This window comes from Cherax quadricarinatus, chromosome 68 (assembly GCF_038502225.1).
Source record: "Cherax quadricarinatus isolate ZL_2023a chromosome 68, ASM3850222v1, whole genome shotgun sequence".
In the NCBI taxonomy this organism is placed as follows: domain Eukaryota; kingdom Metazoa; phylum Arthropoda; class Malacostraca; order Decapoda; family Parastacidae; genus Cherax; species Cherax quadricarinatus.
In genome coordinates this window covers 1,046,610-1,190,788 of record NC_091359.1, presented here as the reverse complement: position 1 = coordinate 1,190,788, position 144,179 = coordinate 1,046,610, and the positions used below count along the sequence as shown (strand labels likewise).

General features: G+C 40.3%; 4 protein-coding genes across 18 annotated transcripts in view; 3 read left to right on the top strand and 1 right to left on the bottom strand.

The window, feature by feature from the left end:
* The window catches only part of hep (hemipterous), a 73,096-nt gene extending 60,915 nt beyond the window's left edge, over positions 1–12,181 (top strand). For all 5 annotated transcript variants that reach the window (XM_053789857.2, XM_053789856.2, XM_053789858.2 and 2 more), the window contains one exon: positions 9,297–12,181. In XM_053789857.2, the coding sequence (XP_053645832.2) occupies positions 9,297–9,384 (88 nt within the window). In that variant the 3' untranslated portion in view covers positions 9,385–12,181. The remainder of the gene's footprint in view (positions 1–9,296) is intronic.
* Positions 12,182–39,999: 27,818 nt separating this feature from the next.
* LOC128697873 (transcription factor E2F8) lies at positions 40,000–98,648 on the bottom strand. 9 transcript variants are annotated; one of them, XM_070099548.1, is made up of 16 exons: positions 98,512–98,648; positions 94,983–95,130; positions 91,556–91,631; positions 86,680–86,863; positions 85,153–85,674; positions 84,749–85,028; positions 77,732–77,845; positions 77,050–77,251; positions 72,789–72,968; positions 71,889–71,992; positions 70,531–70,650; positions 64,548–64,805; positions 63,256–63,947; positions 61,982–62,117; positions 47,905–48,565; positions 40,000–44,504 (listed from the first exon to the last, which is right to left on the bottom strand). In XM_070099548.1, the coding sequence occupies exons 3-16, from the start codon at positions 91,608–91,610 to the stop codon at positions 44,371–44,373; spliced, it is 3,642 nt and encodes a 1,213-aa protein (XP_069955649.1). In that variant the 5' UTR covers positions 91,611–91,631; positions 94,983–95,130; positions 98,512–98,648; the 3' UTR covers positions 40,000–44,370. The 9 variants fall into 9 exon arrangements, with proteins under 9 accessions (XP_069955649.1, XP_069955651.1, XP_069955646.1 ...); XM_070099550.1 differs by having other exon boundaries at positions 95,050–95,130; XM_070099545.1 differs by having other exon boundaries at positions 98,459–98,636.
* A 3,542-nt stretch (positions 98,649–102,190) lies between these two features.
* Positions 102,191–119,261, top strand: eco (Establishment of cohesion). 2 transcript variants are annotated; one of them, XM_053789866.2, is made up of 11 exons: positions 102,191–102,303; positions 104,771–104,987; positions 105,189–105,352; positions 106,162–106,269; positions 108,521–108,571; positions 108,768–108,865; positions 109,860–109,985; positions 113,805–114,087; positions 114,684–115,072; positions 116,827–117,007; positions 118,420–119,261. In XM_053789866.2, the coding sequence occupies exons 2-11, from the start codon at positions 104,795–104,797 to the stop codon at positions 118,948–118,950; spliced, it is 2,124 nt and encodes a 707-aa protein (XP_053645841.2). In that variant the 5' UTR covers positions 102,191–102,303; positions 104,771–104,794; the 3' UTR covers positions 118,951–119,261. The 2 variants fall into 2 exon arrangements, with proteins under 2 accessions (XP_053645841.2, XP_053645842.2); XM_053789867.2 differs by lacking the exon at positions 108,521–108,571.
* Positions 119,262–128,338: 9,077 nt separating this feature from the next.
* On the top strand, positions 128,339–138,627 carry EloC (elongin C). 2 transcript variants are annotated; one of them, XM_070099544.1, is made up of 3 exons: positions 128,339–128,487; positions 133,582–133,809; positions 137,344–138,627. In XM_070099544.1, exons 2-3 carry the CDS (start codon positions 133,598–133,600, stop codon positions 137,483–137,485), a joined length of 354 nt encoding a protein of 117 aa, XP_069955645.1. In that variant the 5' UTR covers positions 128,339–128,487; positions 133,582–133,597; the 3' UTR covers positions 137,486–138,627. The 2 variants fall into 2 exon arrangements, with proteins under 2 accessions (XP_069955645.1, XP_069955644.1); XM_070099543.1 differs by having other exon boundaries at positions 128,403–128,547.
* The last annotated feature ends 5,552 nt before the right edge of the window (positions 138,628–144,179 follow it).

The following is a 144,179-nucleotide window of genomic DNA, read 5'->3' as shown; positions in this document are numbered from 1 at the left end:
GAAGAGGTGGTGAATATGAAGGGGAAGTAAGAATGATTGGGAAATGATCGCTGTCATGTAAGTCCGGAAGAACAGACCAAGTGAAGTCTAATGCGGCGGAGGAAGAGCAGACTGAGAGATCGATGCAAGAGAGAGTGTGAGTCCGAGGATCAAAATGGGTGTGAGTACCTGTATTTAAAACATGGAGGGGGTGGGTGGCAAGAAAAGCCTCTAACTGAATGCCACGGGAATCACAGTGAGACCCCCCCCAGAGGAAATGGTGGGCATTAAAATCACCAAGTAACAGAATCGGTGGTGGTAATGACGAAACAAGAAAGGCAATATCCGGAATAGATAATGCCCGAGAAGGAGAGAGATATAAAGAACAGAGCGTATACCACCTATGCAAGTGGATACGGGCTGCTGTGTAATGCAGCGAAGTACGAACAAATAGCTGATGGTATGGAATATCAGTGCGTAGAAGAAGGGCACTTTCATTAAAGGTCCCATCAGGAAAAGGATCTGAAGAATACAATAAATTATAGCCTGAGATGGGAGAGATAACAGCAGAGTGTAATTTTGGTTCCTGTAAGCAAACACCAACAGGGGAAAACTGGGAGAGTAACATCTGAAGCTCACCCCGATTACCCCTGAGGCCGCGAATATTCCACTGTAAATAGGCTATGATTGGCAATGATAAAGATACCTGAAATCCACAGGTAGGGGTTCCTACGGACTAGAGGGGTTAGAAAAGTCCACATGCGGAGGCAGTGGAAAACGTTCAAGCAGCGAAGGAACGGTGCGCTGTGAAGAAAGGAGTTGCGCAGATGGAGTAGAGGAGAGAGAAGGAGCGGAGGGTGGATCAGTGTCCATTGATGGTTTGGTCTCTGCAATATATTCAGAGATTGCTTCAAGTGTTTCAGAATTCAGAGACGTCGTATGGGAGACAATATTGGAAATGGTAGGGGGAGGATGAGTAAAGATTGGAACTGTAATGGACTGTACCAAGGTAGGGGGGGGGGGCGAAAGGGTGGAGGGAACTGGAGAAGCGTGAAAGGGGACAGAAGAGGCAGAAACCTGGGAGGTGGCAGAAGAGGAAGAAACTTGGGAGGGAACAGGGGAGGAAGGTACAGTACGAGGAGGAGGGTGAACCTCTACACTTGTAACAGAGCCAGTGAGAGGGGGAGAACCAGGTACTGAGACAGGGAAGGGAAAATGAGGAGGTGGAAGATGGGTAGGAGGTGTTAACGGACCTTTTTTTGACTTGAGAAGTAGAGGGACGATTGGGAGGAGGTGTCATACGAGATCTCGTCACTACTGAGGCTTGTGAGAGAGAACACGAAGAAGCAAGATCAGACTGAGACGTTGAAGTAGGGACGTCTGAGCCGAGGACAGCAAAAGAATTAGCTACAGGAGTGACTATGGGAGAGGTAACCACAGAGGTGGGTGCAGAAGATGGGATACCAGAAGTGGGGGGACGTTTTGAAACACTGGAATAAGAAACACGAGGTAGTCTCCCTTGGAGGCGGAGATGAGAAACTGCCATGGCATAAGGGAGACCTTCTGCCTCTTTGAGGTAACGGATTTCCCGCTCGTTTAAGTAGACTTGACAACGGCGAGAGTACGAAGGGTGAGCCTCATGACAATTAAGGCAAGAGGGAGGTCGATTGCAAGACGTATTAGAATGGTCATCGGCACCACAGACTGGGCATTCGGCGATAGATCTGCAATATTTCACTGGATGGCCAAATCGCCAGCAATTTCTACACTGTTGCGGTGTAGGGATCACCTTTCGAACTTGTAACCGATGTCCTGCTACATAAACTGAGGATGGGAGTTCACGGCTGTCGAAAGTTAAACGAGCCACATTGCTAGGGTATCGTCTCCGCCCACGGGCAGGAAGAACGTAAGTGTCTACCTTGAGGATTGGAAGATCTTGGAGTTCCAGCTGTTCAAGAATGTCAGTGCCACATGTCTGGAAATTTTGTTGAACTATGGTATGGGGCAGAATGACGGTACCACTACAAGAATTGAGGGAATGATGCTTTTCAATAGTTACAGGAACAGTATCAATATGGGAAAGACGAGAAAGCTCATGAGCCTGGTTAGCATTCTGTACGGTGACGATGCGCGTACCGCTCTTAAGAGCATGAAAAGAAATATCTTTACCAACATGGTGTAGGAGTGCCTTGCCAATACTGTGGTCAGAAAGATAGGCAGTAGAGGAAGTCGGTCGTAAAGTGAAGAATTTAGTCCATTGTGCAGTCTGAAACTGAGCGTGGAAAGGTAGTGAAGGACGTGTCGATCTTTAATGAGAAGAACGAGAAGGTGGAGAAGTATCATCAGCAGGTAATTGTCGTTGTCGTTTAGGCGTGGGACCAGAGTTGGTCCGACGTGGAACGGGCCGGCGATTCGAAAATTGCCGCACCGTAGAGGGAGAGGCCGGAAGCATAGTCAGAGGAGAGCGAAGGTCAGATAAATCGAAGGAGTCAGTCGAGGCCTCAGTACCTGAAGCGGGTGAGGAAACAGCACCGGCAAGAGGTACAGAGGCATGAGGAGTGTCCGAAGAGTGGTCCAAAGACGAGGCGGGGTCAGAACAGGGTGCGGTATCAAGAAGGGGCCCGGGGGTAGCAGGTTCATGGACTAGGGCTGCCATGGTTAAGTTACTTCTTTCTTTTTTTTTCTTAAAAACAAAAAGAAAGAAGGAAAGAAAATAAAAATAAAAAAAACAATAAAAAAAGGGGGGACCAGGGAGGGATAGTTCCTAGGAGGAATGAAAGGGCCAGAAATCTCCCTCCGTGCCCAAGAGGACCTCAGCACTGCAAGTAGCGCAGATGCAGCATGGAACCCGTGCCATACCCTACCCATCATGCCAGTAAACCGGCAATCTGGGATAGCAACCTCACATCTGCCGAGCTACCTCGGTGGACAAAAGAGAGGGCGGCCGGAAATCCGCCACAAAGCATACCTCCTTCGGCCACCACCCCCGGAATCCAAAAGGTGGCTTCCAGAGATACACCCGTCGCCAGAGAGACACCCAAAGCCACCCTCCGGGATACCGGAGAGGGATCAGGGCATCCCCAGGCAATCCAGATTCCACGGCAAACTACGCCACCACCAAGAACCTCAACGGAATGGGATGGACCCCGGTATCCTTTCCCCTACCTAGGAACTAGCGTACCTGTGGAAAAAAAAAAAAAAAAACCAAAGGCCAAAAAGGAAGGGCAAAAGGGAGGGGTGGGGAGGAGGAGGAGGAAAGGAAAAAGGGGAGGATGAGGAGGATGGGATAGGGAATGGGGGATTGGGGGGTAATTAGGTTCGGTCTGAGGAAGTAGACCGACAGGTCTAATTCCTCAGACCAAGAGCCTCTTCACCTCTCCAAGGAGCCCCCCATGAAGAGGCTTTACACTACAGTTTTTAAACTGCAACATTAACACCCCTCCTTCAGAGTGCAGGCACTGTACTTCCCATCTCCAGGACTCAAGTCCGGCCTGCCAGTTTCCCTGAACCCCTTCATAAATGTTACTTTGCTCACACTCCAACAGCACGTCAAGTATTAAAAACCATTTGTCTCCATTCACTCCTATCAAACACGCTCACGCATGCCTGCTGGAAGTCCAAGCCCCTCGCACACAAAACCTCCTTTACCCCCTCCCTCCAACCTTTCCTAGGCCAACCCCTACCCCGCCTTCCTTCCACTACAGACTGATACACTCTTGAAGTCATTCTGTTTCACTCCATTTTCTCTACATGTCTGAACCACCTCAACAACCCTTCCTCAGCCCTCTGGACGACAGTTTTGGTAATCCCACACCTCCTCCTAACTTCCAAACTACGAATTCTCTGCATTATATTCGCACCACACATTGCCCTCAGACATGACGTCTCCACTGCCTCCAGCCTTCTCCTCGCTGCAACATTCATCACCCATGCTTCACACCCATATAAGAGTGTTGGTAAAACTATACTCTCATACATTCCCCTCTTTGCCTCCAAGGACAAAGTTCTTTGTCTCCACAGACTCCTAAGTGCACCACTCACCCTTTTCCCCTCATCAATTCTATGATTCACCTCATCCTTCATAGACCCATCCGCTGACACGTCCACTCCCAAATATCTGAATACATTCACCTCCTCCATACTCTCTCCCTCCAATCTGATATCCAATCTTTCATCACCTAATCTTTTTGTTATCCTCATAACCTTACTCTTTCCTGTATTCACTTTTAATTTTCTTCTTTTGCACACCCTACCAAAATCATCCACCAATCTCTGCAACTTCTCTTCAGAATCTCCCAAGAGCACAGTGTCATCAGCAAAGAGGAACTGTGACAACTCCCACTTTATGTGTGATTCTTTATCTTTTAACTCCACGCCTCTTGCCAAGACCCTCGCATTTACTTCTCTTACAACCCCATCTATAAATATATTAAACAACCACGGTGACATCACACATCCTTGTCTAAGGCCTACTTTTACTGGGAAATAATTTCCCTCTTTCCTACATACTCTAACTTGAGCCTCACTATCCTCGTAAAAACTCTTCACTGCTTTCAGTAACCTACACCATACACCTGCAACATCTGCCACATTGCCCCCCTATCCACCCTGTCATATGCCTTTTCCAAATCCATAAATGCCACAAAGACCTCTTTAGCCTTATCTAAATACTGTTCACTTATATGTTTCACTGTAAACACCTGGTCCACACACCCCCTACCTTTCCTAAAGCCTCCTTGTTCATCTGCTATCCTATTCTTCGTCTTACTCTTAATTCTTTCAATAATAACTCTACCATACACTTTACTAGGTATACTCAACAGACTTATCCCCCTATAATTGTTGCACTCTCTTTTGTCCCCTTTGCCTTTATACAAAGGAACTATGCATGCTCTCTGCCAATCCCTAGGTACCTTACCCTCTTCCATACATTTATTAAATAATTGCACCAACCACTCCAAAGCTATATCCTCACCTGCTTTTAACATTTTTTAGTGATTGTACCTGCAAAATACTGTTGTGAACCACTTTAGGAAAGTCATAAAGGAACGGGAGGTACAGGCCTCTATGGACAGATATGTTGTGCGACAGAGGTCCAGTGACTCTCAAACTGGTCCTAGTGGCATTAAAAGAAGGGGGGAAGTAACCCCGGAAAAGGACTTGATACCTCAAGTCCTAATGGAATGGGATTCCCCTTCTAAACATTAACAACTTCCACACTCTCCCCTCCTCCCATCCCATCAATCATCACCAGACCTTCAATAAAGGTAAGTGTCAGTTTGTGTGCATTAAAATTAATATTTCATGTGGTAAAAATTTTTTTTTTTTTTCATACTTTGGGGTTTCTTGCACGAATTAAATTGATTTCCATTATTACTTATGGGGAAAATTAATTCAGCTAACAATGAGCTTTCAGGAATGGATTAATATCGTTAACTGAGGGTCCACTGTACAATTTAAATAGTATCCAGTATTACTTTTTTCAAAATTCTGTTTCCTGTTTTTTCTGCCTTTCTTTTTTTCATACTTAAGGTTCCACTTAATGAAAGTTGCAGTAATTTTTTTTTCTTCGAGTTGGTTTTGTAGCTCGATTCATTTCAGGGTCTGTTCCTAACTTTAGCTTATTACAGTAGAGAGTTAATGTATGTATGTATGTATTGGTATTAAAGAACATACAGGGCAGTGATGGAGCCATCTGCAAGTCAGAGATTTCAGTGTATGGTAGTAGTTTGTGATTCCTTGAATGTGCATTTCCTGTGAGAGTATGTTACAAGAGTGAGTAACAGCAAGGTTTATAAATACTGATAGTGATGTTTTTGAGGTAAAATAGCAGCTTTCTTGCTGACCACATACTACTAACATTAAAGCTGATTGAGAACCTCGAGTAAACTGGCTGTACGTATACATAAATGTAAGGCCACAGATATTTTGCGTATGTTGAAACATCTGCTGAAATGACAGGTAATCACAGAGTTGAAACTTAAGATGAATGAATTTGTGTGGGCTTCTACTTTATACAAAAATTGAATACACAAATAATCCACATATAGGAGAAGGAAACCTACAATAATGACATTTTGGTTCGATTTGGACCATTAACCCTTTGAGGGTTTTCGTCGTACTAGTACGTCTTACGCGTAGGGGTTTTTGACGTACTAGTACTCATAAATTCTAGCGGCCTCAAATCTAGTGGGAGAAAGCTGGTAGGCCTTCATATGAAAGAATGGGTCTGTGGTCAGTGTGCACAGTCTAAAAAAAATCCTGCAGCACACAGTGCAAAATGAGAAAAAAAAAACTTTGACCATTTTTTTTTAATAAATCAGCGACTTTGCAGTGTATTTTCGTATGGTATTTATTGTTGTATTCTAGTTTTCTTGGTCTCATTTTATAGAATGGAAGACATATTACTGAAATTGAGATGATTTTGACTGGTTTTACAATGAAAGGTGCCTTGAAATTGAGCTCAAAGTAGCAGAAATGTTCGATTTTTACCAAACTTCAAAAGTAAACAAATCGTGCCAAGTGTGCAATACACGTCAACTGGTGAGTCTAATATTCTTTCACAAGTGCACCAATAATATTTGTACCATTTTTTACACTAATGCAATAGTCTGCATAACAGTAAATCTTATATTTTTTGTGAGAATAAAAATTCAAAGTGGAAAGCAAAAGAATATATGAGGGGCCTTGAGACGTGACTAATCACTAGAGGAAATGTCATTTTAGTGCCAGGAATGTCTTTCTTGTTTATTCTGGACCCTATTCGGAAATTGGCATCTTTTGAAATTTGTGTGAAATTGGCAAAATTGCTAATTTCTGACCACTGTACTGGATAGTTGAATTTATAAATGGGTGGTTTCTTGCACCCATTCGATAGAAAAAATGGAGTTCTAGCGAAATATTCATATTTTTTGTCGACTAGTACAGTGAAATTGGCCGAAAATGGGGCTCAAAGTGGGCAAAATCGCCGATGCGTAAAGATCGCCGAGACCGCTAACTTTGCGACAGCATAATTCCGTAAGTTTTCTATCAAATTTCAAACTTTTGGTGTCGTTATGATCGGGAAAAGATTCTCTATCTTTTCATAAGAGAAAATAATTTTTTTTTTTTTTTAAATTTGGCCGACCCTGAGAACGAGTTTCGGAGAGGGCCTGTCGACCCTCAAAGGGTTAACTAGTATTGCAAATCAAAATTGTAATTACACGTTGTAACCTTAACAAAGAAATAAACATTATTATTATTATTGCAGGAGTCAATAATGTCTCTAGGAAATTTCAAAGTACGAAATTTGATGGAAAAACTTAAAGAATTACGCAAGCAAAAGGTTAGCGGTGTGGGTGCAATTTACTTATTGTTAATTTCTCTCATTTAAGCCTTTGCGGGTCCAAGCCGTAGTTCTATGCGTTGTCCCCAGGGTCCTAGAATTTAAAAAAAAAAAAATTATTTTTTTCTTATGAAATGGTAGAGAATCTTTTTCTGAAGGTAATAAAACAAAAAGTACAAAATTTGATGGAAAATTGACGAAATTATACTATCGCTAATTTTACTGCTGCAGTGATATTTACCCATCAGCGATTTTGCCCACTTTCACTCCTCATTTAAGCCAATTACATTATTCTAGTCGACCAAAATCTTATCTATTTTGCTTATATTACTTCTATTTTATCGACTGAGCACAAGAAACTGCCCAGTCAACTACACCTACCATCCGACTTACGACCTGCTCGACATACGACGACTCGACTTACGACCGTGTTTTTTATGCCAAATTTCTGGGAAATAAACAAGTGTTTGTGTTGTACACAGTGTTTATTCTAAACCTTACAGTATAAAATGCAGTACTAACAGCATAAAAAGTAAAGTAAAACATGAAATACCAAAATAAAACAATAAAATAAAGTCATTACAAAAATATTATGTTGATATTCAGCAGTAAAGTTCGACTTACATCCATTTTGACTTACGACCGGTTTCTCGGAACCGAACTCAGTCGTAAGTCGGATGGTAGGTGTATTTCAACTTCCTAGTAAAGTGATCAGAAATTGATAATTTGGCCAATTTTACAAAAAAATTTATAATCCAGTTTCAAAATAGGGCCCAGAATAAACAATGCAGACATTCCTGGCACTCGTATCCTTTGTTTATATGTTACGTTTCCAGACTTTACAAATGAATTCCACTTTGATTTTTTATTCACATAAAGAATTTTTATTCACATGAAAAAATGCAAGATATACTGTTATGCAGTATCATAATAATTCTATAAATATCATTGAATTTGTGAACGTATAATAGACCCACCAGTTGACATGTATTGGACGCATGACGTCATTTGTTAACTCTTGAACATAGCAAAAATATAGCATTTCTGCTACTTTGAGCTCAATTTCAAGCTATTTTCAGTATTAAAACTAATCAGAATCATCTCTATTTCTGTAATATATCTTCCCTTCTATCAAATGAGACCAAGAAACAGTGAATACAATCGTAAAAATCATACAAAAATACACCACAAAGTCGCTGTTTTAATCCAAAAATGTGTTTTTTTTTTTTCTCTATGCACTGCTTGCTGCAGAATTTGTTTTATATGGTGCACACTTACCACATAGATCCATTCTCTCATATCTAGGCCTAAATTTACCACTCACAGCTTATCTGATTGAGCTGAGCTCATGCTGTAGAACTACGGCTTGGACCCTGTGGACAGGGTGTAGAACTGTGGCCTGGACCCCTCGAAGGGTTAAGTTGCTTAATATGACAAAATCCTCACTTATTTTAGTAGTATGCCTTCTGTTCTATCGCTTGAGCACAAGTAATTACCCGTTCAACCTATAAAATGCACAGAAATTGGTAATTTGACCAGTTTTACATCAAATTAAAAAAATCCGTTTTAAAAATAGTCCAGAATAAACACTGTAGACTAATTATTGTTAATTAAAATAATAAATTTGATATTATTACTTCATATTATTAAAAATATGTTCCTAGAACTTTGGAAATAATCTGCAGAGGCCTTGCATGCACCATTGTGTGGGTATGTACACTTTCCTCTGCTCTTATACATGTGTACCTTCCTGTGATGTGTATTTGGGCACCTTTATGTATGTGCACACTTGTTCTCGTGTTCTTTTGTTTTTGTGTTTATTAGAATGCATGATTTGTTGTAGGGACATCTGAACTGTCATATCTGCAAGTGTCTGGAAAGACAGTGATAGTGTGACTGATGGTGAAAGTGTGTATTTTTCAGTTCACCCTGCCTCAGTGGGAGAGGGTCAGTGTTTAAAAAAAAAAAAATTATTCATTACCCTTTATTGCAGGTACACTCAGGAAGCCTTCTACAACAGTCGACCCTACTACACTCCAGAACCACAGCGTAGAATACTCCCCCGCCTGGGCAACCCCTGACCCCTAAGAACATGCTCCAAAGAGGCATATAAAGCCTGCGAGCCTCACCTTCTCAGCAGCCACAAGCGCACAGGATAGGAGGAGCCTCTGGACCAGGCTCTGTCTACTTTGGAAGAGTGACCACCATCAGCTAGTCATAGCATGGATCAACACCTTCCTCATCTCGTGTCTCCTACACCTTACCAATGCCATCAACTAAATAACATTTGCACATGTCCTTGACTTGGTCCTGACTAACCAGCAATAATATTTTGAGTTGTCATAAAATTTAAAGGATTTTTGTGTTCTCAGGAGTGGCACTTCTATTTTTCATTCGCTTTTTTTTAACATTATGTGCCATTGTTGATGAAATTCATTACTCTACTGAAATTTTAGATACATATTGAAATGTATTTTGAATAAAGTCTCAGTTTTGTAATATATTTTAAAGTTACAGTTTGTCATAGTTGTTGACTATGAATTAATGATAAGTTTGCTGGGTGGTCATTAGGTCCTCTTCTGTTACTACAAGACTGCAACAATAATCATGTTTATATGAATCAAACAAGTTTTTGACCTCAGGGGAAATCATCGGATATATTAATACTGTTGTTTGTATTATTGTCTGGTGTGATTAATGCCTGAAGCAGAACATTTATATGTTGAGAAGCCCTCAGTCAAAGAAAAACCAACTGGGTGATTGCTACAGGTATGTCTGTCTGCAACTTCATCATAGGCAATTGTGTTGCCAAGTGTACTGAAGGAAGTGTAGCATGACTCAGAAGTGCAATGCTTTATTCATTTTGGCATTGAAGGAGATGCAGAAAGTTTACAAAAATAGGTTGTCATGAAATGCAGTCTTTTTTTTTTTTTTTTCCATAGAAATTAAAGTAAAAATTATTGTAAAAGATTGTGCTGTAAGAATGGAGCCAGAAGGTCACTCAAGCTATCAGTCATAGTAATGTAAAGGTGAAATATTAAGTAGGAGTCAGGTGGTGCTTTATGGAGTCCCACTTAATAAGTTATACTACAAGCAGATATCAACAATTTTAACTTGGATTGAAACAGGCAGCCAAATGATGAATTAACATCTTAGGTGCAAGTTAATTCAGTGAAGATTTAAATATTTTACATTTATTTCTACATGCTCTTGGAAGTCTAACCCCCTCCCCCCCACACACATGTGCATTCTCACTCTTGCTCTCTCCCTCCACTCTATGGCCCTCCTTTCTTCCTCTTCCTCCCACTTCTTTCTTCCCCCTTTCTTTTTCCATTCCTCCTTTTCCCTCTCTCTCACACTTCCTCCCTTTCTTCCTTCATCTCTTTATCTCTTTCACCATCTACTCCACTCATACCCACCTACCCACTCAGGCACATGCAAACACAAAAGTTCACATATATACACATGCATATGCACAGAGCATTTACAGGCACACACATGAGCACATGCATGCATGTATGCATGGATGGCTATCAGCTCTTAACACATTCGGTGCGAGTCTCTTCCATTTCACCCTAATCAGTCTTATTTTCATTGGCAAAAATTGTAGCCCACAGATGTGCCTTTGGTGAAGAATGTCCTCAAGTTGGAACTTTGGCCAAATGTAACGATAGTTTTGGTCGGCTACTCTCACTCCCATTACGTATTATAATCTCGTGTAATTTGCCATGCCAGTCTCCTTCATGGTCATTCTCAAAAGCTGGCAGGCCTTCAGAAAAATATGCTTACATACTCGAATACAAGTGTGTGTAATTACCTGTTTGTAACTGAAGAAGTAGAGCTATGCTTCTGATATTTGTGTGTATGCGTGTGTGTACCTAGTTGAGTTCGTGGGTGTTGAGCTCAAGCTCTTGGACCCACCTTTAACTTTTGGTCAGCTTCAGTGATTAAGCTCTGTGGTGTTTCACGAAACTGTATAGACTCAGCTTGCACCTGGTGTGTGTGTTTCAGCAGTGGTTGAGCCTTGATAAGAAGTGTCAAGTAAGATAACCTACACCTTTGTAAGGAAATTAGGTATTGAAAATTTCTTGGGATAGGGAAGTCTATTTCACCAAGCACATAAATGGAAAATATCAGTTACAGCAAAAACAGTATAAGAAATTACATAAATTTAATTTAGTTAGATTTGCTAAATAGCTGAAACAAGAAAATTACATTTTTAAGACTCGGATTGCCATGAGTGATGCCTAGTTGCTGAATTTGACTTCACTATAACTAGTCTGTAAACTATCAGAAGATTTGTAAGAAAGTAGCTCCAATGAGTGCCAGATAATTTGGAGGACAAGTATCACACAGTTCATTTGAATCTCTGATATTTAACAGAAACTATGGAAGCTGATTATATTTTTGAAATGACTTTCTCAAATGATAAATGTGTGAAGGAACCTCAGTACCCCTTCTGGAGAGAACACAACCCTCCCTCACTCTGCATGCAAGCCATCTACACTACCACAGTGTCATTTTCACATGCTCTTGCTCTCTCTTCATGCTCTCTCCCTCTTGCTTACTTGTGCACCTTGCTCTTTTTATTGCTCTCTTGCATGCAGATTGAACCTGAGTATTATATTACTAGCATGATCCATACTGACAGATGTATACAAGTCCACTGAACATACTGTATATTTTTCATGAATCAAAATCACTTAGGAAGAGCTTCAACCTATGGCTCTATTTCCTTAAGAGTTTGTGTTTAACATAATTTTTCCTAGCTCCTTTTTGTACAAAAAATCTTTTATACATATTATGTTCATATGAAGATAACTTTTAATTATGAAGTATTTATGTGAAAATTTTGTGGATTACATATTTATTTTTTAATTGTAGTATGATATACATTCCAACATTTCCAAGTGCACTTTTCTGAGGGATGGAGTATAAGCATCCTCAGTATGTAGGCTCAAGCGCAGCTCGCACAAAGCCGGGCAAGTGTAATGAAATTATGATAATCATTACACAGTAGTCATAACTGTATACTACAGCCAATAGAGGAGGTCGAAGTTTTAACTGCTTAGCGTATTCATGTCATGTGGGGATGCAGCAGCACTCCTGACCACCAGCACAGTGATGCAAGTCATCACTGCCACCACTTCCCAACACCAGGTAGGACTACTTCTATATGTTGAGATAATATTCTTAATTCCACATATTGAGTCATTTATGCTGGTTTTATATATATATATATTTTTTTTTTTTCAACAAACCAGCCGTATCCCACCGAGGCAGGGTGGCCCAAAAAGAAAAACGAAAGTTTCTCTTTTTAAATTTAGTAATTTATACAGGAGAAGGGGTTACTAGCCCCTTGCTCCCGGCATTTTAGTCGCCTCTTACAACACACATGGCTTACAGAGGAAGAATTCTCTTCCACTTTCCCATGGAGATAGCAGGAAATAAACAAGAACTAGTAAGAAAATAGAAGAAAACCCAGAGGGGTGTGTGTGTGTGTGTATATATATATATATATATATATATATATATATATATATATATATATATATATATATATATATATATATATATATATGCGCTTGTACATGTATGTGTAGTGTGACCTAAGTGTAAGAAGAAGTAGCAAGATGTACCTGAAATCTTGCATGTTATGAGACAGAAAAATGGACACCGGCAATCCTACCATCATGTAAAACAATTACAGGCTTTCATTTTACACTCACTTGGCAGGACAGTAGTACTTGCCTGGACAGTTGCATATACAGTGGAACCTCAAAAATCGAACTTAATCCGTTCCAGGAGCTAGTTCAAAATTCAAAAAGTCTGAAATTCGAAGCAGTATTTCCCATAAGAAATAATGGAAATACAATTAATCCGTTCCAGAAACCCAAAAATATTCACACAAAAAATACGTTTTATAGAGATTAATTACAGTTTTACATACAACAAATACTATAGTTTTTAATTATGTATAGTAATACATATAAAATAACATTTTTTATTTACCTTTATTGAAGATTGGTGATGGCATCTGGAAGACAGGGAGGAGGAGAGAGGAAGTTGGGGTTAGTGTTTGGAAGGAGAATCCCCCTCCATGAGGACTTCAGGTAAAGCTCTCTCTGGGGTTACTTCTCTGTCTTTTAATGCTACTAGGACCAGCTTGAGAGTTACTGGACCCCTGTCTGACAAAATAACTGTCCACAGTCCTCTGTTTCTGGTGCCTCTTTAACATTTCCCTAAAATGGGACATGGTTCTTTCACTGAACTTGTTGCAAATATGGCTTGTTTTACTTGTTCAGGTTTGAATTCTTCACTGTCTATGTACCCCTTAAACTCCTGTACAAACTTATCAGCCGCCCGTTTGTCTGAACTGGCTGCCTCACCATGTCTTACAACATTGTGTATGCCACTACGCTTCTTAAATCTGTCAAACCAGCCTCTGCTGGCCTTAAATTCACTATCAGCACTGGTTCCAGGAGTTTTCTGTACCAGATCGGCATGCAACTTCCTTGCCTGGTGGCCTGGTGGCTAAAGCTCCCGCTTCACACACGGAGGGCCCGGGTTCGATTCCCGGCGGGTGGAAACATTTCGACACGTTTCCTTACACCTGTTGTCCTGTTCACCTAGCAGCAAATAGGTACCTGGGTGTTAGTCGACTGGTGTGGGCCGCATCCTGGGGGACAAGATTAAGGACCCCAATGGAAATAAGTTAGACAGTCCTCGATGACGCACTGACTTTCTTGGGTTATCCTGGGTGGCTAACCCTCCGGGGTTAAAAATCCGAACGAAATCTTATCTTATCTCTTATCACCTGCAATCTCTCTATCCTTGATCCACACCAGCAACAACTTCTCAACCTCTTCAGCTATTTGTGGTCTTTTTTTGGTTAGCATATTAACACCTTTCGCAACATCAGCTTCCTTGATTTGTTCTTTCTTTGACAGGATAGAACCGATGGTTGACTTGTTTTTCCCATACATCCTGGCAAGCTCAACAAGTCTCAAACCACTCTCATACTTCTGTATTATTTCCTTCTTCACATCTATGGTGTTTCTCACTTTCTTTACCACAGGGGTACCACTAGCAAGTTTCTTTGGGCCCATGGCAGCTTATTTCAACAGTCCCACAAGCACTAAACACAACGAAATAATCGTAAAATGTGTGAATGAGAGCGCAGGTCAGTGTTCACTCAAGCATAAACAAAGCTAGACTGCTCATGGCGCCTGCATGGGGACGCGGACAGAGCGGGCCCGCAGACATGTCCTGTACCCGGCGGTCCGAAAATAGGGGCGCGTTCGATAATAGGGACACAGTTTGTCCGAAAAAATGGTCCTATTTTCGAAACGTTCGATTTGTGATATGTTCGATTTTTGAGGTTCCACTGTATAATATATATACCTTTCTTTCTTTTAACACACCGGCCGTATCCCACTGAGGCGGGGTGGCCCAAAAGGAAAAACAAAAGCTTCTCCTTTTACATTTAGTAATATATACAGGAGAAGGGGTTACTAGACTCTTGCTCCTGGCATTTTAGTCACCTCTTACAACACGCATGGCTTACGGAGGAAGAACTCTGTTCCACTTCCCCATGGAGGTAAGAGGAAATAAACAAGAACAAGAATTAGAAAGAAAATAGAAGAAAACAAAGAGGGGTGTGTATATATATGCTTGTACACGTATGTGTAGTGCGACCTAAGTGTAAGTAGAAGTAGCAAGATGTACCTGAAACCTTGCATGTTTATGAGACGGAAAAATGGACACCAGCAATCCTACCGTCATGTAAAACAGTTACAGGCTTTCGTTTTACACTCACTTGGCAGGACGGTAGTACCTCCCTGGGTGGTTGCTGTCTACCAGCCTACTACCTAGAAAATATATACAGTGGACCCCCGCTTAACGATCACCTCCCAATGCAACCAATTATGTAAGTGTATTTATGTAAGTGCATTTGTACGTGTATGTTTGGGGGTCTGAAATGGACTAATCTACTTCACAATATTCCTTATGGGAACAAATTCGGTCAGTACTGGCACCTGAACATACTTCTGGAATGAAAAAATATCGTTAACCGGGGGTCCACTGTGTGTGTGTGTGTGTGTGTGTGTGTGTACTCACCTATTTGTACTCACCTATTTGTGGTTGCAGGGGTCGAGTCCTAGCTCCTGGCCCCGCCTCTTCACCGGTTGCTACTAGGCCCTCTCTCTCCCCGCTCCATGAGCTTTATCAAACCTCGTCTTAAAACTGTGTATGGTTCCTGCCTCCACTACGTCATTTTCTAGGCTATTCCACTGCCTTACAACTCTATGACTGAAGAAATACTTCCTACTATCTCTCTGACTCATTTGTGTCTTCAACTTCCAATTGTGGCCTCTTGTTTCTGTGTCCCCTCCTTGGAACATCCTGTCCTTGTCCACCTTGTCTATTCCACGCAGTATTTTATATGTCGTTATCATGTCTCCCCTGACCCTCCTGTCCTCCAGTGTCGTCAGGCCGATTTCCCTTAATCTTTCTTCATAGGACATTCCCCTTAGCTCTGGAACTAACCTTGTTGCAAACCTTTGTACTTTCTCTAGTTTCTTGACGTGCTTTATCAAGTGCGGGTTCCAAACAGGTGCTGCATACTCCAGTATGGGCCTGACATACACGGTGTACAGTGTCTTGAATGATTCCTTACTAAGGTATCGGAATGCTGTTCTCAGGTTTGCCAGGCGCCCATATGCTGCAGCAGTTATCTGATTGATGTGTGCTTCCGGAGACATGCTCGGTGTTATACTCACCCCAAGATCTTTCTCCTTGAGTGAGGTTTGCAGTCTTTGGCCACCTAGCCTATACTCTGTCTGTGGTCTTCTGTGCCCTTCCCCTATCTTCATGACTTTGCATTTGGCAGGATTAAATTCGAGAAGCCATTTGCTGGACCAGGTGTCCAGTCTGTCCAGGTCTCTTTGAAGTCCTGCCTGGTCCTCATCAGATTTAATTCTCCTCATTAACTTCACATCATCTGCAAACAGGGACACTTCTCAGTCTAACCCTTCCGTCATGTCATTCACATATACCAAAAATAGCACTGGTCCTAGGACCGACCCCTGTGTGTGTGTGTGTGTGTGTGTGTGTGTGTGTGTGTGTGTGTGTGTGTGTGTGTGTGTGTGTGTGTGTGTGTGTGTGTGTGTGTGTGTGTGTGTATATATATATATATATATATATATATATATATATATATGCAAAGCAACCACTCTGAAAGAATAGAGAAATTCCAAGCGCTTTCGTGACTACTCACATCATCAAGGAACTATGAAAGTAAAGCATCCAAGGAAGCTATATAAGGGGTCTGGCCAGCACCTCACTATCAGATCCCACAACGGTTAAACACCTGACACGCGCCGACCCAACTTGGATAGGTCCTTTGCACAACTCACCCCACAAACTATTCTACCCAAGAAAATTTAAAAATTATTTGTCCAGTGTATTATTAAATTCTTCCCAAATTCTATTAATTATAAATTGATCTAATTTATATAAACCAAAGGAAATATTCATATTATTGTCAAAACTGCTTTTTATGAAACAAGATTCAATTATATTCCTGTCGACCATGGACTTGCTTGATACTACTTTCTCAACTTTTTGAAAATCAATTGGATGATTAAAATCTCTTACATGAATAAATAGAGCATTGGAATCTTGTCCAGTTCTAATGCTATATTTATGTTGTTTTAATCTTAGTTCGAGATTTTTACCAGTTTGACCGTAATGAACTTTATCGCAAATTTTACAAGGAATCTTATAGACACATCCATCAGCATTTTGGGGGGAATTCTTTATCAAAAGTTTTTTTACTGTATCAAGATTTTTGAATACAACTTTAATATTAAAAGTCTTAAGAAGAGAAAGCATATCAACCAAGTTTTCATGGTAAGGAAGAACCAACATATTTTTAGTTGAATAAGGCTGGTTGTCCCTTTTTGGATTGTAAAAAGTATTTCTAGCAACTTTAAAAGATTTATCAATTACATTTCTTGGGTATTTTAAATCATTACCTATTTCATAAATTTTGGATATTTCCTCATATATGAACTCAGGACTACAAATTCGTAAAGCTCTCAGAAACATTGATGAGAAAACAGACAGTTTGACTCTATCTTGATGCGAGGAATAATAGTGGACATAGGAACAGTTATTTGTAGGTTTTCTGTAAATTTTAAATTTGAATTCATTATTACCCTTAATAATTAAAACATCTAGAAAAGGCAATGAGTTATTTTCTTCAAACTCAACAGTAAAGTTTATAGAATGGGCTAAGCTATTTAATTTTCCTAGGAAATGGTGTATATCTACATTTTTGGGCATAAGACACAAAATATCATCAACATATCTGAACCATTTAGCTCTATTAGGGAGGATTGTGTTAAGTAACCTTGTTTCAAAAAATTCCATGTATAGGTTACTAAGAACAGGTGAAAGAGGGTTTCCCATTGCCATACCAAACTTTTGAGTGTAAAACTTATCATTAAATACAAATTTTGCATCAACAATGCAAAGTTTAATAAGTTTAATGATAGTAGGAACTGGCAATGGTAAATCATAGTTAACGAGTTCTTCAGATAAGAAACTTAATAAATCATCAACAGGAACTTTTGTAAACAAGGAAGTAACATCAAAACTAACCATGTTAAAATCATTTAAGTCAGTCAAGGAGCTTAATTTATCAACCAAGTCTATGTTGTTTTTAACATTAAAGTTAGAAATTTTGCCAACAATAGGGCTCAAAATATCAACAAGCCATTTGGATAATTTATATGAAACTGACCCTATGGAGCTAATAATTGGTCTGACTGGATTCCCTGGTTTGTGTGTTTTTATTAGTCCATACATGTAAGGCAAAGATGGATTAGTGTAAAATTTGCGATAAAGTTTATTACGGTCAAACTGGTAAAAATCTCGAACTAAGATTAAAACAACATAAATATAGCATTAGAACTGGACAAGATTCCAATGCTCTATTTATTCATGTAAGAGATTTTAATCATCCAATTGATTTTCAAAAAGTTGAGAAAGTAGTATCAAGCAAGTCCATGGTCGACAGGAATATAATTGAATCTTGTTTCATAAAAAGCAGTTTTGACAATAATATGAATATTTCCTTTGGTTTATATAAATTAGATCCATTTATAATTAATAGAATTTGGGAAGAATTTAATAATACACAGGACAAATAATTTTTAAATTTTCTTGGGTAGAATAGTTTGTGGGGTGAGTTGTGCAAAGGACCTATCCAAGTTGGGTCGGCGTGTGTCAGGTGTTTAACCGTTGTGGGATCTGATAGTGAGGTGCTGGCCAGACCCCTTATATAGCTTCCTTGGATGCTTTACTTTCATAGTTCCTTGATAATGTGAGTAGTCACGAAAGCGCTTGGAATTTCTCTATTCTTTCAGAGTGGTTGTTTTGCATATTCTGAAATCACCTGTTTACTGTGATCTTATTGCATATATATATATGTATATATATATATATATATATATATATATATATATATATATTCTTTCTTTCCTCTTTCAACACACCGGCCGTATCCCACCGAGGCGGGGTGGTGGTTGCTGTCTACCAACCTACTACCTATATATATATATATATATATATATATATATATATATATATATATATATATATATATATATATATATAATTTGTCTCCATTCACTCCTATCAAACACGCTCACGCAGCAGGCATGCGTGAGCGTGTTTGATGGGAGTGAATGGAGACAAATGGTTTTTTAATACTTGATGTGCTGTTGGAGTGTGAGCAAAGTAACATTTATGAAGGGGTTCAGGAAAACCGGCAGGCCGGACTTGAGTCCTGGAGATGGGAAGTACAGTGCCTGCACTCTGAAGGAGGGGTGTTAATGTTGCAGTTTAAAAACTGTAGTGTAAAGCACCCCTCTGGCAAGACAGTGATGGAGTGAATGATGGTGAAAGTTTTTCTTTTTCGGGCCACCCTGCCTTGGTGGGAATCGGCCAGTGTGATAGTAAATATCTATATATATAATATATATATATAATATATATATATAATATATATATATAATATATATATAATATATATATATATATATATATATATATATATATATATATATATATATATATATATATTATATATATATATATATATATATATATATATATATATATATATATATATATATATGTAATATAAATATACATGTATATATGTCGTGCCGAATATGTAAAACTGGTCAATTAGCAAGAACTCATTTAAAATTAAGTCCGTTCTGAAATTTTCTTTTATATGTTTAAAGATATATTTTTTTCATTAATGTTAATGTAAAAATTTTTAATTTTGTACCAAAAGAATCTTAGAAAACTTACCTAACCTTATTATAACAAGAGCAATTTATTTTAGCCTAACCCAACTAAATATATTTTAGGTTTGTTTACAGTAATTTAATACTAAACAAACACAGTGAAATATATTTTTTTCATTAGGTTCAGAATGATTTTCGCGAAATTATTGCATACACAAATTTTCACTTGTCCTATATGGCAAGATGAACATTGCTATTTAAGCCAAGATCGCAAGTTCTGCCTATTCGGCACGACATATATATATATATATATATTATATATATATACATATATATATAAACACACACACACACACACACATATACAGTGGACCCCTGCATAACGATCACCTCCGAATGCGACCAATTATGTAAGTGTATTTATGTAAGTGCATTTGTACGTGTATGTTTGGGGGTCTGAAATGGACTAATCTACTTCACAATATTCCTTATGGGAACAAATTCGGTCAGTACTGGCACCTGAACATACTTCTGGAGTGAAAAAATATCATTAACTGGGGGTCCACTGTATATATGTATATATATAGATATATATACATGTATATATATATATATATATATATATATATATGTTTTCTAGGTAGTAGGTTGGTAGACAGCAACCACCCAGGGAGGTACTACCGTCCTGCCAAGTGAGTGTAAAACGAAAGCTTGTAATTGTTTTACATGATGGTAGGATTGCTGGTGTCCTTTTTTCTGTCTCATAAACATGCAAGATTTCAGGTACGTCTTGCTACTTCTACTTACACTTAGGTCACACTACACATACATGTACAAGCATATATATATATACACATCCCTCTGGGTTTCTTCTATTTTCTTTCTAGTTTTTGTTCTTGTTTATTTCCTCTTATCTCCATGGGGAAGTGGAACAGAATTCTTCCTCCGTAAGCCATGTGTGTTGTAAGAGGCGACTAAAATGCCAGGAGCAAGGGGCTAGTACCCCCTTCTCCCATATAAATTACTAAATTTAAAAAGAGAAACTTTTGTTTTTCTTTTTGGGCCACCCAGCCTTGGTGGGATACGGCCGGTTTGTTGAAAAAAACAAAAATATATATGTATATAAAATGTTTAGGTGTATAATTACCTAATTGCACCTACAGGAATGGAGCTGTGCTTGGGGATGAAAATATAATTATTCATGACTAGAGAAGTAAAGCTATGCTTAAGAAAGAGGGTGGTGGGGAAGGGTTCTCTCCCTGCTGTCTCATCCTACACCTGTACAGTGACATAGTAGGGTGCTCCCTGCTGTCTCATCCTACACCTGTACAGTGACATAGTAGGGTGCTCCCTGCTGTCTCATCCTACACCTGTACAGTGACATAGTAGGGTGCTCCCTGCTGTCTCATTCCTCATTTGTGTGTTGACATAGTAGGGTGCTCCCTGCTGTCTCATCCCACACCTGTGCAGTGGCAATAGGGTCACAGTTGATGCCACTGATGCAACCATGTTACAGAAGTGCTGACTCTAAAATCATATTGTAAACTCTGTGTCTGTGTGATTATAACATTGGGTCTGCTATATGCATGGACCACAGTTCGAATCCTAGTTCATTCTTCTGTTTATTCATTGATGACTTTATTTGAGGGTAGAGTACACTATATTCTCTTAATAAACCTAACGTCATTCATCCTCAAGAATTATGTTCATGTCTAAGTGCTTTTTGACATTTCTCAGTCAAGAGCCTGTCTACAGACTCTAATATACCTTCTTTGCAGGACTGATGTAATGCCATTGCCTTTATTATTTTGTTCACCTCTGTGACCTTCACGATCCTTTTATGTACAGAATACTCACACTTCAGTGAGATTAATTCTTTTAGTCATCAACCTCATATATTGGGGCCCTTCCATTTCCACATTCAATCTCGTGTCATCTCTTAATTTACTGACTCTCCTCCCCCCCTTCCATTTTATTTCCATCCAATATACTCCCCTCTCCATACTCTTCTTGAGAAATTCCAATGATTCTTGTACTTGAATTCACTCTCTTTCTTACATGAACACTTGAAATCGCACACTTACACTTCTGCAATGTACACCAACACTTGCAACTTCCCAGATGGATGTAGCTAAGCTGATGTTTTACTAGATAATGTAATTCAATTATGTTTTTACTACAAGTGGCCAGCAATGCAATATTTGCCACTATCATATTCGGTAGACCACCACATTTCGATCTGTTCATATTTCACTTCTTGTATTTACTTCCATCTTTCATCCTGATGGCTGCCACCTTTCATGGCATCTAAGTCTCTCCTACATGTAGTTTGTTGCATCCCCACGTAGGAGGGTATAGATGCCAGAGCTAGTTTATGTAAGAATGGAGGAACGTTGCAGCAGGCCTACTGGACCATACTAGGCACGTCCTTCTCAAACCAACCATTTCAGAAGATTTTTTTTTTTTTTATTTAAGCGGACACTGAGAGCAATGTTAATTTTGCAGGTCTGGACAGTAAAATGGCTAAGAGAAACTAACCTATTGCACCAACTTAGATACTAATCTTGAACCTGCACTAACTCCCTACTCCATTAACCCCCTACCCTTGCACTTCATACCACAACGCTGTATGACCCATGTGGGTTTAGCGTTTTTTTTTTTTTTTTTTTTTTTTAATAATAATAATAGTGTGAGAAAGTATTGGTATCAGTAATTTTTTGATGCTATTGATATTGGCAAAAAATTCATATTAATAAATAATAATAATTTCTTTAACTACAAATAAAGGAGTGGAATGTGTTTCTTGCAGAAGACCGAGTGTGATAATACAGTGCTTTAGCAGGAGAGTAAGTGCAATAATTATTGCAAAGATCATACATAATAATGATAGAGAGGTCAGGTTAGCTAGATTGCAGCTCTGTTCCTGGAAACGCGAATAGGTAATTACACGGATGCACATGCGTGTATACACTTAAAAGACTGGTAAAAAGTGGAATAATCTGAGTAATGTGACAGTGAAAGTAGACCACATACATGAATTAAAAAACAGATGTTCTTGGGTAATTTTGTTAGTCAAATGTTAAGAGGCATGGTCAAGAACTGGAGCTTAACCCCTGAAAACTCAAATAGGTAATTACATACAATACATATATTAGACCCAGAGTATGCAGCAGTTGCATGGTGCCCACGTGTATAGAAGCTAAACAAATTAAAGAACGTGCAGGATATTCACCATAATGACTTGTTAGGGAGATGAATTGTAAACATTAAAATGTTTGCCGTCAGTGGAATGAAGAAGAGAAGACATGGTAACCACTTATGAATTCACAAATGTCTATGAGAAAGCAGACTGAGCAAGAATTTTGACTTAACAGCAGGAAAGACAAGATATAAATAAACTGTTGGAGAGGGTAATAAGAAGTTTAATTTATTTTTACTTCAGTTAGAGTTGAGGATAGTAATTAATGATTGAAATATGATGGAGGAAGAGGCTGTATGCAGCAACTATTGCAAGATTAATAAGTGTAAGCAAGGTAGGACACTATACATGGTAATTAAGCATACACACACACACATTATATATAAAATCACACACACACACACACACACACACACACACACACACACACACGTACGTATATACTGTATGTATAGCAATGATTAATTGGTATTTTGCTTGTCTTCCAGAGTGCCACATTATCTCATGATCATTGATGAAAGATATTTAGTGCACATGTCAATATTTCTTAACTTAAGAAATGTTTATTGTAGCTCAGTTTTGGGCAGCATTTTTTACTTTTTCATTACAGTCTTCATGAACTGGTAATGAATTTGGGTCTAGTCATTTTAGTACTACAGTACCCTCTTAATGTGCACAGTCTGCCTTCATGGGTGTTAAGAGGTTTTATCATTAATAAATTAAATACTAAAAGAACATGTTATCTTCATGAATCACACATGTTCAGTGAGTGAAAACAGCTTGTAACTCTCCTAATCTACATTGTCTTACCCACGGTCAGTACAGTAACATTATTGTCAGTGGGGGTGCCTCTCTCCTGCCACTGTTAGTAACATAATTACTAGGGTTGTTCTCTGTCTTCTATCATGATCTGTAATATAATTTTCAAAAGCATTACCTGTTTAGGCATAACGCTTATTAGAAAAGTCGGATCATCTCAAGATTCGACCTCACGGAAAACACTTATGTTATGCAAAATTTTGAAATGGCACTTTTTTTATTTAGTGCCAAAATTAACTGAGCAACTTAACCAAACCCTGCTAAAATTTATGTATGTAATATAAAAATAGTATAATTTGCCTAACCTATCTTGAGAAGTTGCATCTAGTTAGTTAATGTTTTCCAGGGAGGGGGGAGGGAAAGTGAATCATCATGTGACCTGTAAGACTTTTTTTTTCTCTCTCTCTCTCTTACAACACTGTACAGTAAAACCTAGAAAATTTGAATGTGGAAGAAAAGGGAAATGGAAAGTATAGTAAAAAAATGAATATGAAGTTGATGAGATTGTGGGACGATTCTGGCATCAATGTGATGTTGTAGACATTGTGCTAATAGAACACTCTGCCTTTACTCTGTGCTTTATAACCTTTTGCTCTGGCTAATATATATATGCTGTACTTGACTAAAATGGTTTGCATTGGCTACATTATTTTGCATGTACTGTAATTGTTTATCCAGAAAAAATTATTGGAAGTGCCATTAGGAATGTGGTTCGTTATTTTTGTTATTTCCTCAAGAAATAATCTCGTATTTTGTCGTAAATAATTTTATACACAGTAACTGGTATTTCCTTAAGTAATGATTTACAGTATTACAGGTGAGTGTAAAAGTACAGGTTAATACATTGTGTGACCAGTCATCGGACTGAAACCATAGGTCTTGGAGACCTGGAGAGTATTTGTCATCAGTCAATCTCTGGAGTTCATAGCATAGCTAACTCAAATGAATAAGTATTACGTTTGTACTTTTTATTTATATAATTACTAAAGGTTTTATATCTAATGATTTAATTCAAAAGTAGCTAGTGGTTTAAGTTCTTGAAGCAAGATTTGTCACTAGTGGGGGTTCTCTGTACAGTGCATAGTTTAAATTGGCTTGGTTTTACTGTACTGTATTACTATGTGATCAAAAATAGTTGATGATCACTTGGTACTTGTCAATGACAAACTAGTTGATAAATAGCCAAGATAGACAAATACAATATCTATTTGGTTAATGGGTTTTTGTGTCATTTATGATATATAGTGAACGTCTGATGGGTATATTTGCTCATTAATGTTTGGATAAACTGTGAACATAACAAGGGTTTACTGAGTATTGAACATTGCATATGCTCACCTTGGATATTTACAACAGACACAGTATAACACATTTTCACATTATTTTCTTATATGAATATTGCTATAGAGTTAGCTGTGCTGTAAGAAATGAAATTTTAATTTCATAAAGCTTTTGTTTACAATAGAAATCTTCAACTGTGATGATTCAACTGAAGTGAATCTTGATGCAGTTCCTTGATGAAGCTGTTATACCCCAACCAAAAGTTCAAAGCACAAGGTTATTAGTTAGCTGTAGGGTATGGGTGGGCCTCACACTGTTTGGTGTGCACACCTCTCATATTTCAATATACTGTATGAACACTGCTATCTCAAGCAGAGAATCAACGGTCACATTTTTTAAACTGAATACAGTACTTGTTTCCTTAACCCTACTTAGGGTGGCTATAAAATCTGAAAGAGGATCAAACCATATTCAGGTTGACATTGAGCATCATTGAGTGTGAACAAAATATAATGATGAAAACACTGTCATTATGGCCACCCTACATAACTACCACAAACATTATTGGTAACTACAGCACTGCTGGTTTTGTGCCTCAGTTAAAAGCAAGACATATGTTGAACACTTTGGGTCAAGTGGTGTAGAGCAACTTCTGTTGATATTTCCATTACCAGTAATTCTCTTCTCCCTCACACTAGTACATTCATGTCTAACCACTTCCCTTGGTACAAGATTCCTGCTGCCAGTGATGCTGCCACTCATTTAGCATGATATGTAGTGTTGGTTTTGAGCACTCCAGGTATTTTGGTGACTGCCACATACATTACAGCAACTTTTACCAATAATGTTTTTTGGTAATTAGAATAAACTGGAATGATAAAGGATTATTTTTTTCTTTGTTGCTTAGTATTTCATTCACCACCAAGAGTGTGAGGAAAGCCCCAGTAATTCTTACTTTCTTATCTCTAATTCTTTCCTTTTAATTTAGACTTTTGCGTTTTTTTAATGCTACCGAGTCTTAAGTTGGTTGTCTCGCTAATCCCGGCATTTTAGGATTAGGTCTGAATATGTGATATTGTCATTAGTTTTAAGCCAGTCTTTGTTTATCATGGCAGATTGGATTTGATTGCATTCACATTTTAGGGAAAAATATGACATTTGTTGATAATCTGTAAAAATCTTATAACCTGTATTGATTTTTCCTTAATTTATCTGATCACTAACTGTGCACAGAACAGTTAAGTTTCCGAAATGTAATCACAGGCATCTACTGTATAGTACTTGTAAATCTTGAAAGAGTATTTTGATCCATTTTAATTACTCAAATAGTTCTTTGGTTTTAGTGTATTGCAAATTTTCTTTCTCATAGAACTAGTTTGGGGTATTAGATAGGTTTTATGAATTTTGTTATATTTTTATACAAGTCTATATTGAATGTGACCTCAGCCCGAGTAGCTGTTTAATATGCGTATGTGTATAAGTGTGCAGCAGATCAGACAAATCTTAGTAATAATTGGTTTATTTCATTACTGTTTTTTCTTTATTTGCCTGTGGTGAGTGATGTGCCCATACCTGCCCAACCTTCCTCAAGCAGTCTCTTGCTTTACTTTTCAGAGTGCGGTCTTGAGCACCACTTGTGCTTTACTTTAATGATTACCCGAGTGCTGTCTTAAGGAACACTCCTGAGTATCCTTAGCTTATCACTTTGTATTAATGTGAAATCTTTCCAGTGTAACCAGATATTCTATGCTTTATGGAATTTTGTTTTCAAAATTGAAATTTATAAAGTATAATACAGTATTGAAATTTTTTTAAGCAATCTATATACGGTACAGTAGAGTTTGTATGATGAATATTTTTATTTTATTTTTATAGAAAAATAATGCTCAAGTGTATTAAAGAGTTTTTTGTGGTAATGAATGTTGTCTAGTTTCTGTGAAAGCCACTTAACACTTAAGCTTTAGAGATTGTTGAGAACTTTAGCAATAAGCTAAATATCGCTAGACTTCTTGAACATTTACCTGCCTTTTTAAATATCAGTCATATTGAGAGAAATTATATTAAGGTTTCTCCAGACTACAAATGAGTGCATTAAATTTTTTAAAGATATAAAATGGTAGACTCTGTATTAGTCAGTGTATAAAGAAATGTTGCAAGCATTATTGTGCATGTATCTCTAAAACCCATCATCTGACCTCTCTCATATTATCTATACTTACATTTTATACAGTATACATGTACAGCAGGAGCAGGGGTCATCCCAGGAACAGTTTAAGGGAGGGTGTGAAAGAGGCTTTGAGTTGTAGAGACTTGAGCATCTAACAGTCTTCCCAGCACCTCCATTTATGTTTTGCCTTTGCAAGTCTGTTGCAGATTTTAAGATTTGTTAGATGGGATTTCCTGTTTCAAAATCTGTGTTGGTCTTCTCTAGTAAATGGTCCACTACTTCTCAAATATGGAGACATAAGCTTTTTTCATCTTAGTTAACAGGACCAAATTAAGATAGGTGGGGTCTTGGATGATATATGGAGATCTTAATTTGTATATCTTTCTAAATACAGAAAGAGCAGATGGCAGACTAGATATTCTATCTTTATATATCCATGATCCCATAATGACTTGAGAGGTGGCTAAATATAGAATATTTTCAGAACATATGAGCCATTGACAGTTTACAAATTAAGATGAATGTGCTAAATTCTTAATTTTTTGAGTTTATAAAGTGAAACTGCTGCTTACCCACAGTAAGAAAAATATGACAACAATTGAAGGTTGTCTCAGCATATATGAGAGAATAAATATGAAGTTGCAGCCATAAAAAATATGCAATGAAATCAGCATTAAGAAAATGAAAATTAATTTAATTGTTGCATATGAGCAGTTGACCACACTGAAATTTACTCGGTTGAAAGAACCCTAAAGTAAGAAAGCATACTTTAACGCTCTTTTAACTGTTCATCCAAAGGCAGCCCCCTATGTCACTTTTGGGTTTAGTGCTTTCCATGACTATAACCTATATTTAACCATGACAAATAATTCTATGGTCTAGGCTCTGGCAAGAGTATAATTTAAATGGCTTACAGAAGATAAATGCATTTGAAAGTTCTCGAAGATAGAGGTCTACAGTCTCCACATAAGTCTCTACTCCAGTTTGTTACTACTAGGCCATACCAAGTACAGTATTGTCTATTTTTGATGTTCCCATGCCGTATGAGGAAAAACAAACCAAGGCACAAATATGATAAAATACACTTAGTTGTTTATTTACTTTCCCAGTCTCTTGCATTGGGGGGAGAGAAGAGTATATAATTTGAGAATAGAATAGAACTTCTGCTTCTCTTATTTTTATCAAATTTCCCATGCAGTTACACATGTAGATTATAAGTACACCAAAGAATTGTGACTAGCATTAGGGAGTAATGTTAAAGTAGCTCTTTCCTGGCTAAAGTGGTTTCCTTTTACACTGCAGTATTTTTGAAGGGAAACAATGTCAGTATGAAAAGTTTTAATGGTCATCTTGAGTGCTTTACCTAGATAGCGATGTCTTAATTTTTTCTTGCATTAATGGAAGTTGTTTTTTATCCACTACTGTATGCAGTATACAGGTATTACTTTGTGGCTTGATAAATACATGAAAGCTGACATTTCTCCATTGATAATGGATAATAAAGGAAATTGTGTTAAAACTGTACATTAATCAGAGTCTTTAGTGTAATTGGCTTTTGCAGAATCTATGTCAATGTGATCACCACAAACTTTTGCCAAACCTGTGGGTTTTCCAACCATTATTATAGATTTTCATAGTGTTTTCTTATCTCCATTCATTTTTTGTGTGTGTGACCGTTAAACTATCATTGTCTATTAAACAAAATTTTAAATAATTAAAATGACCTTGTATCTCTAAAATACCGTAGTCCATGTTACCTATTTTTCTTTCACTTCATGCATATTTTCTATATAAAATAAGACTGCAAGGGGTAAATAATTTTTGTGAATATGTTGAGGCTGCTCGGCCGTGACTTGGTGGTAAATGCCATGGTACAAAGTGCACTTGCTGTGTCTTACGCTACCTAGAATTGTATGCAGCATTCTCTCGGGGAGGGTATGGGAGTCTATATTGTATTTTGTCCTTTCCTAGTCGGTGATGCATTTGTGGGCATCCTTTACAGGTTAAGAATGCCTGTATCAAAGGGTTTGAGTCAGCCAAGTGCACATGAACACAATACTCTTTGTGACCAGATCACCAAATCTCAGCTTTAAAAAAAGTAGATATTTTTATTACTTTGTTTGAAAAAAAAAGTCCTGAAACTTGGTGTTGGTCACATTTGTGTTGATCAATGGTATGTGGTGGACAGTTCACTCATCATGCCTGAAGGGGCTCACAAGTGCTGCATTCATTTAGTTTAATGTACTGTATTATCATTTTAATAGTGTTGTCAGTAAAAATTAATATATTTTATTAATGAAATATGATTGATGGCAGAAAAAAATTACTAGGAAGAGAGGATTTCTCTGAGAAAGTGGCATTACCTCCTCCAGACATTTGAACCAAACATTTACACACAACAAGGAGTGTTCATGTCTGCTCTCATTAACTACAGAAACATTGATTTAGATTGAACTATAGTGACAATTACTCAAATCAGTGTTTGAGGCAATGAATTGTTATGGTAGGGGGATCTTATCATGTTTTCATTTTGCAGTGGGTTTCTTGTTTTCTGCTGAACATATTGCAAGATTGATGTACACCTAATAAATCAGAAGCCCTGGATTTAGGCTCCTTGTCTGTTGCCATAAAAAAATATTTTTGTCTTAAGTAATTGAAGCCAGTTGCTTTTTACAGTTGATCTTAGGGCTGGTGTTCTCTGAATCGAGACTCCCAAAGATCTGGGAAGCTCCATAATTAAACTCTCATTTGGAGTGTTCCCCAAATTTTATTATGACTTAATACAGATGAACACTTAAAAGTTCAAATGAACCTTTACCTCAGTTTTTTTTTTTTTTTTTGTGTGTGTGAATTACTGTGCCTTTCACATAAATGTCACTGTTTTTGTGCTTGGATCACTCATGAGGTCAGACGAGTTAATTGCTATTACACCTCTGCTGGCACTTGGCATTAAAAAATGTAGCAGTATTAGACTAAAACTTTGCTAAACATTAAAGTTTTATCTTGACATGGATGACCTTTACTAAATGATTTTACCCATATGTTAAATTTGGGTTTTATTTTTAACCATTGAAGCTCATTTTTCAGTATATATGTTTTGCTCTAGGAGTCCTTAAGAAAATATAACCTCATTATGACTTGAATAAGTTAAAAATATTGATTGAACTAATTACTGGTTTTGATACAAATAGTATGGAGAGTTCCTGGCTACATACAGAACTTATGATGTACACTACATGGGAAGAAAAGAGCAGTAGAATATGGCAGCCATAATAGCATGTTGCTGTTATAATCATATCTAAGCACTAAACCCACAAGGGTCATACACCATTTAATAGCATGTAAATCTTGACCTGAATAGGTTTTTATTCAGCTGTCCATCAAGCCCAGGTACAGCCCTAACAAAATTGTCATTGATTTAATATTTGTCATGCCATTCACAATATTAATATCAATTGTCTATAATGCATGATCCTCTTCAAGGGGGGCTCCTTGGCGTGGTGAAGAGGCTCTTGGTCTGAGGAATTAGCCCTGTCGGTCTTCTTCCTCAGACCGAACCTAATTACCCCCCATTCTCCCCTCCCCTATCCCATCCTCCCCATCCTCCCCTTTTTCCATTCCTCCTCCTCCTCCTCACCCCTCCCTTTTGCCCTTCCTCTTTTTAGCCTTCGTGATTTCTCCCACAGGCGTGCTAGTTCCTAGGTAGGGGAAAGGACACCGGGGTCGATCCCATTCCGTTGAGGTTTCTTGGCGGTGGCGTAGTTTGCCGTGGAATCTGGATTGCCTAGGGATGTCCCGATCCCTCTCCGGTATCCCGGAGTAGCTTTGGGTGTCTTTTGGGCGACGGGTGTATCTCTGGAAGCCACCTTTCGGATTCCGGGGGTGGTGGCTGAAGGAGGTATGCTTTGTGGCGGATATCCGGCCGCCCTCTCTTTTGTCCACCGAGGTAGCTCGGCAGATGTGAGGTTGCTATCCCGGATTGCTGGTTTACTGGCATGAAGGGTAGGGTATGGCACGGGTTCCATGCTGCATCTGCGCTACTAGCGGTGTCGAGTCCTCTTGGGCGCGGAGGGAGATTTCCGGCCCTTTCATTCCTCCTGGGAACTATTCCTCCCCGCTCCCCCCTTTTTTTATTCTTTTTTTTGTTTTTATTTTCTTTTCTTCTTTCTTTTTTTTTCTTAAAAACAAAAAGCAAAGGAGTAACCTAACCATGGCAGCCCTAGTCCATGAAACCACTACCCCCGGGCCCCTTCTTGATACCGCACCCCATTCTGACCCTGCCTTGTGTTTAGACCACTCTTCGGACACTCCTGATGCCCCTGTACCTCTTGCTGGTGCTGTTTCCTCACCCGCTTCAGGTACCGGGGCTTCGACTGACTCCTTCGATTTGTCTGAACTCCGCTCTCCTTTGACTATGCTTCCGGCTTCTCCCTCTACGGTACGGCAATTTTCGAATCGCCCACCCATTTCATGCCGGACCAACTCCGGTCCTACTCCTAAACGCCAACGTCAATCTCCTGATGATGCTCCGTCGTTACCTTCCCATTCTACTCGGAAACGACCGACACGTCAAGCACTCCCTCTCCACGCTCAGTTTCGGACCACACAATGGACTAAATTCTTTACTTTAAGACCAACTTCTTCTTCTGCCTACCTTTCTGACCATAGTATTGCCAAAGCGCTCCTGCGTCATGTTGGCAGAGATATTTCATTTCACGCTCTCAAGAGCGGTACGCGCATCGTCACTGTCCAGAATGCTACCCAAGCTCATGATCTTTCTCTCCTTTCGAATATCGATACTACTCCTATCACTATTGAAAAACATCTTTCTCTCAATTCTTGTAGTGGTACTGTCATTCTGCCCCATACCATAGTCCAACAGAATTTCCAGTCATGTGGCAATGACATTTTTGAACAGCTGGAACTCCAGGATCTCCCAATCCTCAAAGTAGACACTTATGTCCTTCCTGCCCGGGGGCGGAGACGTTACCCTTGCAATGTGGCTCGTTTAACTTTTGACAGCCGAGAACTCCCGTCCTCTGTATATGTCGCGGGACATCGGTTACAAGTTCGAAAGGTGATACCTACACCGCAACAATGTAGAAATTGCTGGCGTTTTGGTCACCCAGCGAAATATTGCAGATCTATGGCCGAATGCCCAGTCTGTGGTGCCGACAACCATTCTAATACATCTTGCAGTCAACCTCCATCTTGCCTTAATTGTAATGAAGCTCACCCTTCGTACTCCCGCCGTTGCCAGGTCTACTTAAATGAACGTGAAATCCGTTGCCTCAAAGAGGCAGAAGGTCTCCCTTATGCTATGGCAGTTACTCATCTCCGCCTCCAAGGGAGACTACCCCGTGTTTCTTATTCTCGTGTTTCCAAACATCCCCCCACTTCTGGGGTCCCATCTTCTGCAGCCTCCTCTGTTGTTACCCCTCCCATAGCCATTACGGCATCTAATCCTTTTGCTGTCCTTGGCTCTGACGTCCCGACTACAACTCAGTCTGTTCTCACATCTTCGCGTCCTTCCTCACAAGCCCCAGTATCGACAAGACCTCGTACGACACCTAATACCAATCGCCCCTCTACTCAGAAGTCCAAAAAATCCACATTGCTCAAATCTTCTTTGCCCCTTCCTTCCCTTCTTCCACCTCCACACGTTACCTTTCCAGTCTCTGTACCTAGTTCTTCCCCTCTCTCTGGCTCTATTACAAGTGTGGAGATTCACCCTCCTCCTCGTACTATGCCTTCCACCCCCGTCCCCTCCCAAGTTTCTCCCTCTTCTGTCACCTCCCAGGTTTCTACCTCTTCTGTCCCCCCCCACACTTCATCTCCAGTCCCTTACACTTTTCCCTCCCCCTCTACTTTGGTACAGTCCATTACTGTCCCAATCTTTACTCACCCTCCTCCTCCTATCTCCAATATGGTTTCCCATACATCTTTGAATTCAGAAACACTTGAAGCCATTTCAGAATATATTGCAGAGACTAAACCTTCAATGGACACTGATTCACTTCCTGTTCCTTCTCTTCCCTCTCCTCCATCTTCACAACCCCATTCTTCGCAACGCTCCGTTCCTTCGCTACTTGAACATCTTCCAATGCCACCACACGTTGACTTTTCTAACCCCTCTAGTCCGTAGGTGCCTTTACCTACAGATTCCTGATATTTTCTTCATCGCCAATCATGGCCTATTTACAGTGGAATATCCGCGGCCTCAGGGGTAATCGGGGTGAGCTTCAGATGTTGCTTTCCAGGTTTTCCCCTGTTGGTGCTTGCTTACAAGAACCAAAATTACACTCGGCTGTTTTCCAACCTATCTCAGGCTATAATTTATTGTATTCTTCGGATCCTTTCTCAGATGGGACCTTTAATGAAAGTGCCCTTCTTCTACGCAATGATATTCCGTACTGTCAACTATTTGTCCATACCTCGCTGCATTACACTGCAGCCCGTATCCACTTGAATAAGTGGTTTACAATATGTTCTTTATATCTCTCTCCTTCTCGAGCATTTTCTATCCCAGACTTTGCCTTTCTTGTTTCATCCTTACCACCACCACTTCTGTTACTTGGTGATTTTAATGCCCACCATTTCCTCTGGGGGGGGTCTCATTGTGACTCACGTGGCATTCAGTTGGAGGCTTTTCTTGCCTCTCACCCCCTCCATGTTTTAAATACGGGTACTCCCACCCATTTTGATCCTCGTACTCATACTCTCTCTTGCATCGATCTATCAGTCTGCTCTTCCTCCACTGCACTAGACTTCACCTGGTCTGTTCTACCAGACTTACATGACAGCGATCATTTTCCGATCATTCTTACTTCTCCTTCCTATTCACCACCTTCCCGTAGCCCTCGCTGGCAATTTGATCGGGCAAATTGGGATCTTTACTCACACCTCACTGCTTTTAGTGAGGTTCCTTCTTCATCCTCCATTGATGAGCTCCTACACATCTTCTCGACATCAGTTTATACCGCAGCTTCTCATTCTATACCCCACACCTCAGGCAGGCATTCTCAGAAGTGCGTGCCTTGGTGGTCTCCTGCTTGTGCTCGTGCAGTACGTTTGAAACGTGCTGCATGGGGCAGGTACCGGTACAATAGAACCGCTGAGAGACTTGTTGATTTTAAGCAGAAGCGTGCGATCGCTCGCCGTGTCATCCGTGAAGCTAAACGCACTTGTTGGCGAGACTATGTTTCCACCATCACCTCTGCTTCTTCTATGAGTGCAGTCTGGAAAAAAGTGAGGAAATTGAGTGGTAAATACTCTCCTGACCCGGCTCCTGTTCTACGGGTCACTGGTGTTGATATAGCAAACCCTCTCGACGTTGCCATTGAACTTGGCACACATCTGGTCCGTATTTCCCGAGGGCTCCATCTATGCCCCTCGTTTCTTTCCTCAAAGTCTGCCAGAGAGTTAGTACCCTTGGACTTTTCTTCTCTCGGAGAAGAACAGTATAATGTGCCTTTTACACTTCAAGAACTGGAGGCAACGCTCTCAGCTTGCCGATCATCGGCAGCTGGGCCTGATGACATTCATATTCGTATGTTACAACATTTACATCGGTCAGCCCTTGTAGTCCTCTTACACCTCTTCAATCTTATTTGGGCACAAGGAGTTCTTCCCCAGCTGTGGAAATCTGCCATTGTTCTCCCTTTCCGCAAACCGGGTACTACAGGACATGATGCCTCCCACTATCGCCCCATCGCTCTTACAAGTGCAGTTTGCAAAGTGATGGAACGCCTCGTAAATCGACGTTTAATGTGGTATTTAGAGACTCACAACAGTCTCTCCGCTAGTCAATATGGCTTTCGTAAGGGTCGTTCTACCATAGACCCCTTACTACGCTTGGATACGTATGTTCGTAATGCCTTTGCGAATAATCACTCAGTTATTGCCATATTTTTTGACCTTGAGAAGGCATATGACACAACTTGGAGGTATAATATTTTGGCCCAGGCCCATTCCTTAGGCCTCCGAGGCAATCTACCATCCTTCCTTAAGAACTTTTTAACTGACAGACATTTCCGTGTTCGAGTCAATAATGTTCTTTCCCCGGACTTCGTCCAAGCTGAAGGTGTCCCTCAGGGATGTGTTCTAAGCACAACACTTTTTCTCCTTGCTATAAATGATTTGGCCTCTGTTCTTCCACCCAATATTTGGTCATCACTCTATGTTGATGACTTCGCTATTGCTTGTGCAGGCGCTGACTGTCACCTTATTGCAGTTTCTCTCCAGCATGCGGTCGACCGTGTTTCCACTTGGGCCACCACACATGGGTTTAAATTTTCAAGTACCAAAACTCACCAAATTACTTTCACTAGACGCTCTGTTATCTCCGATCATCCTTTGTATCTCTATGGCTCCCGTATCCCCGAACGTGATACAGTCAGGTTTCTAGGCCTTCTCTTTGACCGTCGGTTAACCTGGAAACCTCACATTACCTCTCTGAAGGCAACTTGTCACAGCCGGCTAAACCTTCTTAAAACCCTTGCTCATCTTTCCTGGGGAGCTGATCGTCGAACTCTGCTTCGCCTACATTCAGCCCTCGTTTTATCGAAACTCGATTATGGTGACCAGATTTATTCCGCGGCCTCTCCTGCTACTCTCTCTAGCCTTAACTCTATCCATCACCAAGGCTTACGTTTGTGCCTTGGTGCTTTTCGCTCTTCCCCTGTTGAGAGCCTCTATACAGAAGCAAATGTTCCATCCTTGTCTGATCGCCGTGATGCCCATTGCCTTCGTTACTATGTACGCTCTCACGATCTACACAATCCTTCCATTTATAGAATGGTCACCGATATTAGTAGACATTCTTTATTCGTTCGCCGCCCCTGTTTGCTCCGTCCCTTTTCTCTTCGCCTACTTTCACTCTTGTCTTCCCTTCAGTTACCACCTTTATATGTTCATGTAGCATCTCACTTTTCCCTACCCCCCTGGGAAGTTCCAGCTGTTCGGGTCTGTTCTTTCTCACTCCCTTGCTCGAAAGCTCAACTGCCTACGGTGGCTTCCCGCTCTCTTTTTCTTGATCACTTCCACTCTCATTCTCATGCCACCGCTGTGTACACAGATGGCTCTAAGTCTTCAGACGGCGTCGGATTCGCAGCAGTGTTTCCGGACAGCGTCGTACGAGGGCATTTACTATCTTCAGCTAGCATTTTTACTGCTGAACTGTATGCCATTCTTGCAGCACTTATTCGTATCGCATCTATGCCTGTGTCATCATTTGTAGTAGTCTCAGACTCCCTTAGTGCTCTACAGGCTATACGAAAATTTGATACATCTCATCCCCTAGTTCTCCGTATCCAACTTTGGCTACGCCGTATCTCTACCAAACATAAAGATATTGTTTTTTGTTGGGTCCCTGGTCATGTCGACGTACAGGGCAATGAACAGGCAGACACTGCTGCGCGGTCAGCAGTATATGACCTACCAATTTCCTATCGAGGTGTTCCATTTCTGGACTATTTTGCTGCAATAGCTACCCACCTTCGCACCCGTTGGCAACAACGTTGGTCAACTCTGCTCGGTAACAAACTTCATTCTATTAAACCGAGCATAGGTTACTGGCCGTCTTCTTGTCATCAGTGCCGAGGTTGGGAGACCACTCTCTCCCGCCTTCGCATTGGCCACACTCGTCTTACTCATGGGTATCTCATGGAGAGGCACCCTGTTCCTCTCTGTGAGCAGTGTCAAGTTCCAGTATCGATTAGCCACATTCTGTTAGACTGCCCTCTCTATCAACGAGCACGCAGAATTTACCTCCAACGTCGTCTTCGTTCCCCTACTCTCTCTTTACCTTCCCTTCTTGCTGATGGACCCTCCTTTAATCCTGACTCTCTCATTGACTTCTTGACAACGACTGATTTACTCCACAAACTCTGATGATACTTTTCGCACTCCCCTCAGCCCTTTCTGGTTCAGTCTCTTGCTGCCCTTTACCCTTTCACCATCCACTGCCCCGCTGTTATCCGTAACCTGTTGCTCATCCATCTCCCTTTTGCCACCTGATGCCCTCGCTTCCTTCCTGCCCTGCAGCGCTGTATAGTCCTTGTGGCTTAGCGCTTCTTTTTGATTATAATAATAATAATATAATGCATGATTATTGCACAGCTCTATCCTAGTTAGGGCATGAATAACATTTTTGACATGGTAGTTTTGTGGTGTCACCAAGTGCAATTTTCTAGTAGCATGTTTCAAGTTCATTTGTGTTCTCTTAATTGCAGTTAAATATTACCTTGGTATATAAGTAAAATTTTGCATTATTCTTTCAAAACGTGCATTATATTATTTTTAATCAAAATACAGTATGATGTCTCAAGTATGTCCTTCATTTATTTAATTGCAATTCAGCTTCAGCTGTATTATTAGGTAAATAAGAAAACATTGCCAATATTTCAAAATTTATTTGGGATGGAGAGTTGGAGAATTAGGAGCTATGTTAGGGCTGTGGGGGATGCACTGCCCTCTAAATGTGCATGTTGGTCTGGACTCCTGGGTACCTGTATATTGAATCACTACCATTTCATTTATTTACACTTGGTTTCTTAAATGGTACATATTTTATGTAATAATTGATAATTTTTATTTATTAACAGTATTATCTGTCACAAATCGTGTTGAATATTTCAGAAAATTTAGATTAATAGATGGGTTTTCCTTTAGCAGTGTACTTCTCATAAATCAGTGTTCATAAAGTATGAGCACAAATTTACTAAAGCATTTTATTATTTTACAATCACCATATATTACAAAACAATGAACGCCAGTAATACGCAGCAGAGTCTGACAGAAGCTGGAGCCTTACTTGTTATCATCAAGCTCCAACTCCCTCCACCACACTCTTTGTTCACTCCATCATACCAATGAAAAGTCAAGAAGTGATGACTAGTTTTTATGCATATATTATACATAAATATATATATATATATATATATATATATATATATATATATATATATATATATATATATATATATATGTATTAATATATATATATATATATGTGTATATATATAGATATATATATTATTATATACATATGTATATGCATGATTTTTAAAAAAGCTAGTTAAAGCCATTATTACGTTAATCTTAGATGTGTACATCATTATAAGTGACCATTATTTTCTGGTACAGATACAATTTAACATTTTGTTCATCAAACTTTTCTAGGCATAATGGCAAATTTCATTAAACTTTATCAACTGCTTTTTTTTTCACATTTTTAAAGAATTACTTTACCAAGTTTGTAATGTGCACCACATGGAAGGTAACAGTAAACATGAGTGAGCTTGAACAAGAAATCTTGTGGCTTAGGGCTTCTTTTTGATTATAATAATAATAATAATTGAACAAGAAATTGTGGTAAGGTGAAATATTGGGATTCTTCCTTAACCCTTAAATGGTCCAAACGTATATATGTTTTTTCAACATCTGAAAGTATGTAAAAAAATGTAGATTCTTTTTTTTTTTGTTTTACATTTGAAAACGTGTAAAAAATTTTTATCTACATTTTTTTTTGTTATATTTGAAAATATGTAAAAAATAGATCTACTTTTGTAGCACTACGAATTTGAACGTCGATCCGTTTGGACCGTTTAAGGGTTAATGGGCTCAATGCTCAATTCTTGTAAGAACTGACTAGTTATTTGAGCCAAAAGTACCACCATGCTGCCTCGACTAGGTCTGTAGTCATGTTGAAGATTAATATTGATTTGAATTTAGAGCAAATATATTATGGTATGTATTAAATGTAAATACAGTAAGCATGTCACATGTGATTTGCACACATTGTCTACCTCAGCGTGACTAGAGTCTGTAGGTTAACCTGGGATTTATATATTAATATTGAAAACTTTTTTTAAACTTTTACTGTTTTATTGCACTTTGGGAAGTAAAACTGAGAGAGAAATGCTTTAGGTTTATAAGAGCAAGTTTCATAAAAAAAAAATAGAACAGTAGTGTTAAGCAATTATTTGGATTATTATTAACCACATTTCTGCAATTCTTTATCATCTACCTGGTAGTATTTGGTTTATATTGATTTCATATTGTGTATTATACTTCATGTTGTGCTGAATGACCCCTCAAGGATAGCCTTTTTCATTTTGTGAGTATACAGTAATAATTTATGAAGCAATGAATGCAGAAACTTCAAATTTCTAGTTACTAATATGCTAGGCCAGCATCATGAAAACAATTTTATATAAAATTTGAGAGTATTTACAATAGAATAACATAAGTAGCATGAGGAATGCCTACTACAGTCTCCCCCTCCCTGACACATTTTGAATTGATGAAAACCTAGAAAAGGCAAAAAGCAGTTAGCTTTGAAATACAGGAATATGACATGATTAATCAGACTGAATGGCAAAGCCCATACAACAATTAGTTGAGAAACCCAGGATCTCTTTTAAACAGACTTCAAACAGGTTCTAGTTTGTGCTATTAACCAATGGCACAAACTATCATACAGAATGCCACTTCTAGTTAGATACGAAATAGGGAAGTGTACAAATTGTATAGTACAGTACTCTATTTTCATGCATTATTTTTTTATTTATAACAATAATGTGGTCACTTGTGAAGATGTACATGAGCCATGTGGTCTTTCAACTTTGTTTATTCATATTGACGAAGGGAGACACGTTTTACACTCTAGTGATGGGTAACAGCTTCCTGCCTCACATATACAGTATATGTGTGTATAATATATATACATGTGTGTATAATATATATATATACATGTGTGTGTATATATATATATATATATATATATATATATATATATATATATATATATATATATATATATATATATATATATATATATATATATATATATATATATATATATATATATATATATATATATATATATATATATATATATATATATATATATATATATATATATATATATATATATATATATATATATATATATATATATATATATATATATATATATATATATATGCGCGCGCATGTCAGTTAAACTCCTACAGTTAAAATTCCATCTAAATGAGGAGCTAAAAGAAACCCAATGCCTAGAGTTGTAGTTGCTCCATTTCATCGGTTGTGCGTTTGTGACAGGACCATTGATTTTAAGCCTCAGTGAGCCAATAAGACATTTCCCACCCAGGTGCTGGAAATTATCCTATTGAAGTATTATTACCCAAGACTTGAAGTCCATGGTCATGACACTTTCATAGGTCTCTTGAGGGTTGTATGTATGTATGTATGTATGTACGTGTGTAAAGTTTGTATATTACGTGTGAGCACGGTTCTAGTATTCCAGTGCTAAAGTTTTTATTTATAACAATGTGTAAATGATGTAAAAAATAATAAATTAATAATAGCAAAAATAATTTGCATTTTAATTTTATGTCCTGCCAAAAAAAAAATAACTATACAAGTAAAGTGTTGAATTGCAAATGATAAACTTTAATTCCTTACACTATATATTTGATCCTCTGAAAAGAATAAAATTACATTCTACATTCCCATAAAAAAAAATAGGCAGCCCTTGCTCAACTAGATATGGGCAGAGACTAGAGTACCTTTCAAGGGGGATGTTCCTTCTTGCAACAAATGGACTCTCGATAAATTCCTTTAAATTTTACCCCTTTCCTTGGATAAAATCTAAATACCCTATACCCCTCCCTCTGCTTTGTAGGAATACAGTATGTACCCTTGTGCAAGATCCAACCTCTAGCCAGAAGGAAAAGGAATCTCTATGGGCCCTGTCCTAGTGAAACTTCTGCTGATAGTAAAGTTACTCCAATGAATGGAAACAACCTTCTTAGCACTGCAGATCCAGGATTGGCAACAGAAGGTATACAATTCCCAGTGTTTCTGTTAGTTCACCTACCACCATTATTGTATTATCTGAAAGATGATTGCACAATTAGTGCTCTTGTCTAAAGAGATGTTTCTGTTAAACCTTGCTCAGTCAATTCTGGAGGTCCCATCCTGGCACTTACAGCAGCAGAGATTACCATGGTTTTCTTAGTTCATTTTAAATTTTTTTATTACACCATTTTCAGGAAAACTGCCATATGAACTGTCAACTACTCATCTTTACTTTCCTGTTTATTTCTTGATATAATATTTCCTTTCCAATTTTTTTTTTTACACTGACTTAGCATCTGCATTTACTAAAATATTCTTCATAGATCCAGCTGCTCTTCAAGCATAACATGAAATGCTCACAATGAATACACTAGTGATGGGTTATGATCAATAAACTCCTGCTAACACTTCAGCATATTTCTTGTGAATAATAATCCTGCAAACAGATGGCATACTGTTCCTGACACCGTATTCAAACACTTGTTATCGATCTTTGCATTGTACTACTTTGTCCATTCTCTCTCTCGACAGTCCCACCTTTCATACAAACATGCTCCAAACTGTTTTCACCCTTTCAGGGTCTAGACCCCTGATTTCAAACTTGTCCTCGGCGTCAAAGAATTAAAAAAATAAATAAATGACAAAGAATCTTTCTGAAGGTAATGAAATCAAAAGTACAAAATTTAATGGAAAACTTTCCATTTACCTATTTCAACTACCCAATAAAGTTATCAGAAATTGGTAATTTGGCCAATTTCACACAAAATAAAAAAATTGCCAATTTAAAAATAGGGTCCAGAATAAACTCTGCAGACATTCCTGGCACTAAAAAATCATTTCTTCTGTTCACTAGTTATGTCCCTAGGCCTCTTTTTATATTACGCTTTCTTTACATTTTGAATTTTTATTCACACAAAATAGCAAATTTACCGATATGCATACTACTGCAGTATTGTAATAACTGTATAAAAAATGTCAGTGCATTCCTAAATGCACATTAGACTGGCCAGTTGGAGGGGTATTGTACGAGTGACATCATTTGTGTACTCTGGAATACCAGCAAAAGTCGAACATTTCTGATATCTTGAGCTCATTTCAAGCTACTTTCAGTCCTGAAACCAATCAAAATCATATCTATTTCTGTAATTTATCTTCCATTCTACCAAATGAGACCAAGAAACCATACGAAAATACACTGTAAAGTCGCAGTTTTAAACCAAAAACACGGTTGCAGTCCCCCCTCATTATGCAATGTTTGTTGCAGGATTTTTTATATATGGTGCACTTACCACATAGATCCATTTTATCTCTAGGCCCAAATTTACCACTTACAGCTTGCATGAATGAGCCGAGCTCATGGCGGAGAACTAAAGGACTGATCCTGGCTTCAAAGCCGTAGTACAGTGGAACCTCAACTTACGAGTGTCCCAACATGCGAGTTTTTCGAGATACGAGCCGTCGCTCGGTCAATTTTTTTTGCTCTGAGTTACGAGCCAACATCCAAGTTACGAGCGAGCTTCCCTCACTTCCCTCTCAACCCACACACATCCACCTCGCTTGTGTTTATCTATGATTTCATACTTTAATTCCATGGACATCATCATCTTTTTCTCAGCACTGTCCTCTGCACTTACTTTCTTAGGACCCATGGTTTAAAAAAAGAAATCTGGCAAAATAACTCTACAAAATGCAAGCAAAACACAAGAGAAATGCTTCCACGGAGAGGTAAACAGTGCACTGAGTTGGTGATATTCTGAAGCTCCTCATTATTATTAATTTAGGGAGTGAGGGGCTCTTGATCTAGGGAATTGGATCTGTGCTCCAGTTCCCTAAATTAATAATAATAATAATCATTATCATTATAATAATAATAATGAGGAGCTTCAGAATGCCGCCAACTCAGTGCACTGTTTACCTTGCCAGGAAGCATTTCTCTCATGTTTTGCTTGCATTTTGTAGTTATTTTACCAAATTTCTTATCTCTAACCATGGGTCGTAAGAAAGTGCAAATGACAGTGCTGAGAAGAAAATGATGATGATGTCCATGGAATTAAAGCATGAAATCATAGATAAACAAGCGAGATGGAGGTGTGTGGGTTGAGGGCCACTGACAACATATGTGGCTCTGCCTATCTTCCACCTTCCATCTCTTCTCCCAGGTAAGTATGTATGCACACTTTATAAAACCAGTTTATTTCTTTACATTCTCTATTATGTTTTTATACAATATTTCTTATTTATAAATACACTGTTTCAGTGTTTTCCTTATGAAACTAGTGATCTAGTGCAGTTAGCCTTACAAACACTCCATTTTCAGAAGAAGAATGGGAAGACATGGTCAGTGCGGGAGCGGCAAATGGCCGCCACCACTCACCACATAATGACATTTTATTCATTCTAGAGTATATATCATGTATCCATGTTATTTATATTGTTTATGTCATATTAGATGAACTGTGACAGATAAATAAGCCATAGAGTTGATATTAGCATCATACTGAAGTATTTTGTCCTGCCTCCCGAGAGCAGGATTTCTGATGAAACAGATTAATGGATTTTTCAATTAATTTAAATGAGGAAAATTGATTTGACATAAGAGCAAATTGAATTACGAGCTAGGTCATGGAACAGATTAAACTCTTAAGTTGAGGTTCCACTGTACTATGGGACCGACCCTGAAAGGGTTAACCGACACCAATTTCCTTCATCAACTGTTATACTCTCTGTTATCCCTTATCTCTAATGATGTGCTTTCCTCAAACCTTCCACCTGAACCTTGTATAGGTTACTCAAGCCTTCCACCTTGTATAGGTTAGTCACTAACAAGTTTAACACTTTAGCATTATCACTATCACTTCTAGCAAACATGTATAATTCTTAATTGTCATTCTCTTTATGCTTCTCATGAAGCTTTATACACCTATATCACCACTCTGCTAAAACTGAATATTTTTTCAACATCAGTTATTTCCTAAGGTAGGGGTGACCTAAACAAGTAAGTCACCACCACTCATTCTCTAGTTGTCTTTCCAAAAGACAATCAGTGATGTTGAACTGCCACATTCCTGCCCATTACAGTACAAATGAAGAAAATTACATGAATGAGCTGGTCCATGGAGAATATTTCTTAATTAATGCACAGTGCATGTTAAAAGAGCTTAAATGTTTACTGTCTGAATCATTAAAATAATGGAGCGAGGTAATAGTAGTACTATAATAAATATTATTTCCACCTCAACAGTTCAATCTCTAAAATTATGCATTTTTTAACCTTGACTCATTTTTTTGTTAGTGAAGTCTTCTTGGTAATAGAGAGATTTTAAAGTGATATCACAGTTATCCAATATTTGTTTGTTGGGTATACTGATTTTATTTTTTTGTTACTCACTGCTCAAAACACACACTGGGATGCCTAGCAAGGTGTCAAACTATTTGGTGGTGCAAGCTCTGGTAAGCTGTGATGGGTTATGTGCACCTTGCTGGAGGAACACTTGGGAAGCAACAGCCATGATGCTGACTCATCTATATAACTTTTCAAACCTGTTCCTGATAAAAAAAAAAAAGAAAAAAATTACCTTCAACTCTAATATTATATGTGCTAAATATTCATTTATAAAAAAAACAAGCTGGTCCTTATAGATTCACACTGGAGACCATGGCCTCGCATATTTTTAACACTTAACACACAGCAAATTAAAAATAAGAATAAAGGAATTATCAACCCTATCCAAAATATTGCAATATGAGAGGGGTACTTTTAATCCTCAACTTTACTGGCTAAACCAAATACAGCCTCTCCTCACTTAATGATGGAGTTCCGTTCCTAAGAACACGTCAGTAAACGAATTCATCGCTAAATGAGGAGCATACTATAATGGTAGTGGGTTTCTGTCAACCATCTTTGATATTGTTTTAATGTCACCTTTGCACCATTCATAACATTCTTAGTAAATTTTTAAATGTTTATACAGTAGTGTACTGTATATTGGAATAAACAGAATAGAGGAAAATTAGCTCTAATATACATTATTTAGGTATGCACATTGGTCAGAGAGCCCGTCATAAGTCCGAGTCGTCAGTAAACAAGTACGCCACTAAGTGAGGAGAGGCTATACTTCAACTGATATTTTTATCCCAAAGGCCATTTACCACCAATGTAAAATGACCCAAAATGTTAACACATTCACCATCATTCATTACATAACTATCTTTCCAAATGTGGACATCACAATTCAAATGACCCATCCTTCTCTTATTTAAACCTGCTAAGTCTATGTTATTAATCTAATAATTACCAGTTTTATATTCAACATTCAAGCAATAATTCTTTACCTTATATTACTTAGTCCACTTTTATAGGCATTTTTCTCAGATTTTGATGTCAAGGATGGGAATAAAAGTAAAACTAAAATGCAATATTTGGGATGCTTTTCAGACAATGTTAATGAAGTATAAAGACATTAATAATAAAGAGAGATCCAATTTTATTAAAGTTTTATTGTTGAATCAATTTCAACACCTTTCGCTGAACAATGAACATGCCTTTCTTTAAACCCTTGGCTGTCGCAACCCCCAATCCTGAGGTGTCTCCTGGTGTTGCAAAAAAAAAAAAAAAAAAAAAAAAAAAAAAAAAAAAAAAAAAAAAAAAAAAAAAAAAAAAAAAACTTATGAAATGATAGAGAATCTTTTCCTGATTGTAATGACACCAAAAGAACGAAATTTGATGAAAACCTGACAGAATTACACTCTTGCGAAGTTAGCAACCTAAGTGATATTTATGAATCGGCGATTTCGCCCACTTTGAGCCCTATTTTCAGCTAATTCCATTGTTCCAGTCAACCAAAGTCATAGCTATTTCTTTAGAACTCCATTTTTTCTATAGAATGAGTACAAGAAACTGCCCATTTACCGATTTCAACTACCCATTAACATGGTCAGAAATTTGCAATTTGGCCAATTTCACGAAAATTAAAAAATATGACAATTTCAAAATAGGGTCCAGAATGAACAATGCAGACATTCATTGCTCTAAAATAACACTTTCTCTGTTCATCAGTCACGTCTCCAGGCCCTTCTGGTATTACTCTTGCTTTCTATTTTGAATTTTTATTCAAACAAAAAATAGAAGATTTATTGTTATGCAGACTACTGCAATATTGTAATAATTGTATAAATAATGTCAACCCATTCATGACTGCATATCAGAATGGCTACTTGGACATTTATTAGAAAATGACATCATTTGTTTACTTTTGAACATCGGCAAAAATCAAACATTCCCCCTACTTTGAGCTCCATTTCATAGTAAAACCAATCAAGTTCACTTCTGTTTCTATAATACATTTGCTCGTAAGACGTATATATATGACCAAAACAGTCAAAGGGTTAATGAAGTACAAAAGGACAATTGTGTAGTAACCTCTCTCATGACATGCGGGATACGTTCATGAATATTTACCTGCCCAGCTGGGTTGCAGCTCAGGTCATTGTACTAGGAACTTTACACTTCGCTGCCCATGCCTCAAACCCATTTAAAAGTGTTGGGATCATTATTCTCTGGCACAAATCCCTTTTTTGGCTCCATAGATAAGCTTCATTCTTTACACCGATGCCTGAACACACCACCTACACTCAAAGCCTCGGTTTTCGTATGCCCTAATTTTCATACGATTCGGTTTTTGACAACTTTGTCGAATTTTGTCCTAGTTTTCATACATCTGCTCATTTTCATACAGCTGAAAATGGCCAGAATGTGTCCTCAAGGAGGATTTTGAAGGGTTTGAGGCTGACCCTGATGACCCTATGCCTGCTGTGGAATCCACTGTGTCTTTGGAGAAGTCCATGGGGTTGAGTGTGAGTGGCCAGGATGTGGAACATTTGGTGGAGGACCACAGGGAAGAACTAACCAATGAAGAGCTGCAAGACCTTCAACTACAACAGCAACAGACTGCAGCCGAGGAAATCGCTTCAGAGGAGAAGGATGAGAGGAGAGAATGTGCCTTCTTCAATGATTAAGGACATGTGTGCAAAGTGGAATGAGTTGCAAAGTTTTGTGGAGAAATATCACCCTAACAAAGCTGTTGCAAGCTGTGTCTGCAACGTGTTCAACGACAGTACCTTGTCCCATTTTAGGCAAAACTCAAAGAGACGCCAGAAACAGACCTCTTTGGACAGATTTTTTGTGTGACAGGGGTCCAGCGACTCTCAAGCTGGTCCTAGTGCCAGCAACAGATTAAGAAGGGAAGTAACCCCGGACAGGGCCTTGACACCTGAATTCTTTATGGATGGGGATTCTCCTTCCAAACAATAACCTCTCCTCCTTCCTCTCCCCTCCTTAACTTCTTCCATACGCCAACAAGAGTCTTCAATACAGGTAAAAGTGATGTTAAATGCTCATTTATCCATTTCATTAGTCATTTATATTTATTTTTCATTGTTTTCTATATGTAAAACTATAGTTATTCTCTATAAAATGTATTTTTTGTTAATATTTTTGGGTGTCTGGAACAGATTAATTGGATTTACATTATTTCTTATGGGAAATATTGCTTCAGTTTTCATACGATTCTGTTTTCATTAGACCTTTTCGAACGGATTAATCATGAAAACCAAGGTTCCACTGTACCTTTTTCTCCACCCTTATTCTATGGTTCACCTGGTTTTTCATAGACCCATCTGCAGACATGTCTACTTACAAATGTCCAAATACATTCACTTCCTCCATACATACCACATAAAAATACAGTATGTTATTTGATTTTTTTTACCACATTAGCCATCTTTTACCAAAGCATATATGCCCTTCAACAACATTTACAGCTTATGTTTGTGACAACACGTGCAATCAGTAACTAGTGAAAAATATTACTACTGCTATATAATACTTTATAAAACTAGGTGTTAAAGGTGCAACATTTCTTCTACATCAAGAATGAAATTAGCAAACCTGCAAATACAATTCGAGGACCATCATCACAGCAATTTTCATTAGGCTCATTTCCCACATATGATGAATTGTAAGGTACAGAGACCTTAGGGCACCAGGGGTGAGTATCAAGTGCCATACTGTAAGCTACTGGGTCTTTCTGATACTGTGGTAGCATAGCAAGTGTAGTACAGTAAGCCAAGGCATCTTTCTGACACTGAGTATCAAGTGCAGTACTGTAAGCCACAGTGTGTTTCCAACAAGGTGGCAGAATATTAAGTGTGGTACCGTAAGCCACAGAATGTTTCAGGTACTCGGGCATAGTATTGTAAGCCACGAAGTCATTCCGGCACTGTGACTGAGTGTCAAGAGCAACATTATAAGTATCTACAGGAGTGAGCAACTTGGTGAAGGGATCATAATGGTACAGCTTAAAGGGACGAGAGTTCTCTGCAAGAGAGGGCGAGGTTAGCTCTAATGTTGATGAAGCATTATTTATATAATACAGAGGCTCCATATCACAGGTTCCAGCAGGTACTATGAAAGGCTTGTCTTTGGGTTTAACTAGCAAAGAAGGAACCGTCTTATCTTCAGGAGAGAAATTATTAAGTTTTTCACTCTCCTTGAGAAAAACTGGCTTGGGAAAAATCTTCTGAGTAAACTTCTTTATATTTTCAAAATGCTGAAAAGCAAACATTGAATGAGAACTAGATAAAAACAGATTTTAATAATGTGCTAGACTTAACATCTGGGAAAATATTTAAGCATTATACACCTGACAAAATCCCCTCTAGATTTGGGATACAAGCTCTTCCAAGACTAGAAACAGATATATATTTGAGCTTAAAAAAATCAAGGAGAGTTAATGTGGTGTAAAGGGCTCCTGACTGAGATAAGGTAGTGATATCTAATGAAGCATTTGGATACAATGAGTCATGTCTACATTTTAGCGTTATACCTAAGAATATCGCATGAATGCATGGTGCATTTCATGCAAATTCTCTAAACTGGTTCTAGAGGTTGGGGAAATGGATTAAAAGAAGCAGTTGGGAAGGGAGGAGCATTAATTAATGCAGTCACAGGGGCTATGACAATAAAAGCAGGCAGCGGAGGCCACACTGGAGCTTTAACAGAGCTCTATAATGAACTTGAGAAGTGAGAGCAGCTCCAGCAGGGTGTGTATCACTGGGCTATAGCTGTCTATTAGCTGAGATCAGGTATAATGAGCATAATGTTTCAACACTAAACAGTCCTATAAACAATTACAGGTTGGCCATCACTGATCCAGCAATAACTAATCTGGTACCATCACTAATTTTGGCTAGTGTAATTTCAAACTTACCGGGTCAATGTACCAACTTACTGCTACTGTTTGGTAGCATTACTTGCTGCATAAACACTGTTCGTGTCACATGGAAACACAGGCAAGCCATTTCAATTTGTTTTTCTCCATGTATTGTTATAACCTGTTCACTTTTAGCCCCAGCCATGGTTACAATTTATAATGGATATGCTTTTTGTGTAAAGTGCAAACACCATACAATGCCCAAAGGGTCTCTATTGATAGGTTAATTCAGTAGACAGGTGAACTGCTAAAAGGTCTAGAGCAAAGCAGTTTTATAAGTGAACAAGAAATAATGAATGTTTACATGCTGCAGGATAAACAAATCAAAGAAAGGCCAAAATATATGAAACAGTTCAACTTGCAAGATATGTTCAAAAAAATAGCTAAAAAGCATGCAACAGATGAGTTGCCCCTTAAAAATCTAGTGCCTTCAACATCTGCTCGCCCAGATGTATTGCCATCATCATCATCAGTTCCTGATATCTCAGTCAGCTTCCAAGATGAAAAAGATGGGAATCCTGACAGCCCCTCACCTCAGGACTTGTAAATGTGCTTAGTTGTAAAGTTCAGCTCTTCGCTTTGGAAGTGGCAGTGATAAACTTTCTTGTATTGATTTACAGGGTATTTTAAAGGTAGGACGAGGTGGTTAGCCGTTGGGTTAAGTGTAATCATTATGACTTATGGGTTTATAGACTACATGGCTTTAAGGGGTATGAGAATAGATGTGCCATGAAAGCTGTGGGGGTGTGGGACAAGATAGAAGGGTCATAGTTGGCGACAGCTCATACATAGTACAATAGTGCTGGTTGTAAACTCATCCTATTAGAACCCTCATGGCTTACTGGTTACAAGGCTGGGCCTGTTACTCGTGTGGATCACAGACTCATCCAACAACTGTCAATAAATGAACAATCTGTTCATTTACTGACAGTTGTTCATTACAACTTATCTTGGGTTTATAGACTTTAGATAGATTCAATACAGAAGAAGAAACACCATGAACTTAGCAGATTCTTTAGCTACAAATAAATGATTATCAACAGTTAAACTGCAAAATGTTCATATTCACTATTCACAGTACACCAAAATAAGTAAATATAAAAATCTTCTAAACATACATCACACTTAAAGCAAGCATATAAAACGTGTAAAATAATCGGCCAATTTATCTTTTGACTTTTATTTGTGAATTCGACATATACTGGTTGTTCAATATATTTATAGATGGGGTTGTAAGAGAAGTGAATGCGGGAGTCTTGGCAAGAGGTGTAGAGTTAAAAGATAAAGAATCAACCAAAGTGGGAGTTGTCACAGTTGCTCTTTGTGGTGACACTGTGCTTTTGGGAGATTCTGAAGAAAAGTTGCAGAGGTTGGTGGATGAATTTGGTAGGGTATGTAAAAGAAGAAAATTAAAAGTGAATATAGGAAAGAGTAAGGTTATGAGGATAACAAAAAGATTAGGTGATGAAAGATTGGATATCAGATTGGAGGGAGAGAGTATGGAGGAGATGAATGTATTCAGATATTTGGGAGTGGACGTGTCAGCGGATGGGTCTATGAAAGATGAGGTGAATCATAGAATTGATGAGGGGAAAAGGGTGAGTGGTGCACTTAGGAGTCTGTGGAGACAAAGAACTTTGTCCGTGGAAGTAAAGAGGGGAATGTATGAGAGTATAGTTGTACCAACACTCTTGTATGGGTGTGAAGCATGGGTGATGAATATTACAACGAAGAGAAGGCTGGAGGCAGTGGAGATGTCATGTCTGAGAGCAATGTGTGATGTGAATATAATGCAGAGAATTCGTAGTTTGGAAATTAGGTGTGGGATTACCAAAACTGTTATCCAGAGGGCTGAGGAAGGGTTGTTAAGGTGGTTCGGACATGCAGAGAGAATGGAACAAAACAGAATGACTTCGAGAGTGTATAAATTTGTAGTGGAGGGAAGGCAGGGTAGGGGTCAGCCTAGGAAAGATTGAAGGGAGGGGGTAAAGAAGGTTTTGTGTGCGAGGGGCTTGGACTTCCAGCAAGCATGCGTGAGCATATTTGATAGGAGTGAATGGAGGCAAATGGTTTTTAATACTCGATGTGCTGTTGGAGTGTGAGCAAAGTAACATTTATGAAGGGTCGTTAATGTTGCAGCTTTATAAACTGTAGTGTGTGATGAATGGTTTGAAAAACCGACAAGTTGAAGATTGAGACACTTATGCAACATATGGGAATCTTTATTCAGGAAACGTTTCGCCACACAGTGGCTTCATCAGTCCGATACAAAGTAGAAAGGAGTAAGGAGAGGAGGAGTTTGAGGTAATCAGTCCCTCAGCCTGGAGTCGATGTGTTCAGATCATCAATCTTGTAGAATGTACAGCATAGGGCCGTAGACGTGGCTTATATACTGTAGTGAGGTGAGGCGAAGCAGGAGGAGGTGAGGTCATAGTGGTACCATCCACTAGTCGAAGTAGGTCTTCGTCCAAAGGTTGGACAAGTGTTGAAGAATTCTTTGTAACAAGATCCCATGATGCTGCAGTGTCAGACAGTTGTGATGAATGGTTTGAAAAACCGACAAGTTGAAGATTGAGACACTTTGTATCGGACTGATGAAGCCACTGTGTGGCGAAACGTTTCCTGAATAAAGATTCCCATATGTTGCATAAGTGTCTCAATCTTCAAACTGTAGTGTAAAGCACCCCTCTGGCAAGACAGTGAAGGAGTGAATGATGAAAGTTTTTCTTTTTCGGGCCACCCTGCCTTGGTGGGAATCAGCCGATGTGTTAATAAAAAATAAAATAAAATAAAGCCCCAACTGAGATGACAAAATAAAAGTAATAAATGAGCACAAGCCTCAAACTGAGAACAAACAATAAAGAATGTGTTCAATAATGGAAGGGAACAAGCCTAATATTACTAACCCTTTCAGGGTCCAAGGCCAAAATCTGAAGTCACGCACCAGTGTCCAAGAAATTTTGAAAAAAAAAAAAAAATTATTTTTTCTTACAGAATTAAAGAGCATATTTTTGTGAAGGTAATAAAACAAAAAAAATTAGAATCTGATCAGTACTTACCGAGATACAGTGCCAAGAAGTTTGTAGAAAATGATGTGGTGGCGGCAACATCGACGAATTCCACATACGCGTATTATATTATTTTGTTGTTTTAGTTTTTTCTTTTCTTTTCCAATTTTTTTCTATTCCTACTAACATTTGGGGCCTGAGAGACCAATACTGTATATAATTGATATATATATACTCACTGTATTGAACACAATAACCGCACTAAAGTTATTATCATATTATTGTTTACCACTGTTGTTTATTACAATAAACATGCACAAATATTGTATAATACTAATGTTCTATCATATATTTACATATTTACAATCACTGGACATGGTTTTAGAACTGCTGGAGCTTGTGGAACTCCTTGAAACAAGGCACCATGCACAGAGGCACCTTACATTCCTCACACATAAACCGAGTGTCTTTGCGTCTTTGTTGCCGTCGTTTTGTTTGTGCACAGACAATGCATCTCTTCTGAGCAAATTTCTTTTGAGTTGAAGGAAGCTGTATTATGAAATGATCACCTTCTCTCCTCAAACGCTTGGGTATATTGTGATGAATTCGAGGACCATGTTGTATTGCAGGTGTTGTTACCTGGTACGTACTTCATTATGAGTTGTCTGACAACAGACAAACAAAATTCACCATACGGTGGTCTGTTACCAGTCTTTATTTGGTACATATTATATGCATTCAGCATTGAAATGTCCATGAGATGGAAGAAAAGTTTCATGTACCACTTGTAACTCTTACGAACACAGTCAACAAAACCAATCTGCATGTCACACTTGTCAACCAAGCGCATGTTTTGTGTATAATCAATCACTGTCACTGGTTTTCGAATACGTTCATTAGTCACTCGATCAACTTTGCCACTGTCTTGCATTTCATTACGGTGAATGGTTGTCAACAATGTGACATCTCGTTTGTCATGCCACCGTAATGCCATGATGTCATTGGCAGTAAACACCTGCACGTCATCACCACGAACACCTGCGTTGAGCCTGGGCATATGTTTACGATTAGAACGCACTGTGCCACACACATCTGTCTTGTTCACTCGCATGAAATCACTGAGTAATGGGCTTGTGTACCAGTTATCGGTATATAATGTATGGCCCTTACCAAGATAAGGTGCCATCATGTTTCTCACTACGTCACCTGATATACCCAATAACATCTTGGTATCTTTCAATGTTTTACTACCCGTGTATACAACAATATCCAACACCAGGCCACTGTCACAATCACAGAGTACAAACAATTTTATACCAAAGCGGTTCCTCTTGCTCGGTATATACTGCTTGAATGACAGTCTACCTTTGAACAAAATCAAAGACTCGTCAATTACAAGATTCTTGAATGGATAAAAGTATATCCTGAACTTTTGTTTGAGATACATGAAAACATTTCTAATCTTGTATAACCTGTCACTTCTATCAGGCCTGGTTTTGTCAGAGAAGTGCAACATACGTAACAGTAAGATAAACCTGTTCACTGGTATTATTTCACTGAAGGATGGGGTACAAATTAGCCGATCTGTGGACCAGTATGCTTTTATATTATGCTTATAGACGTGAGGCATAAGCATTATTGTTGCAAAAAGCAAATACATTTCTGCAACAGTCGTCTCTTTCCACCTGTGTAGTCTTGACTGTGGTGATAAGATCGTATTTGCCATGGTGTACTGAAAATACTTATTACTTTCCCTGACAATAATTTCCATCAATGGCTGGTCAAAGAATAATTCAAAGAATTCCAGTTCATTGGCCGTGGTTCCAAGGGGACAGGTAGGTAGAATTCCACTTTGAGAGTCATCAAAGTGGTGAGGGCTGGGAACAAAATTGGGATTTTGCTGCCAATCCCAGATACGGTTTGCTGGTGGATACTGGACATCATAGGCTGGTTGTACGGGTGGTTGTGGCGGGCTGGTGGGTGACGCTCCGCTTTGTCCTTGAACTGACGAGTCAGCAGCGTGGGTCCCCGCGTGGCACAGTGAGTCACGCATGGCGGTGCCACTACCACCACCAGCCCCACTAACACCATCCACTGATGCCTGTGGCCCATCCATGCCAAGTGTAGCCACATCATCCTCACTATCACTACCTAAAACGGGTGTAGGGCCACGGGATGTACTCCGGGATGTACTCCGTCCCCTGGGCACAGCATAGGGTACACTACCCGAGCGCATGCGGCGGCGAACATACCGACGCTTCACTGGTGAATATGTTTCCTCACTATCACTACTCGAATGATCGTCGAGTGCAATAAAATCACAATCCACGTCAGAATCATCGTCATTACTGAAGTCAGAGGCCAGGCCACGGGAAAATATTAGTTTTCTCTTACGTTTAGGAACACCCGACCGTGAGTCACGAGTGCCCACACCAGAGGTAGAAGGTCGAGGATCGTCGGGGTTTTCTGCACTATTATCGATATCCTGGTCATTATTTTCGGTCACTAACTTATCAAAGCCATAGAATTCGTCTTCATTTCCACTTCCATCAGTGTCAGAACTATCAGACAGGAAGAGGAGAGTCCCAATTTTCCGGGGAGTGAGAGCTGACTTGCGACGAGGCATGGTGAACAAGGGTGACTGAGCCGGCGTTCCCACAATGCTATGCAGGCGCCTAGATTTTTTGTTTACGGCGCACACCCACGGCGCAGACCCATTCTCTCACATGTAGGCCTATGAGCGCTTTCGCGCTAAATTTGACGGCGCTAGAATTTTGGCGTAGATCTACGGTTTGGACACTCACCGACCAGCCGTAGATCTACGGGACGGACCCTGAAAGGGTTAATAACAATGACCAAAAAATTTTTTTTCAGCCGTCTCCCACTGAGGCAGGGTGACCCAAAAAAGAAACACTTTCACCAACATTCACACAATCACTGTATTTGCAGAGGCGCTCAGATATTACAGTATCGATGTCACCCCAAACAACCAATATCACAAACCCCTCCTTCAAAGTGCAGGCACTGTACTTCCCACCTCCAGCATTCAAGTCCAGCTAAATGGTTTCCCTGAATCCCTTCACAAAATATTACCGTGCTCACACCCCCAACAGCTCGTCAGGTCCCAAAAACCACTTGTTTCCATTCACTCCTATCTAACATGCTCACATATGCCTGCTGCATGTCCAAGCCCATTGCACACAAAACCTCTTTTACTCTCTCCCTCCATCCTTTCCTAGGATAACCCCTACCCCTCCTCCCCTCCACTACAGATTTATACACCCTCCAAGTCGTTCTAGTCTGCTCCATCCTCTCTAAATGACCAAACCACCTCAACAGCCCTTCTTCAACCTTCTGTATAATACTTTTAGTAACTTCACACCTCCTCCTAATTTCCATACTACAAATTCTCTGCATAATATGTACACTACACATTGCCCTTAGACACAACATCTCCACAGCCTCCTTGCTGCAGCATTTACAACTCGTGCTTCACACCCACATAAAAGTGTTGGTACCACTATACTCTCGTACATTCCCTTCTTTGCCTCCATCTACTAAAAAAATACAAAATTTATTCCTTGCCACAAATTTATACTACTAAAACCACAAAATGACATGGGGGCAATATACTAAATGGTTATAACTATGACCATAATTTTTAAAGGGGTGGACCAGTAAGCCAGCAAAAGACCTCAGTCAGATGACCAAAAGCTCCAACAGAGGGTCATCATCTGACTAAGACCTGCGTCAGGAAACACTGTCCTGTTTCCTGCCGAACCTTACCTAACCTAACCATGACATGACAACAAGGCATATATTAAAAATTACATAAGAAAATAGGCAACAAGGCTAACAGATTACTAGGATTTATCTCAAGAAGTATAAATAACAGAAGTCCAAAAGTTATTTTACAGCTCTATACATCACTAATGAGGCCTTATTTAGATTATACCGCTCAGTTTTGGTCTCCTTACTACAGGATGGATATAGACTCACTGGAGAACATACAGAGAAGAATGACTAAAATGATGTACTGTGTAATCTCCCGTATGAAGATAGACTTAAAGCTTTAAATCTCCACTCTCTGGAGAGACATAGAATGAGGGGAGATATCACTGAAGTGCATAAGTGGATGACGGGCATAAACAAAGGAGATACGTACTAATAAAGTACTGAGGGTGTCGAACAAGGTAAGAACCAGAATAATGGATTTTTTTTTTTTTTCAACAAGTCGGCCGTCTCCCACTGAGGCAGGGTGACCCAAAAAAGAAAGAAAATCCCCAAAAGGAAAATACTTTCATCATCATTCAACACTTTCACCACACTCGCACATTATCACTGCTTTTGCAGAGGTGCTCAGAATACAACAGTCTAGAAGCATATACGTATAAAGATACACAACATATCCCTCCAAACTGCCAATATCCCAAACCCCTCCTTTAAAGTGCAGGCATTGCACTTCCCATTTCCAGGACTCAAGTCCGACTATATGAAAATAACCGGTTTCCCTGAATCCCTTCACTAAATATTACCCTGCTCACACTCCAACAGATCGTCAGGTCCCAAGTATCATTCGTCTCCATTCACTCCTATCTAACACGCTCATGCACGCTTGCTGGAAGTCCAAGCCCCTCGCCCACAAAACCTCCTTTACCCCGTCTTTCCAACCCTTTCAAGGACGACCCCTACCCCTCTTTCCTTCCCCTATAGATTTATGTGCTTTCCATGTCATTCTACTTTGATCCATTCTCTCTAAATGACCAAACCACCTCAACAACCCCTCTTCTGCCCTCTGACTAATGCTTTTATTAACTCCACACCTTCTCCTAATTTCCACACTCCGAATTTTCTGCATAATATTTACACCACACATTGCCCTTAAACAGGACATCTCCACTGCCTCCAACTGTCTCCTCGCTGCTGCATTTACCACCCAAGCTTCACATCCATACAAGAGTGTTGGTACTACTATACTTTCATACATTCCCTTCTTTGCCTCCATAGATAACGTTTTTTGACTCCACATATACCTCAACGCACCACTCACCTTTTTTCCCTCATCAATTCTATGATTAACCTCATCCTTCATAAATCCATCCGCCGACACGTCAACTCCCAAGTATCTGAAAACATTCACTTCTTCCATACTCCTCCTCCCCAATTTGATATCCAATTTTTCTTTATCTAAATCATTTGATACCCTCATCACCTTACTCTTTTCTATGTTCACTTTCAACTTTCTACTTTTACACACATTCTCAAACTCATCCACTAACCTTTGCAATTTTTCTTTAGAATCTCCCATAAGCACAGTATCATCAGCAAAAAGTAACTGTCAATTCCCATTTTGAATTTGATTCCCCATAATTTAATCCAACCCCTCTCCCGAACACCCTAGCATTTACTTCTTTTACAACCCCATCTATAAATATATTAAACAACCATGGTGACATTACACATCCCTGTCTAAGACCTACTTTTACCGGGAAGTAGTCTCCCTCTCTTCTACACACCCTAACCTGAGCCTCACTATCCTCATAAAAGCTCTTTACAGCATTTAGTAACTTACCACCTATTCCATATACTTGCAACATCTGCCACATTGCTCCTCTATCCACTCTATCATATGCCTTTTCTAAATCCATAAATGCAATAAAAACTTCCCTACCTTTATCTAAATACTGTTCACATATATGCTTCAATGTAAACACTTGATCTACACATCCCCTACCCACTCTGAAGCATCCCTGCTCATCCGCAATCCTACATTCTGTCTTACCTCTAATTCTTTCAATTATAACCCTACCGTATACTTTTCCTGGTATATTCAGTAAACTTATTCCTCTATAATTTTTACAATCTCTTTTGTCCCCCTTCCCTTTATATAAAGGGACTATACATGCTCTCCACCAATCCCTAGGTACCTTCCCCTCTTTCATACATTTATTAAACAAAAGTACCAACCACTCCAACACTATATCCCCCCCTGCTTTTAACATTTCTGTCATGATCCCATCAGTTCCAGCTGCTTTACCCCCTTTCATTCTACGTAATGCCTCATGTACCTCCACCACACTTACATTCTGCTCTTCTTCACTCCTAAAAGATGGTATACCTCCCTGGCCAGTGCATGAAATTACCGCCTCCCTTTCTTCCTCAACATTTAAAAGTTCCTCAAAATATTCTCGCCATCTACCTAATACCTCCCTCTCCCCATCTACTAACTCCCCTACTCTGTTTATAACTGACAAATCCATACTTTCCCTAGGCTTTCTTAACTTGTTTAACTCACTCCAAAATTTTTTCTTATTTTCATTAAATTTTCTTGACAGTGCCTCTCCCACTCTTTCATCTGCTCTCCTTTTGCACTCTCTCACCACTCTCTTCACCTTTCTTTTACTCTCCATATACTCTGCTCTTCTTATAACACTTCTGCTTTGTAAAAACCTCTCGTAAGCTACCTTTTTCTCTTTTATCACACCCTTTACTTCATCATTCCACCAATCACTCCTCTTTCCTCCTGCCCCCACCCTCCTATAACCACAAACTTCTGCCCCACATTCTAATACTGCATTTTTAAAACTATTCCAACCCTCTTCAACCCCCCCACTACTCATCTTTGCACTAGCCCACCTTTCTGCCAATAGTCGCTTATATCTCGCCCGAACTTCCTCCTCCCTTAGTTTATACACTTTCAGCTCCCTCTTACTTGTTGTTGCCACCTTCCTCTTTTCCCATCTACCTCTTACTCTAACTGTAGCTACAACTAAATAATGATCCAATATATCAGTTGCCCCTCTATAAACATGTACATCCTGGAGCCTACCCATCAACCTTTTATCCACCACTACATAATCTAACAAATTACTTTCATTACGTGCTACATCATACCTTGTATATTTATTTATCCTCTTTTTCATAAAATATGTGTTACTTATTACCAAATTTCTTTCTACACATAGCTCAATTAAAGGCTCCCCATTTACATTTACCCCTGGCACCCCAAATTTACCTACTACTCCCTCCATAACATTTTTACCCACTTTAGCATTGAAATCCCCAACCACCATTACTCTCACACTTGATTCAAAACTCCCCACGCATTCACTCAACATTTCCCAGAATCTCTCTCTCCTCTACACTTCTCTCTTCTCCAGGTGCATACACGCTTACTATAACCCACTTTTCACATCCAATCTTTATTTTACTCCACATAATCCTTGAATTTATACATTTGTAGTCCCTCTTTTCCTGCCATAGCTTATCCTTCAACATTATTGCTACTCCTTCTTTAGCTCTAACTCTATTTGAAACCCCTGACCTAATCCCATTTATTCCTCTCCATTGAAACTCTCCCACCCCCTTCAGCTTTTAAGTTGGATAAATTTAGATTTAGAAAGAACATAGGTAAGTACTGGTTTTTCTAACAGAGTTGCGGATGCATGGAACAATCTTCCCAATAGGGTGATCGAGGATAGGACCTTGGGAAACTTTGAAAAGAGATTGGACAAATGAGTGGGAGGGGCTGGATTTGATTGGTGTCCCTGGGTACAGGAATAAATTCTTGGGTAGCTTTGGGTAGAGGTCATTTTGATAAGGACCTGCCTTGTATGGGCCCATAGGCCTTCTGCAGTGTTCCTCCATTCTTATGTTCTCCTAGTGGGATGGATTGTGAAGGACCTGCCTAGTATGGGCCAATAGGCCTACTGCATTGTTCCTCCTTTCTTATGTTCTTATAACCATACTAGGCAGACTTCCACTCATCAACATAAGAACATAAGAAAGGAGGAACACCGCAGTAGGCCTGTTGGCCTATACTTGGCAGGTCCTTCACAAATCCAACCCACTAACAGAATAAACACTACCCGAGCAATAAGCTTTGATAATTCTATAATTATGTCCTGGAATTTGTATTGATAAAGCCACTGAATGGCAAAACGTCTACAATTAAGACACCCAGATGTTGCACATGTGTCTTAATTTCATCATAATTCTGTTTACTCAAGTGCAAGTCCCACTCAAATCCAACCCCTCTCACTCATGTATTTATCCAACCTAAATTTGAAACTACCCAAGGTAGGACTTTGGGTAAAGGGATGGGGGACTGTAGTGGCAGGCTTCCTTGTGATGGGCAACTGAGACCGTTTCTTCCTATCTACAAACAGTTTTGTAGGGAATTATGCTTCTATCAATGTCGTTCATCACCTTCAAAGTCCTCAACAGATATGATTTGGCGGCTGGGAATTCGCAAATGTTCCAAGCCCGCGAAAGTGGAAAACACAAATGTTGAGGGAGACCTGTACTTCACAGGTGTAATAAAATAACAGTACAGTGGACCCCCGCATACCGTTGGCATCACATAACGATTAATCCGCATACCGATACATTTTATCGCTAAAATTTTGCCTCGCATACCGCTTAAAAACCCGCTCACCGCTGTTCGTCCGAGACGCGTCCAATGTGCGCCTTAGCCAGCCTCACATGTTCCGCCGGTGGCATTGTTTACCAGCCAGCCTCCGCGGTAGCATCCAAGCATACAATCGTAACATTTCGTATTATTACAGTGTTTTTGGTGATTTTATCTGGAAAATAAGTGACCATGGGCCCCAAGAAAGCTTCTAGTACCAACCCTACAGCAATAAGGGTGAGAATTACTATAGAGATGAAGAAAAAGATCATTGATAAGTATGAAAGTGGAGTGCGTGTCTCCGAGCTGGCCAGGTTGTATAATAAACCCCAATCAACCATCGCTACTATTGGTGGTACAGCTGCTGCTGCTGCACTGTCAGCTGCTGCTGCTGCTGTAGCATCGTCTGCTGCTGCTGTAGCACTGTCAGCTGCTGCTGCTGCTGCTGCTGCTGTAGCATCATCTGCTGCTGCTGTAGCATCGTCTGCTGCTGCTGTAGCATCGTCTGCTGCTGCTGTAGCACTGTTGTTGGTGTGGCTTATTGAGAATATACCAAGAAACAATTAACCCCAGAGGATTTGCCACCCAGGATAACCCAAAAAAGTCAGTGTCATCGAAGACTGTCTAACTTATTTCCATTGGGGTCCTTAATCTTGTCTCCCAGGATGCAACCCACACCAGTCGACTAACACCCAGGTGAACAGGGAAAAATGCCTGGAACTAGTGCTCATATTGGTGAATTTAAAGCCAGCAAAGGTTGGTTTGAGAGATTTAAGAATCGTAGTGACATACTCAGTGTGATAAGGCATGTTCTGGAAGAAAATACCAAACAGGACCTACAGTACTTAGGAGGAAAAGGCACTCCCAGGACACAGTGTCTCATCAGTCATTGCTGCATCTTCAATAAAGGTAAGTGTCATTTATTCTTCATTTAGTAGACTAGTACATGCACAATATATACTGTGCATGTACTACTCTACTATTGTGCATGTATCCTTCTCTTTGTGTGTAGGAAAATGTATATTTCACGTGGTAAAAAAAATTTTTTCATACTTTTGGGTGTCTTGCATGGATTAATTTGATTTCCATTATTTCTTATGGGGAAAATTCATTCGCATACCGATTATTTCGCATACCAATGAGCCCTCTTGCACGGATTAAAATCGGTATGCGGGGGTCCACTGTATATAAAAAATGGAAGTTCTGAAAACAAACTAGCAAATTAAATCTTGTTCAAGAACTAAAGATCTGTTGTAGTTTTTTACAAGACAACACTTCCTTTTTCGCCTTACATTACTGCTGAGACCACTATGAGCAGCCTGTACAATATCTTACCTCGTTGGTGCCATCTCTCTCATGACTAACGACTCCTCCAACTAGATTCTTGGGACGAGTAAAGTTGAAGGAATTGCCAAAAATCTCTTCTAGTTCACTGTCAGTACTAGAGGCATCAGGTGATGGTTGCCACCAACTGTTAGTAAAGAAAACTTATCTTCAAAATGAAGTTTATGGGTTTTTCTGAAATAATTTACCGCAATGTTTACAAACATTTATCTCCGGTCTGAGGAGATTCTAAGACACGAACTTTGGGAGAAAGTACACAATACAGTCTCTCCTTACTTAACAATGTATTCGTTTAACGACCACTTGGACTTATGACCAGCCCTCCAACCAGTATGCATACCTAAGTAATGTATATTAGAGCTGATTCTCTCTATTCTGGTTATTACAATATACAGTACACTACTGTATAAACATTTAAAAATATACTAAGAATGTTATAAATGGTGCAAAGGTGACATTAAAACAATATCTAAAGATGGTTAACACAAACACACTACCAGTACAGTATGCTCCTCGTTTAACGACCAATTTGTTTACCAACCTAATCTTAGGAATGGAACTCAGTCATTAAGTGAGGAGAGACTGTACTAAACACATCACACCATACCAGACAATACTCTTGTGCCCAGCTAGGCATTTGTTCCAGAGTAGCTGGCACACAGCTACACATGCACCAACCAACAGGAAAATGAAAAACTAATCACCAGCCACATGTCAGCTACTCTGGAACAAATGCCTAGCTTGGCTGGGCACCAGAGCATTGACTGGTCTAGCAAGGTGTTTAGTACTGTGTACTTTGTCCCAAAGTATAAAGATTCAAATCTCCTACAGCCTGAGATAAATGCTTGTTCTGCAGTCTAAACATATTGTAATGTATATAATTTTAGCCTAATATAATACATACTCCCTAAATAAAAAAGTATCCAGTGAATAATTAAGTATAATTTTATTATAACACAGATATGCTCTACCTAATTTAAGATGAACATAGAACTATAAAATGGATAACAGGCTAGGTAAGAACAAATGCACTCTTGCTTATTAAGCCTTCAGCAAATGGGACCAATAAAATAAGTGCAAATACCTACAAATGTTTATGCAACATGGGTGGTCCAAATTATAATAATAAAAAAAAAAAAGGCTAAAAAGTAATCCCAAACAAGTTACTGTGCAAAATATCAGAACATTAAATTTTAAAACAATCGTTAAATTGTAAATAAAAATAAAAAGCTAGATTCATTTACCAGAGATTACCTAAATCTTACCTATTTTGATCACAACCATCAGATGATTTCTGACCAGCACTGATGTTTAGTTGATGCTGAACAGGACCCAAAGGTATGTTGGTGCCCATCCCAACAACTGAAGGCTGAGAGGAGTGGCTAGGAGGGGAATTATCACAGAATGTTTTACCATTCTTTGAAGAATAGGCAGTGGTAGTTTTTGAAGAGCTTACTCTTCCAAAAGTTCTTTGGCCAATATGATTATTTGACACTGTATAAACAGCGTAAGGGTTGCACATGCTTTCTCGTGAGTCAGAAACAGCGACTCTTTCAGTCACAGAATCATTTGACCCAACTACCTTCTGCCCATTGGTGTAGGTCCCTGTGGACATGTGATGAAATCCACCATTAACATTAGTAATGAGGTTTGGTGGAGCTGAACTCTGATTGCAATTTTGTGCCACTGGTAATACTGTAATGACTGTGGATGAATTATGTTGGTTAGATATTCCAGTCCTGGTTATAACCTTGATCACTTGCATGCTCTTTGATGCATTGGGAGTATGTGGGGTACCATGAGAGCTAGACTGAAGACCAGACTGTGGTGAGCATCTGCCTGTCACCATCACTTTAGGGGAAGCCTTCAAATTCTGGCTATTGGAACAAAATTTATTTTGCCAGGTTCCTGTTGAAAAGATGGTTTTTCTTGCATCATCCTCAGACACTTTACATCCCTGTTAAAGAAAAACAACATTCTTTATATTTTTTCTTACTAATCTTTAAGATCACATTAGCAATTTTTTTTTTTAACACCAGCTGTCTCCCACTGAGGAAGGGTAACCTGAAAAAGAAGAAACATTTACATTTAGTAATTTATACAGGAGAATGGGTTACTAGCTCCCATCATTTTAGTCACCTCTTCCAACATGCCTGACTTATGGAGGAAAGATTATTCTCTACCTTCCCATGGAAGCTCAGCAATGTATTTAAAATGTTAAAAACTTAATACCATCACAAATACATTATTATTGTATTGTCAAAAAATACACTAAGCCCATAAACATAAACATTCATTGTACATAACGCTTAACATTCTTTTCAAACAGAAAAACAATACAAACCTTATACTGATTCAAAGATGAAAAAAATTGTTTGATAACAGGACACACATGCAACTAATGTGACATTTTATTGTGACAACGTTCTGCTCTCCTGCCACAATAAAATGTCACATGAATTGCATTTGTGTCCCTTTACCTAACATTTTGTCCATAATTCTACCATTATTACACACACACACAAAAAAAATGATTTATTGCTTTACAATTTTATACCTCAAAGTTATGATGAGAAGAGATGGGAATATGATGCTCAGCATCTTGCCCAGTCACACCTGACTGCTTTGTCAATTCCTGTTCAATTTCAGGTTGTGCTGAAATTTGACCCTTGTTTTTGGAAGTGCCACAAGTGCCCTGGAAAGTGAGGGCTGCAGGTATTTTGGTGCGTGACGTAAGACGGCGCTGGAGGGAGGTAACCGAGGCATCTCGGGAGCTCAATGCTTCTGATCCACTTTTTGTTGCTGCCTTCTTCGTCTGCAATAAAATTGGACCGAAATGCTAATATTTATTATACTTACCAGTAACCATACATCAACACTACAGCAAATAAGCTTCCCACAGCTATGTCCTCCCATCTGCAGCATAGTAACCCATGTATTAAAGTCATCGGGTTTTTAAATAAGAAAAATGTACAGTGGAACCTCGGCTTACGAATGCCCCACCATGCTATTTTTTTCAGGATACGAAGTCACTCAATCGATTTTTTTGCTTCTGGATACGAACTTCTCCCTCAAGGGAGGTTCCTTGGTGAGGGGCTCTTGATCAAGGGAATTGGATCTGTGCTCCACTTCCCTAAATTAATAATTATTATTATTATTATTATTATTATTATTGTAATACATACATACTATTATATTTTTTTTTTATTATCACACCGGCCGATTCCCACCAAGGCAGGGTGGCCCGAAAAAGAAAAACTTTCACCATCATTCACTCCATCACTGTCTTGCCAGAAGGGTATTTTACACTACAGTTCTTAGACTGCAACATTAACACCCATCCTTCAGAGTGCAGGCACTGTACTTCCCATCTCCAGGACTCAAGTCCGGCCTGCCGGTTTCCCTGAATCCCTTCATAAATGTTACTTTGCTCACACTCCAACAGCACGTCAAGTATTAAAAACCATTTGTCTCCATTCACTCCTATCAAACACGCTCACGCATGCCTGCTGGAAGTCCAAGCCCCTCGCACACAAAACCTCCTTTACCCCCTCCCTCCAACCCTTCCTAGGCCGACCCCTACCCCGCCTTCCTTCCACTACAGACTGATACACTCTTGAAGTCATTCTGTTTCGCTCCATTCTCTCTACATGTCCGAACCACCTCAACAACCCTTCCTCAGCCCTGTGGACAACAGTTTTGGTAATCCCGCACCTCCTCCTAACTTCCAAACTACGAATTCTCTGCATTATATTCACACCACACATTGCCCTCAGACATGACATCTCCACTGCCTCCAGCCTTCTCCTCGCTGCAACATTCATCACCCACGCTTCACACCCATATAAGAGCGTTGGTAAAACTATACTCTCATACATTTCCCTCTTTGCCTCCAAGGACAAAGTTCTTTGTCTCCACAGACTCCTAAGTGCACCACTCACTCTTTTTCCCTCATCAATTCTATGATTCACCTCATCTTTCATAGACCCATCCGCTGACACGTCCACTCCCAAATATCTGAATACGTTCACCTCCTCCATACTCTCTCCCTCCAATCTGATATTCAATCTTTCATCACCTAATCTTTTTGTTATCCTCATAACCTTACTCTTTCCTGTATTCACCTTTAATTTTCTTCTTTTGCACACCCTACCAAATTCATCCACCAATCTCTGCAACTTCTCTTCAGAATCTCCCAAGAGCACAGTGTCATCAGCAAAGAGCAGCTGTGACAACTCCCACTTTGTGTGTGATTCTTTATCTTTTAACTCCACGCCTCTTGCCAAGACCCTCGCATTTACTTCTCTTACAACCCCATCTATAAATATATTAAACAACCACGGTGACATCACACCGGTGACATCACGGTGACATCACATACATACTAACAATAATAATAATAATAATACACTGCAGCAGGCCTGTTGGCCATACTAGGCAGGTCCTTCACAATCCATCCCACTAACAGAATATTTGCCCAACTCAATTTTCAATGCTACCCAAGCAATAAGCTTTGATAATTCTATTTACTCATGTCCAAGTCCCACTCAAATCCAACCCCTCTCACTCATGTATTTATCCAATCTAAATTTGAAACTACCCAAGGTTTTAACTTTGCTAGAACCTTGGGTAGCTTTAAAAAGAGATTGGACAAATATATGAGTGGGAGGGGCTGGGTATGATTGGTGTCGTGGGTACATAATAACATAAGAAAGGAGGAAGACTGCAGTAGGCCTGTTGGCCCATACTAGGCAGGTCCTTCACAGGTCCAACCCACTAAAAGAATAAACGTACCCAAGCAATAAGCGTTGACAATTCTATTTACTCATCTTGACTGTGTGCTAATGGAGTTACAAGAAGCTGACATCAAAGAAATGCTGAACACTGACAATGATGCACCTGTTGTGCATTCCTTGAGTGATGCTGAAATGAGATGAACTGTGATATATAAATAAGCTGTAGAGTTGATATTAGGGTCATATTGAAGTATTTTGTCATGCCTCCTGAGAGCAGGAATTCCGATGGAACAGATTAATGGCATTTCAATTAATTTAAATGAGGAATATTGACTCAGCATATGAACAAATCGGGATACGAACAAGGTCACGGAATGGATTAAATTCGTAAGCCGAGGTTCCACTGTATTTATAAATAAGAAATATTGTATACTCCACCCACCACCTTCACTACTCCACCCACCACCCTCACTACTCCACCTACCATCTCTACTCTACCCACCACCCTCACTACTACACCTACCAATCTCTACTCCACCCACCACCTTCACTACTCCACCCACCACTATCACTATTCTGCCCACCACTATCACTATTCCACCCACCACCATCACTACTCCACCCATCACCATCACTACTCCACCCACCATCATTACTCCACCCACCACTATCACTACTCCACCCACCACTATCACTACTCCACCCACCACCATTACTACTCTATCCACCACTATGACTACTCCACCCACCACTATCACTACTCCACCCACCACTATTACTACTCCACCCACCACTATCACCACTCCACCCACCACTGTTACTACTCTACCCACCACCATGACTACTCCACCCACCACTATCACTACTCCACCATCACCATGACTACTCCACCCACCACCATTACTACTCCACCGACCACGATGACTACTCCGCCTACCACTATCAGTACTTCACCCACCTTAACCCTTTCAGGGTTTCCGACGTACTAGTATGGCTTACGCACCAGGGTTATTGACGTACTAGAATGCCTAAATTCTAGCACCTTCAAATCTAGTGAGAGAAAGCTGGTAGGCCTACATATGAAAGAATGGGTCTATGTGGTCAGTGTGCACAGTATAAAAAACCCTGCAGCACACAGTGCATAATGAAAGAAAAAACTCCGACTGTATTTTTGGTTTAAAACAGCGACTTTGCAGTGTATTTTTGTATGGTATTTATGGTTGTATTTTAGTTTTCCTGGTCTCATTTTATAGAATGGAAGACATATTACAGAAACTGAGATATTTTGATTGGTTTCATAATGAAAAGTACCTTGAAATTGAGCTTAAAGTAGCAGAAATGTTCGATTTTTACAAAATTTCAAAAGTAAACAAATCATACCAAGCGTCCAATACACGTCAACTGGTGAATCTAATATTCTTTCACAAGTGCACCGATATTATTTATACCATTTCTACACTAATGCAGTAGTCTGCATAACAGTAAATCTTCTATTTTTTGTGAGAATAAAAATTCAAAGGGGAAAGCAAAAGAGATGTAAGAGGGGCCTGGGGACATGACTAATGAACAGAGAAAATGTTATTTTAGTGCCAGGAATGTCTGTCTTACTTATTCTGGACCCTATCTGGAAATTGGCATCTTCTGAAATTTGTGTGAAACTGGCAAAATTGCCAATTTCTGACAACTTTATTGGATACTTGAAATCGGTAAATGGATGGTTTCTTGTACTCATTCGATAGAAAAAATGGAGTTCTAGCGAAATAGATAAGATTTTTGTTGACTAGTACACTGAAACTGGCCAAAAATAGGGCTCAATTTGGGTGAAATTGCCGATGCGTAAACATCGTTGAGATCGCTAACTTCGCGAGAGCATAATTCCGTACATTTTCCATCAAATTTCATACTTTTGGTGTCATTATGATCGGGAAAAGGTTCTCTATCATTTCATAAGAAAAAAAAAAATTTTTTTTTTCCCCAAAAAATTTTCGACCCTGAGAACGAGTTTAGGAGAGGGCCTCTTGACCCTGAAAGGGTTAATTAATGTTACTGGAAAAACTCCAAGTGATGAAATGAAGGTTACCTCTTCCCCGGATTTATACGAGAACCAAACAAGGGACGAGGTGCCTCTCTATAATCTGGGATTAGTGTGGGAGTATTATCCTTCCAGTTATGTCTTGGAAGAGCATGTGGGATGGGATGAAGTACCTGACATTCCTCTAGGTACAAAGCTGGATTTGACTTCAGATGCGCTGCCAATTAGTGGCATATCCGAAGCATGCTCACAACTCAGATTTTGGCTTGCAATGCGAAGCAAAAAATCGACTGAGCGACAACTCGTAACTTGGAAAACTTGTAAGTTGGGGCACTCTTAAGCCACGGTACCACTGTACTTCCCACCTCCAGGATTCAAGTCCAGCTAACTGGACTCCCTGAATCCCTTCATAAATGTTACCTTTCTCTCACTCTAATAGCATGTCTAGTCCCAAAAACCATTTGCCTACACTTACTTGTATCTAACATGCACATGCACACACACACACCTGCTGGAAAACCAAACGAAACCTCTGCCCCCACCTCACCTTCCCTCCACCATAGATCTACACATGATAAGCATTTACATGATTAAAAGTATATTTATTTTGTAAATACAGTATTATACAAAAAAAATTAAGTGTGGCCCAGCTGCTTCAAGGTGTTGGATAAGTGAGCCGTGTTTTTTCATAGCTTTCTTAAAGCAAAAGGAATTGTTGCGAAGGTGAACAATGTTCTACCTATATTATCACACCGGCCGATTCCCACCAAGGCAGGGTGGCCCGAAAAAGAAAAACTTTCACCATCATTCACTCCATCACTGTCTTGCCAGAAGGGTGCTTTACACTACAGTTTTTAAACTGCAACATTAACACCCCTCCTTCAGAGTGCAGGCACTGTACTTCCCATCTCCAGGACTCAAGTCCGGCCTGCCGGTTTCCCTGAATCCCTTCATAAATGTTACTTTGCTCACACTCCAACAGCACGTCAAGTATTAAAAACCATTTGTCTCCATTCGCTCCTATCAAACACGCTCACGCATGCCTGCTGGAAGTCCAAGCCCCTCGCACACAAAACCTCCTTTACCCCCTCCCTCCAACCCTTCCTAGGCCGACCCCTACCCCGCCTTCCTTCCACTACAGACTGATACACTCTTGAAGTCATTCTGTTTCGCTCCATTCTCTCTACATGTCCGAACCACCTCAACAACCCTTCCTCAGCCCTCTGGACAACAGTTTTGGTAATCCCGCACCTCCTCCTAACTTCCAAACTACGAATTCTCTGCATTATATTCACACCACACATTGCCCTCAGACATGACATCTCCACTGCCTCCAGCCTTCTCCTCGCTGCAACATTCATCACCCACGCTTCACACCCATATAAGAGCGTTGGTAAAACTATACTCTCATACATTCCCCTCTTTGCCTCCAAGGACAAAGTTCTTTGTCTCCACAGACTCCTAAGTGCACCACTCACTCTTTTTCCCTCATCAATTCTATGATTCACCTCATCTTTCATAGACCCATCCGCTGACACGTCCACTCCCAAATATCTGAATACATTCACCTCCTCCATACTCTCTCCCTCCAATCTGATATTCAATCTTTCATCACCTAATCTTTTTGTTATCCTCATAACCTTACTCTTTCCTGTATTCACCTTTAATTTTCTTCTACCTATATATAACACAAATTAAAAATTCATTTTCACTAGTTTTTATACCTACTCTTTCCTTCACAAAAGCTCAAAAGTAGTGCCCAGTTACCGCACCTTACAAACTTTTTCAAGTGATGACATGTAAGAACTGGGGTTGAGAATCATTTCCCTATTCGAGTGTGATTGCTGCAGCTGCTCCTCTTGTATCAGCTTCTCTCGCTCCACCTCTGCTACCTGTTCAAAATTAAACAAAAGGAAACAGAAATGAGGGGAAAAAATAAAAAATCCATAATGAAATTTTTATATCAAATCAATTTCAAAACATAAAAATTAAATATTTATTAATTTATAAATTTACGAGAAACAACAGTATCTTAATAATAAAAAATTTCAACATGTATGACACAAACTTTACCTTCACATGTAATACTATATATGTATACCACTAATCCATTTTTTTATGTTTGTATGGGTTATTTCTGTGAATAAATTTAAGTGGAGTATTCCTTTTCATGCAAGATGGTGTGGGTCAATTTTACAGTACAGTACTTGTTTGACTAAATTATTTTTTTTTTTAACATGCCGGCCGTTTCCCACCGAGGCAGGGGTGATGTCACCCAAAAAGAGAGCAAAACCCAAAAAGAAAGAAAATACTTTCATCATCATTCAATATTTTCACCATCACTCATGCATAATCACTCTCTTTACAGAGGCACTCAGATACAACAGTTTAGATGTCCCTACAAACTGCCAATATCCCAAATACCTCCTTTAAAGTGGAGGCAATGTACTTCCCATTTCCAGGACTCAAGTCCGGCTAACCAGTTTTCCTGAACCCCTTCACAAAATATTACCCTGCTCACACTCCAGCCCGTCAGGTCCCAAAAACCATTCATCTCCATTCACTCCTAACATGCTCACGCAGACTTGCTGAAAGTCCAAGCCCCTCGCCCACAAAACCTCTTTTACCCCCTCCCTCCAACCTTTTCAAGGACGACCCCTACCCAGCCTTTCTTCCCCAATAGATTTATACGCTCTCCAAGTCATTCTACTTTGTTCCATTCTCTAAATGACCCAACCATCTCAATAACCCCTCTTCAGCCCTTTGACTAACACTTTTAGTAACTCCACACCTCCTAATTTCCACCACAAATTCCCTGCAAATTATAACACCACACATTACCCTTAGACACGACATCTTCACTGCCTCCAACCTCCTCCTCACTGCAGCACTTACAACCCAAGCTTCACACCTATATAAGAGTGTTGGTACAACTATACTCTCGTACATTCCCTTCTTTGCTTCCATAGATAACGTTTTTTTGTCTCCACAGATACCTCAATGCACCACTCACCTTTTTTCCTCTAATTCTATGGTTAACCTCATCCATGTTTAATAACTTTTCTCAGAATCCTTTTCGGATCTTTTTAATACAACTAGAAACATTACATTTCTGGACAAATTCACAAACCTGACAGATATCATGAAGTGATGGATGACGTGTGAACTTTCGAGTAGGTTTTGACGTGTTGATGTCTTCACTGCGAGTTCTCTGAATCTTGGATCGTTTAGCAACTATGAGCAATCCAAATGAAAAGAAACACTAGGATATATATTACATTCATAAATGCACAGCATTTAAGTTTTAACCATTAAACTGTATCCAGTGTACTAGTATGCAGATGAAGGTGTTTACCTGGAGTTTACCTGGAGAGAGTTCCGGGGGTCAACGCCCCCGCGGCCCGGTCTGTGACCGGGCCGCGTAATAAAATTAAAATTTTTTGTGCCTTCCAAGGTCAATATTTTTGACCATGGCTCAACTGTTTGGGTCACCTACCACCTCTTTATACCTTAAAAAAAAAAATATTAACAGATGGGTCCATGTAGTGCATCATGGTAACACTGCCTAAGTAAACAATGTAACCAGGACCTGTTGTGCCACCAACAACTTCCCTGCCAACAAACAGGGTGTGCAACTGACAAGATGCCTTATTCATTCTAAATTTATTGTAATTTCATGATACTAACAGAGGAATTCAAACAAAATGCACAGTGTGTATATTTAACCTTGGACAATCAAATGTGCCAAACCATGTTCCAAGCATATTTTTATTTTCAAAATTCTGCTACACGGGAAATTTTGCTTCTGGGTATGTCACAGTTTAAGGGTTAAGGAGGGTACAGTATAGCTAAATCTATTTGAACACAATCTCTTTACAGAGTGTAAGAAACTAACTGTTGAGTTAGATTTTAATATAGCAGTTTGAACTAAACTTCTTCACTAGTTACTTCACTAACTTCTTAAAAAATATCACATGTATTTGGAAAGCAAGAGGAAGTACCTTCAACCCAAGTCAGTTGATTGACTCACCTGGTAATGTAGATGCTGAAAAATCTGAGGAGAGTTTCCGTGGCCGCCCTCTTTTTTGTACAGGTGGAGTAATATTGGAGGGAGTGACATCATGGTCACCAAGTGAAATATTCTCCTTACCTCCACTACTTCCTAGACGTGATGGGAGTAAAGAATGGCGGTGCAGCACCCCCAGTGAAACTGAAAAAAACAGAATTAACTCCACCTGGTCATGAATTGTATATTAATTTTAGAAACTATGTATTTCAGGCTTCTTTTGCAGGGGTCTGACTGTGTGGCTAAGGTACTGCATATTTTGATGCAGTGTGTGCAGGCTTGAATTATGCTGTGGACAGAGATAATGTTTGCAAAACAATTCACAGACAGGCGAAATTATAAGTATTCCAAAATTTCTTTCAAAGCTCACGGTATTTATGTATGTATATACATATGTATATATGGAGTGTGAGCAGGGTAATATTTAGTGAAGGGATTCAGGGAAAAAATATTAGGTGATGAAAGATTGGATATCAGATTGGAGGAAGAGAGTATGGAGGAGGTGAATGTATTCAGATATTTGGGAGTGGACGTGTCAGCGGATGGGTCTATGAAGGATGAGGTGAATCATAGAATTGATGAGGGGAAAAGGGTGAGTGGTGCACTTAGGAGTCTGTGGAGACAAAGAACTTTGTCCTTGGAGGCAAAGAGGGGAATGTATGAGAGTATAGTTTTACCAACGCTCTTATATGGGTGTGAAGCATGGGTGATGAATGTTGCAGCGAGGAGAAGGCTGGAGGCAGTGGAGATGTCATGTCTGAGAGCAATGTGTGGTGTGAATATAATGCAGAGAATTCGTAGTTTGGAAGTTAGGAGGAGGTGCGGGATTACCAAAACTGTTGTCCAGAGGGCTGAGGAAGGGTTGTTGAGGTGGTTCGGACATGTAGAGAGAATGGAGCGAAACAGAATGACTTCAAGAGTGTATCAGTCTGTAGTGGAAGGAAGGCGGGGTAGGGGTCGGCCTAGGAAAGGTTGGAGGGAGGGGGTAAAGGAGGTTTTGTGTGCGAGGGGCTTGGACTTCCAGCAGGCGTGCGTGAGCGTGTTTGATAGGAGTGAATGGAGACAAATGGTTTTTAATACTTGACGTGCTGTTGGAGTGTGAGCAAAGTAACATTTATGAAGGGGTTCAGGGAAACCGGCAGGCCGGACTTGAGTCCTGGAGATGGGAAGTACAGTGCCTGCACTCTGAAGGAGGGGTGTTAATGTTGCAGTTTAAAAACTGTAGTGTAAAGCACCCTTCTGGCAAGACAGTGATGGAGTGAATGATGGTGAAAGTTTTTCTTTTTCAGGCCACCCTGCCTTGGTGGGAATCGGCCAGTGTGATAATAAAAAAAAAAAAAAAATCAGGGAAACCGGTTATTTTATATAACCAGACTTGAGTCCTGGAAATGGGAAGTACAATGCCTGAACTTTAAAGGAGGGGTTTGGGATATTGGCAGTTTGGAGGGATATGTTGTGTATCTTTATATGTGTATGCTTCTAAACTGTTGTATTCTGAGCACCTCTGCAAAAACAGTGATAATGTGCGAGTGTGGTGAAAGTGTTGAATGATGATGAAAGTATTTTCTTTTTGGGGATTTTCTTTCTTTTTTGGGTCACCCTGCCTCAGTGGGAGACGGCCGACTTGTTGAAAAAAAAAAAAAAAACATGTATGAATGAATGTTAGCCAACTGGTTTCCTTGAATCCCTTCATATATGTTACCTTTCTCTCACACCAACAGCATGTAGTCATAAAGACCACTTTCCTCTCCCCCACAAAACACACAAACCTGAGAATAGTGTTCCGATACCTCAGTAAGGAATCATTCAAGACTCTGTACACTGTGTACGTTAGGCCCATACTGGAGTATGCAGCACCAGTTTGGAACCTGCATTGGGTCAAGCATGTTAAGAAATTAGAGAAAGTGCAAAGGTTTGCAACAAGGTTAGTTCCAGAGCTAAGGGGAATGTCCTATGAAGAAAGGTTGAGGGAAATCGATCTGACGACACTGGAGGACAGGAGGAATAGGGGAGACATGATAACGACATACAAAATACTGCATGGAATAGACTGGGTGGACAGAGACAAGATGTTCCAGAGAGGGGACACAGAAACAAGGGGTCACTCTTGGAAGCTGAAGATTCAGATGTGCCACAGGGATGTTAGGAAGCATAGAGTGGTCAGGAAGTGGAACAGTCTGGCAAGCGATGTAGTGGAGGCAGGAACCATACATAGCTTTAAGACGAGGTATGATAAAGCTCATGGAGCAGGGAGAGAGAGGACCTAGTAGCGTTCAGTGAAGAGGCGGGGCCAGGAGCTGCCTCGACCCCTGCAACTACAATTAGGTGAGTACACACACACACACACACACACACACACACACACACACACACACAGAAAGACGGCGATGTGGGGTACACCATCAAGTGTTGGACACAATACATACAACCAAGGAAGAAGTGAAGAGGCTGCTAAGCGAGCTAGATACCTCAAATGCAATGGGGCCAGATAACATCTTTCCATGGGTCCTGAGAGAGGAAGCAGAGGTGCTATGTGTGCCACTAGCTACAATCTTCAATGCATCTATCGAAACAGGGCGACTACCTGGGGTATGGAAGACAGCAAATGCCGCCCCAATTTTTAAAAAAGGAGACACACACAAAGCACTAAACTACAGACCAGTGTCACTAACATGTATAGTATGCAAAGTCATGGAGAAGATTATCAGAAGAGTGGTGGAGCACCTAGAAATAAATGAGCTTATCAACGACAACCAGCATGGTTTCAAGGACAGGAAATCCTGTGTCACAAGCCTACTGGAGTTCTATGACAGGGTGACAGCAGTAAGACAAGAGAGAGAGAGAGGGGTGGGTAGACTGCATCTTCTTGGACTGTAAGAAGGCTTTTGACAGTTCCACACAAGAGAATAGTGCAAAAGCTGGAAGACCAGGCAGGTATAACTGGGAAGGAATTCCAATGGATCAGGAAATACCTGTCGGGAAGACATCAGCAAGTCATGGTACATGATGAGGTGTCAGTGGGTGCCTGTGACAAGCAGGGTTTCACAGGGGTCAGTCTTAGGACCGGTGCTGTTTCTGGTGTATGTGAATGGCACGATGGAAGGAATACTCAAAAGTGTCCTTGTTTGCAAATGATGTAAAGCTGATGAGAAGAATTCAATCAGACAAGGACCAGGCGGAACTACAAAGGGATCTGGACAGGCTGCAGGCCTGGTCTGGAAACTGGCTCCTGGAGTTCAACCCCACCAAGTGCAAAATCATGAAGATTGGGGAAGGGCAAAAAAAGACCTCAGACAGAGTACAGTCTAGGGGGCCAGAGACTACAAACCTCACTCGAGGAAAAGGATCTTGGGGTGAGTATAACACTGAGCAAATCTAAGGCGCACATCAACCAAATAACTGCTGTTGCCCATGTGTCTTACCTACCAACTGCTGTAGCACATGGGCACCTACCAAACCCAAGAATAGCATTCCAACACCTCAATAAGGAATTGTTCAGGACCCTGTACACAGCGTATGTCAGGCCTATATTGGAGTAGGCAGCACCAGTTTGGAACCCACACCTAGTCCAGTATGTAAGGAAATTAGAGAAAGTGCAAAAGTTTGCAACAAGACTAGTCCCGGAGCTAAGGGGAATGTCCTATGAGAAGTTAAGGGAAATCAACCTAATGATACTGGAGGACAGGAGAGAGAGAGGGGAAATATGATAACAACATATAAAATACTGAGGGGAACTGATAAGGCAGACAGAGACAGAATGTTCCAGAGATGGGACACAGCAACAAGGGGTCACAATTGGAAGTTGAAGACTTAAGATGAATCACAGAGATGCTAGGAAGTATTTCTTCAGTCACAGTTGGTAGGAAGTGGAATAGTCTGGGAAGTGATACAATGGAGGCAGGATCCATACATAGCTTTAAGAAGATGTATGATAAACCTCACGGAGCAGGAAGAGTGACCTAGTAGTGATCAGTGAAAAGGCAGAGCCAGGAGTGGTGACTTGACCCCTGCAACCACAACTACGAAAATATAACTAGGCGAGAGCACACACACACTCACACACACTCACACGCACACACACGCATACACACTAAAAGACTATACAACTGTAGTACATGTACATTCCAGGCTGAACACCTGAATGGCTTCATTACTCAAAAGTTAATGAGTGAGGATCAAAGGTTGGAACTCTCACAACCCCCCAAAACTAATAGTAATTACTTACCATCCTCACTGGCTGCAGCTGTTACTTCAGGACCAACATACTGAAAAGCCTTGGCTGTGGGAACTCTCTTCACTAGCCCCAAGGATGTTAATACATTAGCAATATCATAAAGCCGTCTTCCCCTTGTTCTCAGACGTTCACCATCCTCGCCAACTTCCCCTACCAGCTTTCGCACTGCATTGTCCAGGGAAATAACGTGTGGCTGAAATAAAAAGTTTTAAGAACATTTTTTTCATATGTCTACTGCCCTAGTATTTGTTCATTATGCTATTATCCATTCATACACTTTTCATGCAACTTCCACACAAGAAACATATGTTTCAGACCTTTTGTATCACATGCGCAGACTTTATCAATATCCATTCCTGCAAACATAAGCTATCTTGTACAATATCATTTTGTTGCTAATGACTCAGACTCTTCCATCTTTGACATTAACCACCAGAACTTAAATTCTCCAATTTTGGTAAGTAGTTGATGTGCAAATTTCAACAACTAATGGTACAATTGTTAGATACCATACACAAAAGAATAGACAGACAGACCAGGGTTCATCATTGTATAGATACCTGCTCTGCAGAAAGAAAAATGATGAAAATTTTTACTAATCTACACCTTTTTGTTCTGCACTGCTCATACCTCATTTACTATCAAGTGGTATACACACACAATACTGACTTACCTCTGGACTGACTAGCAGGAGCATCAGGAACTTCTGGCATAATATACCCAGTGACTTTTCTCTTCTGGAGTCAATCTTGTCTCCATCACCATTGGCGTTAACGTTTGTAGGAAGCTGATAAAAATTTAGTTATGAATTTAAGAGGGAAGTATTATTACATTTATAACAACTACTTACCCATGATTTGAAACCATACAAAAAGTTTTTTTTTTAACACACCAACCGTCTCCCACCGAGGCAAGGTGGGAAAAAAAATTCACCATCTTTCACATTATCACTGTCTTGCCAGAGACATGCCAATACTTCCTATATTTAGTAATTTATACAGAAGGGAGTTACTAGCCCCTTGCTCCCAACATTTTAATCGCCTTTTATGACATGCATAGCTTATGGAGGAAGAATTGTTTTCCACTTCCCCATGAAGATGAAAGGAAAATAAGAGAAAGAACTACAGTGGAACCCCAGCTTTCGTCTTTAATCTGTTCCAGAAGGTTGGCCGAAAACCAATCTGTACAAAAACTGAATATTTCCCATACGAAATGACGTAAATCCAATTAATCCGTTCCAGACACCCAAAAATATTAACAAAAAATACATTTTATAGAGAATAACTATAGTTTTACATACAGAAAACAACAAGAAATATAAATGACTAACGAAATGGATAAATGAACATCTAACATCACAAGTACGCCACTTTTGCATTTTTCTACGAGCTCTTTCTTGAATTCTATCATGTTTCTCACCTTCATTACCAAAGGACTGGCACTCAGAGCTTTCTTTGGCCCCATGGTGGCTTATTTAGCAGTCACAAGCACAAAAAACAATGGACTATTTAGAAATGTTTCGGATGAACGCTTGGAGTAATGCTCATTGAATGAGTAACAAAGGCAGACCGAGTCACGAACATATGAACGGCTGCAACCTGCAGGCATGCGAACGCATCTCGTATGGGCGACTTCCGAGCAGATGTATGAAAACGGGGAAAATTTCGCCGAAAAAAAGTGGTCGAAAGCTGAACTGCATGATAACCGAACTGGACGAAAACCAGGGTTCCACTGTACTTAGAAAAATGGAAGAAAACTCAGATGGGTGTGTATACATATCTATGTACATGCATGTGTAGTGTTGCCTAAGTGTAAATAGGAACAAAATGTATCTCTTATATCATGTGTTTATGAGACAAGGAAAAGACACCAACAATCCTACCAATGTGTACAATAATTACAAGTTTCTGTTGCACACTCATTTGGCAGGGCGGTAGTACCTTCGTGAGTGTTTGCAGTCTACCAGTGTTATTAAATATACATACATATCTTTGATTGTTCTAGGTAGTAGGTTGGTAGACAGCAACCGCCCAGGGAGGTACTACCGTCCTGCCAAGTGAGTGTAAAACGAAAACCTGTAATTGTTTTACAAGATGGTAGGATTTCTGGTGTCCTTTTTTCTGTCTCATGAACATGCAAGATTTCAGGTACGTCTTGCTACCTCTACTTACACTTAGGTCACACTACACATACATGTACAAGCATATACTATATACACACCCTTCTGGGTTTTCTTCTTTTTTCTTTCTAGTTCTTTTTCTTGTTTATTTCCTCTTATCTCCATGGGGAAGTGGAACAGAATTCTTCCTCCGTAAGCCATGCGTGTTTTAAGAGGCGACTAAAATGCCGGGAGCAAGGAGCTAGCAACTCCTCCTCCTGTACAAATTACTAAATTTAAAGAGAGAAACTTTCGCTTTTCTTTTTGGGCCACCCTGCCTTGGCAGTTTGTTAAAAAAAAAAAAAATATCTTTGATATGCCTTTGAAGGGTTTCAAGAATTTTTCTACTCTCACAGCTGGGCCCTGGGCCAAGCTTGTTTGGTGCTTGCCAAATCAACCAGGCTGTTGCTACCAGTGGTATGCACAAGCACACATGGTTTTAGAAATACTGTATTTCAAAATTATATTTACTTGTCAGTAATCAGTGCCGGAAAAAAGAGTCCCCCCCCCCCCAGTACCACCAGTCCGATGACATTCTTCTTTGCAAATATACAGGGTCTAAAGCCAGCAACGAACAACAAAATACCTTTCATCCGTGGGCTGCTTGCAGATGCAAATGCTTTCACAGAGACCCACATAAAGGATCACTTGGACAACGAAATATGGATCCCAGGTTACAACCTATACAGATGCAACAGAGTGAACAGGCAATAGGGAAGGGTTGGCCTGTATACTGCAGAGTCACTTATTTGCACAGAACTGCTTAATGCCTCAAATGATGTAGTGGAAATTTTATCAGTAAAGATCTAGAACCAAAACCTAGTCATTGTGGTAGTCTACAAGCCTCCGGATGCAACGTCCCAGCAATTCCAGGAACAGCTGTTAAAAATTGACCACTGTCTGGAAAATCTTCCAGCTCCTGCCCCCAACATCTTGCTCCTGGGGGATTTCAACTCGAGGCACCTAAAATGGAGGAATATAGCAAATAATGTTGCAGTGATAACACCAGGAGGCAGCTCTGACAAGAACTCACACACACACGAGCTCTTAAATCTCTGCACAAATTTCAACTTAAACCAGCAAATAATAGAGCCTACTAGACTGGAGAATACACTAGACCTCATCTTCACTAACAATGATGATCTGATACGAAATGTCACCATATCAAAAACAATATGCTCAGATCACAACATAATTGAGGTTCAGACATGTATGCGCGGAGCCCCAGACCGACAAAATGAGATTAGTCACGAGGGAGCCTTCACCAAATTCATGAACCTCAATAACAAGAACATAAAGTGGGACCAAGTAAACCAAGTCCTAAACGATATAGGCTGGGCAGATAGACTAAGCAACACAGACCCCAACTTATGTCTAGAACAGATTAACTCGGTGGCACTCGATGTATGTTCAAGGCTTATTCCTTTAAGAAAAAGGAGGAGTAGATGTAAAATAGAAAGAGACAGGCGCTCCCTTCACAGGCGACGGAAAAGAATAACAGAGTGGCTAAAAGACTCCAATATATCTGAAATGCGTAGGGAGACACTGGTCAGAGAAATAGCAAACATTGTACTTAAGCTAAAGGAATCTTATAGAGTCAGGAATCGCGGGAAGAACTAAAAGCCATAAATGAAATCGGAAGAAACCCAAAGTATTTCTTTTCTTATGCCAAATCAAAGTCGAGAACAACATCCAGTATTGGGTCCCTACTTAAACAAGATGGGTCCTACACAGATGACAGCAAGGAAAGTCCCAATATGACTCAGTTTTTAGCAAGCCGCTAGCCAGACTGAGAGTCGAAAATCAAAATTAATTTTTTATGAGAGAGCCACAGAATTTGGTAAACACAAGCCTATCTGATGTTATCCTGATGCCAAATGACTTCAAACAGGCAATAAATGACATGCCCATGCACTCTGCCCCAGGGCCAGACTCATGGAACTCCATGTTCATCAAGAAATGCAAGAAGCCCCTATCACGAGCTTTTACCATCCTATGGAGAGGGAGCATGGACACGGGGGTCATCCCACAGTTACTAAAAACAACAGACATAGCCCCACTCCACAAAGGGGGCAGTAAAGCAATAGCAAAGAACTACAGACCGATAGCACTAACATCCCACATCATAAAAATTTTTGAAAGGGTCCTAAGAAGCAAGATCACCACCCATCTAGATACTCATCAATTACACAACCCAGGGCAACATGGGTATAAAGCAGGTCGCTCCTGTCTGTCCCAACTACTGGATCACTACGACAAGGTCCTAGATGCACTAGAAGACAAAAAGAATGCAGATGTAATATATACAGACTTTGCAAAAGCCTTCAACAAGTGTGACCATGGCGTAATAGCGCACAAAATGCGTGCTAAAGGAATAACAGGAAAAGTTGGTAGATGGATCTATAATTTCCTCACAAACAGAACACAAAGAGTAGTAGTCAACAGAGTAAAGTCTGAGGCGGCTACGGTGAAAAGCTCTGTTCCACAAGGCACAGTACTCGCTCCCATCTTGCTTCTCATCCTCATATCTGACATAGACAAGAATGTCAGCCACAGCACCGTGTCTTCCTTTGCAGATGACACCCGAATCTGCATGACAGTGTCTTCCATTGCAGACACTGCAAGGCTCCAGGCGGACATCAACCAAATCTTTCAATGGGCTGCAGAAAACAATATGAAGTTTAACGATGAGAAATTCAGAGTACAAAACAAATTCCGGCCACAAAATAGAGCGAAACACCAATGTCAAAGACCTGGGAGTGATCATGTCAGAGGATCTCACCTTTAAGGATCATAACATTGTATCAATCACATCTGCTAGAAAAATGACAGGATGGATAATGAGAACCTTCAAAACTAGGGATGCCAAGCCTATGATGACACTCTTCAGGTCGCTTGTTCTATCTAGGCTGGAATATTGCTGCACACTAACAGTACCTTTCAAGGCAGGTGAAATTGCTGACCTAGAAAATGTACAGAGAACCTTCACGGCGCGCATAACGGAGATAAAACACCTCAATTACTAGGAGCGCTTGAAGTTCCTGAACCTGTACTCCCTGGAATGCAGGCGGGAGAGATACATGAATATATACATCTGAAAAATCCTAGACAGACTAGTCCCGAACTTGCACATGAAAATCACTCACAATGAAAGCAAAAGACTTGGCAGATGATGCAACATCCCCCCAATGAAAAACAGGGGTGTCACTAGCACGTTAAGAGACAATACAATAAGTGTCAGGGGCCCGAGACTGTTCAACTGCTTCCCAGCATACATAAGGGGGATTACCAATAGACCCCTGGCTGTCTTCAAGCAGGCACTGGACAAACACCTAAAGTCGGTACCTGACCAGCCGTGCTGTGGCTCGTACATTGGATTGCGTGCAGCCAGCAGTAACAGCCTGGTTGATGAGGCTCAGGTTAGGGTGTGTAGAAGAGAGGGAGACTACTTCCCGGTAAAGGTAGGTCTTAGACAGGGATGTGTAATGTCACCATGGTTATTTAATATATTTATAGATGGGTTGTAAAAGAAGTAAATGTTAGGGTGTTCGGGAGAGGGGTGGGATTAAATTATGGAGAATCAAATACAAAATGGGAATTGACACAGTTACTTTTTGCTGATGATACTGTGCTTATGGAAGATTCTAAAGAAAAATTGCAAAGGTTAGTGGATGAGTTTGGGAGTGTGTGTAAAGGCAGAAAGTTGAAAGTGAACACAGAAAAGAGTAAGGTCATGAGAGTATCAAATTATTTAGATAAAGAAAAATTGGATATCAAATTGGGGAGGAGGAGTATGAAAGAAGTGAATGTTTTCAGATATTTGGGAGTTGACGTGTCAGCGGATGGATTTATGAAGGATGAGGTTAATCACAGAATTGATGTAGGAAAAAATGCGAGTGGTGCGTTGAGGTATATGTGGAGACAAAAAAACGTTATCTATGGAGGCAAAGAAGGGAATGTACGAAAGTATAGTAGTACCAACACTCTTATATGGGTGTGAAGCTTGGGTTGTAAATGCTGCAGCGAGGAGGCGGTTGGAGGCAGTGGAGATGTCCTGTCTAAGGGCAATGTGTGGTGTAAAAACTGCATTATGCAGAAAATTCGGAAATTAGGAGGTGTGGAGTTAATAAGAGTATTAGTCAGAGGGCTGAAGAGGGGTTGTTGAGGTGGTTTGGTCACTTAGAGAGAATGGATCAAAGAAGAATGACATGGAGAGCATATAAATCTGAAGGAGAAGGAAGGCGGGGTAGGGGTCGTCCTCGAAAAGGTTGGAGGGAGGAGATAAAGGAGGTTTTGTGGGCGAGGGGCTTGGACTTCCAGCAAGCGTGTGTGAGCATGTTAGATAGGAGTGAATGGAGACGAATGGTATTTAGGACTTGACGAGCTGTTGGAGTGTGAGCAGGGTAATATTTAGTGAAGGGGTTCAGGGAAACCGGTTATTTTTATATAGCCGGACTTGAGTCCTGGAAATGGGAAGTACAATGCCTGCACTTTAAAGGAGGGATTTGGGATATTGGCAGTTTGGAGGGATATGTTGTGTATCTTTATACATATATGCTTCTAAATTGTTGCATTCTGAGCATCTCTGCAAAAACAGAGATAATGTGTGAGTGAGGTGAAAGTGTTGAATGATGAAAGTATTTTCTTTTTGGGGGTTTTCTTTCTGTTTGGGTCACCCTGCCTCGGTGAGAGACGGCCGACTTGTTAAAAAAAAAAAAAAAAAAAAAAATACATGAGTGAGAGGGGTTGGATTTGAGTGAGACTTGCATAATGAGTAAATAGAATCATCAAAACTTATTTTTTGGGTAGCACTGAAAATTGGGTTGGGCAAATATTTTGTTAAGTGTGAAGGATTGTAAAGGACCTGCCTAGTATGGGCCAACAGGCCTGCTACAGTGTTCCTGCTTTCTTATGTTAATACAAATGCTGCTTCGGTATTTGATGTTTCATCTTAAATCATTAAATATGCTTTACACAAAAATATGTCACTGCATGTAACACAAGAGTAGAGAAAAATAATAAATTTACAAAGGACAACCCAGATACAGTCACTGCATATTACCTGCATACATCCATCTTTGGATTCTCTTATCTAACTCCATATTTTTTAGAAAGATCATACACCTAAATTAAACCCTTCCTATCATACTAATTTGTAAGTGATTTCTTTATTTTAAACTCATAATTGTACAGTAATAAAGCTGCCTGCTTTATTGAATCCCTCTTACTGCAGTTTTGGATGATCAATGCTGCAGTAATTTCATTAATCATAAAGATAAATTTTTAATGTCATTACCTCCATACAGGTTTGCTACTTTTCCAACCCACCCTTTTTTTTAACACTATTCACAAAATAAAGTGACACTTTTACGCTTCATCGCATGCTGACCTTAAAGGGCATAAGTTTTGAGGGTCCGCATGTGGATGTAAAGAGAAAGGCATAATTGCTTCTGCCTGGAAAACCAGTGCCGCTAAATTATAAAAAAAAATAAAAAATAAAAAAAAAAAAAATAAATAAAAAATTTAACTCACTTTAAAGTCATTATCCAAGTGTTGCTGCTGGAGGTGCAAGCCCATACCTAGTTTCAGACCAAGAGCCTTGAGGCGTGACAGCGTTTCTTCCGGATGCAGCTTCCCCATCCACTGGTACATGTTTTTCTGTACCCGAGCAGCCATGCTCAGACTGTCCAGAACATTAATTATGTCATACACTCGCCGCCGTTCTGTACCAAGCATGGATGCCACTTCGTCAATGACTAGACGTCGAGGAGATTCCAAAAAAGATACTTCCATTGGAAAATGTTCCAGAAATCTTCATTTGAAAGAAAAAAATTATTTTATAATTTTGAAATTTTAAACAAATGATTATAAATGTGCCAATTCATTTCTTCTATGATGATTACAGAATATGCACATAACATGTCTTTTATACATACTTTTCACTTAGTAGACCTAATGATTTGTCCTTTCTGGATCCCTCCGATGAACGATTACTGCTGATTTCATCCACCGAAGAGAGATTACCCAGGTTTCCTGTTACAAGACATCCAGGGGAGCTTGGAGTAAGGTAATAACTACTTGTAGTGTGTTTAAGGTGTGTGCTGGTGGATGTATTCGACTGATTATTACTTTGATGTAAACACTCACTGCTGTGGTGTTGAAAATTTGGTATGGTTTGAGCTGTGGAACTGGAAGTCAGTAGAGAATCCACATTTGAGGAACACTGAACTTTTTGATCATTAATACTTTGAAACAACACTTTTTTACTTGTCAGTGATTCCTCCATAGATGCAATACGAGTCAACAACTTTAAATTGCTCATGGGGGTTAGCGGACTTTTGCCCAATCCTCCATTTGATACATGAGGAGACATTCCTTCTCCATTTGGGGTCTGCACTTCTGGTGAGGGATAAGACAATGACTTCCCATTGTTGCCTCTTCCAATAATGCTTCTGGATCTGAAAAGAAAAAAAAACCTTGATAATATGATGGTAGTAGAAAACTATACACTGATCAATATACAGTAACACAAACCCACAGTGAAACAGGACGAAGCTGCATATTTTAGTCTAACTTTCAGTGCCAGTAACATTATATGGATTTGTTATACAATAAAACCTCGATTTAATGGACTAATAGAAGGGGAGAGGGTGTCTAGTAATGCCAACTGTCCAGTAAAGCTGAATAAAAAGCAGAAAACTACAGTACTCAACTGTACATAATACAGTATCATACATAAAATTTAGATATAATGTACTTCGGCCATACTCCCTCCTTCCAATATCCACGTTTAGATAGGAGTGGACTTTTTGGTAGATAGGTCTATGAAAGAATGTAAACCACAGAAGTGATGAGGGGGAAAAAGATGGGTGGTGCACTGAGGCATCCTTGGATAACAAAGAATGTTATCCAAGGAGACAAAAAGAGGAAATTACCAAAGCATAGTGGTACCAACACTATTATATAGATGTGAAGCATGGATTGTGAATGCTTTAGTGAGGAGGCTGGAGGTTGTGATGATGTGTTTGAGGGCAGTGTGAAGTGTGAATATAGTGCAGAGAATTTGTAGTTTGGAGACTAGGTGGTGTAAGAAACTAAATCTATCCAGAGAGCTAAGGACGGGTTGCTGAAGTGGTCTGGACAGTTACAGAGTGTGAAGCAAATACAAAAACTTGGAGGGCATATAAATCTGTAGTGGAGGGAAGGAGGGGGAAGGGGAAAGGTTGGAGGAAGGAGATACGGGAGGTTTTTTATGAGAGGCGCTTGGAATTACTCTAACTACATGACTTTAAAGTTTTATTCCTGTAAGAGACTGTATTCCACACTTCAGTAATTAACTGTTTAAAAAATAGACCAATATAATGTTCTTAGTTCTACCCACCACACTAAACTGGTGGCTCTTGAAATTCTTATACACGAGATGCCATATCAGCTGGTGTAAGAAAGTGAATACTATTACTAACCCTGGAATCAACACAGCAGATGCCAAACTTCTCAACTTTGTTGTTGGAGTATTGAGTGTTGGACTCATGAAAAGTGCACGTAGAGGAGAATTACTGAACTTCTCCGGAGATATGCCGATAGTGTTGGTAACCTCCCCAAAAACAGGTCTTGCCCCTTTCGTTGGGGTGACAGGAATTATTGTATCTGCAAATAAACCAGTAATGGAAACTCACACACAATACAAAAATATGTTGCATTAACAAACCAGTGTTGCACCACAAAAACATGTAAATGCCTAAATATTTTCATATTGTAACAAATATGTCAAATACTTTAATCAAAATAGTCAGGAGTAAAAAATAATAAATAAATGATAAATAAAAATAATAATAATAATACAGTAATAATACTCAGGGAATTTGTTATTCCTGGGCACCTGTTCTTTAACCCCTTGACTGTCGCAACCCTAAATCCTGAGGTGTCTCCTGGTGTCATAAAAAAAAAAAAAAAAGAAAAAAAAAAAATCTTATGAAATGATAGAGAATCTTTTCCCGATTGTAATGACACCAAAAAAAAAAAACGAAATTTGATGGAAAACTGGCGCAATTACACTCTTGCAAAGTTAGCGACCTCGGCGATATTTACGAATTGGAGATTTCGCCCACTTTGAGCCCTATTTTTGGCTAATTCCATTGTTCCAGTCAACCAAAGTCATAGCTATTTCTTTAGAACTCCATTTTTTCTATCGATTGAGTACAAGAAACTGCCCATTTACCAATTTCAACTATCCAATAACATGGTCAAAAATTTGCAATTTGGCCAATTTCACGAAAATTAAAAAAATATGACAATTTCAAAATAGGGTCCAGAATGAACAATGCAGACATTCCTGGCTCTAAAATAACATTTTCTCTGTTCATCAGTCACATCTCCAGGCCCCTCTGATATTACTCTTGCTTTCTATTTTGAATTTTTATTCAAGCAAAAAATAGAAGATTTACTGTTATGCAGACTACTGCAATATTGTAATAATTGTATAAATAATGTCAACCCATTCATGACAGCATATTAGAATGGCTACTTGGACATTTATTGGAAAATGACATCGTTTGTTTACTTTTGAACATCGGCAAAAATCAAACATTTCCCCTACTTTGAGCTCCATTTCAAGGTTCTTTCTATCAAATGAGACCAAGAAAACGAGAATACAACCATAAATACTACAGGAAGATAGACCACAAAGTCGGCATTTTAATTAAAAAAAAAAAACGGTCAGTTATTTTTTTCTCATTATGCACTGCGTGCTGCAGGATTTTTTTTATATGGTGCACACTGACCACACAGACCCATTCTCTCACATGCGGCCTACCAGCTTTCTCCTGTTTGATTTGAAGCTGCTAGAATTTATGAGTATGTATGTATATACGTACGTCAAAAACGGTGGCTCGTAAGATGTATATATACGACCAAAAGAGTCAAAAGGTTAAAGAAATTCCCAAGCATTCGTACACCAAGCCAAGAATGCAACAAAAACAATGAAGAAAAAACACTACAGTTTATACTCAAAAGTGACAATATGATCAACAGGATCGTATGCTCTGAAAAAGAAAGATGTGCTTTTAACTGAGATTTCAAAGCATTGACAGATTCCTGAATCTTGACAAACAATGGTAACCTGTGAAACAATCTAGGAGTTAAACAAAAAATACTTCTTTCTGCAAATGATTTCCACTCAACAACATGAGGTTCTGTCAGTCTAAAAGAGTTGGCAGCAATTACAGAAGCATTCCTAAGTCCACCGTAAAAAGTATGTACAGTGGAACCCCGCCTTACGAACGCATCGTATTACGTTAAATCCGCCATACGAAGCATTTGAATGCAAAAATTTTTCCTCGCCTTACGTGATTCGTCCGGGACGCGTCCCACGTGTGGCCTCAGCTGCCCCATGGGTACCAGTGTTTACAAGCCAGCCAGTGCGGTTGCATCTAAGCATACATTTGGTACATTTCATATTATCACAGTGTTTTTAGTGCTTGTAACTGCAAAATAAGTCACCATGGGCCCCAAGAAAGCTTCTAGTGCCAACCCTGTGGTAAAAAAGGTGAAAATTACTATGGAAATGAAGAAAGAGATAATTGCTAAGTATGAAAGTGGAGTGCGTGTCTCGGAGCTGGCCAGATTGTACACCAAACCCCAATCAACCATCACTACTATCTTGGCCAACAAAACGGTAATCAAGGAAGCTGTTCTTGCAAAAGGTGCAAGTTTGTTTTCGAAACAGAGATCGCAAGTGATAGAAGATGTTGAGAGACTGTTATTGGTGTGGATAAACGAAAAACAGATAGCAGGAGATAGCATCTCTCAAGCGATCATATGTGAAAAGGCTAGGAAGTTGCATGACAATTTAATTAGAAAAATGCCTGCAACTAGTGGTGATATGAGTGAATTTAAGGCCAGCAAAGGTTGGTTTGAGAGATTTAAGAATCGTATTGGCATACATAGTGTGATAAGGCATGGTGAGGATGCCAGTTCGGACCAAAAAGTGGCTGAAAAATATGTGAAGGAATTCAAGGAGTATATAGTCAGTGAAGAATTGAAACCTGAACAAGTGTTTAATTGCGACAAAACAGGCCTGTTTTGGAAGAAAATGCCAAGCAGGACCTACATTACTCAGGAGGAAAAGACACTCCCAGGACATAAGCCTATGAAAGACAGGCTTACTCTTTTGATGTGTGCTAATGCTAGTGGCGATTGCAAAGTGAAGCCTCTATTGGTATATCACTCTGAAACTCCCAGAGCATTCAGGCAAAACAATGTCCTCAAGGCTAATTTGTGTGTGCCGTGGAGGGCAAACAGTAAGGCATGGGGCACTAGGGACTTTTTCTATAACTAGTTACACCATGCATTTGCCCCCACTGTGAAAAATTACCTAATGGAAAAGAAATTGGACCTTAAGTGCCTCCTGGTATTAGACAATGCTCCTGGTCATCCTTCAGACTTGGCAGAGCGACTTTCTGGGGACATGAGCTTCATTAAGGTCAAGTTTTTGCCTCCTAATACCACTCCTCTCCTGCAGCCCATGGACCAGCAGGTCATTTCAAACTTCAAAAAACTCTACACAAAAGCTATGTTTCAAAAGTGCTTTGAAGTGACCTCAGATACTCGACTGACTCTAAGAGAGTTTTGGAAAGATCACTTTAGTATCCTCAGTTGTGTAAACCTTATAGGTAAGGCTTGGGAGGGAGTGACTAAGAGGACCTTGAACTCTGCTTGGAAGAAACTGTGGCCACAATGTGTAGAAGAAAGGGATTTTGAAGAGTTTGGGGCTAACCCTGAGAAGCGTATGCCAGTTGTGGAATCCATTGTAGCATTGGGGAAGTCCTTGGGGTTGGAGGTTATAAGTAAGTAAGTAAGTTTATTCAGGTATGCACAAATACAGTTACATAGAATTATCATACATAGCAGCATATGTGTAGAGAACCTAGGATAACCCAAAAAAGTCAGACAGAGTGACTTATTTCCATTGGGGTCCTTTTACCTTATTATTATAGTATAAAGGTTATAATATTTTCTTATTATTCTACAATGAAGATAACATCTTATTATCATACTAAAAAGACTATCTGCTACACCAAGGTCATTAAGACTATCTACAATACGAGGGTCATTACAAGGAATAAGGTAAAATTTACACGTATGTTAGCTAAAAAATAGAAAATCATTCCCCTCCCTTTCTGTAGCTACATTCATCAGACACCTTTTGGCACTCTTCTTGAACTGGTTCACGCTATGACTGGCTTTGACATGTGCGGGTAGTCTGTTAGTGGGGAGGATGTGGAAGTGTTGGTGGAGGAGGACAATGAAGAACTAACCACTGATGAGCTGCAAGATCATCTTCAACAGCAAGAGGCCAGACCTGAGGAAACTGCTTCAGAGGAGGGGAGAGAGAAATTGAGGAAGTTGCCTGCTTCAAAGATTAAGGAAATGTGTGCAAAGTGGGTTGAACTGCAAACCTTTACGAATGAAAATCACCCTGACACAGCTACTACAAGCCGTGTTGGCAACCTGTACAATGACAATGTTATGGCCCATTTTAGGAAAGTCTTAAAGGAATTGGAGGTACAGGGCTCTATGGACAGATTTGTTGTGCAACAGAGGTCCAGCGACTCTCAAGCTAGTCCTAGTAGCATTAAAAGAAGGGAAGTAACCCCAGAAAAGGACTTGCTACCTCAAGTCCTAATGGAAGGGGATTCCCCTTCTAAACAATAACTTCCACACTCTCCCCTCCTCCCATCCCATCAATCATCACCAGATCTTCAATAAAGGAAAGTGTCATGTATTCTATTCTTAGTAGAGTAGTAATTGTGCATGTCTTCTTCAGTTTGTGTGTATTAAAATTAATATTTCATGTGGTAAAATTTTTTTTTTTTTTATACTTTGGGATGTCAGGAACGGATTAATTTGATTTCCATTATTTCTTATGGGGAAAATTAATTCGGCTAATGATAATTTCGGCATATGATGAGCTCTCAGGAACGGATTAATATCGTAAGGCGGGGTCCACTGTATAAGATTATCAGTATACTGTCCAACTAAATAACCAGATATTACTCAAGGACTTGGTGACCAGGTATAAGTATAAATGACTTGAGAACTAGACGACCTGGTATGAATTCAAATGATGAGACTTAGATGAAGAAACAGTGAATGATGGACTATATATCAAGCATCAATGTTAATACAGTATTATAATATTTAAGTGATTACAGTAAAGTAAAACATGTTTAGCAGTAAGTGGATGGGAGATTGCGCCTCCACCACACTGTGCTGAATGACCCATACAGATTTAGTACTTTCCAATTATTATAACTGATAAAAATAATTTAATCTTATTACCTTCCTTCGACTCTGTGCTGAAGATTGCATTAGCAGCAAATGTTAGGAGGTCCATTCTACCACCTGATCATTACTCCTGAAAGTAGCATTGAAGATCATATTTTCTGGTATTGTAAAATAGTCATTTGTTTGATACTGTATTAAGCTACAAGTCCTCATGTAGACATTATCAATATCAAACACTGTGAAGTACGTATATTCATAGGCATGTGCTCATCAAGGGTAACTTAAGTAATGTATACTTAATATTGTTAAAATAACAATATAGCCCAACTGTAATATAAGCAGCCTAACATTTAACCCCTTAATATAAACAGCCGTGTACACAAATTTATTACCGTGATTGTTCCTCCTCTTACCAGTGCCTGAATTACTTCATGAATACTGTCTGCTGATACTGAACAAGCATCATCTTTAGGCAGAAATGAGTATGATAAGCTAGTATCAGTAGACAATATTCTTTGGAGTAATGAATAAGCCATCTCTAAGATGGATATGTATACACTATGAGTGATAGTCAAAGTGTTGAATGATGATGAAAGTTTTCTTTCTTTTTGGGTCACCCTGCCTCAGTGGGAGACGGCTGATGTGTTGGAAAAAAAAAATATACATTTTTCCTGCCGTAGAGATGGGACACTTCTCTGAAGACCACAGACTAAATTAAGTACAGTGGAACCCTGGATTTCACACGCACCGGATATCGGACATTTCAGATTTAGAACACTTTTTTGGGTGAAATTTTGCTCCGGATTTTGTACCTTGTCCCGGGAATCGTACGTATCAGATGCATCTGCCCGCCAGGACGCCACCTCAATCTGGCTCTGTCACTGGTTGAGTGAGCATTCATTCAAAACATTTCGCAATTTTTGTGCTCGTTTATTGATTGCAACTGCGAAATAAGTCATCATGGGCCCAAAGAAAGTTCCTAGTGCCAGCCCTTTGGTAAAGAAAGTGAGAAACACGATAGAATTCAAGAAAGAGATTGTAGAAAAATACGAAAGTGGTGTACGTTTAGCCGAACTTTCCAGGATGTATGGGAAGTCGAAATCAACAATCTGTTCTATCCTGGCAAAGACAGTAGAAATCAAGGAAGCTAAAGTTGCAAAAGGGGTAAATATGCTAACGAAACAGAGATCACAAATGATCGAAGATGTGGAGAAGTTGTTGCTGGTGTGGATCAATGAGAAACAATTAGCGGAAGATAGGGTTATGGAGTCGATCATTTGCAAAAAGGCAAGGCAGCTGCATGCGGATCTTGTAAAGAAAATGCCTAGAACAAGTGCTGCTGTTAGTGAATTTAAGGCCAGCAGAAGCTGGTTCAACAGATTCAAGAAGCGTAGTGGCATACACAGTGTTGTAAGCCATGGTGAGGCTGCAAGTTCAGACAACCCTGTGACCGAAGAATTCGTTGATGAATTCAAGGAGTACATAGAGGCTGAAGGATTCCTCCCCCAACAAGTGTTCAATTGTGACGAAACAGGCCTCTTTTGGAAGAAAATGCCAGAGGATCTACATCACGCAGGAGGAAAAGGTACTGCCAGGACACAAGCCTATGAAGGATAGGCTAACTCTATTGTTCTGTGGTAATGCTAGTGCGGATTTCAAAGTGCAGCCTTAACTGGTGTATCACTCTGAAAATCCCAGAGTGTTCAAGAAAAACAATGTCATCAAGAGTAAATTGTGTGTATTGTGGAAAGGTAATAATAAGGCATGGGTCACGAGGCAAATTTTCATTGACTGGGTCCATGAAGTGTTTGACCGAGTGTGAAAAAATACCTCCTGGAAAATAAATTGCCACTCAAGTGCCTCCTGCTACTGGATAATGCTCCTGCTCATCTTCCAGACTTGGAAGACCAATTGTTTAGGGGCTTAAGGTTCATAACAGTGAAGTTCTTGCCTCCTAACACCACTCCTCTCACCCATCCCATGGACCAGCAGGTCATTTCTAACTTCAAAAAATTCTACACCAAAACAATGTTTCAAAGGTGCTTTGAAGTGACCTCAGACACTGAATTGACCCTAAGAGAGTTCTGGAGGGATCACTTCAATATCCTCCACTGCATAAGCCTTATAGGTAAGGCTTGGCAGGAAGTGACTTCCCGGACTTTGAACTCTGCTTGGAGATAATTGTGGCCAGAATGTGTCCTGGACAAAAATTTTGAAGGGTTTGAGGCTGACCCTGTTGACCCTATGACTGCTGTGGAATGTACTGTGTCTTTGGGGAAGTCCATGGGGTTGGAGGTGAGTGGCCAGGATGTGGAAGAGTTGGTGGAGGACCACAGGGAAGAGCTAATCACTGAAGAGCTGCAAGATCTTCAAATGGAACAGCAACAGACTGCAGCTGAGGAAATTGCTTCTGAGGAGAAGGAAGAAAAGAGAGAAGAAGGAGCCTTCTTCAGTGATTAAGGACATCTGTGCAAAGTAGAATGAGGTGCAAACTTTTGTTGAAAAATATCACCCTCACCAAGCTGTTACAAGCTGTATCTGCAACATGTTCAGTGACAATACCTTGTCCCATTTTAGGCAAATCTTAACTAGATGCCAGAAACAGAGCTCTCTGGACAGATTTTTAGTGTGACAGGGGTCCAGTGCCAGTAAAAGACAAAGAAGGGAAGTAACCCCAGAGAGGGCTTTGATACCTGAAGTCCTTATGGAGGGGGATTCCCCTTCCAAACAACCTCAACTCTCTCTCCCCTCCTCACCTTCTTCAATACACCAACAAGTCTTCAATAAAGGTATGTAATGTTCATTTATCATTAAAATTAGTGCTTTATATTTATTTCTCATTGTTTTCTGTATGTAAAACTACAGTTATTCTTTAAAAATGATTTTTTGTGAATATTTTCGGGTGTCTGGAATGGATTAACTGGATTTGCAGTATTTCTCATGGGAAATATTACTTCAGTTTTCGTATGTTTCGGATTTAGAATGACCATCTGGAACGGATCAAGTACGAAATCCGGGGTTCCACTGTACTGTACAACTAAATACAGCCTCTCCTCACTTAGCGAGGGCAAGGGGCTCTCTGACCAGTATTTATGCCTAAATAATGTATATTAAGAGCTGATTTCATCTATTCTGTTTATTTCAATATGTACAGTACACTACTGTATAAACATTTAAAAATATACCAGAAATGTTATAAATAGTGCAAAGGTGACATTAAAACAATATCAAAGATGGTCAAAACAAACTCATTACCATTATAGTATGCTCCTCACTTAGCAACGAATTTGTTTAACGACGTGGTCTTAGGAATGGAACTCCGTCATTAAGTGAGGAGAGGCTGTAGCTACATGTAGTTAATTTTTTTAACATTTTTTCCTATGTATCTACAATACTCTGTTTTTGTTAACAATGGGCAAAGTACTGACTTCCAGCAAAGCTCCAAAGAGAGCACTGAAGGATTAAAGGGTTCCATCCTTACCTATTACCATGCCATCACATGGGCCTGGAATACCAGTTCCAGTAGCAATAACTGTTCTGTCACCAACCTCTTGGGTGAAACCTCTTCTTGACCTTCAGTGAGCCACACCATGCCATGCATTTGATCTAACACCTCGTATTCGTTGCCACTGTTGTAGTTAGAGGATAATTAGAAGCCAGGGTAACACATGGTTGGTTTATTAGATAAAAAACAATAGGTGTCACCCACTATTTCCCCCCCCCCTCCCAAAGTATATATAAATTACACCAATACCTTAAATGCAGGATCTAAGTTATTCTTCAATCCTATGTTACAGAAATACATTCACTTCTCCATACCCAACAGGCAGGTTAGGTCTGGTAACATTAGGTTAGGGTATACATATAAACAAAAGGGTTATGTCACACAGGAACTAAATTTAAATATCTCCATCACAAAATACACTTAATACTGGAGAATTTACATAATAAAAACACACCCTGAATAAAGTAAAAACATTGATCACAAGGAGTACTGCAGAAGTCCCAGTGAGTACTGACCCAATATAATAATCCATATACTTGTCTGACAGATCAACATCATGGAATCTTGAAAGAGAATTCTACAACTCCCATGCCTGTCTGATCTATTGGCATAACCTACTTCTACTACTGATCTCCACCCACCTATGAGGTCACCTCAACCTGCTTCACCTCACCTGTCTCCTCATGCTTCTACTTAAGTTATCAAGACTGAGGGACACACACCCACATTGTCATTCTCAGTTTTTCCTCACATATTTTGTCGAGTGATCTGTCCAGGAATTAGTGAATTAGTACAACCAATATCACACAGATTGCTGTGTATTCATTTCTGCATACTTGAACTTTCAGTCAAATTTTAACATTTGTTATGCTTGGTTATGTTAGGTTTGGTAAACCTATAACTTATATTTCTATATTAACAGCCCAACAATAACAAAATTAATCTGCTTATTGCTTGGATTTCTTCACAATTAATCTGTAAATTGTGGATAAAATGTTTAAAAAGTGTACGGTCTGTCATGGATAGAGAAAAAGGAAGTAATCTAGAAGAGGTAGGGAGAAAACACAGGTAAGAAAGTTGATTTAGGTAGGGGTACACACAAGTACAATTATTATACGTAGTTTAACACATCTGTAAATTTCCCAGGATAACCTACCAGTCAAAGTGACTCATTTCCATTGGGGTCCTTGTAATATCTGAATATTTAAAGCCTGGCTCTAAGTTATTGTAAAAATCAGTCTTGATTATAACCCTAAAAATTAAAACAGCTAAGTAACAACTGTGAAAATCAGTTACAGTAAAAGGAGATAAAACAGAAATAAAATGAACCAAGTTATTTACATGAACTTTAGAGAGAGGATCACTTTACAATAATAGGTACACAAATGTAACTACAAAAAATCATTTTCCTCCCTTTCTGTAGCTTCATACATGCGAGAAGAAAAAAAATAAAAGGTTAGGTTAAGTCACCAGTGTTCTGAAGATCAACTCATTTGACAATACACTTGCTCCTTATTATTATTAAGTACAATCAAAACTAAGCACTAAACCCACAAGGGTCATACAATGCTGCTTGCCATGCCCAATACAAGGCCCTCCTTTCTCAGTAATGCCTAACACTTATCTTTTGAACACTCATAACCTGTAGATAAATAGTTCAGAGAACCGACAAGTTGATAAATTAGACACATGTGCAACACTTGGGTATCTTTACTAAGAAAACGTTTCGCCACACAGTGGCTTCATCAGTCCATACAAAGAAGAATAGTGAAGAACGGGGAGTTTGAGGTAATCAGTCCCTCAAGTTTGAGTCAATGTAATTAGTCCATCAATCTTGAAAAGAATACAGCATATGTGCAAAGAAGTGGCTTGTATACTGTTGACAGGTGAAGTGAAGCAGTTGTAGGTGGTATCACACTTGACAAATCCAAATGTGGAAGTAGGTTATGCCTAAAGGTTAGGCAGGGAATTCTTCACTTGCCTAACCTTAAAGATAAGATAAGATAAGATTTCGTTCGGATTTTTAACCCCGGAGGATTAGCCACCCAGGATAACCCAAGAAAGTCAGTGCGTCATCGAGGACTGTCTAACTTATTTCCATTGGGGTCCTTAATCTTGTCCCCCAGGATGCGACCCACACCAGTCGACTAACACCCAGGTACCTATTTGCTGCTAGGTGAACAGGACAACAGGTGTAAGGAAACGTGTCGAAATGTTTCCACCCTGCCGGGAATCGAACTCTGGCCCTCCGTGTGTGAAGCAGAAGCTTTAGCCACCAGGCCACCGGGCCACCAGCCACCAGGCCACCGGGCCACCAGGCCACCGGGCCACCAGCCACCAGGCCACCGGGCCACCAGCCCACCGGGCCACCAGCCACCAGGCCACCGGGCCACCAGCCACCAGGCCACCAGCCACCAGCCACCAGGCCACCGGGCCACCAGCCACCAGGCCACCAGCCACCAGGCCACCGGGCCACCAGCCACCAGGCCACCGGGCCACCAGGCCACCGGGCCACCAGCCACCGGGCCACCGGGCCACCAGCCACCAGGCCACCGGGCCACCAGCCACCAGGCCACCAGGCCACCAGCCACCAGGCCACCGGGCCACCAGCCACCAGGCCACCGGGACTGGTAGGCATAACCTACTTCCAGATTTGGATTTGTCAAGTGTGATACCACCTACAACTGCTTCACTTCACCTGTCAACAGTATATAAGCCACTTCTTTGCACATATGCTGTATTCTTTTCAAGATTGATGGACTAATTACATCGACTCAAACTTGAGGGACTGATTACCTCAAACTCCCCGTTCTTCACTATTCTTCTTTGTATGGACTGATGAAGCCACTGTGTGGCGAAACGTTTTCTCAATAAAGATACCCAAGTGTTGCAGTCAGTAACTTAATTCTATCTGGGTCCTTGTAATATCTTATTATTTAAACTTATTCTTCTACTGGACGTGTCTGTCAGTTTTCACTCACTACTACTTGGTCTACTTATCAATTTATTACATTAACTGCATAAAAATCTTCACTGGTCACCAGTACACATGTAATTTTAATTTTAATTTTAATTTTATACGTATTTCAACTAAAAAATATCCATCACTATCACCTGCATTCTGATAATTTATATACTAATTCATTGTACAAATTATAAGCAGATTTGTTTAATGTACATTTAAATTATTTCGATGTTTTCAATAAAATATAATAATAAATTGTTTAATCTTCCTTAAGGACCAAAATTGATGATTTAGTAATAAATTCGAGTCAATCAAAATTGTAATTGAAATGTCAGTTATCTTTCCCTGTATTATAACCTGGTCAAACATCTGTGAGAAAAACACTTGATATATTACAAGACTTCACATGAGAATGTACCTACATAATAATGAAGGTACAAATACAAAAATAATAAATTGATTTGATGAAGGAACGTCCGTTAGTCACCTCTCTCAGCTGCTATTTTCTCCACTTGTCTTCACTTTTCACTCATTACTAACCCTCAGTGACCTCCTCGCAGCCTCCGGATGACCTCTGACATGTATGGACACTTCCTAGCTCTCAAAAAAGCCCCCAAAATTCCACAAATATGGAAGAAAAATCTTTGTACCCAAGTTAAGTCTAAATTTACGCGGGAAGAATGAGCAGCGGCGGCCGTTCACCTTATTAATTAATATATCAATAATAATTATCTTTTATATATCAATTATATGTTACTTTATATTTAATAAAACTATAATTTAACCAACAAATTAACATAAGGTAAGCAACAGATGACTGAAATAAGTAAGATTTATTTATTTTGTTTACTAAATCTAACTCATTTTAATTTGTCCACTATATCATTAAAGTTTAAAACAGTAGTTATATTACACTAACTTTTGTAATAACTTACACCAAAGTTTTAACAAATTGTTTTACTAAAACTTCCAACAAATTACTTGCCAAAAATTTCAGGGTTGGTGGCCTGGCAGGGTGGTGTTGCTGGGTAGGTGGCAGGGTGGTGTTGCAGGGTAGGGGGTGGCAGGGTGGTGTTGCTGGGTAGGAGGTGGCAGGGTGGTGTTGCAGGGTAGGGGGTGGCAGGGTGGTGTTGCTGGGTAGGAGGTGGCAGGGTGGTGTTGCAGGGTAGGGGGTGGCAAGGTGGTGTTGCTGGGTAGGGGGTGGCAGGGTGGTGTTGCTGGGTAGGGGGTGGCAGGGTGGTGTTGCTGGGTAGGGGGTGGCAGGGTGGTGTTGCTGGGTAGGGGGTGGTGTTGCTGGGTAGGAGGTGGCAGGGTGGTGTTGCTGGGTAGGAGGTGGCAGGGTGGTGTTGCTGGGTAGGGGGTGGCAGGGTGGTGTTGCTGGGTAGGGGTGGCAGGGTGGTGTTGCAGGGTAGGAGGTGGCTGGGTGGTGTTGCTGGGTAGGGGGTAGAGTTGTAGGGTAGGGGGTGGCAAGGTGGTGTTTCAGGGTAGGGGGTGGCAGGGTGGAGCTGCAGGGTAGGGAGTGGCAGGGTGGTGTTGCTGGGTAGGGGTGGCAGGGTGGTGTTGCTGGCTAGGGGGTGGCAGGGTGGTGTTGCTGGCTAGGGGGTGGCAGAGTGGTGTTGCTGGGTAGGGGTGGCAGGGTGGTGTTGCTGGGTAGGGGGTAGAGTTGCAGAGTAGGCGGTGGCAAGGTGGTGTTGCAGGGTGGAGTTGCAGGGTAGGGGTGGCAGGGTGGAGTTGCGGGGTAGGGAGTGGCAGGGTGGTGTTGCTGGGTAGGGGTGGCAGGGTGGTGTTGCTAGCTAGGGGGTGGCAGGGTGGTGTTGCTGGGTAGGGGTGGCAGGGTGGTGTTGCTGGGTAGGGGTGGCAGGGTGGTGTTGCTGGCTAGGGGGTGGCAGGGTGGTGTTGCTGGGTAGGGGTGGCAGGGTGGAGTTGCGGGGTAGGGAGTGGCAGGGTGGTGTTGCTGGGTAGGGGTGGCAGGGTGGTGTTGCTAGCTAGGGGGTGGCAGGGAGGTGTTGCTGGGTAGGGGTGGCAGGGTGGTGTTGCTGGGTAGGGGTGGCAGGGTGGTGTTGCTGGCTAGGGGGTGGCAGGGTGGTGTTGCTGGCTAGGGGGTGGTAGGGTGGTGTTGCTGGGTAGTGGGTGGCAGGGTGGTGTTGCTGGGTAGGGGATGACAGAGTGGTGTTGCTGGGTAGTGGGTGGCAGGGTGGTGTTGCTGGGTAGGGGTGGCAGAGTGGTGTTGCAGGGTAGGGGGTAGCAGGGTGGAGTTGCTGGGTAGGGCCTGGCAGGGTGGTGTTGCTGGGTTGGAGGTGGCAGGGTGGTGTTGCAGGGTAGGGGGTGGCTGGGTGGAGTTGCTGGGTAGGGGTGGCAGGGTGGTGTTACAGGGTAGGGGGTGGCAGGGTCTTGTTGCTGGATAAGGGTGACAGGGTGGTGTTGCAGGGTAGAGGGTCGAAGTGTCGTTGGTCTGGCAGGGCGGTGTTGCAGGAAGGTGGCAGGGTTGGTTGCCTGGCAAGGTGGGGGTGGTGTTACAGGGTAGGGGGTGGCAGGGTTGGTGGTCTGGCAGGGTAGTGGGTGGTGTTACCAGGTAGGGGGTGGTGTTACATGGTTGGTTGCCGGGCAGGGTGGGTAGTGGTGTAGCATGGCTGAGGGTGGTGGGTGGTGTTACAAGGTTGGTTGCCTGGCAGGGTGGTGTTACATGGTAGGGAGTGGCAGGGTGGGGGTGTTACAAGGTAGGGGGAGGCAGTGTAGGGGGTGGCAGGGTGGTGGTGGTGTTACAAGGTAGGAGGGTGGCAGGGTAGGGGGGTGGCAAGGTAGGGGGATGGCAGGGTAGGGGGAGGCAGGGTGGTGGTGGTGTTACATGGTAGGTGGTGGTGGTGGTGTTACAAGGTAGGGGGAGGCAGTGTAAGGGGTGGCAGGGTGGTGGTGGTTTTACAAGGTAGGGGGGAGGCAGGGTAGGGGGTGGCAGGGTGGTGGTGGTGTTACCACGTAGGGGGAGGCAGTGTAGGGGGTGGCTGGGTGGTGGTGGTGTTACAAGGTGGGGGAGGCAGGGTAGGGGGAGGCAGGGTGGTGGTGGTGTTACAAGGTAGGGGGGAGGCAGGGGAGGGTGTGGCAGGGTAGGGGGAGTCAGGGTGGTGGTGGTGTTACAAGGTAGGAGGGAGGCAGGGTATGGGGAGGCAGGGTAGGGGGGAGGCAAGGTTGTGGTGGTGTTACAAGGTAGGGGGGAGGCAGGGTAGGGGGAGGCCGGGTAGGGGGGAGGCAGGGTAGGGGGGAGGCAGGGTAGGGGGAGGCCGGGTAGGGGGGAGGCAGGGTAGGGGAGGCAGGGTAGCGGGAGGCAGGGTAGGGGGAGGCCGGGTAGGGGGAGGCAGGGTAGGGGAGGCAGGGTAGGGGGGAGGCAGGGTAGGGGGAGGCCGGGTAGGGGGGAGGCAGGGTAGGGGGGAGGCAAGGTGGTGGTGGTGTTACAAGGTAGGGGGGAGGCAGGGTAGGGGGAGGCCGGGTAGGGGGGAGGCAGGGTAGGGGGGAGGCAGGGTAGGGGGAGGCCGGGTAGGGGGGAGGCAGGGTCGGGGGGAGGCAGGGTAGGGGGAGGCCGGGTAGGGGGGAGGCAGGGTAGGGGAGGCAGGGTAGCGGGAGGCAGGGTAGGGGGAGGCCGGGTAAGGGGAGGCAGGGTATGGGGAGGCAGGGTAGGGGGGAGGCAAGGTTGTGGTGGTGTTACAAGGTAGGGGGGAGGCAGGGTAGGGGGAGGCCGGGTAGGGGGGAGGCAGGGTAGGGGGGAGGCAGGGTAGGGGGAGGCAGGGTAGGGGGGAGGCAGGGTAGGGGAGGCAGGGTAGCGGGAGGCAGGGTAGGGGGAGGCCGGGTAAGGGGAGGCAGGGTAGGGGAGGCAGGGTAGGGGGGAGGCAGGGTAGGGGGAGGCCGGGTAGGGGGGAGGCAGGGTAGGGGAGGCAGGGTAGGGGGGAGGCAGGGTAGGGGGAGGCAGGGTAGGGGGAGGCCGGGTAAGGGGAGGCAGGGTAGGGGGGAGGCAGGGTAGGGGAGGCAGGGTAGGGGGAGGCCGGGTAAGGGGAGGCAGGGTAGGGGAGGCAGGGTAGCGGGAGGCAGGGTAGGGGGAGGCCGGGTAGGGGGAGGCAGGGTAGGGGAGGCAGGGTAGCGGGAGGCCGGGTAGGGGGAGGCCGGGTAAGGGGAGGCAGGGTAGGGGAGGCAGGGTAGGGGGAGGCAGGGAAGGGGGAGGCAGGGTAGGGGGGAGGCAGGGTCGGGGGAGGTAATGTTTGAAGCAAGGCGGGAGAGTCAGTCAGTCTGGTGTTAACCTCCACCATCACCAACACTACAATAACATCTCCAACACTACAATAACTGGTAATTATCATCTCCCTCATTACCACTGATCTTAACATTCACTTCTCCACAACATTATTATTATTATACTAACATTATTATACAAGACTATTATTATACACTGACATAAAAGTCTCTACAACGACACTCTTAAAATAAACTTCATAATGTTTGAGAATCTTTTGAAAAAACGTTTTGCCAGCCAGTGACTTCTTCAGTCCAATACAGAGAAGAGGAGTTTGAGGTGATCAGTCCCTCAGTCTGGAGTTTGAGGTGATCAGTCCCTCAGTCTGGAGTTTGAGGTGATCAGTCCCTCAGTCTGGAGTTTGAGGTGATCAGTCCCTCAGTCTGGAGTTTGAGGTGATCAGTCCCTCAGTCTGGAGTTGGGGATCAGTCCCTCAGTCTGGAGTTGGGGATCAGTCCCTCAGTCTGGAGTTGGGGATCAGTCCCTCAGTCTGGAGTTGGGGATCAGTCCCTCAGTCTGGAGTTGGGGATCAGTCCCTCAGTCTGGAGTTGGGGATCAGTCCCTCAGTCTGGAGTTTGAGGTGATCAGTCCCTCAGTCTGGAGTTTGAGGTGATCAGTCCCTCAGTCTGGAGTCCATCAAGGCTGAGAAAAGTACTTTTCTTAACCTTGATGGACTGATCACATGGACTCCAGACTGAGGGACTGATCACCTCAAATTCTTCATCTTCCACCATTCTTCTCAGTATTGGACTGAAGAAGTCACTGGCTGGCAAAACATTTCCTCAATAAAGATTCCCGAATGTTACACAAGTGTCTCATTCTTCCACTTGTTAGTTTTCTAAACCATTTACATCACATATTTTACTGTACCATTGTGTGACCCGTGTGTGTTTACCACTTAAATTGCTTATAATAATAATATATAACGCAGTTTTTTTTTTTTTGAGTCATTGCATATATAAGTTCATGAATATCTATCCAGTGGAAATAATGTTATTTAGCTTATTGGCAGCACATTTAACTCACCTGAAAAACCAGAAATCAATCCTGGGGAGGGTGGAAACTTGGGCAGGTTTTCTTACGAGGACCCCAATGAAAATAAACCGCTGACTTTTTTGGGGGTTGTCCTGGGTAATTTACAGGTAATGTTAGGTAAAAGGACACAGGTGTAACTAATGTTACATTTTATTATGGCAACGTTTTGCTCTCACATTAGTTGCATTTGTGTCCTTTTACCTAACATTTTGCTAGTAATTCTACCATTATTTCTATTTTACACATACGTTGCAATGTGTGATTATTGTAAATAACAAAAAAGGATAAATTTGTGCACCCATACCTAAATAAACTTACACCTAGCCGTAAATAGGTTGTGAGTCGTTCCTGGCTTGATTGATAGCGTCCTCGACTCACACACTGAGGGTCTGGGATCAATCCCTGGCACATGATACATTGGGTATGTTTCCTTATATCCTGGGGCCCCTGTTCACCTAGCACTGAGTAGCTGGGTGTTAACTGACTGTTGTGGGTTGCATCCTGGGTGAACAAGATTAAGATAAGATTTGTTTGGACTTTTAACCCAGAGGGTTAGCCAGCCAGGATAACCCAGGATGCGACCCACACCAGTTGACTAACACCCAGGTACCTACTTACTGCTAGGTAAACAGGGACAGCAGGTGCAAAGAAACATGCTCAGTGTTTCCACCTGTGGCCACCGGTGGCCTGGAGGCTAAAGCTCCCGCTTCACACACGGAGAGCCCGGGTTCGATTCCCGGCAGGGTGGAAGCATTTCGACACGTTTCCTTACACCTATTGTCCTGTACACCTAGCAGCAAATAGGTACATGGGTGTTAGTCGACTGGTGTGGGTCGCATCCTGGGGGACAAGATTGAGGACTCCAATGGAAATAAGTTAGACAGTCCTCGATGACGCACTGACTTTCTTGGGTTATCCTGGGTGCCTAACCCTTCGGGGTTAAAATTCCAAACGAAATCTTATCTTATCTTACCTGGCCAGGAATTGAACCATGGACACTCAGTGTGTGAGGCAAGAGCATTGCCTACCAAGCCACGGGACCTAACTTTTGTTGCTTGAAATGCTCTGAATAATCAAGGGCTTTCTACATAGTATGATTTGTTTCCTTGGGGCATGTTTGTTTTGTCTTATATAGGCACTTGATATGTCATATAGGCAACCATGAAGGTTTTAATTCATCAGAAATGCAAAATGTAAAAAAAAAAAAAAAAAAAAAAAAAAAGAAAAAGGAAAATCCAAGCCATAATTGTTAGTAGCCTTAATCCTATCATTGGAGATACCATCTTTTGTAAATCTGGGGTTTGATTTTTTCTGGTTAGAACTTTACATTGCTTCTAGAGCATAAATCTCACTGCAGTATTTGATCAAGTAAATATACGTACATAGGAAAATTAAAAAATAAAATGCTTTGGTTAGATAAAAAACTGAAGAGCTCTTTAATGGTTGATTGTTGATTGCCTTCTAATACACCTAACCTTTTTATTTCAGACAAGTAGTGGCAACTTTTTAAATATGTCCCCAATGATTCCTGACTGTGGGGTCTTGACAGCCCCGCGCAGTGTTCCTCCAGTTAAGCTGACGGCTGAAGGTTTGCTAGCCACATCTCCTCAAACTGACTTAAGCCTAAGCTTACCGACATCTACTGGTTTTATTTTTTCCGCTTCGCCGAGGTCTTCAGAAATTTCAGGGGTGAACCTTAGTTCAGGTAATGGTTATTGAAGTACTTTTACTTACAGTATTGAATAATGGTGAATGTTTCTTTTGTTCTGATCGCTACACCTCAGCTGGTGTGCTAGAAGAAATATCCTGTAGTTTTAGTTATCAGTGTTGTGCTTAGTATAGTTTTATAATTTTAAGAGTTACATCTAATGTAGACACAAAATTAATTGGGCTGCGTTTTTTGCAGGATTTTCCTTTGGCTTTTACGAGTCCCCAAAGAACATTCTTAGTCCACCTAAGGTTGACCACCATCCCACCAGTTACTCCAAGAAGCGACAGAGAGATGACATCAATAAAGGTGTTGGTGGCCACAAGATAAAAAAAATCAAGCTAAAAGCAAAGGCAAAGAAGGTGATAAGCTTGTGCACTAAAAATTAACACAAGTCATTTTCATTTAATCTGGCAGTGGTTTTTATATTTTTTATTGAACCAGTCATTCACTGGTCATTATTAGTCACTACTGATTAGCCTCATTTGTTCAGTCTTGAACAGTTTTGAAATTAGCTTGGAAATCTGTTCTGGTGTCATGTGTTTGTGGGAGACATGGTTATTGACTGCTTTATAGAGGAGGCTAGAGGCAGTGTAGGCATCAAATCAGAGGTCATTGTGTAGTGTGAATATCAGGAAGGGTTGGAGGGAGGGTGTGATGGAGAGAGGTAAGGAGTGTGAGTATCCAACAGACTTGTGCATGTTAGATTATAGTGGAAACTGGAGATTTTTTGTGATTCGATGTACCTTCAATTCGGGTGACTTGATGACAGCAAAGGACTCTCAATCCAAGGAATTGGAGCCACAACCATGCCTTTTGATCAGACCTGCTTGCTTCCCATTGCCCAGGTAATGTATACCTCCATGGGGTTAGTGTTTTCCCATGAATATAATAATCTGATCTTGATGTACTGCTGGAGTATGAGCAAGGTATAATCTGTAAATGTATTCAGTGAAACCTGTTAGACAGATAAAAGTTATGGAGGTAGGAAATGTAGTGCCTCTATTCTGAAGGATAAGTGACACTTGTTTTACTGCATTATTGGAGCTGATGTCTATGCTCTTTTGGAAAAGCTGCTAGGGGATTTAGTGATGGGGAACATAATTTTTCTTTTAAATTACTGCATAAACTTTTTGCACCTGTATATTATTTTTTCCATTTTTACTGACAGGGAAGAACCAGCGTCAAGACTGTGGTCAAGCGGTTGAAGGAAGGAATATATGCACCATGTCTGCCATCCAATCGCAGTCCATTGAAGACTCCCACTTCTAGAGAGAGAGTGGGTGATTTGTAACCTATTTTAAAAAAGGGCACATATTTGCTTGAAATCTTTTAAAAATTGAGAAGTGTGATTCTGGTCAAGTTTTAATTTTTAAATTAGTCAGTCAAAATTATATCCAGTACTGTATATATTTCTGCATACTTAGAGATACTGAATTTGAATAATAAGCCATGAAATATATTTTCCTGGAGAGAGGACATCATGCATTTGATTTGCACGGCATGAACTAGTTTTTTTTTTCTGCTTCTTACCTTTGACCAACTAAAATGAAATAACTTAGTCATATTTATTTTTGAGCCCCTTTGTGAAGTCTGCTTCCATTGTCATTAGTCAGCTGATAAATCTTAGGCTGATGTGTTTCCATATTCATTTAGGTGGGAAATTTCCAAACATGCCATGGTTTGGTTCATTTTTGCTAGATCCTGTTCTTGTCTTGTTTTTAGTAAGGGTGGGCAACTATTCTGGCCAACAGGCACATCAGCTTATCCTGCTTAAATAAGCTTTGCAATGGTCACACTTTTATCAGTGTAAAATTGTAAATGTTTAATTATAGCTGAAATTCATATCTTCCATTTGTGCATAGAAAAGATTAAGGTATATTACCTTACTGAAATCTCTTAAAAATTAGGTTACATGACAATAAATCATTTAGCAGGTATTGATTAAATAAATGTATTCTAATATTAACCCTTTCAGGGTCCAGAGGCCAAATTTCAAAGTGCACACCAGGGTCCAAGAATTTAAAAAAAAAAATTGTTATTTTTTCTTATGAAATGGTAGAGAATCTTTTTCTGAAGGTAATAAAACAAAAAGTCCGAAATTTGATGGAAAATTGACAAAATTATGCTCGCGAATTTTGATGTGTCAGCGATATATACGAATTGGCAATTTTGCAGACTTTGACTCCCATTTTAGGCCAATTACGTTATTCCAGTCGACCAAATTCTTATCTATTTCACTAGTATTACTTCTATTCTATCGATTGAGCACAAGAAATCGCCAAGTCGACTGTTTCAACTACAAAATAAAGTGATTGGAAATCGGTAATTTGGCCAATTTAACACAAAGTTCAAAATATTCCAATTTCAAATAGGGTCCAGAATAAACAATGTAGGCATTCCTGGCACTAAACTAGCATTTCCTGTTTATTAGTTATGTTGAGGCTTTACAAATGAATTCCATTTTGATTTTTTTATTCACATAATGAATTTTTATTCAAACCAAAAAATAGAAGATTTGCTGTTATGCAATATTGTAATAATTGTATAAATATCATCACCACATTTATGAATGTACATTGGACCCACCAGCTGGCGTGTATTAGACGTGTGAGGTCGTTTGTTTACTCTTGAACATTGGCAAGAATTTAACCTTTCTGCTACTTTGAGCTCAGTTTCAAGCCATTTCCAGTGCTAAAACCAATCAAAATCGTCTCTATTTCTGTTATATGTCTTCCATTCTATCAAATGAGACCAAGAAATCACAAATACAACTATAAAAAATACAAAAAAACACTGCAAAGTCGCTGTTTTAATCGAAAATCACGGTCTCGGTTTTTTCTCATTATACAGTGTGCTGCAGGATTTGTTTTATGTGGTGCACACATACCACATAGATGTATTCTCTCATATCTAAGCCCAAATTTACCACTCACAGCTTATCAGAGTGAGCTGAGCTCATGGCGTAGATCTACGGTTTGGACCTTGAACGTAAAGCCGTAGATCTACAGCACGGACCCTGAAAGGGTTAATGACACTGGGAGATGCTCATATAAGATCAGATACTTACTTATGGATATTTATTTGAGACATGTTTTGCCCAGTTTTATGCCTGTTGGGCAAAATATCTCAAATAGATTCCCAGATGCTGTAGTGTCTTATTCATCTTGAGTTTGAATAAAGTATATTAGATAAGACATATTTACCATTCAACTATACTATATGCCCTGTTGGTTTAAGGCAGGTTGATTGGGCTAGCATATCTTTACAACCAAAAAAATTATTTGGCAAGGCACTTTTCTGTGTAAACAATGAGTATGGAGAAAGTTAGAGACTGAGTTTCTATAGTGTAGACCTGCACTATTATTGTACATTCATTGTTATGAATTCCAGGCAAATTTGCATGCTACTGTATTAGGGGCCTGATAGAATGTAGCCCGACCTCTTGCATTAGTTGCACCAAACTGATGGTTTGTATAATGAATTCATTTGCATTAAGTAATTTTTCTTAATAAGCCAAACTTTTCCAGAGGAAATCCCATGTCCTTTCGTCACCTGGCATTTCATTATTAGATTCACAAGTGAGTAAGACCGCATCATTAATTTCATCTTTTTGTTGAAGAACAAAGATGTTGGTCCATTGTTTATATACAAATTTGATATAATTATGCATGTACACTATTGTAATCTTTAATAAACTGTATACAAAGATGAAGAATAGTGTATCTTTGGTTTAGTTAGTTGTATACTAATACATGTATTTATTTTTGATTTCAGGAGCCAGATGAGAATTTCTTAACAGAATCCAGAAATGGAAAGTTCTTCACCAGCCGGTCTCGTGCTGCTGCTACTGTGCAAATTGGCAAGAGCATAAAGTGAGTATAGTATTCCTGACATTGTTGCATTTTTCTGAGAATAAACGTCTTGGACAGAATTAAGGTTAATGGAAAGTAATAAATAGATGTCTGTATGATAAGAGATACTTGTCTTCAAGAGGAAATTAGACAAATATCTCCACCAAGTGCCAGATCAACTAGGCTGTGATAGATATGTGGGCCAGTGGGCTGCCATTAACAACAACTTGGTTGACCAGGCACACACCAGATAAGCCTGGCCCAAGGCTGGGCTCTAGGAATAGCAAAACTTGAAACTCATCAAAGGTGTCAAGGATATATCAAAGATGGAATACTGAATGAAGGTGGAGATAATATTTAGCAAGCTGTTGAATGCAAGTAATGAAAAGGCAGATAATTTCTATTTGTAATGAGGAAGAAGAGGATTATCATCATTAAAAATAAAAGGTTGAAAACTTTTGGAAATAGTGTTAAAAGTAGTGGGTGTTGATGTTGAAGTTTTATAACTGTAGTGTAAGCACGCCTCTGGCAACACAGTGACGGAGTGAATGATGGTGAAAATTTTTCTTTTTCAGGCCACCCTACCTTGGTGGGAAATGGCCGATGTGTTAATAAAATAAAAATGTTGTATAGTATTTTAGTGGCTGTGTGAAAGATTAGAAGATGCCCAAGTATTAACAGGAAAGTTTTTTATACGAAGGTGAAAGGAGATGAGAGTAAGAAAAATACTGTAGTGAAATAAGTGTTAAGTGTAACAGATGAAAGTTGTAGTTCTTTATGAAGACAGAAAAATGGATCCTCATGGAAAAAACAAATTGAAAGCAACCCCATTTCTAATGAAAAGAATAAAATTTTCATATTACCAAAGGCTTATTTAGGTGCAGTATTTAAATAGACCTTTGTTTGGCTCATTGTTTGTCTAGTCAAAATGATCTGCATATTGTGAACTAAATAAACTTTTCTTGGAACTAAACAATAAAGATGCATACATACTTTTTTATTTCCTTTTTAATAGGCTTGTTGCTAGGAATGGAGATGTGTGTCTGAAGCAGCGTGGCAGGATTTTTGAGAAGAAAAATATTGGCCGCCGTTTAGAAGCAGAACTGAATCTGTATCTTGATCAGTCAGTTAAATGTCAAAGGTCAGTTCAAACTTGTATTTCTAGGTTAATGTCAGTTTGTAACAAATTATGTATGATTTATTACAGGATTTTAAGACTTGAAACTGTATACAGTACTGGATCATAACTTTGTATAGGACATGTTATGTAAAGTGGGTTATAGTCTTTGAAATATGATGACCCACACGAACCTTGATCATCTGACTGAGGTCTTCCATTAGTTTATCGGTCCACCCCTTGAAAGTTACAAGTACATATACACTTACCTTTATTTTTTTTTCTTAATGGTTCTTATTTCTGCAACATTCCTGTTCCAGAGCATTTATGGTATTGCATACACATAAGGCACCTTTATTTAAAATGTGTAATTCCATCCTGGGACCTTTAATGCTTTCACTACATATGTACATTTGATGTGATCAAAGACCAAGGACTAAAGTCTTCTATTAATGTCTTAAGTTTTTTTTTTTACACTGGCCATCTCCCACCGAGGTGGGGTAACCCAAAAAAGAAGAAACACTTTTATCATCACTCTGTCACTGTCTTGTCAGGTGTGCCGATACTACAGTTCAGATACCCCTCCAACCTGCAAATATCCCCAACATTCCTTCACAGTACAGGCGCTGTTCTTCCTGGCTCCAGGACTCGGGTCTGGCTAACTGGCTTCCCTGAATCTCTTCATAAATGTTACCTTGCTCACACTCCAACAGCACGTAATGTCATAAAAACCTAAGTCGTCGTCATCTTCTTTCAACAAACCAGCCGTATCCCACTGAGGCAGGGTGGCCGAAAAAAAAGAAAAACAAAAGTTTCTCTTTTTTTACTTTTTTTACTTTAGTACTGTATACAGGAGAAGGGGTTACTAGCCCCTTGCTCCCAGCATTTTAGTCGCCTCTTATGACATACATGGCTTACGGAGGAAGAATTCTGTTCCACTTCCCCATGGAGATAAGAGGAAATAAACAAGAACAAGAACTACAGTATAAGAAAATAGAAGAAAACCCAGAGGGGAGTGTGTATAAATATGCTTGCACATGCATGTGTAGTATGACCTAAGTGTAAGTAGAAGTAGCAAGATGTACCTGAACTCTTGCATGTTTGTGAGACAGAAAAAAGACACCAGCAATCCTACGATCATGTAAAGCCATTTCAGGTTTTCGTTTTACACTCACTTGGTAGGACGGTAGTACCTCCCTGGGCGGTTGCTGTCTACCAACCTACTACCTAGAAAAAACCTAAGTGTTATGCATCAATTTTTTTTTCTTATACAGGTCTCCCTCAACATTCACGTTTTCAACTTTCACGGGCTTCACACATTTGCAAATTCCTAACCGCCAAATTCCCAGCCACCAAATTCCCAGCCGCCAATTCATATTTAAGTTTCCCGCCACCTGCGAGTCCCTACTACCCTCCCTCCAATCCCCGCAACTGGCAGCCAGCCCTCCCACCACTCAGTGTGGTGAGTGTTTTGTTTGTTCATTATTTGCTATTAAACTACAGTATAAATAATGTAAACCCATTCATGACTGCATATTGGAATGGCTATTCGGACAGGTATTAGACGGTGACATCATGTGTTTACTCTTGAACACTGCAAAGAATTAAACATTTCTGCTACAGCTAATAATAACAATAGTAATAATAATAATAATAATAAATATGATATAATTGAAGAAGGAAATTGTACAAAAATACGAGGGAGTGATTGACACATCGTCAGTGTGACTTTGTTTATGCTGGAGTGAACATTAGTCTCCCTGCTCTTCCAAACATTTCACAATAATTCATTGTGTTTGGTGCTTGTAGATTGAGTGTGACTGGAGTGGTAGAGGCAGTGATTGAGGCAATGGTATTTAATAACATACATGTTAATAATAATACATGTTATTAATAATATGTACTATTATTATTTATAACATATATGTTATTAAATACATACATGTTAATAAGTAGAATGACATGGAAAGCATATAAATCTATAGGGGAAGGAAAGAGGGGTAGGGGTCGTCCTCGAAAGGGTTGGAAAGAGGGGGTAAAGGAGGTTTTGTGGGTGAGGGGCTTGGACTTCCAGCAAGTGTGCATGAGCGTGTTAGATAGGAGTGAATGGAGACAAATGATACTTGGGACCTGACGATCTGTTGGAGTGTGAGCAGGGTAATATTTAGTGAAGGGATTCAGGGAAACCGGTTATTTTCATATAGTCGGACTTGAGTCCTGGAAATGGGAAGTACAATGCCTGCACTTTAAAGGAGGGGTTTGGGATATTGGCAGTTTGGAGGGATATGTTGTGTATCTCTATACGTATATGCTTCTAAACTGTTGTATTCTGAGCACCTCTGCAAAAGCAGTGATAATGTGTGTGTGTGGTGAAAATGTTGAATGATGATGAAAGTATTTTCTTTTTGGGGATTTTCTTTCTTTTTTTGGGGTCACCCTGCCTCGGTGGGAGACGACCGACGTTGAAAAAAAAAAAAAATGTTACATGTTATTAATAATAGCATGTACTATTATTATTTATAACATATATGTTATTTAATACCACTGCCTCAACCGCTGAATTATTGTGAAATGTTTGGAAGAGCAGGGAGACTGATGTTCACTCCAGCATAAACAAAGTCACGCTGATGATGTGTCAACCACTCCCTCGTATTTTTGTACAATTTCCTTCTTCAATTATATCATATTTATTATTATTATTATTATTACTATTGTTATTATTAGCAATAGCAGAAATGTTCGATTCTTTGCTGTGTTCAAGAGTAAACACAAGATGTCACCGTCTAATACCTTTCCTAATAGCCATTCCAATATGCAGTCATGAATGGGTTTACATTATTTATTCTGTAGTTTAATAGCAAATAATGAACAAACAAAACACTCACCACACTGAGTGGTGGGAGGGCTGGCTGCCAGTTGCAGGGGTCGGAGAGAGGGTAGTAGGGACTCGCAGTGGTGGAGGCAGTGGTGGAGTCTGTGGTATTTAATAACATACATGTTATTAAATAACATACGTTATTAAAGCATAACATGTATATATTTAGTACAATTTACGACGTTTTCATGTATTTTATGATTATTCATGGTTCAACAAGTTAAGGAAGTAGTATTGTAATATATTTCCCTACAATATATTGGGGCACCAAACATTCACGGTTTTTCAACATTCGCGAGCCTCTTGATCCCCTAACCCTCGCGAATGTTGAGGGAGACTTGTATATTGGCACCTAATTGCACATTTCAATTTTGACATGATGTATGTCATAATTGGCCTTTATAGCATTTCTCTTTCCATGTATTTGCAAGCTATTTTACTATTTGCCAGTGTAGCTTACAGGTTTCTCAGTTTCTTTTGTATGATCTGCCTGATACTTTTAAAATCCATTTATTTTTTTTAAGCTAAATATTTCTTATTTAAGTTTCTAACCAATCCTTCTTGCCTTATCTGGTTTTGTTTGTTTATTCATTCTGTATATCAATCCTGTAGCTCTAGTGCTGTCTGCCATATTGTAAACAATTTTTTTCATTCTGATTTATAACATCTATATTTAGGAACACCACTAAACTATTATTATTCTATTCTCGTTACCATAAACAGGCAATGATGTACCTTATTTTACTAGGATGTTGCTGTTGCTGTGGCTGCTGCTGCTGTTTTAGTTGGATACATGTGCTCCTCGACTTGCCATATTTTCGAATTACAGTGGGTTCGTTGAAATATAACCCCCTCATAAGTCGAGAAGCACCTGTACTGTAAAATGGGTCATTTCTTAGTTATAAATTCTGGAATTGACAGTCGGGACCTGAGGCAAGCACCAATATGTACACCTTTATATTTTGCAGTGTGAACCAGGTCCTATCCTTGCCCTCAGTGCAGGCCAACCCCCGACCACTTCCATCACGAGTGCCATCCACTCCCTCGCCTGTGAAGCAATCTGCTCAACGAAGGAAATCGAGAACACCCTCACCTCGGAAATGCAATAAAATAAATACTTCAGAAAGTGCAATGAATGTATCCACTGCATCTAATGGAGAAGAGTTACAAGATCTGGAATTTGCTCTCAAGGAAATGGATGCTGAACTTGACAAATTAACTGCTGCAAATAAAGCTTTGCCAGCTGATGAGGTATTCTCATTCATGTCTCCATCTGTCTTCTCAGTTGCCTTGCATAAATCTCTAGTTTTAAGTTCTCTTCCTACCTTCTAAATTTTTCATTATAAACTCGTCTCTGTTGCAGCCTTGTTAATTATTTCTTTTCCATTTGCTTTTCGTCATCTCTTAAACATGCTGTATTTTGTGGCATATAGGAAGCACCCTAAATGGAATTTTTTTGCAACAAGTCGGAATTATTCATGTAATATACCATATACAATCATTTTCAAGTTGCCTGGATTGTTTAACTAGGGTGATTCACGGATCCCAAGCTTGACCCTAAGCCTGACCTTCACCTTGTAAGATGCAGGGTGATTTTGAGGGTCAGATTTTTTAAAAAAATGTGCCTTATATGCTGCAAAATATGGAAATTTTCTCTTGATAGCTTGCTTTTACATTAGTCTCCTGCCTTCCCTTTACCTCTACCCCTGCATTACTGGTCCAAGTACCAGGTATCTTTATAATTCTATTAGTTTTTTATTGTTTTTTAGAATCAGTCTGGTACCAAGAGTACTAAAAACTGCTCCGTAATACTTGTGATGTTTATAATAAATTAATCTTTTTTTTAGGATGTGTTACCTCTCAAGTCGCCAAGGAAAGCAGATAGTTCTTCATCTCCTAATAAGTCAAGAAAGAAATTAGAGCAAACAAAATCCCCAACAAGAAAATCTCCAAGGAAACGAAAGGATGAAGCTGTTTTGCCTAAGGAGCTTCAAAAGGATGAAGAACTGTCGACCAAATGTTCATTGACACAGTCACAAGAACAGACACACTCACCAAGGAGAAAGTCTCCAAGAAAAGCAGAAAAGGGACTTCAGAAGAATGAATGTGCTTCATCTTCTCCACAAAAATCTTTATCTCTAAAAAACAAGGACAAAGACACCAAGCTGTATTCCATTTTCGACCCTAAACGAAGACTGGCGGATCAAAACATACCCTTTAAAAAGTCTCAAAATAAGTAAGGCCCTTATTATAATCACTGTTGAACATTTAGCCCAATTTTTTATTCCTTAAACATCTCTTTTAGATATTAAGCTTATACCCTGTAAAAAAGTTTTTTATATTTTAATTTATTTCTTTCAACACACTGGCTGTATCCCACTGAAGCAGGGTGGCCCAAAAAGGAAAAAACAAAAGTTTCACTTTATAAATTTAGTAATGTATACAGAAAGGGTTACTAGCCCTTTGCTCCTGGCATTTTAGTTGCCTCATACATAATTACTAGTACCACAACCCTTATGTTTCCCCTCCCTCTTCCTGACCTGTCTTCTGGTCTTCTCTGCTTTTTCTTGCTCAATTGCAACCTGACAGTGGACCAAAATATGCCTAAAATGTCATCTTTCCTTTCTTTCCATAAGTGGGTTTTTGTGCATTAGTACCTTTTTTTTTTTGGCCCTGCTGATGCTTGGCCACCTACCATGACAGCAGGGTTAAAACCTACCCTGTCTAAGAACCTAGCATTTTCCTTTCCCCTATCCTTTGGATTAATAGTGAGGATTTTTTCCTCATTCATCTAAATTTGCTACCACTAGTGGCTGTTAACGTGAGATAATTTATGGTCATGGACTATGGAAAATTATATGAGTAGTTTTGCTTGCATTGTGATTATCATCCCTGTAGTGTAATATGTGAGTGAATTATGATCCCTGTAGTGTAATATGTGAGTGAATTATGATCCCTGTAGTGTAATATGTGAGTGAGTTGGTCACAACAGTGATAACTTTGATAATACTCATATTGGAATATGTTTTAGGCACTGAATAACCAAGTGGTTCTGGTGCTATATAAATCAGTTAGAACAATAACAACCTTTCTCACTTCATGGAGTGAATTGGGGCACTTTCCAAGTAAGTATTGAAAAAATAATTCAGTGAATTAGGATGCAAAAAAATCAAGAAAATATATGTAACAAAAAAAGGCACAATACCGTGACTGGAACGATACACAAATAACCCGCACATAAAAGAGAGAAGCTTACGACGACGTTTCGGTCCGACTTGGACCATTTACAAAGTCACACTGTGACTTTGTAAATGGTCCAAGAAAATATATGCTTATGTACCACAGTTTCTTGGATTTGCATAAATAATAATCATCCATTTTTAAAAACTAGTTATACCATCATAGAACAATTAACTTACATAGTTTGTACATAACTATCATTCATGTACTATTCTTTGGTATCTTCTTCAGAACTGAGCTTCAAAACTTTATAGATAAGAGTGTTTTTGATTTAGAAGTTACCTTGCATACGTGTGGTCTTTCAGTCATTTTGTAAGTGACCACCAGTCTCATAAATTTGATGCTTTAAGGACCTATAAATGGAAATTTGGGTTTCTTTAATCTTGGTTGACATTTTTTCCTTAGATTAATGTAGTGGATTTTTTACTTAGGTTAATGTAGTGTTAAATAGGCTGATACGGTGAAGTTAAACGAAACCATTCCTTAAAATTACTCTTCAAGTAATTGCCTCCATGCTTAACAAGAACGTCAAACATAGTAAAAGAGTGATAATAGAAACAGCTTCAAAAATTAATGGTAGTAGTGTCGTTAAAACTCAACAGGACAAGTACAAAGGTAGATTCTTGGTTGTGGGAAGCTGTATCTCATCCACACAGTGTCAGAAGTTACACGCAGAGTTTCAACTGCACGGGGGATTCAGCACCCATGACCCCCCATGTTGTTCAAGAGTCAACTAATTTGTAATTACAGATTGAGTAGACAGAAAGCTGCAGATAAAGAGGATTCACAGATGATGATTGATGCTGGACAGAAGAAATTTGGTGCCCAACAGTGCTCTGTGTGTGGAGTTGTTTATGAAGTGGGTAATCAGGCAGATGAGATCTCGCATAATAGGCATCATGATCACTTTGTCAACTCGCTCAAATTTTTGGTAAGTACCTTTTTTTTTTATTAATAAAAAAAAAAAAATTGGGTAAATGAAAAAAATTAAATGCTGCAGCAGTAGATAAAGTATTTTACAGGATATAAAAATATTCCCAGATGGTGAACAGTGTTATATGCAGTCTTTGAATGGAAATACTTGAACGTTCCCAGTTAATCAATATAAAAAACAGTAAGCTTAGGCATAAGTGAACCAAAAAATCAGGAAAAGCCCAGGGAGTGGATGCATAGAAAATAGGTGCTAAAATGTGTATGTAGATGGATACACAAAACAGCAATGGTGCCAGTCTGAGTAAATCAGTGTAGAAATTAGACAATTATTGTTGAGCATTGTAGGAAAGCTGTGTGGAAGAGTTTTATAATTAAGTGGCAAGGAAAGTGGATTGTAAAGGGTAAGGTTGTTAACCCTTTCAGGGTCGGGATCCCTGCTCTCAAACTTGCTCTCAGGGTCGGGATCCCTGCTCTCAAACTTGCTCTCAGGATTGGGATCCCTGCTCTCAGGGTTGGGATCCCTGCTCTCAGACTTGCTCTCAGGGTTGGGATCCCTGCTCTCAGGGTCGGGATCCCTGCTCTCAAACTTGCTTTCAGGGTCGGAAATTTAAAAAAAAAAATTCTTATGAAATGGTAGACAATCTTCTGAATGTAATAAAACAAAAAGTACAAAATTTGATAGGAAAACTGACGAAATTATGCTTTCGCAATTTTGTTGCATCAGCAATATTTGCGCACTGGTGATTTTAGGCCAATTCCGTTGTTCTGGTTAAACAAATTCTTAGCTATTTCACTCGTATATCTTCCATTCTGTCGACTGAATACAAGAAACTTTCCATCCAACTACCCAATAAAGTGATCAAAAATTGGTAATTTGGCCAATTTCACACAAAATTCAAGAAATGCCAATTTCAAAATAGGATCCAGAATAAACAATGCAGACATTCCTGGCACTAAAATAACATTTTCTCTGTTCACCAGTAACATCCTCAGGCCTCTCCTATATTACACTTGCTTTCCATTTTGAATTTTTATTCACACAAAAAAAATAGAATATTTACTGTTATGCAGACTGTATTATAATTATAACTGCAGAAAGCTCTAAACCTGTGTGGGTCATTCAGCACTGAATAGGGAGCAGTGTAAAGCACACACTTGGTTCTTGGTTAAACATGGTTCAGCAAGTGAAAGCTTGTACAACCAGAGAACTTAAGAATTGTTTTATTTTACCCATTACATTACCATTCCCCACTAGAGTATAGAACGGGAGAATGATCTGTTCATGACCTACCAGGTTTCATGCATTCATTGAGCATGTAGCTAGAAACTATTCTAGCGGATAAACAGTTTTGACAGGAAGTGTTTTATGCTATAATTTGTAATGAATTAATCTTAACTATTATATTACAGGGGTGGAAGAAAGAGAAGCTTGTACGTGACATGGACCATTTGGGTGGACGAGTTGTAATGGTGTCCTCGGATGATCCTCCACACTATTGGCGAAAAGTGGAAGATATATGTGAAATAATTGATGCTGAGCTAGGCTTTTCTGAAAATAGCATTAAAGCAAAGGAAACTACCAAAGTCTTCCTCTATATCTTGGAGCGCAGAATTGTTGGTTGCCTTGTTGCAGAGAAAATTGATAAGGCTTACAAGATTATTCACCAAGCATCAACACGAGACACTGCACGTCCAGTGTGTTGTTCAGAAACTCCATCCAGAGTGTGGGCAGGTGTCAGTCGTCTGTGGGTTTTTAAATCGCAACGAGGCAAAGGTATTGCTTCTACATTAGTAAATTCTATGAGGGATAATATGATTGCAAATTATTTCTTGAATGTGAATGAAATTGCATTCTCTGATCCTACTGAAAATGGATTGAAATTTGCAGAAAAGTACACTGGTAAGCCAGATTTTCTTGTCTATCGTCGAGAAGGCCTTTGATTCATAGTTCCTCTCTGTGGTTGAAGGCTTTGTATTTACAGTTCTTTATGAATGAGAATACCTTTAATTCACCCACACGAAAAGAATACAATCAATTCTAAGCTGTAATTTGGTTAAAAAAAAAATACATATTTTTTTAGTGAGGAGAAGAATTCATTGTTGAGATGACTAATTAATTTTATAGAGGGGGAAAATTCTTGTGTTCATTTTTTATATAATTGAAATACTGAAGCAGTTTGACATTTTCACTGACAGTAGACTCTCCCATAACAAGTTAGGTACATTCCTGAAAACTGCCCATTACTTGCATTCCATGGCTGGTTGCTGTTGCTTGTTGATATACATGTGGAGAGTGTTAATTAATGTGGCCTTGTACAACTTGAAAGGCTACCACCATCATCAGCTATCAACACAGGCAAAAAAAAAATAAGCCACATTTACTAAACATATTGTACCAAACGTACAGTAATATACCATACCTACACCAAACAAACATTCTAAAGATGAATATATTCAAAGAAACAGTTCAAGAAAAATGCAATTGTATTGCAATAAAATTGTTGCTGAGGGGTTTTGATGGATGTCATATGACACTTACAGGTTTAACGCTTAATTTAATTATAAGCACAGCAAATATTCGTGGCTGTGCCCCAGTGAAGATTATGCTTGCACTACATGACTAATATCTTTCACACTATTATCAGTCACTGACATATTCAGTAATTGTATACATAGGACTAGGGTAGGCAGACGAGTACTAAAGGCATGGGTTATTAGCCCTCATTGCCTCTCCTTCACTCACACTTCTAAAACTTCAATTTTCATAAAAACTGTCAGTTTCATACATAATTTTCTTAGCATCACTAGTATTCCTCATAGGTGTCATGGTAATATCCAGAAATGAGATGGGGGTGATGAAAAGATTGAAAATTGATTGAACAACACATGGCTGAGTAGGTATCAAACAAGTATGCATGGTGACAGGTTGTGTGGGTTTGTTGACAGTATCCCACAGAGTGCTCTAATAGGAGCTGGATGGAAGCTTATTTTTTCCACAAATTTATGGTATGCTGTGGCATGCAATAACTTTTTTTCTCCATACAACATGATAGGTAACAAAATTCCATTAATGCTAAGTGAGCATGTTATGTGAGAGTCAATTGTACATTTCAATTTCAGTAAAGTTTGTAGTTATATATATATATATATATATATATTAAATCACTTGCTGTGCTACATTGCCAGAGCAATTACATCACTTAATTTTAAGAATGCTTTTCATTACAAAACCATGTGTTTTGAAAATTCAGATTTTTTTTTAATATTGTGTGGGAATCATGTTTACTTGTATGAAAGATGAAACTGCAGTGTATGTTTACAGTATGTTACAGTACAATAATTGTATAATTCCTTGGTGAAAGCCATGTGCCAAGCAGAACTCAGCATGTGTACCTTGAACAATAATTTTTGTCTAATCCCACATAGTAACTCAAACTGTAAAAAAAACTTTTCATAGTTTAAGTTCAAGATTCTTGAAAGTTCAGATCTTCTATATTGTGATAAGCTTAATTTTTCAGGATCCACAAGACAATTTACTGGTTCAAATATCTGGAATTTTTCAGAATAAAATCTATAAACATTTTTATATTTGCATAAAATTAAGTTTTACTTTTCTGCTTCACTATCATCATCATTATTTTTTTTCACTTGTCCATTATCAATATTCCATATTTTGTTTGCAATAAAATCTTATTTTATTTTGTTCTTATTCTAATCCTAATTTAGTGTTATACATACCATTTAAATCTTGATTGTTTTTATATAAAACTGCAATATTATTAAAGGTTGTATCACTGTGCTCTTGGATGTTATGGTGTTTTGGACTCCAGTTCTCTCTGGTGGTTGGTAAGAGGATGCCTATGTTGGATGGTCACTAGAAATCAGCAAAGCAGCTTTCATCCTGGATGGAGAATGCATCTCTTGCCCTGGGTTTTTGTCTAAAAATTTAGCAGCCTTTAGGCTTGAATGGCAGGGACATTTTTTCATAAAAGTTTTTTACTTCTAGGGAAATTCCCATTTCCTTAAATGCATATATTTTCTTATGGGAAAGGTTGCTAAGTTTTAAGACAAGCACCCAAGTTAGAGCCATTCTCTCCATCCAGAACAAAAGCCACATTAATAACTACTGTTATATCATACCACTAGAGGATGATTTGAGTATTACAATGGGCTGGGCTGTCCATGAGCCAAAAAGTGGCTTCATGCTACTGCAGGGTTCAGTCTGAGTAATCACTTCTTCAAAGTAGGAATGCTTTGATGCCAGTGAATTTTTGTTTACACATCAATTTTTACAGGCTAAGAGTTGTTACCCTACCTGAGCTCAACCCACAACAGGGACAGAAGGTGTATAGAAGCATGACCAACATTTCCATGAACACTCAATATGTGAGCTGTCAACCAAGTCACAGGATATTTATTTTAATTCGGGGCAAGTGTTAAGCCATAGGGGATCATTAAGCACTGGGGTATGGAAAGCATTCTGGTTCCATCCAAGAATGGAAATTAAGTCCAGTTCCTTGAATCAACAGCTTTACTGGAATCAGTCCCTTGGTAGTTCCAGTGCCTCAGATTCTTCAGTTACTATTATTCCCTGGGTTTGGCACCTTCCTGCAGTGCTGTATGACCTTTGTGGGTCTAGCACTTTGTTTTGATTATAATAATTATAATTAGAACATTCCAATGAATATAATTACCTGTTCAAGTCTAATTACCTTTCATTCATTAGGGCTAGTATAATTCCTATTGATTTAGTGCTTTCTTTCCCCTCAAGGGAGGTTTCCTGACGGTGGTAAGGGGCTCCTGATCTAGGGAATTGGGTCTGTGCTCCAGCTCTCTGAATTAAGCCTGAATACTTTCCATAACCCCCCCAACACACACACAGGCGCTGTATAATCCTACGGGTTTAGCTCTCCCCCATGATTATAATAATAATTAGTGCTTTCCCATGCATAAAATACTATAATGATGTCCATATACTGTAGACAGTTATATACACAAAGGTATACATCTCTTACATATATATGCTGAGAGTTTAGATAAATAAGATATGTGCAATATGGAGTTTATTTTATTCCATATTTTAGGGAAAATTAAAGTATTTTTGGTATGGTTATGTACATCCTAAATGATCTTCGTATGGTCAATGACCCTGATGGTTTAGCACTTAGTTTGGATTATAATAATAATAATAATTATGGTCAATAGACTTTAAATCTAATTAACCAACCAATTTATGGACTGCCTGAGAAACTGTCACCCCGGCACAGTCCATAATTTCAACACTTGCTGACCCAGTCTTGAATGGGGTATCTAATGAACTTCATTTGGTCAGAAGTTTGTGAAGGGTTCTTGGTTCAAGGAAATTGAGTTGCTTTTTTCTCAGAGCAAACATGGTTATTTTCCATTCTTCAGGTGCTGTATGACTACAGGTTTAGTGCTTACCCAAGAATGTAATAATCCTGTCACACTTCATTATACAATTTAGTTTTCCTCTCATATTCCATCACTGAGGATAGTTTTCCTCTCATGATTATTATTATTATTATAATAATGGGGAAGCGCTAAACCCGTAGGATTATACAGCGGTTTTCCTCTCATACTCCATCACTAAGGATATTTCTCTCATACTCCATCACTGAGGATAGTTTTCCTCTCATACTCCATCACTGAGGATAGTTTTCCTCTCATACTCCATCACTGAGGATAGTTTTCCTCTCATACTCCATCACTGAGGATAGTTTTCCTCTCATACTCCATCACTGAGGATAGTTTTCCTCTCACACTTCATCAATGAGGATAGTTTTCCTCTCATACTCCATCACTGAGAGTTTTCCTCTCATTCTCCATCACTGAGGATGGTTTTCCTCTCATACTCCATCACTGAGGATAGTTTTCCTCGGTTCCTGATCAGCTGGGCTGTGGCTCGTACGTTGGTTTGCGTGCAGCCAGCAGTAACAGCCTGGTTGATCAGGCTCTGATCCACCAGGAGGCCTGGTCACAGACCGGGCCGCGAGGGCGTTGACCCCCAGAACTCTCTCCAGGTAATACTTCATCAATGAGGATACTTTTCCTCTCATACTCCATCACTGAGGATAGTTTTCCTCTCATACTCCATCACTGAGGATAGTTTTCCTCTCATACTCCATCATTGAAGATAGTTTTCCTCTCATACTCCACACGGGATTAGTTTCCAGTCATACTCCATCAAAGAATGGCTTTACTGTCAAATTTGATAACTGAATGATTTTCCTGATATACATCAGTTTTTCTGTCACACCCATGTAGGATGGTTTCCATGCCTTACTACACAGGATGATTTTCATGCACGAGGTAATGACAACTAGTACTTCCAAGCCTATAATTGATGTAAACTTTTCTATCAATTATATTGTCTCAGGAAAAATATTTTTGTTGAGTGAGGAATATCTAGATTTAATTTAATTTACTCTCCTGCCTTCCGCATAGCTTTTGCTTGTCTCCATGTGTAGAGTGGATGAGCCACTGGTTGCATTTCCTTTTAAGAAAAGATCTGGAGTTTTATCCTCAGGCTGGTGAAATGTATGAGCAAATTCCTCTACACTTTACCTATCTTGCAATAAAAATAGGTACATGTGTGTTAGCCAACTGTGTTAGCCATGCTAGGTGTTCTAGTGGTACACTGTAATTATTATTTTACCACATGTAAACCACACAATAACCAAATTCTGTAAACTCAGCATTGTAATCCTTATAGAGAATAAACTTTGAATTTGAACTGTTGAGCACATCCTGGGAAAAATTGCTATGTAAATGTGCTAAAAACAAAAAACCTGCAAGAGGATAAGTCCTGCACACAGTGCAAAGGTGTAAGAAAATTCCTGACCTGCTGGAAGTCATATCCTGGACAAGATCATTCAAGGAAAATGCTTTGGTGATGGTGAAAGGCTATTCATCCAAAGATTTCATGGTACCTTCTCTTCAGATCAGATCTGATTACCTCCCATTCCCAAGTCATTGTATGACCCCTAAGGGTTTAGTATTTCACCCGAAATATAATAATAATAATAATTAAAACTTTTGCAATCACAAGGATGTCTGCATCATGTTTTTTAAATTTTCCAGCATAAGCTGTGCTGTAACACAAGCAACATAACATAAGCATAACTCTAGCGCAAAATGTACATGAATAACAAAAAAAAAAAAAAAAAAACTAAGCAAGCTACTGTAGCTGAGAAAGACTCCTGGGATGAATTTATAACCCAGGATAAAAAAATATGTAAATATAATGCAATCCTTACATCCTTCTCTCAAGGATGTCACATGGCACTTGATGAATGCACCTACAGGATGTTTTGGGGATCTATGTTTCCATGGCTCAGTCCTACACCAGGTCTCTTGGTGGATCAGGGCTTGATCAACCAGGCTGTTACTGATGGCTGCACATATGAACCACAGAATGGCTGATCATAAATTAACTTTAAGAGCTCATCAGGTTCCGTCTTGAAGATAGCCAGGGGCCTGTTGGTAATTCCCCATATGTATGACGGAAGGCTACTGAAAAATCTTCAGCCCTTTCTATCTCACCTTTTATTGTACAGCAATAAAGGAATGGAACAGATTGCCTGCACATGTCAAAGCCAGTCATAGCATGAGCCAGTTCATGAAGAGTGCCAAAAGGTGTCTGATGAATGTAGCAACAGGGAGGAGAATGATTTTTTATTTTTTTTAGCTAATACACATATAAATGCAAATAACTCTTTTTACCTTATTTCTAGTATATATCCTTTATAGTATAATAAGATATTATATCCTTTATAGTATAATAATGTATTAAAAGGACCCCAATGGAAATAAATCACTTTGACTGTGTTATCCCAGGTTGCCTACACATATACTGTTATGTATGATAATCTATGTAACTGTATTTGTGTATTCCTAAATAAACTTACTTATGTATACCTGAATAAACTTACTTATGTATACCTTAATAAACTTACTTATTCTTACCCTTGCTTTTCACTGGAGGAATTTAGCACTGGTAAGCCTCTTACTTTCATACGAAGTTATTTCTGTGTGCAGATTCAGCACCATTTCTCTAGGATTTCTCAGGTATAAATTATGATATTATGTATCTTTTTCATTTGGATTCCAAAGAGTACAGGTTAAGAGACCTCAAAAATTTCCAGTAATTTGAGTTTTTGACTGAATTTATACAACCATGGAGTGAAGATTCTCTCTAGGTCTGCCATCTTAACAAGGACTGACAGTGGGCAGCAATACTGCAGTCCAGAGAGAACAAGTGTCTTAATGAACAGTCAGGTGTGAACATTGTCAGGTGTGAATACTGACAGGTGTTAACACTGTCAGGTGTGAACAGTCAGGTGTTAACACTGTCAGGTGTGAACACTGGCAGGTGTGAACACTGTCAGGTGTGAATACTGACAGGTGTTAACACTGTCAGGTGTGAAGAGTCAAGTGTGAATACTGTCAGGTGTGAACACTGACAGGTGTTAACTGTCAGGTGTGAACACTGTCAGGTGTGAATACTGTCAGGTGTGAATACTGACAGGTGTGAATACTGACAGGTGTGAATACTGTCAGGTGTGAACACTGTCAGGTGTTAACTGTCAGGTGTTAACACTGTCAGGTGTGAACACTAGGCGAGACAGGCAGAGATCTTGCAGTCCGCCTGAATGAGCGTCGAAATGCCTCTAACAGAGATGATGTAAGGTACGCCTGTCCTCCACAGAGACTCCACGGGACATTTGATGAACTGGAACGAGGCACAACTCGTTCTCACTGAACCAGACCTCAGACGCCGACGGTGCCTAGAAGCCTCACTAATCGCCGTCACCGACACTATAGAACGCAACACTGGAAACTACAAAATTTCAAAAACATTGGCATACATGATACTTAAGCAGCACCAACCCAAAAACACAGGAGTCACATGATTTCATCGTCTACCCGTCCTCATCATAGGTAGAGGTTGTTTTGATAAGGACCTGCCTCGCATGGGCCAGTAGGCATTCTACAGTGTTCCTCCATTCTTATGTTCTTATGACATTCCTCAGGTCACGTGCGTCACACCTCACTCTCCGCCTATATATATAATGTCTTTCTACCTCTGTATGTTAGAAGTGATCAAGGTCCCAGGACCGAAACGTTTTCTAATAAATATGTTATAGTGTTTGCTTACGTGTCTTTCTAAACCAACTTGTCGGTATTTATTACCAAGGTTTATACCACTGTCAGGTGTGAACAGTCAGGTGTGAATACTGACAGGTGTGAACACTGTCAGGTGTGAACACTGTCAGGTGTGAACACTGACAGGATGGATAATGAGAACCTTCAAAACTAGGGAGGCCAAGCCCATGATGACACTCTTCAGGTCACTTGTTCTATCTAGGCTGGAATATTGCTGCACACTAACAGCACCTTTCAAGGCAGGTGAAATTGCCGACCTAGAAAATGTACAGAAAACTTTCACGGCGCGCATAACGGAGATAAAACACCTCAATTATTGGGAGCGCTTGAGGTTCCTAAACCTGTATTCCCTGGAACGCAGGAGGGAGAGATACATGATTATATACACCTGGAAAATCCTAGAGGGACTAGTACCGAACTTGCACACGAAAATCACTCATTACGAAAGCAAAAGACTTGGCAGACGATGCACCATCCCCCCAATGAAAAGCAGGGGTGTCACTAGCACGTTAAGAGACCATACAATAAGTGTCAGGGGCCCGAGACTGTTCAACTGCCTCCCAGCACACATAAGGGGGATTACCAACAGACCCCTGGCAGTCTTCAAGCTGGCACTGAACAAGCACCTAAAGTCAGTTCCGGATCAGCCGGGCTGTGGCTCGTATGTTGGTTTGCGTGCAGCCAGCGGCAACAGCCTGGTTGATCAGGCTCTGATCCACCAGGAGGCCTGGTCTCAGACCGGGCCGCGGGGGCGTTGACCCCCGGAACTCTCTCCAGGTAAACTCCAGGTAAACAGGTGTGAATACTGTCAGGTGTGAATACTGTCAGGTGTGAACACTGACAGGTGTGAATACTGACAGGTGTTAACTGTCAGGTGTGAACACTGACAGGTGTGAACACTGACAGGTGTGAATACTGACAGGTGTGAATACTGACAGGTGAGAACACTGTCAGGTGTGAACACTCAGGTGTGAAGTGATAACAGGTGTAAACAGTGACAACAGGTTTTACACCTGTTGTCAGTTTAAATGTTATCACTGTTTACACCTGTTGTCACTGTTTACACCTGTTGTCAGTTTACACCTGTTGTCACTGTTTACACCTGTTGTCACTTTACACCTGATGTCACTGTTTACACCTGTTGTCAGTTTACACCTGTTGTCACTGTTTACACCTGTTGTCAGTTTACACCTGTTGTCACTGTTTACACCTGTTATCACTTTACACCTGTTGTCACTGTTCACACCTGTTGTCACTGTTCACACCTACTGCTACTGTTCACAGCAGGTGTAAACTGACAACAAGTGTGAACTATAATGGATATGAAGAGTATCAGGTATTGACAGTGACAACAGGTATTATAACAAACACTTGTAGTATCATCCAAGATCAAGCAGTGAAACACATGTTGATACAGATATTAAAATTTCATTATTATTATTATTATAATCAAGGGGAAGCGCTAAACCCGTAGGATTATACAGCACCGGGGCGGATGTGGAAGGCATTCAGGCTTAATTCGGGGAACTGGAGTACAGATCCAATTCCCTAAATCAAGAGCCCCTCACCAACATCAAGGAACCTTCCCTGAGGGGTATTAAAATTTCAGATATTTATAGACTGCAAATGTGACATCATTTTTGTAGTATTTGCACTAATATTACGATTATTATAACATATATATTGTTAATATAATTTAAATTTATTGATAATAAAGATCCCCAGGTGTTGCACATGTTTTACTTATTAACAAATCTTTTAACACTTTAAATAATGTTTTATTTTTAAAAGTATTTGTTTATGTTACTATTTTTCAATTAAATTAGTTTAGTTCATTGTTTTGCAATATATTTAAGTGTGGTTCATGAAGCTTATATATAGAGAGGGTGGAATTCTCTGTGTGTACAGCTTAAGCTTCACTGGAACGGTTTTAAGTCTTAACAAAAGGGTTTTAAGTCTATTTGTATGAATTAAAAATCTCGGTAGAAAGATTTCAAGTCTTATTAAGAAGCTTTTAAGTGTTAACAAAGTTTTAAAGCCTATTTATATAAGTTCCAAGTCTCAGTAGAAGAGTTTCAAGCCTTACTGAAATAGTTTTAAGCGTTATCAGAAGGGTTAAAATCGTATTTATAAGAGTTCCAAGTCTTAATAGAAGGATTCCAAGTCTTATTAAAAGGATTCTAAGTGTCAGTAAAAGGGTTCGGATTATAAGAGAGGGTTTTAAGCGTGACTGGTGAGACTGGTGGTCTGGGTGAGGCTGTTTACATGTGTTAACTGACTTACTGCTGACTGGTGAGTCTTATCCTCTCCCCTCCACATGTGTGCTGCTGCTGCTCCTCCTCCTCCTCCACGGTAGTCATAAGATAAGAGAGGATTTGCTGGTATAGTTAACCCGGGGTAGGGAGTTAGCTAGCTAGGATAACCCGGGGTAGGGAGTTAGCTAGGATAACCCGGGGTAGGGAGTTAGTTAACCAGGATAACCCGGGGTAGGAAGTTAGCTAGCTAGGATAACCCGGAGTAGGGAGTTAGCTAGCTAGGATAACCCGGGGTAGGGAGTTAGTTAACCAGGATAACCCGGGGTAGGGAGTTAGCTAGCTAGGATAACCCGGAGTAGGGAATTAGCTAGCTAGGATAACCCGGGGTAGGGAGTTAGTTAACCAGAATAACCCGGGGTAGGGAGTTAGTTAACCAGGATAACCCGGGGCAGGGAGTTAGTTAACCAGGATAACCCGGGGTAGGGAGTTAGTTAACCAGGATAACCCGGGGTAGGGAGTTAGCTAGCCAGGATAACCCTGGGTAGGGAGAGTTAGCTAGCCAGGATAACCCGGGGTAGGGAGAGTTAGCTAGCCAGGATAACCCGGGGTAGGGAGAGTTAACTAGCCAGGATAACCCAGGGTAGGGAGAGTTAGCAAGCCAGGATAACCCAGGGTAGGGAGTTAGTTAGCCAGGATAACCCGGGGTAGGGAGTTAGCTAGCCAGGATAACCCAGGGTAGGGAGAGTTAGCTAGCCAGGATAACCCAGGGTAGGGAGAGTTAGCAAACCAGGATAACCCAGGGTAGGGAGAGTTAGCTAGCCAGGATAACCCTGGGTAGGGGGTTAGCTAACCAGGATAACCCGGGGTAGGAAGAGTTAGTTAGCCAGGATAACCCAGGGTAGGGAGAGTTAGCTAGCCAGGATAACCCGGGGTAGGGAGTTAGCTAGCCAGGATAACCCAGGGTAGGGAGAGTTAGCTAGCCAGGATAACCCAGGGTAGGGAGAGTTAGCTAGCCAGGATAACCTGGGGTAGGGGTTAGCTAGCCAGGATAACCTGGGGTAGGAAGAGTTAGCTAGCCAGGATAACCCAGGGTAGGGAGAGTTAGCTAGCCAGGATAACCCAGGGTAGGGAGAGTTAGCTAGCCAGGATAACCCAGGGTAGGGAGAGTTAGCTAGCCAGGATAACCCAGGGTAGGGAGAGTTAGCTAGCCAGGATAACCCAGGGTAGGGAGAGTTAGCTAGCCAGGATAACCCAGGGTAGGGAGAGTTAGCTAGCCAGGATAACCCAGGGTAGGGAGAGTTAGCTAGCCAGGATAACCCAGGGTAGGGAGAGTTAGCTAGCCAGGATAACCCAGGGTAGGGAGAGTTAGCTAGCCAGGATAACCCAGGGTAGGGAGAGTTAGCTAGCCAGGATAACCCAGGGTAGGGAGAGTTAGCTAGCCAGGATAACCCAGGGTAGGGAGAGTTAGCTAGCCAGGATAACCCAGGGTAGGGAGAGTTAGCTAGCCAGGATAACCCAGGGTAGGGAGAGTTAGCTAGCCAGGATAACCCAGGGTAGGGAGAGTTAGCTAGCCAGGATAACCCAGGGTAGGGAGAGTTAGCTAGCCTGGATAACCCAGGGTAGGGAGAGTTAGCTAGCCTGGATAACCCAGGGTAGGGAGAGTTAGCTAGCCTGGATAACCCAGGGTAGGGAGAGTTAGCTAGCCTGGATAACCCAGGGTAGGGAGAGTTAGCTAGCCTGGATAACCCAGGGTAGGGAGAGTTAGCTAGCCTGGATAACCCAGGGTAGGGAGAGTTAGCTAGCCTGGATAACCCAGGGTAGGGAGAGTTAGCTAGCCTGGATAACCCAGGGTAGGGAGAGTTAGCTAGCCTGGATAACCCAGGGTAGGGAGAGTTAGCTAGCCTGGATAACCCAGGGTAGGGAGAGTTAGCTAGCCTGGATAACCCAGGGTAGGGAGAGTTAGCTAGCCTGGATAACCCAGGGTAGGGAGAGTTAGCTAGCCTGGATAACCCAGGGTAGGGAGAGTTAGCTAGCCAGGATAACCCAGGGTAGGGAGAGTTAGCTAGCCAGGATAACCCAGGGTAGGGAGAGTTAGCTAGCCAGGATAACCCAGGGTAGGGAGAGTTAGCTAGCCAGGATAACCCAGGGTAGGGAGAGTTAGCTAGCCAGGATAACCCAGGGTAGGGAGAGTTAGCTAGCCAGGATAACCCAGGGTAGGGAGAGTTAGCTAGCCAGGATAACCCAGGGTAGGGAGAGTTAGCTAGCCAGGATAACCCAGGGTAGGGAGAGTTAGCTAGCCAGGATAACCCAGGGTAGGGAGAGTTAGCTAGCCAGGATAACCCAGGGTAGGGAGAGTTAGCTAGCCAGGATAACCCAGGGTAGGGAGAGTTAGCTAGCCAGGATAACCCAGGGTAGGGAGAGTTAGCTAGCCAGGATAACCCAGGGTAGGGAGAGTTAGCTAGCCAGGATAACCCAGGGTAGGGAGAGTTAGCTAGCCAGGATAACCCAGGGTAGGGAGAGTTAGCTAGCCAGGATAACCCAGGGTAGGGAGAGTTAGCTAGCCAGGATAACCCAGGGTAGGGAGAGTTAGCTAGCCAGGATAACCCAGGGTAGGGAGAGTTAGCTAGCCAGGATAACCCAGGGTAGGGAGAGTTAGCTAGCCAGGATAACCCAGGGTAGGGAGAGTTAGCTAGCCTGGATAACCCAGGGTAGGGAGAGTTAGCTAGCCTGGATAACCCAGGGTAGGGAGAGTTAGCTAGCCTGGATAACCCAGGGTAGGGAGAGTTAGCTAGCCTGGATAACCCAGGGTAGGGAGAGTTAGCTAGCCTGGATAACCCAGGGTAGGGAGAGTTAGCTAGCCTGGATAACCCAGGGTAGGGAGAGTTAGCTAGCCTGGATAACCCAGGGTAGGGAGAGTTAGCTAGCCTGGATAACCCAGGGTAGGGAGAGTTAGCTAGCCAGGATAACCCAGGGTAGGGAGAGTTAGCTAGCCAGGATAACCCAGGGTAGGGAGAGTTAGCTAGCCAGGATAACCCAGGGTAGGGAGAGTTAGCTAGCCAGGATAACCCAGGGTAGGGAGAGTTAGCTAGCCAGGATAACCCAGGGTAGGGAGAGTTAGCTAGCCAGGATAACCCAGGGTAGGGAGAGTTAGCCAGGATAACCCAGGGTAGGGAGAGTTAGCTAGCCAGGATAACCCAGGGTAGGGAGAGTTAGCTAGCAAGGATAATAGAAGGAAGTCGGTGGTGCTTTAATCTCGTCCCCCAGGATGTGATCCACAACAGTCGACTAACATCCAGGTACCTATGTACTGCTAGGTGAACAGTGGTAGCATATATAAGGTAACATGCCCAATGTTTCCACCCGTGCCGGGGATTGAACCTGGACACTCAGTGTGAGGCAAGTGTGCTACCAGCCAAACTGCTTCACGGTAGTGCTGCTGCTTCACGGTAGTGCTGCTGCTTCACGGTAGTGCTGCTGCTTCACGGTAGTGCTGCTGCTTCACGGTAGCGCTGCTGCTTCACGGTAGCGCTGCTGCTTCACGGTAGCGCTGCTGCTTCACGGTAGTGCTGCTGCTTCACGGTAGCGCTGCTGCTTCACGGTAGCACTGCTGCTTCACGGTAGCACTGCTGCTTCACGGTAGCGCTGCTGCTTCACGGTAGCGCTGCTGCTTCACGGTAGCGCTGCTGCTTCACGGTAGTGCTGCTGCTTCACGGTAGTGCTGCTGCTTCACTGTAGCGCTGCTGCTTCACTGTAGCGCTGCTGCTTCACGGTAGCGCTGCTGCTTCACGGTAGCGCTGCTGCTTCACGGTAGCGCTGCTGCTTCACGGTAGCGCTGCTGCTTCACGGTAGCGCTGCTGCTTCACGGTAGCGCTGCTGCTTCACGGTAGCGCTGCTGCTTCACGGTAGCGCTGCTGCTTCACGGTAGTGCTGCTGCTTCACGGTAGTGCTGCTGCTTCACGGTAGCACTTTCCAAAGAATGTACAAAGATGTAATCCCAGTGCTGCTGCTTCACGGTAGCGCTGCTGCTTCACGGTAGCGCTGCTGCTTCACGGTAGCGCTGCTGCTTCACGGTAGCGCTGCTGCTTCACGGTAGCGCTGCTGCTTCACGGTAGTGCTGCTGCTTCACGGTAGTGCTGCTGCTTCACGGTAGTGCTGCTGCTTCACGGTAGTGCGGCTGCTTCACGGTAGTGCTGCTGCTTCACGGTAGTGCTGTTGCTGCTTCACTGTAGCGCTGCTGCTTCACTGTAATGCTGCTGCTTCACTGTAGCGCTGCTGCTTCACTGTAGCGCTGCTGCTTCACTGTAGCGCTGCTGCTTCACTGTAGCGCTGCTGCTTCACTGTAGCGCTGCTGCTTCACTGTAGCGCTGCTGCTTCACTGTAGCGCTGCTGCTTCACTGTAGTGCTGCTGCTTCACTGTAGCACTGCTGCTTCACTGTAGTGCTGCTGCTTCACGGTAGCGCTGCTGCTTCACTGTAGCGCTGCTGCTTCACGGTAGTGCTGCTGCTTCACGGTAGCGCTGCTGCTTCACGGTAGCGCTGCTGCTTCACGGTAGTGCTGCTGCTTCACGGTAGTGCTGCTGCTTCACGGTAGCGCTGCTGCTTCACGGTAGCACTTTCCAAAGAATGTACAAAGATGTAATCCCAGTGCTGAATCACAACGCTGCAGTCCTTGGACATTAAGTTTGACTTTGTACCTGTCCTATCTACTTTTAAAGCTATTTGAAATACTCTTCAATGAAGCTACTTCGTAGTTTATTCCAGTCATTTATAATTCTATTCTCAGACCAGTGCTTTCCTATATCCTTTGTAATTCTAAATTTCTTTAACTGAAATCTGTTGTCGTAACTCGTTTTGATTATATGGTTTCAGCACTATTTATTAAAGCTTTTGTTCAATCATATTTCCCTCTAATTCTGCACCTTTCTACCTATATTTGTAGGGAAAGCTTCCAGTAGAGGGGACTAACTCGTGTTCTCCCTCTGTGTATGTTTTCCAGTGCTTATATTTTAAGATATCCATATTTAACAAATAAATATTGAGTTGGTTGGGTAGCTAATATTTTTGTAATTTTTTGATCTTAATATGAATTAATTAAACACTTAACATAAATGATATTAATCATAGACATTTAGTTCCAGGTTATTGTGGATGATGGGGGACGAGAACAAAGATGAGGAGAGAGTGTATGGGGGCTGTGAGGGTCCAGATGCCATGTATGTCAAGTTAATATCTTCTGATGGTCACGAGTTCATAGTAAAGAGAGATCATGCACTCACCTCGGGCACCATCAAGGCCATGCTCTCTGGCCCAGGACAGTTTGCGGAAAATGAAACTAATGAGGTCAACTTCAGGGAAATACCGTATGTATTCAGTTTCAGCATCTCCTAGAGTCAAGACAGTACAGAAGTTCTTACTGTTACTGATTTAGTCCATTCAACCTACTCCACACAGTAAATCACACCAGTATCCACTCTCACATATTCTTGTGCTGTGTATCACCTTGTAGATTTGTTAGCCTAACTTTGCCTAATGGTCCTCATTAATTTAATCTCTCAGAACAGTAAAGCAACCTTAGTTTTTCATATTTTACCACATTACTTTGGCTTTCATTAATGTACTTAGTCATAAGGGTGTTTTTTTTTTTTCACTATACTATTGTGTCCTTGGTGATTCAGGTCACCACCAGACCAAGTGTGGTTAGATAGCTTTAAAGGTTATTTAAGTGGCTTTGTCTTTCGAAAGTTTAAGTACGGAGATAAAACACCTCAATTACTGGGAGCGCTTGAGGTTCCTGAACCTGTATTCCCTGGAACGCAGGTGGGAGAGATACATGATTATATACACCTGGAAAATCCTAGAGGGACTAGTACCGAACTTGCACACGAAAATCACTCGCTACGAAAGCAAAAGACTTGGCAGACGATGCAACATCCCCCCAATGAAAAGCAGGGGTGTCACTAGCACATTAAGAGACCATACAATAAGTGTCAGGGGCCCGAGACTGTTCAACTGCCTCCCAGCATACATAAGGGGGATTACCAACAGACCCCTGGCAGTCTTCAAGCTGGCACTGGACAAGCACCTAAAGTCGGTTCCTGATCAGCCAGGCTGTGGCTCGTATGTTGGTTTGCGTGCAGCCAGCAGTAACAGCCTGGTTGATCAGGCTCTGATCCACCAGGAGGCCTGGTCACAGACCGGGCCGCGGGGGCGTTGACCCCCGGAACTCTCTCCAGGTAAACTGTAATTGGAGAACACGAGCAATTTTTTTTTTTAACACGTCAGCCGTTTCCCACCAAGGCAGGGCGACCCAAAAAGAAAGAAAAATACTTTCATTATCATGCAACACCTTCACCATCACTCACATAATCACTGTCTTTGCAGAGGCACTCAGATACAACAGTTTAGAAATCCCTCCAAACTGCCAATATCTCAAACCCCTCCTTTAAAGTGCAGGCATTGTATGTCCCATTTTCAGGACTCAAGTCTGGCTAACCAGTTTCCCTGAATTCCTTCACAAAATATTACCCTGCTCGCACTGCAACAGCTCATCAGTTCCCAAAAACCATTAGTCTCCATTCACTCTTATCTAACATGCTCACACATGCTTGCTTTAAGTCTAAGCCCCTCGCCCACAAAACCTTCTTTACCCCCTTCCTCAAACCTTTTCAAGGATGACGCCTACCCTGTCTTCCTTCCCCTACAGATTTATACACTCTCCAAGTCATTCTACTTTGTTCCATTCTTTCTAAAAGACCAAACCACCTCAACAACCCCTCTTCAGCCCTCTGACTAATACTTTTAGTAACTCCACACCTCCTCCTAATTTCCACACTTTGAATTCTCTGCATAATATTTACACCACACATTGCCCTTAGACCTAGGTAGTAGGTTGGTAGACAGCAGCCGCTCAGGGAGGTACTACCATCCTGCCAAGTGAGTGTAAAACGAAAGCTTGTAATTATTTTACATGATGGTAGGATTGCTGGTGTCCATTTTTCTGTCTCATAAACATGCAAGGTTTCAGGTACGTCTTGCTACTTCTACTTACACTTAGGTCACACTACACATATATGTACAAGCTTATATATATATATATATATACACACACCCCTCTGGGTTTTCTTCTATTTTCTTACTAGTTCTTGTTCTTGTTTATTTCCTCTTATCTCCATGGGGAAGTGGAACAGAATTCTTCCTCCGTAAGCTATGCGTGTTGTAAGAGGCGACTAAAATGCCAGGAGCAAGGGGCTAGTAACCCCTTCTCCTGTATAAATTACTAAATTTAAAAAGAGAAACTTTCGTTTTTCTTTTTGGGCCACCCTGCCTCGGTGGGATACAGCCGGTTTGTTGAAAGAATGAAGATTGCCCTTAGACACGACATCTCCACTGCCTCCAGCCACCACCTCGCCACAGCATTTACAACCCAAGCTTCACACCCATATAAGCTTTGGTACCACTGTACTTTCATACATTCTCTTCTTTGCCTCCATGTATAGTGTTTTTTGTCTCCACTGATACCTTGATGTACCACTCACCTTTTTTACTTTGTCAATTCTATGGTTAACCCCATCTTTCATAAACCCTTCTACTGACAAGTCGACTCCAAAATATCTGAAAATATTCACTTCTTCCATACTCCCTCTCTCCAATGTGATATCCAATTTTTCTTTATCTAAATTGTTTAATACCCTCATCACCTTACTCTTATGTATGTTCACTTTCAACTTTCTACCTTTACACACCCTCTGAAAGTCATCTACTAACAATTACATCTTTTCTTTAGAATCTCCCAAAAGCACAGTATCATCAGCAAAAAGTAACTGTGTCAACTCCCATTTTGTATTTGATTCACCATAATTTAATCCCACCCCTTTCCCGAACACCCTAGCATTTACTTTTACAACATTATGTATCCAACATAATTTTGGTTACATAGTAGAGGTAGTATGGCTAGGAGACTGAATACCTCCAAATCCCTGAATATAGTACCGTCCGTACTGTAATTTGTAGCCCACTCCACCTGCTTTTTTTTTTTTTTTTTTTTTTTCCTAATATGTAGTCCTATTTAAGATTGCCAGCAACATTGGTCAATAAAATTAAACTTCATTTTGTCATCAAAGATTTAATACATTTTTCTGAACCCATTCTAAATGCTGTTTCCAAATCTGTTCTTATTTTTTCCAACGTATCTAGGTTTTGAAATTGATGGGTTTTATATTTTTTAATTTTAATAAGATTTAAGATGTACTGTACTAAATTTCATATTAGGATGCCTAAATAAATAAAACACATAAATGCCAAGTTGTGTGTCACACATCATTTATATGACCTGCTAAGTCATTTTTTATGATGCATTGTGTGGACCTGCCTGGTCCAACATTTTGTTTTTTGGGTACAACAAGGTAGCAAGACACCCAGCTTAGCTGAGGCATAAGATAGCAACTGTCAGTAAATTTGAGGCTTGCAAATATTTGTGCTTGCATATGCCATGCAAGCAACAGGCTCCTGCATATATATGTATCGTTCACAGTTTAAGGGTTAAAACCAGTTGTCCATTAAGTCCAAATTGAGAATATTTTTCCTTAATCGTAATAGTGTCAGTTTTTGACTTTAATGAATATCCACTATATCTGAAAAAGAATTTACCCAGATGACTGCAACAATAATTGATAGTTCTGGACTGAGTTTTTTTTTTTCTGAATGGTGTCTTGCCACAGATTTTGTATTTTAAGTATGAAATTCATTAGAGGTTATACTGTTTACACTTGCATGGAATGTTTGTTAATACATTAAATAATTTTACAGTATTTGTACTGTATATACTAAATGTGTGATTCACAACAGTACCTGTAAACCCAGGCCTTAATGGGATTAAACCTTTTTTTTTTTTTCAGGTCACATGTACTTCAAAAAGTGTGCATGTACTTCACCTACAAGGTGCGATACACTAACAGCTCCACAGAAATTCCAGAGTTCCCCATTGCACCGGAAATTGCTCTAGAGCTTCTCATGGCTGCTAACTTCCTTGATTGCTGAAAAAGTCATTATTGATCAGTAAGCTGGAATGTTATTAATTGGTGAGATGGTTTTGAGGTAGTTATGGAATCACAGTTCAAAATAATTGGTATACAAAATCCACCACACTTATAAATTAAGAAAGAGTAAGGAATATCGAAGAAAGAAAAATACTCGGTTATAGTTAGAGTTCATACAGATGAATAAGCAACCTTCAAATGATTTTGATGTCATAGGTAGGTGTACAACAAAATTTATACATAAATAGCTTTTTCTACTTAAGTATTAAGGCATTGGTTGTTAGAAATATCCATCTTCGAAATATTAATCTTTCTGATGTGTCACTTTATAAAGGTTAAGATGTCTGAGTTGTGTATATTGAATGAATGTTTGGTTTTGTTGATATTTGAAGAGATGGTGCTGCTGTGTATATCCTACAAATCCTCGTTCATTTAAGTTTTTCTAGGATAGTACAGTACTCTTGTCACCTTGATGCTGCAACATTGTGCCTGCTATTAAACTTAAAATTGTAGAACTTGGATACTTTGGAGCAAAGTTCTCATCAAATTATATTCTTAAAGTGATTTAACATTATTCTAACCTTTTTAAGTGTACCTTTGTTGCCCATCTCTAACAGCAATATGCAAGTTTCTCAACTTAAAATAACTTAAATTCATACTGTACATACCAAACCATCACTTGGCATATAATTGCCCATTGAATTATAAATGAACATTGCACCCTTGCTAAAATGTTTATTGAAAGAATACTTATTTTCATAGTATTACATTCTATTACTCCAGTTTCTGTATAATCCCTATGGGTTTAGCACTGTCCACTGATTAAGCAAAAAATATAAATTCATTTAATAAGTTGATGCCAAGGATAGGTATTAAGAATGTTCAGGTACTTTTGCATGTACAGGTAACTTAAAATTCATGTATATTATTTTTTAGTTTAAAGACTATTTGCTTAATCATGTCATAACTAGAGTATAATATAATTTATAGTTTGCATGGTTAGGAAAAAATTGTCTATCCATTTTGCCAAAATAACTTGCTAATTTATTATTTGTCGCAACTTCACTCGTTGGTTAGAATTTGTTTAATAAAAATTTGAAGTCATTTCTTGTGATTATATACTGTATTAAACTTTAAGAAAAATTCTGTTTATTGATAAATGTTCCTCTTGTTCTATTAAACTAACAAAGTAAATTGCCACCTTGAATCCCTGCAAGGCCTTGAGGCTCTTAATGTGAAGTATTAATATCCCCATGATGGATAGTGTGACCTGACTGTTCTTGCAGAGCAGTGCTGGTCAATTTCACATGGTATCCATGAATGAGACTTCTTGTCTATTTGATGTGTTAGTATGAGGGTGCAGTCTCCCAAATCTGACAGCGTGGGAAGATGGCTAGAATCTCAAACGTGGTTTAATGGAAAGCAATTTGTGGTTCCACTCGATGCTGTGCTAGTGGTTTCAGAGTTGGGAAAGCACTGAAGAAGTCAGAGAAAAGAATATCTTGTTCATTGCCCAGAACATCAGCTTGTCTAAGGACCCCACAAAAAGACTGTATTTAGTAAGAATGCAACATCACAAAAGCTGTATATGAAGGACAAATTGTCAATTAGGGGGAGATGAATTAGGTAACAATAAAGGGGTAGGGAGGGAGAGAGAATACATGGTGGAAGATAGTAGCTGCCCTTACCAGATAATGAGCAGTCCAGTGGAGACCCCCCACTTGCCTCACTACATTACACTCTTGCCTAATAATAAAATATTTAGTTCTTGTACAATAATATGCTTGGGAAAAGGTGTTTGATATTAAGATAAATGAGTATTGTACATAAATTGAGATGGAATATAATTTAGCTGACAAAAGTGAATACAACTTACAGTATAATAGGTAGAATAGTTCACCTCAGGAGCTGTCAACCTCTGGTCACAGGACCCAAGACCCACACAGCAGGAACATGGCTCCCAGCAAGCACTGCCTAGTCTCCAACAGAGCCTCTGGCTTTCTCGCTCGACCAGGTACTGCCCTCTTGTCAGTCCTCAGCCCCAGGTTCTACAAAGCTCTACACGCCAGCCAGAGCTTTCCCCGAATTCTCTCTTGGCTATTTTCTTGGGCTTATGTGGTCTTCCATGCACCCCTCAGAACTCCAAGGATGGGGGGTCACCCTCCATGGGGGGCACACCATGTGTGCTTTACACAAAGGGATAGGCTTCTCTACCACAGTCATTCCCCCTCAAGGGAGGTTCCTTGATGCTGGTGTGGAGCTCTTGATCTAGGGAATTGGATCTGCTCCAGTTCCCTGAATTGAGCCTGAATACCTTCCATCCCTTTTCCCCTGAAGCCAGAACACAGGTGTTCTCTCTCGGGATATTCACACAGTTTCATACATACCTTATGTGGCCAGGGCATGGCAGATCAGTAATTGCTTGACAGGTCCTACTTGACCTGACATTTGCGAAATGATTCATCTACTTGTACATCACAATTGAGAGTCCATAACTATGAATGATGAGGCAGACATGGTCGCATTGTGTATGATGGTAGTGAGAACTGCATATACTCTTCTGTGAAAATGTTGGCTGATACAAGCAAAGGACCTAGGATTCTTTCAGGAAAATCTGCTGTATACCCCACACCTTTGGGGGATTTAGACAGGGCTATATAACCCTGGTGGGTTTAGTGCTTAGTTTTGATTATATAATAATAATGGGGGATTTAGAGGTGTACACTGCAAAAGCATGTCATCCTTCAGAGTATTTTCAAATAGGTAAACACAGGTCACTGGTGTACTATACATAAGAGCACTGATACCCAGAACAATTATGACAAGTAAAAAAGTAATGGAACAGGTGGGGTTTGAACTCTTGGCAAGCGAGTCCTAAAACGCGTAGGCCAGTGTGTTAACTACTTGGCCAACTTGCTCTGATTAGTCCCACTAGGTATTCTATACACCATAGGGAAGTTAGATTAGGCCTCAAGTTGTATTATTACATTATTATAATCAAAACAGAGTTTTAAACCCACTAAGGTCATACATTGCTGCAGGGCAGGGGGTATTGCTGGAGCAGGGAGTATTATTATTATTATTATTATTATAATCAAAAAGAAGCGCTAAGCCACAAGGGCTATACAGCGCTGCAGGGTAGGGAAGGAAGCGAGGGTATTGGGCGGCAGGAGGGGGGGGGATGATCAGTAGGTTACAGAAAACAGCGGGGCAGGGGATAGTGCGGGGGTAGAGCGTAGCAAGAGATTGAGGTAGAAAGGGCTGAAGGTATCAGAGTTTGTGAAGTAAGTCAGTTGTTGTCAAAAAGTCAATGAGAGTCCGGATGAAAGGTGGGTCCATCAGCGAGAAGGGAAGGAGCAGGGAGTAGCTAGGGGTGGTGAGGATAATGGAGGTAGTTAGAAAGGGCTGTGAGGAGTGCTAAAGGAAGTATCAAAGTTTGTGTAATAAATTGGTTGCTGTCAAAAAGTCAGAGGGAGTCAGTGTCAAAGGTGGGCCCATCAGTAAGGAGGGTGTTAGAGCAGTGACGACATCAGAGGTAAATTCTGCATACTTGTTGAAAGACAGGATAGTCCAATAGAATATGGCAAACTGAAATTGGAACCTGACAGTTCTCTCAGAGTGGAACAGGGCACCTCTCCACCAGATACCCATAAGTAAGACAGGTGGGCCCGATGCAAAGACGGGAGAGCATAGTCTCCCAACCTTGGCACTGATGATAAGAAGGCCAGAAACCTAAACTTGGCTTGCTGGAACATAATTTATTATGAGTCATATTGGACCTATGGGTGTGAATGCAGTTAGAGATTACAGCAAAATAGTCTGAGAATAGAATACCTCTATGTGAAACAGGCAGACTCTGCTGACCTTGCAGCAGAGTCTGCCTACTCATTGCCCTGACCATCAACATGACCAGGCACCCAGCAGAAAATAATTTCTTTGTTTTTGCTGGAAATGTGGCACAACCAAAATTATATACAAAGAACTAGGGGATGAGGCGAATCAAATTTTTTAATAGCAAAGCTATTGCGTTGAACAACGGTATGAGGTAGAACTACGGTACCACTGCAAGAATTAAGAGAAATGAGTTTGAATCATGACAAGATTATTGTCTATGGAAGTAAGAAGGAAAAGATTGTGAGCCTGGCCAGCATTTTGCACCATGACAATGCATGCACCACACTTAAAAGCATGAAATGAAATATTTTGATCAATATGGCACAAGAGTGCCTTGCTGATACTATGATCAGATAGTTAATGGGAGATGCCAGTTACAGAATGAAAAACTTAGTCCATCAAGTACTTTGAAACTTAGCATGCGAGGTGAGTGTCGGGCTGTCTTTTCTGGGAAGACCGAGAGGTAATTGAAGCAGTGTCATCTGTCAATGGTCATTGTCATTTAGGTGTAGGACCAGAGGTGGTCCATCACTGAAGCTTTCCCTCCCCAGTGCTGTATGACCCTTATGGATTTAGTTTAAATTCATTATAATAATATTGAAGGCCTGTCAGGTGAAAAAATGTAATAATATTGAGGGCAAGTAGAAAGGTGAAAGCAAAATATTGAATTCAAAGTTTGGGAAAAGATTGTAGCTGGTGACAATTATCAGTTGTGTTGACAACCTAATCTGACATTGGCGGACTTTAAGGCATCCCCTGGCATTTTGGATGCTTATTTCTTAGATTCTGAACAATAACAGTGAGTGGTAACAAGGGACTGGTAATCCAATATTAATAAATTACTAGCTCTTCAGTACTCAAGTTTTTCTGTTCCAGTGACCCACATTTCTGTACCTCTGAAGTCGAGAGTTCAGGGTCAGTATTGGGCAAGTACACACATGGCCAATTCTTACATCTACTGCCCTTGCACTTTATTTTAATACATAGGTATTAGGCTCCTGGATTAGTAAGCATCTGGGGCTAATATGAAGTCTTATTGTTTTTTTTAAATTACTGTTCACAGTTACAAATATCTAAAATGCAGAAGTGTAATGCTCTTCCCATCAAAATACAGTGGTACCTCGGGATACGCACTTATTTCATCCCAGAAGGCTGCTCGAGTGCCGATACCAAACGAATTTGTTCCCATAAGGAATAATGTAAATTAGATTAATCCGTTTCAGACCCCCAAAAATACACTTACAAAAGCACTACATAAATACACTTACATAATTGTTCGAGTTTTGAGCTGTTCGTATCCCGAGGTACCACTGTATCTTATTAAATAATCCCACATTAAGTTATGAGCAAACAAAAGGATAAGTGAAATAAACAAAACATTTAAGGTTTTAAATACATGTAATCCATTTCACTGATGATAAATACATATATTAAAAATCAAATTTACTTGTAAAAAATCCAAATTTTATATATGATCACTACAAATTCAATAAGAAATTCAAATGTACATAAATTGCACTAAATAATAAACATGATGTTGCTATATTCCTTGGAATTTTAGTTTGGGTGAAAAGTCAGATGTGTATATGACTAGGTTCAACATTAGTAAGAACTTGCTTCAGAATCATTGTCTATTGCACAAAATATATATAAAAAAAAAAAAACATACATATTAGCACATGAAACACTCAAAAAAAAGATTCATTTTAATACAAAATATTTTGAAATGTCAGACACTTAATGAGCACCAAAAACCTTGTATGAATAATTCAGCCACTTTTCCAAGCTCTATGATGACTCTCAATCCCTTACAATTTCTTAAATGCAATAAATGCAGCAATGCAGAGTTGAAACAACATATAGGAAGTAAACTATTTTATGCAACATTTCACTTTATAAGCCTTTATCCCATTAAGTTCAATTCCTACAAGGCTTTCACTCTGCATCATCAGCACTTGTGCTGTGCTTATATCTACCAATAATTTCTGCAGCTTAGAGTATTACTAAAAAATAATAAATAACATCCAGGTGGTCATAATTAAATAGTGTATATAAAAAATGCCTGAAGAAGTGAAGCTTCCCAAGATTAGTTGTACAGCATTTTTTTTTATGGCTAAGCTCTTGTATCAAGTATTTAAAATGTTGACTTTGTTGAATTCAAACCCAAGAGCATATACACACAACTGACACTGGAGTTATCAAGAGAAGTCATGTGGCAAGGAAAAGGGTATTTTCTCAATAACTACACGTGTTAAAAAAGAAAAAAATCCTCGTACTCAATGAGAAAGACAGAGTCAGATTATTATTATAATAATCATAACTAAGTGCTAAATCCAGAAGGGTCAAAATGGAGTCAGACGAATACACCTACCATCCGACTTACGACCTGCTCAACGTACGACCACTCGACTTATGACTGTGTTTTGTATGCCAAATTTCTGGGAAATAAACAACTGTTTGTGTTGTACACAGTGTTTATCCTAAACCTTACAGTATAAAATACAGTACTAACAGCATAAAAAGTAAAGTAAAAAATGAAATACCAAAACAAAACAATAAAATAAAGTCATTACAAAAAATGTGATGTTGACATTCAGTAGTAAGGTTCGACTTACGTCCATTCTGACTTACGACCGGTTGGTCGGAACCAAGCTCGGTCGTAAGTCAGATGGTACCTGTATTTAAGCCATAAGTAGTCATCCCTTCAGAAAAGGTATATTCTGTACTAAAAATATTTGAGTGGTTCTGTCATATTATACTGAGTAAATGGAACTAAAAATGTAGTTAGCACAAGTGGAGAT

What these genes read in the sequence shown, in the direction of transcription:
- LOC128697873 (XM_070099548.1), bottom strand. Translation starts at nt 91,610, where the DNA reads ATGGACCTCCTAACATTTGCTGCTAATGCAATCTTCAGCACAGAGTCG. An exon ending in CACTTCATGATATCTGTCAG is followed by an intron (nt 70,651 to 71,888) that starts GTTTGTGAATTT and finishes AATTTTGAACAG; the next exon opens with GTAGCAGAGGTGGAGCGAGA. An exon ending in GATGGTTGTGATCAAAATAG is followed by an intron (nt 62,118 to 63,255) that starts GTAAGATTTAGG and finishes CTTTACTAACAG; the next exon opens with TTGGTGGCAACCATCACCTG.
- eco (XM_053789866.2), top strand. Translation starts at nt 104,795, where the DNA reads ATGTCCCCAATGATTCCTGACTGTGGGGTCTTGACAGCCCCGCGCAGT. An exon ending in CTCCCACTTCTAGAGAGAGA is followed by an intron (nt 106,270 to 108,520) that starts GTGGGTGATTTG and finishes AAACTTTTCCAG; the next exon opens with AGGAAATCCCATGTCCTTTC. An exon ending in AAGCTTTGCCAGCTGATGAG is followed by an intron (nt 114,088 to 114,683) that starts GTATTCTCATTC and finishes TCTTTTTTTTAG; the next exon opens with GATGTGTTACCTCTCAAGTC.
- EloC (XM_070099543.1), top strand. Translation starts at nt 128,513, where the DNA reads ATGTGTGCTGCTGCTGCTCCTCCTCCTCCTCCACG. An exon ending in GCTCCTCCTCCTCCTCCACG is followed by an intron (nt 128,548 to 133,581) that starts GTAGTCATAAGA and finishes ATAGACATTTAG; the next exon opens with TTCCAGGTTATTGTGGATGA. An exon ending in GTCAACTTCAGGGAAATACC is followed by an intron (nt 133,810 to 137,343) that starts GTATGTATTCAG and finishes TTTTTTTTTCAG; the next exon opens with GTCACATGTACTTCAAAAAG.